The sequence below is a fragment of the Mangifera indica genome, chromosome 15 (genome assembly GCF_011075055.1).
Source record: "Mangifera indica cultivar Alphonso chromosome 15, CATAS_Mindica_2.1, whole genome shotgun sequence".
NCBI classification, from domain to species: domain Eukaryota; kingdom Viridiplantae; phylum Streptophyta; class Magnoliopsida; order Sapindales; family Anacardiaceae; genus Mangifera; species Mangifera indica.
In genome coordinates, this window is record NC_058151.1 from 922,204 (window position 1) to 1,062,991 (window position 140,788).

The following is a 140,788-nucleotide window of genomic DNA, read 5'->3' on the forward strand; positions in this document are numbered from 1 at the left end:
AGGAAGGGCATTTTGCATAAATTTTTTTATTTTTTTATTTTCCATTTTTACTTTAATTTTCCTTTTCTTCCTTATTCTTTTCACTTTCCTTTTTCCTCTTTATTTCTTTATTTTATCATTTCAAAATGATGTATGTTTAAAGATAAAATAAAATTTTTGAATATGTTAAAGACGTTAATGAAATTTTTAAAGGATTTTGAAAAGTCTAAAATTAATTGTTATGCTTGTGAAAATTTTAAAATATTAATATATCCCTTTGTCGTTTTAATGGTGACAATTATATCTTTAAACAACTGAATAAAATAAAATATTTTATAATTTATTAAAGTTTTAATATTTTTAAGGGTCTAAATAATAAATTTTTAAACTTGTAATGGTATATTAGTAATTTGACATTTATTAAATGTTAATAATAGCTTCATAATTAAAAAAAAAAAAGGGCAAATAAGTTTTTTTTATAATAACAATTAGAATTCACTAATGTAATAGCATGATAGGTAAAAATTTGATTTTTCAAAACTTAAAGGGTAAGATTTGTCATTTTATAGACCCTTAGGTGGAAAATAGTGATTTGACGTATAAATAATTACAAAACTGGTCCACATATAAAGTTTAAATTATGCGACTATAATTACTCAGTAAAAATTGAGGATATGATATTTGTAAAAATGACTAGCAACTAGTGGGCATACATCACACCAACCTCTAAGTTGAGATAAAATGCGAATAATACACAATCTCATCTTGAAATTGTGATAGGAAAACAATGGTTATACACAATCTGAGGTATTAAATAACTGTTTTCTATTGTATTTGAAACTATTTTCCATCGTTTTAGTAATTACAATCAAAGTGTATACATTCTTCGATCATATTGAGATCATAACAACACCCATCAAATCATGTAACTTCGTTCTTTACCTAACCAATCATACATATAATTCTAGCCTTCACTAGAATAAATTTAAGACAGTGAACAAGCTTACACATTTATTGGACATGATACAATAATATAAAATGAGTTTGAATATTAATTTGAATTAAAGTAATTTTACATATTAAAATTGTGGGTGTTATGTACAAATAATAGACATTTCATAATGTAATTAAGTAATTTAATTATTTATTTTATTCCTAATTCAAATCATCTAATTATATAATAATATATTAGTTTATTTATATTCATTAATATCCGTCAACAATTTATGAATTATACCCATATAGTTAAGATCTCTAATTAATTCATATTTTATCTTCATTTTTAACTTTAAGGACCCTAGTCTCTCAAATATTCTTTCACCCAAAAACTGATCAAAAATTTAGATAGAACATAAAATAAATCAACACAAAAATTTGGTTTTTAATGGATGGAAATTACTTATTAGTTATACAAGAGTATGATTTGAGTGTAGAAACTATTGATTTTGTTGGAAAATGATAGATTTTCCGCCAATAGGATGTTTGGGGTTTAGGATAAACTTTTCAAATTGTGATTAGTATATCCAAAGATTTTTAGTAAAAATTGATTGTTAGATAATTAAAATTTGTTTATTGTTAATTTATTGATTAATTGGTTGAGTGAAATGATGATTTTGACTTAAAATGAGAAGATTCTTCCGTTGTTGGGTATAAAAACCCTAGTAAACTTGATCTCATATACTTACTATTCATGACGACTATTCCCTATTTATCATATCTAGTCATCATTCATATGTTTTTGAAATCGAACATTTTTAGCAACATCCATATATAAAGTAAAATAAAATTTTGTATACAACTTTATATATAAAGAACGGTATATTATCATGTGACTGAGTATTATTTTATTGTATATAGAGTATTAGTTAATATTGATTAAATCTAAAAAATTAAATTATGTTGATTAATATTTTCTTATAAAATAGGCCTAATGACTTATTCCCACTTAAGGTTTGGTGCAGATATAAATTTTCATTCATGGGTTTCAAAAACTCAATATACTCACTAGGCATCAAACTTCTGTTAGGGTTAATGATAAAATTGTTATTTTATTTTTCATATTAAAAAAATATAATTTTATTTTATTTCTCCAAGTTTTGAAAAATAAAAATTTCATTCAAACCTTAATTTTGAAAAATGACTTTTCCTTCTTCGTATCTTTGAAGTTTTCTTCTCTTTGGTAACAACAATGACAATGACCATCTCTATCATTTCCCTCCCTTTGACCACCTCCCTCCTTAGCAAACGAAGTTGATGGAGATAAAAGAATTTTTCGATAAAGAGATGAAAACGATCATCGTTAGGGATATGGGAGAAAAACCCACTTTCAAAGTTGAGTCTAGAATAAAATTTTTTGTTTTCAAAATTTGAAAAGAGAAAATAAGAAAAAATTATATTTTTTTAATATAAAAGATAAAATAATAATTTTACCTTCAATCGTAACAAAAAAATATAATAAAAATTAAATAATAGGTGAATATTTAAAATTTTAAAATTTTATAGATAAAAGTTTGAATTTGCACTAAACTGTAGGAGGAATTAGTTTTGGCCTATAAAATGTACTAAATGACAATTCAGTTATATAATAAAGATTCCCACGTCCACGTGTAACATGAGTAAATACTAAATAGTAACGTAAAGACGAGTGAGGGTTTAATAGTCATTGCACAAAACAAATAATAAATAATAACTAAAAAATAGGATATATAAAAAAAGGAAGGTCTATAAATATGGGAAATTATGCGCCATTCCTGTGTACAAGTGAAAAAGGTAAAGCCTGCAAAAAGAAGAAAGACTCGTCGAGTCGACTCAAGACTTTCTTCGTTTTCTTGTTTTTGTTTCCCGCTCACTTTTCTTCTGTTTCTTTTTTTTTTTTTTTTCCTTTTTATATACGCATAGGCATAGTCTCTTTTTCCATTACTCTCACTGCCATTAACGCCAGGCAAGTCTCACTTCTCTCTCTTATTTATTTTCTAATCTCGATTCTTCGCTCTTTATTTTATTGACCGCCACGCCATTTCTGGTCTCGTTGTTTCGAGTTTGATTACTGATTGTTGTTGTGAAATGAATGCAGTGTCGTTTCTTTATATTACTCGCAGTTTGTGGATTTTTTTGTTTTAAATTTTGACTTGGTATTGTAAACCCTAGCTGGCTGTTTGGTTTTCCTGAAAAATTTGTGAGAGAAGAAATTTTTTGAACTTTCTTCTTTTGGTGTATTTATTTGGGAGAGAGAAGAGAATTGTTTAATTTGTGTTTTAATGGAGGGTTATTATTTTTTTTATTATCTGATGTTTCTCTGCAGCTAAACGGAATTTTTTAATTAATCTTTTCTTTTTCTGGCTTGACTTAAGCCGGCTGAATTTGGCTTGTGTTGATGTATTTTTTAATTTTTTTTGAAGAAGTCTTATATAGGGTTTTGCTGACTTTGATTATTTCCTATTTTTCTTCTTCTTTAGAAATAAAAAAAAAAAAATTAAATTCGCGTGTTGAGCGGAGCCAGAGGATTTGTTAAATTTGGGGTTAAATAAAGTAAAAAGATTTGGTCTGTATGAATAGGGCCTGAAGAAAGCTCTTTATAAATTTTCAGACTGAGGTGATTCTGTCATTTTTGAAATGTGGGTTTTCGTTTTCTTTCGTGTGGACAGTTGGGCATGTGTTTGTTATGGTTGATGCTGCGAAATGGATCTTGCTATCTATAGATAAATAAATGACAGCTTTAGTTTTGATTTTTCTCTTTATTATTGTTGTTGAAGGTTTTTATTTATTTCTTTAATCATTTCATGGTCACTATGAATGTATTATTTGATTTGTTTTTGTTTAAACCATGATGTAGTGAGGATCATATTGAATATATTATATGATTTGTTTTTCTTGAATTTTTTTGGTTATAGTAGTGTCAAAGCTTTTATTTTGTTTTCTTTTTAAAACTATTCCTTATGGATGGATGTATCTTAAAATATAGAGACTGGAGCTGGAGAAGAAAAAGATCATCTATGGAGGGCGACGCAGGAAAAGATTTGGGATGCCAGAAGACTATGGCTGGGAAGGCGAATGATGAAAATGGTTCTGCAGAGAATATCCCTTCTTGTTGCTTGAAAGCTAAGGCGTCAACCCCTGAGCTTGAGGCCAAATGCCACTCCACTGTTGTTTCTGGGTGGTTTACAGAAAGTCAGTCTCTCCCTGATCAGTATCTATAGTTTTATTCAGTGCCAATGTTTCATTTGATTTCTGTACTCTGTAGTAAAGCATACAAGTTAGTTGGTTGCTCTAAACAACTTTATGTTGTAGACCTTTATCTTTATCTTCTTTGCTTCAGATAAGGCTGGCAAAAGGGTTTTCTTCAACAACCCAATGTGGCCTGGTAGGTATACCTTCATGTGTTGATATAACTGTCAATCATCTAACTCCTTATGTCTTATAACTGTAACAATATAAAATCAATTTTCTACTGCATTCAGGTTCTTAACACATTTTTAAGTAATGGTAAACTCATATTTTCTATGAGCCTTTTGTACAGTATAATTATGATGAATTTGTCTCATCAAAGACAACCAATGGCATATTGAAACCCTTTTCACTACAAGGAATAAGAAATTTAGGTCTCATGCTTGTCTTTTGATAGTTCATAATGCTTATGTTTTCATTTGAAACTACATCAAACAATTGTAGTAAGCTTGTCTATTTATCTCAACTAATAAGATTTGATATATTTCTCAAAGTTGAAAAGCATCTTTATATTTATATATATAATTATAATTATTTTGTACACTTCTTATTGCACAATACCTATGGCTGATGCTGTATATTCGCATTTCTAGGAGAAGCACATTCTTTGGAAGTGAAAAATATTTTATTCAAGGAAAAGTCAGAATACCAAGAGGTCTTGGTTTTTCAGGTTTGGAGCTGTCTTACTTTAAGTTGTCAATATTGCCTTTCTATTTCTTCCCTCTCACGGCCACCCACCCACCCCCTGGGCTAAATTTATTTGTTTATTTGGTTTGCATGTGTGTCTATGTCTATATTATACTATATTATTATTGGTTGATTTTGAATCTGTAATCCACAGTCATCATCTTATGGAAAAGTGCTTGTTCTTGATGGAATCATTCAGCTGACCGAGAAAGATGAATGTGCCTACCAGGAGATGATAGCTCATCTTCCCCTTTGTTCTCTTCCATCTCCAAAAAATGTAATTTCCAAATAATTTATTGATTTGTCTTTTATCTTTGGCTCTTTTTTGTCTTGTGTGATGACAGCTTGATTTAATTTTTGTTTTATTTTATGCCTTGTATTCTAATACTGCTTGTACTAATTCCCGTTTACTTCTTGAAGCTATTTAAAATAATGGTCGTAAGCTTAATAACATAATTATTTTTTCTCATTTACCTCTTTTTCTGTTGGGTAATGTCGAGAAATTTAATAAAACTAGAGCAAAATTGATCTCACTATGATGACCAATTAAAGTCTTGTACCTTGTTAATTAGTCAAAATGTAAATTTAAATTTGGACCTGCCTTGTGAAACTTTAGGAGGAAATCTAGAAAGGGAAAGAAGAGTTCAGTAAGAGAATTTGAACGAATAGTTACCTGAGATCTATCTCTGAGACTCTTACCCACATGCGAAGTTTTAGTTCTGAAGCCATACTATTGAGTAAAGAATTTTGTCATCATGAGTACTTTCATTGATGGTTTAAGTGCCCTTCTTTCTAGCAAAATAAGAGCTGATGCATTGCAAGAAATTAGAGATGATGAACCTTTTGCTCTACTAAGATGCAATACGGACTGTGCGCCACTAACATTTTGGAACTACGCCAATTGGAATAATTTATGTAGCATTTGCCATGTATTTTTCTCTAAGATGTAATATAGGGAAGGTAGAATGGAATGGTTGAGTGTATTTTTCTACTCAATACATTTGCCATATAAACCTCCATGTTTAGCTGACACTTTAGCAATGCAAAATGCAGGTTCTAGTTGTTGGTGGTGGTGATGGTGGTGTTCTTAGGGAGATTTCTCGTCACAGTTCTGTCGAGCTTATCGATATATGTGAGATTGATCAGATGGTTATAGATGTAAGTCTTAATTTGATTTACCTTTTTCATGTAATTGGCTGTTGTTAGGTTTATTCTAATATTTTATCGTAATAATACTTTTTAATTCCAGGTTTCTAAGAAGTTTTTTCCAGAGTTGGCTGTTGGATTTGAGGACCCTCGTGTCCAAGTGCATATTGGTGATGGTATGAGCAAACAGTATTGTTTTCCTATATCTATATTTCTAAAATGTTTGCTTGTAAATTATTGTTAAATTGGTTCATTTCTCCTCTGCAATTAGCTAGTTGTTGATCTCATTTCCATTATCTTGACAGCTGCTGAATTTCTCCGAAATGTGCTTCCGGGGAAATATGATGCAATTATTGTCGATTCGTCAGATCCTGTAGGTATGATTGTTTTATCTCTGCATCACTGTGGTTCACTTATGCTTTTGAAGGTGTATGCTTCATTTACTAAGGTCCAGTGAATGGCATTTTATTCCAAGTGCAATAACAAATGTTGTTTTATATTTTACTTTCCTGAAATATGTGGTTGGGTAGGTTTTATTTAGTATTAATATAATGCTGAGAAAACTCTTTGTTCCACATAATATTGATCTGCAAGTTCTTGAGAAACAATGTTATTTCTATTTTTGCTTTTGTGATGCCATAATTTGAGTTTCCTGGAGTGCTGGTATCAGACTGAATAAACTAGGAATATCAAAGTCATAATATAGGAATGCTTTTCTGAAAACTTTTTCTATAAGGATTATTACTTGCTGTCACCTTACTTTTCCTGATTGTTTTAGGCCCTGCCCAAGAGCTCGTAGAGAAGCCATTTTTTGAGACAATTGCTAGAGCATTAAAGCCTGGTGGTGTCCTCTGTAATATGGCAGAAAGTATGTGGCTTCATACACACCTAATTGAAGATATGATCTCTATCTGCCGGGAAACATTCAAGGGTTCTGTCCATTATGCCTGGGCAAGTGTTCCAACTTACCCAAGGTAGTGGTTGGCCAAATTCTTCTGATTGCACCTGTTCCTTTCAATCTAGTAATCATTTTCTTTGATGAGTATGAGTTCTTTAGAAGCCTCTTTCTACAAGATTAGTATAAATCCTAATGATCTTGCAATGCAAACTCTTGGGTTGAGACCTTGAACTTCTTGTTTTTGCTAAATAATGCATGTATTTTTGGTGGATTTTTTGTGATTTATGCATAGTCTGTGAAATATTACTTTACTGAGGCTTTTTTTGTTACTTGATATGCAGTGGTGTGATTGGGTTTCTAGTATGCTCAACAGAGGGGCCTCCTATTGATTTCATCAACCCTATCAATCCTATTGAAAAGCTAGAAGGAGCTCCTAAACATAAAAGAGAACTTAGGTTCTATAACTCAGAGGTAAAGTCTCTGCATTTAAACTCTAGATTTAATAGATTTATTATGATTATTATTTTTTTGGTATTGCTTATGCTTAGATAAGCTCGCATAAGTGTAGTTGGCACATTAATGTTGAAGTAATACTCATTCATATTATTAGTAATTTGACTGTCTGCTTCTATCCATTCCTCTTAATATGAAACTGTGCTTTCTTCTTGCTTATTTGGTATGTGAAATTATCTTGAAATTTTGAGCATCCTGTCTTGTTTTGGGGATTAGTTGAACTATATGTACATTTTTGTATTAAAAATGTAAAAATCTGACCACCTCAACTCAATATGCTCACTCTTCTGTAATAGCAAATAATGTTTGTGCCATTTGATGCCAGATTCACTCTGCTGCGTTTGCTTTGCCATCATTTCTGAGGAGGGAGGTGAGTGTACTTCGTGATCCCCCAACTGCAACACAACAAATCCCCGTTTCTTAAGCAAGCTATAGCCGTGCTCTATTGAATTACTCTGATTAGTGAGACTCATTTACTAGCATTGGAGATAGTCTAATAGGGCAATTACCACATATGTAATGAAGATGAAGCATGCGATAACCACTGCCGCTTGAGGGTTTAGTGAGACAGGATTTAATTCTAAGCATGTATGATGTTCTAGTATGATAAGTAATAGATGGACTGTTATAATATACCAGTTTGCATTGGCTATTTTGTTTGGTGGATGTTAAATGTTACCATTGAAATGGTTTTAACCATTTGTTTATGATTTCAATTGCATAATTTTTACCCTGTTGGCTTGACTGCATCATCGAAATGCAGTAACTTTGTTTTCGAGGTAAATAGGAGTCTTAGCTCGTTTATCTTGAACCGATCTTAAATTGGATCTTGTTCGGGTTTGGAGCGGATCCAACCCTAATTGGAGATTTTGTATATTGCAAGTTTGACATTGAAAATCGCAAGGATTACTTCTAATCTAATGTATTAAATCTTGATTTAATGTTATTTTATTTTTGATTTAAACTTATTCAATCATATGATGGTATATTATTTGTGTATTTAAATTGTATAAGAAAAATATGTATGTATAATTCTACTGTATCTTGTAATGCAAAAGAATAATAAAAAAAATATATTGAGAGGAAGATTGAAGCTAAAACGACAAAGTTTGCTCTTTGTCACTCTCTAAATTACTTGCATTGTGTCATAGACTTGTGTGTCCTGAAGAGCCTCATGAACGATTCCGCAGGTATATAATTATTATTTTGCCCTTAAAGAAGAAAAATTCATCAATTCATTCATTACAATTTTTGCTAAACGTGATTGGGTAATAAAAGTTTATTTGTTGTCACCTTATTGAATATTTTGAATTAAAATAAAAATATATATTTATTGATGTTAAAAATTAGAAAAAAAAAAAAAAAAACCACCACTTTAGTGTAATTTGAGTGTAAAAATATTATGAGTTGAAAATTGAGAATAGTAAGAGAAGTAATTTTTTATGTGGTTGGGGCAAAAACTATCTGTGCCTATCACAGTTGTGTAGTTATTAATAATATGTATGTATGAAAATAATTACAAAAAAAATATTGTATATTACTAATAGTAAAATATCATCTAAACACATAATATCTAGCAAACGTATAGTGAGAAGAATGTATATTTCAACCCTTCCAAAAAGAAATTAAGTTAGAAAATAAATAGTTTAAATTTTATTAATATTATACTCGTTAATAAAATAGTTTTAATATTATGTGATTAAATAATAATAAAATTATATATATTTATTTTGTATATATAAATAAATATATATTTAATATAATTATTAAGTGGATTGATGATTTTAAATTAAAAATATTTAATTATATAATAATATATAATATATATAATATTATTTTATTAAATAATTTAATTTTTAATTTTATTTTATGAGTAATTTAATTTTAGTGGTAGCCGAAGAATTGGGAGTTAGATGTCTCTAGCCCGAGTAACATCATCGTCACAGATTCTGCCACGTGGAAAATTTGACTGAATATGGCATGTGCTCGTCACACTCCCTCTATCCTTTCACATTTTCTCTCTCTTTCTAGCAACAAAAACAGTAAGTACTCTGTTCTGGGAAACCATCCTTATATTGGAAAAACCTGCTAAAGGTACAAGCTTTATTACCCTCTCTAGGAAACATCGTAATTTTCCCGGAAAAATATATGTAGGTCTATTTTTCCTAAACGAACGAATGATTCATGTTGTTGGGTATCAAAAGTTTGAGTCTTTTAAAGGCCTTGTTTGCTTGGAAAGTGTGAAAAAGGAAAATGGAAAAAGAAAAGTTTTAATTTTTAAATAGATTTTTTTAGTTTTTAATATCATTTTTTTTCTTATTTGGTAAATTATTGGCTTATCAGTTTATTTTATTTTTATTGATTTTGCTGCTTCGTCTATTCAAACTTTTGAGCTTACAATTTATTGACGGGTCATTAATTGGTTTTCAGTATATGTTTGTTAATGTTGGTGAATAGATGGCACTTTGTTCGGTTTCCGCTGCTGTTACTTCCACTCAGAGGATCGCTTTAAACCATGTAAGTAGCCTTTTGCCCTATAAACATTATGCATTTGTAATATGCTGCTTTCATTATGCTTTTGTGTATCTTTTGTTGATAAATTTTGGATAAAATTGGATATGTTGTTAGATGTTGAATGCGGATGATTTCAAGGTGGATTTGTTGTTTCTTTCTGCAAAGCATCTATGAGGCTCTCTCTCTTTATTTTTTTTTTTCCATTTTTTTTATAACATCAGTTTAAATGTGGTAAATCTGCCATTTTTCAGGGTGATCATGTAGAGTTTGCATTATGCAACCCAAGGGAGAAGCTCTCACATTTGTCATGTAGACATCAAGTGAGACAGCCTGTTATTGTTGTTCGATTATTAGCAGTAAAGAGGAGGAAATCTGTGCCAAAGACCTTAGCTTTTTCTGTGCCAAATCATAATGATGAAGCTGAAAGAGAAACATCCCATGATTGCATTGATGATAGCCTGGTTTTGGAAACAGAAACATCTCTTGATTGCACTGGTGATGGCCTGGTTTTGTGTTCCAAGAATAATGAAAATTCTGAGCACAAAGATGTAGACGTCGTTGCCTCTGTTTCATCTTCAGAAGAAGACCTTTCACAGTGTTTGGAGGAAATGAGAAAGCTGGGAAGCCTTCATGAAAAACTAAAGGCTATTCGCTTACATGTATTAGCTTCTGAACAATGGAACTCTTCTCGACTCAAATTGTGTCACAGGTACGCATAATGTATTTATAAGGTTATTATGATAATATGTTCTATTGCAGAGCCTGGATTCTTGGTATATCTTAAGTGCTTGCATAGTGGGGACACTTTAATTGCTTGTCCTCCAATATTTGATTTCTGTATGTTATGAACCATCTGATGGATTTTAAAAGAATAAAATTCAATGATTCTTCAATGGCTATATTTAATTGTATATGCTGCTTTGTTCTTGTACCAATTCTTCACACATTTCTCATTCATTAAGCTCTGGTAATTTATGGAATAGTTATTCTGTTTCAATTACCAACTTCTGTTTATTTGGAAGTGATCTGGGTTACCATGGTATGATACATTCTGTATTTTAAACATTTTTTAATCTTTTTGTGTGTCCTACCAGACATTACTTGGAGAGTGCAACAAACTTAATTCATTATCTAGCTCTTAAAGGCCTTGACATTGAGCAGCTGAGGGAAGACCTTTCTTCTACTGGTATTTTGAATATGAAGACTATCAATTCATATGTTCTTGCAGGCCTAAATGTTGGAATCCAACTATTGGAGAATCAGAATTCTACTTCTCTGGATATACAAGAGAAAATTAGTGTGGGAAGTTGCACTCATGAAATATTGCACTGCCAACAAAATGAAAAGTTCACAGAAAGATCAATGAGGAAGAAACTTTTGTTCAATAAAGAGTTATTGTTGGGCTCACTTCGGGGTAACAAAACTATTCATGTTATGGTGACAATTGGTCAAGAAGCTACCGAGAGTGACACACTTATAAGCGACATTCTTAAGGGTGGGGCCTCCATTATTAGGATAAATTGTGCACATGGAAACCCTACTGTCTGGAGCGAGATAATCAGAAGAGTAAAAAGAACTTCTCAAATGTTGGAGTTGCCATGTCGAATTCTTATGGATTTAGCTGGTCCAAAAATCCGTACAGGGAGCTTGGAGCCTGGTCCATGTGTAATTAAAATATCCCCCAAGAAAAATGCAACTGGAAATGTGATATTGCCGGCTCAAGTTTGGCTTTCTTACAGAGGAACAGATCCTCCTTCTCACTTGTCTCCTGATGCAGCTCTATTCATAGATGATCAAGTATTTCTCAATGAGCTCAAGGTAGGTAATGCTTTGAAGTTTTATGATGCTAGAGGTAAACGAAGGATGTTCAAGATTACTAGACAGTTTCATGTTTTTTCGGGTATGGGGTTTGTGGCTGAATGTTCAGAGACTGCTTATGTTTTGTCTGGCACAAAATTGTGTGCTAAAGGAAAGAAAGGTAGGCTTTTAACTGGAGAGGTGGTGGATGTCCCTGCTAAACAGAAATTCATCAGACTGAGAGTTGGAGACTTGTTAATCATATCACATGATAATTCATTGGAACAGGAAGATTTTTCTGGTCCAACTACTGGTGCTCAGAGGATAACTTGTTCTTCTGGCTATCTATATGATTCGGTCAAACCTGGAGATCCCATAGCTTTTGATGATGGAAAGATTTGGGGTGTAATCCAGGGAGCAAGTAATTCAGAGATTGTTGTCTCTATCACTTGTGCTGGTCGTAGAGGTTCTAAACTTGGATCAGAAAAATCCATAAACATCCCAGAAAGCAATATTCGGTTTGAAGGTTTTACTACAAAGGATCTCATGGATCTTGAATTTGTTGCCTCTCATGCTGACATGGTGGGTATTTCTTTTGTTCAAGATATCTGTGATATTGTTGTGCTTAGGCAAGAATTGGAGAAACGGAAGCTTCATAACCTGGGTATTGTTTTGAAGATTGAGACAAAGAGTGGGTTTGAGAAATTGCCTCTTATGCTTTTGGAAGCTATGAAATCTTCAAATCCTCTAGGGGTTATGATTGCGAGAGGAGATCTTGCGGTGGAGTGTGGGTGGGAAAGGTTGGGTGATATACAAGAAGAAATACTGTCTATTTGTGGTGCTGCTCATCTACCAGTCATTTGGGCAACTCAGGTTCTGGAGTCACTTGTCAAGTCTGGTGTTCCTACTAGAGCTGAAATTACTGATGTTGTCCATGGAAGGAGGTAAGTATCACTTAGTTATCTACCCTGGCGTTTCATTATTGATTAGAGAAGTTCTATTGATAGAGGTTCATTTCCACTCTTCCTTGTGTATCCATGGCCTGATGACCACCATGTTAAGACCTATATAGCCAATTTTTAGGTATTTTCAGTAGGTACCTAAGACTATTAGTATTTACAATTGCTTATGCAAGTCAGTGAATTTAAAGAAGAATGGTGTTCTCCTTGGTCCGAAGACTTTACTAAAAAACACATTACCCTGATTCTCCTAGTCGTCTTGGTATAAATCTTAGGCTATCACAGTATTGAGACCTGTTTTGATCTGAGAGACTGCATAACTGTGAGATGGGAACCTGCAACTTTATTCTTATTTATTGCATTAAAGCCAGGTTAAAACATACTCTGTTAACAAGTACACTGACTTGTTTTGGATCTTTCATAGTTTGTCACTATCATAAAATCCTTGTCTTTAATTTTTCTAGCAAAATTTCTCCAACACAATCATATAGTTAAGGATTAGGTGGTGTCTGTTCATTTTTCAGGGCAAGCTGTGTAATGTTAAACAAAGGAAAATATGTTGTGGAAGCTGTTTCAACTTTGGATACCATCCTGCATGTAAACACTTCTCAGACAAAAGCAGACCTGAGGCCTCTTCTATTTTCAAGTCACTTTGCTCACTGAATAGTTTTCCTTGTATATATTCATCAATCTGTGATGAGCAAGCCATATCAGATTGAAATCTGAACTCCTGTAAGTTAGTATCTTCTATTACTGTTTCTTTCAATGAGCCCTTCTTTTGTCATCAAGATTTTAGTTATTCTTACCTACTCATTCTGCAACAAAACCTGGGATAAAATTGATATCAAGGTCTGCCCAATACCTTGAAATGAGGTTATTGTCTTATGTATGACTAAATATTTGCCTAAGAGTATAGGGGGCAAGAGCCATATTTTGTGCTTGTGCTTGACAGACAGAATAGGGCATGCTAATCACGTATAGACCAATATATATCTTCTTCCTTGTTGGCCCCAGGCGCAGATTCAATGTGAGTTAATAGTAACATATAAGTAAAGTGACAATGTATTGTCTCGATGAGATTTTTTGTGAAACCAACTGATGTATGTAATTTGGATTATTGCGCAAGTTAGACTATGATAATAAGATGAGAATCAAGACAGACCCTAATGTTTGTTACTGTGTGAAATGAATAATCAAGTGACGTAAAGAGACGAGACATAAGATTTTTAAAGTGGTTCAATTTGATCATTGAAATGTCTACATGCACAGTGTTATTATTTAGATAGTGTATATCCTATAGGAGGAGGAATACAATGAACTGAATGTATTTATGTTTCTAAATATTTGTCTATGTATGTTTTTAGTTCGTTTGTCTATATCTCTCTAAGCCTCCTTTGATAGTACATGTAAGGGGAATTTACAATCAAATTAGAAGAATTAGTGAATTCTTAATTTAAATATGATTTTAAGGATTTATTCATATTCTAATTTAAGTAAAGGAGAAGATTTACAATATAAGGAATTTTAAAATTTCATAAAAATGTACTTCAAATAAGGGGTGGCTTTGAGTCTAATTGAGTCTAAACAAGAGTTGGCTCGAACTCGATATGAATAAAAAAATTTTAGCTTGAGTGAGTAGGTAATGAGTTCACTGAAGAAGCTTTCGAAAAATGTTAGAAAAGAAGAAAAAAGGTAACCAAAGATGAAGAAGAGAAAATATTGTCAAAGAAGAGAAATCGCTATAAAAGATTAAAAATTGTTAAAAAAGATGAATTTATAGATGACTTTTTGATAATTCACGCAAATTGAGTCGGTTTGACTCAAACTTTCCAATTCAAGTTTAACTTATTTGAAAAACTAACTTTTCAATTTGAGTTTGACTCATTTGAAAAATTGAATTGACTCAGTTTAGATTCACCTTTACTTCAAATTTCTTCACCTCTTATATTTCATTATTATTTTACCTTGACTCTCTTTCTTTTTTTTTTTTTAAATTTTAATCTTAACTATCTATATTTTATTCTTGGCTCTATCCCTATATAATACATTTGTCTTCCTCAACATGTTAGTTTATGAAAGTGTGTTCATAGTGATTTTCGACAATCTATAAAACCCCAAAATCAGAATAAAACAAATTAGAGATCAAAGTCTAATGGTAACCTCTTTCATTGGCTATTCTAAGCATGTAATGTATGATGGTGTAATCCGAAAAGTAATGGATGGCCTGTTATAATATATCAGTTATGCATTTGTTAAATGTTCCCATGATTTCATGGTTCTGTATTGCAAAATAATGAAATTGTAAGCACCAAGATGTACAAGTTTTTCTAATGCTGGAGGTAGGGGAGGGATTCTCAAGATTTCTTGCTGTTTATGTTCTTTTGTAGATACATTGTGAAGGAATCTATAATAGAACACTGCTGATAACATTTAAATAAAGTAAAGCTATACATCTTTTGCTTTTCTAATACTATTGCAAGTTATTGCTTATTTTCGGACATGTTCTACAACAGCACAAATCCTTGATGAACACCACCTTTAATGAATTAATTGTACGTAATAATACATATAAACCAGGAGATCAGTCTAATGCAAGCTTTAATGATAACATCTGCCCATCACCTTATTTATTTGGGAACTGATCTCTGCCCTTGAGTAGAGAAATAACCAGTTATAATGCTTTGTTTTGCTGTTGGATAAACATACAAATAATTCATCATTGCCTTGCTTCCCAAGGGCTGTAGCACAGAAAGTTAGAAAGACAAACCTGTGTTTCTTCCTTAATTTCATCTAGGAACCATGTTTCAGTTCATAGGCCATAAGAGCAAATGCTTCAACATTTGTAAGTGATTTAACAGATCTTCTTGACAAGGGGATACTTGTTGATATATGGCCATCTAGAGCCCATGCGATAAGTTCTCCATAGAAATCACAATCTACCAGATCATCCTTTTTGCTTATGCTATTATCATCATCTCTGCTATGATCAGTGCTTGCAAAGCCAGTTATACCCTTAGAAGTGTAGGAAGAGACTTTGCCACACACCACAAACAGCATTTGACCGATCGGATATCCTTCTTGAAAAATTTGAGTGTACTGAGAATAGAAGACTGGCTTACATTATCACACAATGCTTCCAACCTTTCTTCATTTAACATCTTAAACTCTCGTACCTTCACATACATTCAAGAACAATAATGAGAATAAATCAAATATCTAGTGACTTAAGGTGAAATTCAAGATTGACAATTACATCTGGTAATTACCTCCAATCTGAACTTATAGTCTATTATTGTGAGCAATGGGATCTTATTTAGATATTAAATTTAAAATATTGCAGTTGTATCCGAGTTTCCCCCCTAAATAGGTACTTGTTTCTTTTTCTTTTAATTTCATAAATTGGTATAGAAAGTAATCCAATGACAAGCAGATTTGAACTCCAACCAGACAGATAGATGAGCAATTGTACAGAGACAAAGGAACTCACTTTCTTGAGTAGCTTCAAGTATAGCTCTCGATTAATGTTCCTTGCAAGAGTATTGGGGAGATGACTAAACAAAAATTCTACACCGTCATCTTTGTTCTTTCGCCATATGAATCGCTGATATTTCCTAGCCTGTTGTTGGAGATTTTTAGGAAGCTTTTGTAGGAGCATCAAATCCCCAATCTTTAGTGTTTCAAGTCTCATCTCCTTCACTCTCCCAACGTAAGACATCAAATATAATTGTTTCAGAAGAAGTGTCTAAAGAAGTTAATTTGTGCTTCAATTTAACCATATATTTTTAACCTGAAGACTAGAAACAATTATAAAAATAGAAAAAGAAAAGGCAACCTGAAACTTTTCCTATGAAAAAGATAGCCAACATTGAGCTAGTGATGGTAATCAAAATAACAAATAAGTTTTCCCTGACATTGGTACTTGTATGAAGGTTCTGACCAAAGCAACTGCAATAAAAATTAAATCCAACTGTAATATATCAGAAATTAATCATAGAATCTTAAGATCCATATGTGTGAAACTAATAAATTACAGGGCACAAACCAAATTTCTATAAATGTTAGAAAGCAGATGATCGGACTCAGAGACTAAAAATAACTGAGTTAAAAGCTGTAAGTTTCACCATCCCAATATAAAACATGAACCGTGATAAATACATAAAGCTCCACGAATCATTTACCTCAATTTGCTAATGTATCAGAAAAACCAAAAGTTAAGTAGTGTTATTGACAATGGTCGCACAGTCATGACAATCACACAAGTAGCGATCAATTGACTAGAATATGACACCTATTACATTTTCTCTTTCTCACTTCTTTCCCTTTTCTCTAATTGAATGACCAATTTTTAAATTTCCATTCTCTCATTGCAATCATCTTAAGTGTAAACAGGAAGAAGGTTGGTCACCAGGGCAGTGCACTGTAATCATTAATATCAGTCTCACCTGAGCAGTGCACTGAGAATTGCCAAACGGTGATTATAGGTACCTGTGACAGCTAAAATGTTCAAATACAATGGACCTCATACACTGACCACATACTAAAATTTGTACAAAACAAGGTTTGAGTCATCTGGGCAGTGCACTGAGAATTGCCAAATGATGTTTATATGTACTGTAACAGCTACATACGCTGATACAATGGACCTCGTATACTGACCATACTCTCAAATGATGCTCCCACCAACAAGAAAAGTATCTAGTATGCACAAACCTGAGATTTTGCAAGCCCCGTAGAAAACAATGCAAAAACTTCTGCGGAAAATTAGTCACTTCCACAACACCGGACTGAAGAGCATCAGGAAAAATTCCAAAATCATAGATTGTATGATTTAGTTTTTTCGTTGGGCAGGTTCCATCTGGAAATGTGTAGTCTCTTAATTTGCCACTGCAGTAGAAAGACTCATTACTGCATTCAGTATGATTTCTGCAGGCATTCTTCCAGCATTCAGTTTCTCTTTCGATGGCCATTAAGTACCATAAGGCTCCAAATACCTATAATCAGCAGCAATTGTATTTGATCAAACAGATATGAACAGAGGATAAATTAGTCAAATATTGATAAACAGTAAACCAAGCTCTGCCAATCTAAAGAACTCAGTAAAGCATTCTAATCCAATGTACAAAAGGAAGAGTAAAAATGTAAATATGTAACCACATAAATCAACGAATAAACAGTTATTCAACTTACATGAGCAGCAAGCATGTAAATGTATAGAAGAATAATGGATATAGCTTTGTGCCATATAGCTTCTGAAAGTTAGCCCAAAGTCGTTTTAGCTTTTGTGTAGATTCTGATAGACCTTACCAGGCATCGCAGAAACACAAAAACTTTCACTAACTTCATCAAATGCCAAAATTCCAGGTCTTTTATAAAAGTTCTGACCACCAGCAAATAAATTTTTTGAGTTTATAAGGGATAATTATACATAGCAGAAGTCTTAGTACGATGTTAGTTAAACCAAATGGATTAATAATAATTATAAGATAACTGGAATTATGAAGTATTTGAATAACACTAAATGGGGAAAGATATGTTAGTTAAACCATGAATAGCAACATCACTTCAGAATAAAACGATTGTTCAAAGAGTCAGTCCGCCTTACCAGTGGAAGCGGAAAGGGCAGGTCAAGGTATGAAGACAACCCAGTTAATTGAAAATGTTTTTTTAGGTTTGGTGCATAACTTTTGGCAAAGAGAAAATTTTTACAGAAAAAACAGTAGCGAACTTAAAACGCAGAAGAAGAACGTTTATGATTTCTGGAATTCGGTTCACCCCCTTCCTTCCACGATAATGGCGATTTAAAGATTTGCCGGCGTTCACTTAAGAACCGGTCATCTCGTTCCAACAACCTATTAGTCTTTTCAAAAAACATATAGTATAGTTATCTAAACTTTCAGAAGCAAAAATCATAACCTCCCATGTGAACGTCGGAAAAAGTGGGCTAATGTATAAGATTGTATCAGTTTTCTAGGCGGACGGCACCTTCGTCTGTAGACTATAAAATGCAATATAGATAGACATTTACGCTGCGAGGGGAGGAACAGTATCAGCGCTCACGCCAACTTGTGAAGAATAGCATCTACCTATTATCTTCTGCCACGTGTGATTTTGACCAAAAGTCGCTGATTCCGTGTCACTCAACTGTTTCTCTCCCATTCCCTGTTCAAATTTCTACATTTCAATATTTCTCATGCCAAGAATAACAAATTTTAGAAAATGTTTTTTTCAACACCTAATAATAAAAAATAATAAAATCTACAAGTAACGAATATATTTTCAAAAACTCTCGCCTTAGGTATCCATGCAAAGAAATGAAGAATAGAAAATTTTAAGAAATGTTTTTTCAACAATCTTTGGAAGTGTATACAAATCCTTCGATGTTGACTAATAGTACTATAATTTATAATTTATTATTAAATTTATAATTTATATTAATTACATATAAATCACACTAATAAAAATTATAAATGACACTGAAGCAAAGTGAGATCAAATATTCTATGTTCCGCTTCTAATTCTGAAAGAGATAATTTTTTGTCCCCAACTGATCCTTATTATAGAAATGATGAGCGTTTCCCATCCCTTATTTATGGGAATAAACCCCTTTCTGTCTTCGAACCGTGGGAAAAGATCTCTTCTTCATAGAAAGATCTCTTCCTCCTTATCCCTTGTTATAGAAATGATGAGGGTTTCCCATCTCTTATTTGTGGGAATAAACCTCTTTCTGTCTTGGAACTGTGGGAAAAGATCTTTTCTTCATACATGTTAACTAAATGCTTCATAATAAGATTTTTATAATATTACTTGCTACTTCTTTCATAAAATATTCAATTTGTTATTATAGGAAAAATCAAGCCAATTCTGTAAACTCAACATACTGTAAATTTGCATACCACAATTCGGTAATGTATTCAAAATGTGATCGAAAACATTCCAATTTAATGATTTCTACAACACAATTTGCTTGGGTACTATATTTGTGTTCTTGGGAGGTGTAGTATTTCTTTGGATTTCGTATTTGAGAGAAGACTGGTTATCTGGTTCTTTTTGCGTATGTTGGGAGAGGAGAAGGATAATGCCAAATTGCATAAACTTTTAACATTGATTGTTTTTGGGACATTTTATATATATCTAGCTACCTTTTTAACCAACTTCTCTAAAGTCCAACTTTCCAACCAACTGCCCATTGGAAGTTAATTCAAAAAAGGTTGGATTGACCCATCCTAAGTGAACCCAAACTCAATAGTTACTTTAGTTCAATTACTAAAGTTATCTTTTTTCTTTTTAATTAATTTCATTCACAAAACCTAAAAAAAATATAATAATCAATCATCTCTTATCATTAACTCTTCATGTTGATATCTTCATATTAATACAAAATAACATTTTAAAAACTATCTTGTAATAATCCGTTTCAAAACCAAAATTAATTGTAACAAGAGAAAAATAAAATGTTATGGTAACTAAAACATGTTAAGACAATATTTCACTCAAAATAAATAAATAAACTAGTAAGAAATCCAGTGTATATATAATAGACATTAAACATAAAAGAAATTACTTTATAGGTCTATTTTGTAACTCTCTAATGTTATCGGTGAAGTGAGTTATAATACTCATGTATCATTTGTTTTAGTTGCTTGTAGTCCATAAATCACGAGAGATTACAATTCTCCCTAAATTCTTATTTAACAATTTTATTATCTTACTCTTTTCAATATCATAGATTTTCATTATGTTATTTTTAATAGTGTTCCTAGAGACTATCTTGAGCAAGAGTTGAATGGTAATATAAAATCTCTTTAAATTCACAATGATCTATCATGTTTAAGTGATATTTATGCAAAATACTCATACTTACAAGGTCCTTTCTACCTCTCTCTTGCTCAAATTGACAAGTGGATAATGTTAATTTATTATTCTTTATATCATGATATTTTTTCTTCGAACAACTTTCTACCGAATTTCATCAATATTGTTATATTTTGAAGAGCTAGTTCTCCATACAAATTCTCAATATGATGTTAAACCCTATTTTTATGTTCATATGCATTAATAAGATTATGGTTTAGTTGTACTTTTCCCAGGATTTTATGAGATCTAGGAATCCAGACTAGGAAAGGCACACAACATCCAGCTAGACTTGCTTTTCACTAAAGTTTCAATTGAGCTTTAGGTTTCTTTAGTTTGGCATCCAAGTTCGTTCTTGTAGTATTAAGAGTTTCAAAAACCTACATAGAACAGATCTATATAAATCCCTTTCAATTCATCAAAGAAACCTCTAAAAATTCTTCACGACCATGGGGTTTTCCTTTTTGTTGTCTCAACCATATAAATACTTATCTTAATCAATTACAATTTCCCTTATTTAATGCAACTTTTTAAATGAAAGTAAATAAAATCAATATAGGAGACTAAAGCTATGAAATAGTAACAAAAATACCCGGCTGGAGGAAAACTACATTAATTAATACATGTGTAGTTTTATTTGCTCTGCTTATTTATTGTAGCATTTAAAGTTAGATGACAAAAACATACATACGGTGGGAACATTAGAATTATTTAATGTAACGTGTGAGGCCTTCAAGCTAAACTAATTATTTAGACCATTTCAATTCAGGGAATTATTATTTAAAATATATTAAGTGAGAAAATATGCAGAAGAAGAACGACAATGATTCCTGGAATTCGGTTCGCCAGCTTCCTTGAAAGAAAATGGCGATTTTAATATCCAGAAAAGGTCAGTGGTATTAATTATAATACAGCAAACTAAATTACTTATATACCATCATTACATTGATGTAATTAACTGAACATCCTACCATTTCAAACCTTTAGAAAACTGACGTTAATAAAAGGGCAAACATTGGGTCATTTATGACAGAAAAATATTACCTTACTAATTTACTTTTTATTATTTATATCATTTTATTTAGTTTATTGATAATAAAATAATTATTATTAATAATAATATGATAAGTAATATATTATCACTTTTATTTTAGGTATAAAAAGAATATTAAAATAATTTTAATTTTATTATAATTTTATTTTTACTACTAAAATATTTTTACTTTTAATTAATATAAATAGTAATATAAAATATGTTTTAAAATAATTATACCTAAGGATATTTAAGTAAAATAATATTTTAATATTATTTTATTATTATTAATCGATTACAATAATTATTTATACTTATCCATTTTTATCAAATATGGTTATAATTTATATTTAATAATCTTTAAAGTAATCTATATTTGTGGTAATTTTTCATATTTGATAATAAAATATTCTCTATACTAAACACGTCCTCAAGGGTAAAATATATTTCTCATAGTCAGGAAGGAAGGGGTAAATGGAGAAAAATTGAAGGCAAATGAAATATAGTTTTCTTAACTTGTATAATTTTTCATAATTACAACTAAATATATATTATCTATGTGGTAATTATCCTTTAGTATATTTCAAATTCATATAAGAGCAATATAATGTGTATATATATATATTTTATAAATAATTTAAATACATAGATAATATGTTATTATATAATTAAATGTTATTTTCATCTTTAATTTAAGATTATTTAATTATATGATGATACATCAATTGTGTTTATAAATTGTATATAAAAAAATATGAACGTGTAATTTTATTCGTATAATAAATTAATAATGATCAATATAATAAGAGATAATTAATGAGGATAGAATAGACATTTTAATATCTTAAACTTATTTCTGTTATCGTGAATTGTTTTTTTTTTTTTTTTCCTTCTAGATATGAGCACCATTTTGATTCCTCCCAATTAATCAAGGTAAAATTCTTATAAATTAATAGATTTTGAAACAAGAAAAAAGAAATAATGAAGTATAAATTTACCAAACTACCTCTTATTTTCTTAAATTTAACATATTTAATTTATTGCTTGCTTGATATGCTATGTAAAGGGTTAGTTTGTAAGTTAATTGGTTTGAAACTATTCGATTTGATCAAATTAGTGATATTTATATATGATATGAAAAATTTTAAATCTTTAATAAAAATTTAAAATAACTTTATCTGAATTCAAAATTAAAATAAGGATATAACTTTACAAAAGTCAAAATTGAGATAACAATGCATAGGTCTCAAATCCGGGTACCTATAAACCTATGCAAAGCTTTCCTTACACGTTAGGAGTTCTTTCAAAGCTCCTTTTTCTTCTTATAACAGTGCCAAGCTTTTTGTATAATACGAGCATTTTTACTTACCGGTGTTTTTCTAAAGCCTTCTTCAGGTCACCCAACTCTAGAGCAAAGGCTTGAACATTAGTAGCAGCTCTAACATTTCCATTTGATATGGGTTCCCAATTCAAATAAGGATGCAAACAAGATATTGCAATTTCTTCACCCCAATATTCACCATCACTGTATTCCTGAGCCACAGGGGAACTATCTTTTTCAGTCATGGTAGATTGTACTGTGCCGTGTATGATGAAGAGCATCGCCTTGATTCTCTCGTCTTTTCTAGCAATACAATATCCTTCTGCATAAAACACTGACTTAAGATGGCCACACATTTCTTTCAAAATTTGTTCATCCAATCTTTTGAACACATGCACCTGAAGCAAAACCAAGAAAAATGAATTAGAAAGATTCAATATTACAAGAATTCAAAGTGTTTTGTTACTACTTTTAACTTTTAGGGTAAGAAACTCACTTTCTTGATCTTTTCTAAGCAAAGTTCTCTCAATACATCTTCTTGGAGGCCTGAAGGAAGAATATCAAGGAGACGTTGTCCCTCAACAGCTCCTGTTTCTTGCCATCCATATTGCAACTGACTCTTAATTTGTTCTTGCCGATTTGTGGAGAGCATTTTAAAGGTCTTGGATCGAACTAGCTCTTGGACCCTCAAATTCTTGTCCGCTAATTTCCTGTACTTAGAAAGCAGAAGGTGCTGTTTCACAAAAGGAAAAAAAAATTCAATGCGTCATCCTTCTTAAGCATATGACAAAATAAGTTAAGAGACAAGGCATTGAAAAATATTAACCTGCAATTTTCCCAGCACAAGTAAAGTGATGAACACCATGCAAAACAGATTAATGAAAACTACAAATAAGTTTTCCCAAACATCTGTACTTGTATTGAAGTTTCCACCCAAGGATCTGCATTGAATTATTTAAAAAACCAAAAGCAAACAAATTGATGAGCCTGAAAAAAAAAAGTCGCACTTAATATGGAAATTTTCATGTTTTGATAGATATATAATTGTTGAACAGTGTAATCATACTATACTGGGACTTTATTCCCCAAATGCCACCACTAGAAAATCAAAGTTCACATGAATTATATACACAAACCTTATAGTCTGCAAGCCCCAGTTAAAACAAAACATGAACTTTGTCATTAAATTTTTCTCCAAAACACCAGAGAGAATGACCTCTTGAAACATCCCAAAATCAAAAGTTGTTGCATTCATAGTGCAAATGATAGTGGTTCCAGCAATACGCCAGCATTGAGTTAATCTTTCAACAGCCAATAAATAGCACAAGGCTCCAAGTACCTGAAAAGACAGGTTAACCGCTAATTAAAACATATGCACACGGTTCACATATGACTAATTGTAAGTGCAATGATAAAAAAATTATCAGGAAACTACTAAGATACTTCTAAATATATGTCAAGCCTCATGCACTCCATTAAAGTTCACATGTAACACGCTTTTGAAGTGAAGAACAAGCCTAAAACAATATCAGACGAAACTTTGATGGTATCGAAAGTCTTCGTTTAAAAAAAGTTGTCAAATACAGACATAGCATTAGCCAAGTCATCATTCAAACCTTGGTTAAACATTTAGAAACCAAAAGCGAGACAACAGGTGGAAAAAGAAACTTGGAGGAAAGGTTAATTATCACTTACATGACCATCAAGCGGGTAAATGAGGAAACAACATGAAGCATGTACCCACAAATGTGGAGTAACGATGCTTTCGGAAGTTTCAGCTTGCCTATAAAACCTATAAATTCTTAAAAACCTAGGTGGGTACTGGGAAATGATAACGTATTTCAAGATCCGTAATGCGTGTAAGGGTGTCCAACTTGTCATACCGGCAATCATAATCGAAACCACCTGAAAAGATTATATATAACAAGTTCAGAGTCTACAACTGATATCAACTACAGTTGGGTATGAATTTGAATGAACATGGAGAGCCATATATAGTGTTGGGTTATTCAATCGAAGTTATAACATATAAATACATAAAATTTCAATAAACATGAATATAAGTAAGAAAGATGGCTCTTACCAGCTGTGGTAGTGGCAAATTGCTGAGGATTGCATCAACCCAGAAATACAGCCTTTTTTGCCTTTGAATCACAGTGTCTCCTTCCTTTCCTCTTTCGTGCATACAAGGAAAAATAATCAAGAGATCAAACACAGTGCGGCAAACAGTGGCTATAATTGCTGCATGGCTTTCCAGTTCAAGGCTGTTTTTAAGATCGTTGACCTTGAAACTGTACAGAAAGAAGGAATCTGAGCATGTCGAGATCATACCCAGGACAGTTAAAGTCCAGTAAAATAGAGATTCCCGTGAGTCCAGGGGTTTCTTCAGATGGTGAAACACTTTTTTGGTCAAATTTTGGGAAGTTCTACGTTGACCACTTGTAAAATTTTCCGATAACCCATTTCTTCCTCCTGATTGTCTCCGGGAAATTGATGTAGCCATCTGTACCTCTGAGTTCAAAGCCCTAATAATCATACAAGTCATAATTAGGTCGAAGAAAATTCTAGCACGTATCTGTTCAAAAGCACACATTCAATAGGTAACAAAGTTACCAATAACTAAGCTGATTTATAAAAACAGCTCAATCGTACATGACATATCAACAGCTCAAAACTTTTAAAGAGGAAAATCAAAAGTTGATCAACATAGCATGCCTACACAACCAGCAGTAACTTACATAAATGAAAATGCAAAGATCGAGCAGACAAAAAGCTGCAAGACACTGACTGACTGTTTTAATCTTCGTCTCTGCAACTTTCTCTGCTTGATGAGAGAAATGGATTGAAAATTCTTAAATTTGCTGATTCGCACAGAATTCCTTTGATAACATATATATAGAGGTTGGACATTCACCCAGCGCATTGGAGAGGCCAGCAGAACGCAAACATTTTTCAAGAAAGGATTGTGCCAATTATTTTCTGCCACGTGTTTATTTTGACCAGAAGTCGCTAACCAAGCGCAATGTCACCCACTTGGCTTTTCACACTTGGCCTCGATTTTCCTCTCCCTTTCTCTCAGTCACTGCATTTGTGCTTATCAACTCGTATATTTAAAATAAATATATACAATTTTATTAATTATTTAAATAAATAATTAAATATTTAAAATTAAATACAATGAGGGATGAGACTAGACGTTAGCCTTTTGGATTTTATTTTATACTATATTATCAATGATTAATTAGTCACTTTGTTTAAAATGCTGCCCCCAATTTCTATAAACTAATTTCTACAGGTTTTTGTTAGTTAAAAAAATTCTTAAAAGGTAAAAATATTTTCAATAAAATTTTATCTTATTTTCTAAATTAAAAAATGTAAGTATAACATAGTTAAAATAGTTCATCATCTATTCAAAAAGATTGATCGCTTTTCGTACACTTTCGTATGTTTATTCAAAATCATGGACTGTTTATTTAAAACATCATTTCCATATGATGTATGGTTATTGACAGAATTGAAATATTGGGGTGAGAGTGTAAGTTTCTCAAAATAACTAGAGAAAAAATATTTCTAACAATAATACTTCAAACGTTAAAAAAGATAAAATATGAGTATGTGGTTGTATAATTTTATATTAGAAATAAAATAATATCTATTCATATATGAGATGTTAACGTTTGTACCGATTATTCGATAAATAATATTACTCGTATTTGTTGAAGAAAATCTGAATTCTCTACTATTATTATTATCATTATTCAAGGGAGACATTTGTGCAAGAAACTCTTATTCTTTATACCAAGGTGGGTAGATTTATGAAAAAGAAATGAGATTATTTATCTTGTGAAATTTTGGTTGAGTTGACTTGGGATTTCGTGGCTATGATATGGTTGGCACCTAGCTAATAAATTAACTCTTTTACTCTCTATACGAAAGTCAAATTTTTACTGCGGTGGTGTTCATAACAAAGTCTTAATTGCTTCTAGAATAATTCCAAAATATGTTGCCACGTTGCATCATATCCAACCACCAAAAACAAAAAACAATAAAATAAAATGCAATAGCTTATCACATTGCTATAAGGCCTATTTTCATAATTTTAATGGATAATTATTTATATTTTTGTTAAAAATAAATAAATTTATGATTTTAATAAAAAAAAAATAGTTATAAGCAATGATGAAAGTTTTTTTATCATTATAACTTTTTAGCGATGAAAAATAGATTTTTAATAATGATTTTTTTTGGTTAAAATCAAAAAATTATTTAGTTTTAACACGAATATAAATAATTAGTTGATAAAATTATAAAAATAATATTTATAACTAATAAATATTTATCTACACATTATGTCTATAAAGAATAATTCCAAAATATGTTGCCACGTTGCATCATTTCCAACCACCAAAAACAAAAAAAAAATGCAATAGCTTATCATATTGTTATAAGGTCTACTTTCATAATTTTAATGAGTAATTATTTTCATTTTTATTAAAAATAAATAAATTTATAATTTTAATAAGGGAGAAATAGTTATAAGCGATGATGGAAGCTTTCCCATCATTATAATTTTTTAACGATAAAAAATAAATTTTTAATAATGATTTTTTTCTTATTAAAATCAAAAAATTATTTAGTTTTAATGTGAATATAAATAATTAATTATTAGTTATAAATATTTATCTACTTATTATTTTTCTCAATCTATTAACAATTTTTTTATAGTGAACTTTAATTATTATGGTTGAGATTTATCGCTAAGAATGGGTGAATTGAAAATTGACTTAAGCACCCCGGTCCCTAGATTATAGGAGGAAGATCTATCTTTTTCTGTGGAAGAAAATGCTTAGAACTTCCTAATCTTTTGTCAACTCTCACGTCAAGTATGTATGCAAAGAATAGAAGTGTTGAATTTGCAACAAATAGTATTAAACCAAACTTCAGAGGCGGCTGTTTGAATTAAATTTTTTGGTCAAGTGTATCAATGGAGAAGACTTTTCAATTCAAGTAAAAAATTAATATATTTTGACAAACTAAGGTCAAATTACCTCGTTGATGAACAAATGCCCCAACCCTAATTTGTCATGGTCAAATTGGCCCTGTTGAAGAGCTACAACTTGGAACTTGAATATCTCTTGTACAAATTTCCGGGAAAACAGTAAGGCCAAACGACTATTTCCCACCCAAGGTTTGATGTTTTCTCAAGTTTCCACCATTTAACTATGGAAACATCAAATACTCACCCATGACCGGTTAGATTTAACAAAACCCTAATCTCTAAAAATTTAATCTCATTTTTCCTCCTAAAAGTTTAAAAACTAACATTTTTTCCTTAAGCTAAGTTTGAAAAGATCGTATTTCCCCCCCTAGGGTTTATTTCCAAACCCTTTCACTTTCTCTGGTGCCATCGCCAGCCGTCTTCCCCTCTCGACAGTTTCTCTTCCACCGATGGCCCCCCTTAACTCCACCCCAATGCATCCGACGTAGAGAGAAGTCGTCTAGGAAGAGAAATCGTCTTCCTAGATGAAGACGACTCGTCTTCCCAGACAATGACGAGTCGTCTCATCTTCGTCTGGGAAGACAATCGTCTTCCCAAACGACGACCACTGGGAAGACGAAGTCGTCTTCCCCGACGAAGTTTTTCATCTGCCACGACTTCTCCGACTCTGATCGGACGTCCAAATGAGAGGAAAAAGATCGTCGGAAGGAGATGATGCTTCAGGAGAGAGAGGTCGTCGGCAATGTAGCCAGAGATTTCAAAACGAAACCCTAGGGTGAAACTGTGATTTTTTAAGACTTAGGCTGAAGAAAAATTTTAGTTTTTAAAGTTTAGGGGGGCAAAATTAGATTCTATTTTAGTTTATTTTTAATATTATAGAGAAAATGACGATTTTACCCTTACGACCGTTAAGGTTTTGTTAAATCTAACCTATCATGGGTGGGTGTTTGGTGTTTCTATAGTTAAAGGGTGGAAACTTGAGAAAATATCAAACCTTGGGTGAGAAATAGTCGTTTGGCCAAACAGTAAATGAAATTTTGTCAACCCTCCCTCCATTGATTCCAATCAATTCAAAATTCTTCCATCATCAAACTTTTTTTTTTTTTTTTGCCCAATTGAAGATTAGAAACAAGAAATTAAAAATAATATTTAAAACAATTTTGTCTAATTAATTATTAAATATAGATTCCAAACTACATTTACTTATTGAATTTGCAATTTTTTTTTTAATTTCCTTTCAAATGGATTTAAAAAAAAAAAAACAAGACAGTGCATATTTAAATGCAAGGATGTCTCTAAACTGGAAGTCCTACTTTGAGATTAGCTTGGATTAAATGATTTATTTTATTTTAATTAAAAATCATTCAGCAGAAATTTTGATGGGTAATTTAATTTTCGAGGCGGCTGAGGAATAGCGTTTAGATCTCTAGCCGGAATAACATCATCGTCACAGATTCTTCCACGTCGAAATATTGATTGAATATGGCACGTGCTCGTCACACTCCCTCTATCCTGCCACATTTTCTATCATTTTCTCGCGGTAAAATAAGCAAGTTCACTGCTCTTGAAATGAAAACTATTCTTATATTGTAAAAACTGCTAAAGGTACAAGCTTTATTACCCTCTATCAGAAAAATTGTAATTTTCCTGGAAAAAATTATGCGGACTATTCTTTCTAAACAAACAAACAAACGATTCATGTTGTTAAGTATCAAGAGTTAGTCTTTTAAGGCCTTGTTTGCTTGGAAAATGTGAAAAAGAAAAAAGAAAATGAAAAGTTTTAATTTTTAAATAGATTTTTTAGTTTTTAATTTCATTTTTTTCTGATCTGGTAATTGTTTGTCAATTAGGTTATTGGCTTATCATTTAAATTTTTTTTTTTTTTTTATGTTGATTTTCCGGCTTCTTCTATTCAATCTTTTGAGCCTGGAATGTTTTGATGATTATTGTTATTATGGGTGGTTTTCTGGGTCACTAATTGGTTATGTGTTTTTGTGTATAAGAATATATAGTTGAGATATTAAGTTGATATGATCAAATATTTTAATTGATATGTATTCAGATGGTTGATGTGGAGGGATATGGTCAAATATTCTACTTAATATGGGTTAATACAGTCAAATATTTTAGTTACTTGTGTGTCATAATTATCTCATTGTATATCGTTTTTTCCTTATTAGCGTGTATCTTGGTTGTGTATATTCTTGCACATTATTGGAATACATAGGAGTTATAAGTTTTATCCAATATCAATTTTTCTCCATGCTGGTGAATAGATGACACTGTGTGAGGTTTCAGCTGCTCTTGCTTCCACTCAAAGGATCACTTTAATCCAGGTAATTAGCCTTTTGCCCTGTAAACATTGTGCATTTGTAATATGATGCTTTCATTATGCTTTTCGTGTATCTTTTGTTGATAAATTTTGGAATAAAATTGTGATATGTTGTCAGATGTTGAATGCAAACGATTTCGCGGTGGATTTGTTGTTTGTTTCTGCTAAGCACCTATGAGGGTCATTTTCTTTTTTCACTTTTTTTTAACACTAGTCTAAATGTGGTAAATCTGCCATTTTTAAGGCTGATCATGTAGAGTTTGTATTGTCCATCCCAAGGGGGAAGCCCCCACACTTGTCATGTAGACATCAAGTGAGATAGCATGTTAATTTTGTTCAATTATTAGCAGTAAAGAGAAGGGAACTTGTGCTGAAGACCTTAGCTTTTTCTGTGCGAAATGATAATGGTGAAGCTGAAAGAGAAACATCCCATGATTGCATTGATGATAGCCTTGGTGATGACCTGGTTATGTGTTCCAGGAATAATGAAAATTCTGAGCACCACGATGCAGACATCGTTGCCTCTGTTTCATCTTCGAAAGAAGACCTTTCACAGTGATGGGAGGAATTGAGAAAGCCGGGAAGCTTTCTTGAAAAATGAAAGGCTATTCGCTTACATATATTAGCTTATGAACAATGGAACTCTTCTCAACTCAAATTGTATCATAGGTAAGCATAATTTATTCTGAAGGTTACTATAATATTATGTTCTATTGCAGAGCCTGGATTCCTGGTATATTTTAAGTGCTTGCAGAGTGGGGACACTATTATTGCTTGTCCTCCAATATTTAATCTCTCAGTATGTCAAGAACCATCTGATGGATTTTAAAAGAATAAAATTCAATGATTCTTCCATGGCCATATTTAATTGTATATGCTGCTTTGCTCTTGTACCAATTCTTTACACATCTCTCGTTCATTAAGCTCCAGTAATTTATGGAATAATAAATCTGTTTCAATTACCAAACTGTTGTTCATGTTCGAGGTAAATATATTTTAATCTTTTTGTGTGTCCTACCAGACAGTACTCGGAGAGTGCAACAAACTTAATTCATTATCTAGCTCTGTAAGGCCTTGACATTGAGCAGCTGATGGAAGACCTCTCTTCTAGTGGTCTTTTGAATTTGAAGACTATCAATTCATATGTGCTGAGCAGGCCTAAATGCTGGAATCCAGCTTTCGGAGAGCCGGAATTCTACTTCTCTGGATATAAAAGAGAACATTAGTTTGTAAAGTTGCACTCCTGAAATGTTGTACCAACAACAAAATGAAAAGTTCACAGGAAGATCAACGAGGAAGAAACTTTTGTTCAATAAAGAATTATTGCTGGGTTCACTTCGGGCTAACAGAACTATTCATGTATGGTGACAATAGGTCAAGAAGCTATTGAGAGTGACACACTTATAAGTGACATTCTCTAGGGTGGGGCCTCTGTTATTAGGATAAATTGTGCGCATGGAAACCCTAGTGTTCGGAACGAAATAATCAGAAGAGTAAAAAGAACATCTCAAATGTTGGAGTTGCCATGTTGAATTCTTATGGATTTAGCTAGATCAAAAATCCGAACAGGGAGCTTGGAGCCTGGTCCATGTGTAATTAAAATATCCCCCAAGAAAAATACAACTAGAAATGTGATATTGCCTGCTCAAGTTTGGCTTTCTTACAAAGAAGCAGGTCCTCCTCCTTCTCATTTGTCACCTGATGCTGCTCTATTCATAGGTGACAATATTTCTCAATGAGCTCAAGGTAGGTGATGCTAGAGGTAAACAAAGGATGCTCAATAGTACTGGACAGTTTCATGTTATTCCGGGCATGGGGTTTGTGGCTGAATGTTCAAAGACTACTTATGTTCTGTCTGGGACAAAATTGTGTAATAAAGGAAAAAAAGGTAGGTCCTTAAGTGGAAAGGTGGTGGATGTCCCTACCAAACAGAAATTCATCAGATTGAAAATTGGATACTTGCAAATCATGTCATGGGATATTTCATTGGAACAGGAAGATTTTTCTAGTTCAGGTAGTGGTGCTCATAGGATAACTTGTTCTTCTGGCTATCTGTTTGATTCAATTAAACCTGGATAGCCTATAGCTTTTGATGATGGAAAGATTTGGGGTGTAATCCAAAGAGCAAGTAATTCAGAGATTGTGGTCTTAGTCAATTGTGCTGATCTTAGAGGTTCTAAACTTGGATCAGAAAAATCTATAAACATCCTAAAAAACAATATTCGGTTTGAAGGTCTTACTACAAAGTATCTCATGGATCTTCAATTTATTGCCTCACATGCTGACATGGTGGATATTTCTTTTGTTCAACATGGTGGGAAAGGTTAGGTGATATACAAGAAGAAATACTGTCTATTTGTAGGGTTGCTCATGTACTGGTCATTTGGGCAACTCAGGTTCTGGAGTCACTTGTGAAGTCTGGTGTTCCTACCAGAGCTGAGATTACTGATGTTGTCAATGGAAAGAGGTAAGTACCACATAGTTATGTGCCCCCGCGTTTCATTTATTGATTAGACAATTCTATTAATGAAGGTTTATTTCCACTCTTCCTCGTGTGTCCATGGCCTGATGACCATGTTAAAACCTATATATCCAATTTTTAGATATTTTCAATAGGTGCCTAAGATTATTAGCATTTACTAATGTTTATGCAAGTTAGTGAATTTAATAAAAAATAGTGTCCTCCTTGGTCCCAAGATTTTACTAAATCAAACATTACCTTGATTCTCCTTAAATCTTAGGTTATTTCAGTACTGTTGAGACCTGTTATGATCTGAGAAACTACATAACTCTAAGATGAGAACCTGCAACTTTATTCTGATTAATTGCATTAAAGCCAGGTTAAAAATACTCCTTAAACATGTATACAGAATTGTTCAGGATCTTTCATAGTTAGCAGCTGTTTGGTTTGTCACTAGCATAAAATCTGCGTCCTTATTCTTCTAGCAAAATTTTGCCAATACAATAATATGGTTAAGGATTAACAGAAGTCTGTTTTTTTTTTTCTTTTCCAGAGCAAGCTGCCCAATGTTAAACAAAGGAAAATATGTGTGGAAGCTGTTTTGACTTTGGATACTGTAACATCCCTGGTCTAATAACCCGGTCCACTGTCAAAATATTGTCCACTTTGGGCACACAGTCCATCATGGGTTTGCTTCTAGGCTTTGCAACCCAAAACGCGTTTTAACAGTTAAAGAGCTCACAGACAATTTAACCAATCAAATTCTCCCACCACTAACCAATGGGGATACATAAACAGACCCAACATCTCTCCCATACTTTGTCGATGTGGGATTCGCCTAAGGGTATCACATATACCCCCCCTTACGGGACTCAGCGTCCTCGCTGAGGTCTGCCCTACCATCGTTCAAGAGGATACGCGGAGTTGCTCTGATACCATTTGTAACATCTCTAGTCCAATAACCCGACCCATTGTGAAGATATTATCCACTTTGGACACATAGTCCATCATGAGTTTGTTTCTGGGCTTTGCAACCCAAAACGTATCTTAACAGTTAAGGAGCTTGCAGGCTATTTAATCAATCAAATTCTCCCACCACTAACCAATGTGGGATACATAGACAAACCTAGCATCTATCCCGTGCTTTGTCGATGTGGGATTCGCCTAAGGGTATCACAGATACCATCCTGCACCTAAACACTTCTCGGGCAAAAGCAGACCTGAGGCCTCTTCTGCTTTCGAGCCACTTCTGTCACTGAAAAGTTTTCTCTTGTATATATACATCCTTTTGTGATGAGCAAACCAGATAAGATTTAGACAATTTACTAATGCGTCATAATGTGTAACACTAATATTTTATCTTCAATTTATAATTATCCAATTATCTAGTGACATATTATTATTACCACCCATTTATTACTCATTTTAAGTACACAGTTATTTAAGAGGTAATGTGTCTAATCATTTTGTGGTTTTTTTTTTTTAAATTTCATGCTCAACAATTTTCTGCATAGAAACATACGTTTATTAATGAAACAAATACTTGAGATAGGACAAAGGATATATTAGGTCAATCAAATGAGTCATTCGGCCCTGTTCATAAAAAATTTTAATACTGATCATACATATATATATATATATATATATATATATATATATATATATATATATATATATAGTTTTTATATGATAAACTCTATGATTATAATATGTGTTGAGTTTGGGATCCCCTTTTTTTTCGGTTTCTTTACAGTTTATATGATAAACTTATCCATACAACATTTCAGGCAAAGGTAAGAGCTTCTCGCCATAAAAATAATTCAGAACGATCACTTATAGGATGAACAACATGAAAGTCCAAGATCAGTGATTATTCTAAAGTAAAGTATGTTGCATGCTAGGTCGAAGGCTTGGACAAAGGTTAGAAACCAAACATTGGGAGAAGAAGAACCACTTTAATTTGATATGTTTTTTGCTTTTTGCAGGAACCCTTTAACTCAAAGATCAATAGAAATCATTTTTTAACTCAAAGCAGTTACCATGTTTTGCCTTTACTATTATCGTAGTTTTAGACATCGCAATTCCTGGTAGGGCTGAATCTGGCTCAGCCTCAGCTCAGTATTCGGCTTGAATTCACCTTAGTTTATGGTCATATATTCACCATTTACATTCTTGCTGACATTCTTGTATTATGTAGAATTTGTTAGAGCTTTTGAAATTGTGGCATCGACAATTTTGATGCTGCAGAGATGGCCAGTTAAAGCTAGAGTAAAAGCAAAGCAGGATTAGGCCTTGTTAAAGCGAAAAGCATGAATGTAGAATAACAAGAAAACATAATGTGTATCAGCGAAAGCCATAATTATTCCAAAAAAATAAAAGTAAAAAAACATTTTAAATCAAAATATGCCCCGGCAATGTTGAATCCAAGCGATGACGGCTTCCGACTCCATAGCTGTAAGCATTCAAAGATTTTCCCTGTTTCTGTTTTCAGAAAATAAGAAATTCAAAGTCTTTATATTTTCATGGGAGAGATTAGTTGAATGAACAAGATGCATGGTTTTCAAATATTTCATATCTTATACCGTGAACGGAAAAACCCGGTTAAATTGCACTTCTTGAGGAGTGATCTGGGCCTTATTTCTGGTGGTTTTGGCTTATTAATGGACACGTCTTTCAAGTCATAGGCTGTAATGGCGATGGATTCCACATGCCTCAGCGTTCGAATGGTTCTGGTTGAGATTGGGAGGATGGATGAGTTTGGTTGAGCTTGAATCCAGCTGACAAGTTCTTTGCCAATGATAGCGCCTTCCCTCAAACGAACATTTTCGCCATTGTTATCACCAATGTCGGCCCTGGAGGAGGTGTATGTCCATAGCTTTCCTCGCAGCACAAAGAGAATTTCACTGATGGGTTCCCCCTCCCGGATGACAAGAGTTCGGTCACCATAGAAAGCTGGCTTCATACGAGTACACAAGCTCTCCAACTTCGCATCTTCCCATTTTCCCAACTCTTCTACCTTGATATGCATGCATTCACGGACTATAGTAAGAATACAACCAACATGCATCCAATGCTTGTGGATTCAGATCAAAAGTTGATATATGTTGCCATAACATCCATGGAGTTACATCGATAATAAGATTTTCTACGTTTTATGACAATATGGGTTATAATGTAGGTGAACAGTTCAGTGTGGGTTCTATAACAATGCAGATTTAGGATGCACAACACATCAGGAATTCTTATAACCCTTTCGAACTATGCTATATTTTAGGGTTGGATTCCAGTTAAGCCAAGCTTGAGCTTCGGCTAGTGCAAATTTAGCTTGACTGAAAAAAAGTTGAGTTCAAACCTATACTTGATTTTGACAAGCTCCTCTTAAACCAATTTGAGTTCAGTTTGGCTTGGGGGGAGTTAAGTTCGAGTTTTGCTATAGTGTCAAGCCAAGTTTGACTAATTACTAAAGCCAAAATTAACTAAAATGATGTCTTTTAATATTTATTAGTCAAAATTATGTCATTTTAGTCAATTCAAATCAAATTTTTCTAGATTTGTGTTCTTACCTAAGCTCGAGCTCAACAATATAAAACCTTTATATCGAGCTCACCTAAGCCAAGCTTGTTTCAAACTCGTTCAAGTCAAGTTAGCAAATGAGTTCAAGTCAATTCGATTCGATTTATATTGTTTCATGTACGGATTAATATTACATAATGGAGCAAACAGTTGGAGACTACAGAAGTAAAGGTACTCACTTTCTTCAACTTTTTTAAGCGTTCTTCCATCTTCATGTTGTTGACGATATCCTCAGGTCTTTCACTTGCAGATTGCAGATAAGTCTGTTTTACAGGATCCATCATTCTTCTTAGAAAAAAATAATAAATTCAAATTTGCTTAATCTTAAGCATATTGAGATAGATAGAACATGTACCGACCTGCATATTTCCAATTAAAAACACAAACAGCAGGGTGGAATAGATGATTACAGAAATCACATATATATTTTCCAGGGGAAGGGTACTTGGTTGGAGATTTTGACCGAAACAACTGCAAGAAAAGAGTAAATAAATAATGTGTTCCACATATCAGTAAAGTTGAAAGATAGGCACAAACCTGAGAACTTGCAGACCCCATCGTAAACAGAACAAATATTTCTTCAGAAATGGCTTCATTTCCACAATTCTATATTGAAGAGCATCATTGAATATTCCAAAATCTGTGATATTTGCTGTTTTATGACAACTTAGCTTCTCTAAATTATGATTACCACAAACGAAAGTGCTAAATCTCAATGTATTCTCGGAAATATATTCGTCCCTCCAACAGAAAAGAATCCTGTCGATGGCAAAACAATACCAGATTGCTCCAAATACCTGAATTCAGAACCAGAAAGTCAGAATTAATTCATCTACAATAAATAAGGGTTGGGTGGCACAAGAGCCAGTTGCAACAACTAAATCCAAGAGTCCATTGGAATGACTGGTTGACCTTTAAGAGTTCACCGGACTAAACGTTAGGTCTAACCAGTGACCCGTTACAATAACTCCAGACCTGAGTCCGTATTAGTGACCGATTGACTTAGTTCAACTAGTTACTTCTTCAAATGGATGGAAAGTCACACCCCTTTTTAACTTTTTGGGATGGGAGAGGCTGAATAGCACCTATCGATTAGAATTGACTAACTGAATTTGAATTAAAACTTACATGACCTCCATGCAAGTAAAGGAAAAGATTGAACACAGCCTTTGCCCATTTGGCTTTGGCGATAAACCCAGTCTGCTTGGAGGCATTTCTGATAGTTATCGAGAGTCCGATAACTAGAAGCATATATCCGAAAAGAAACAAGTTCGTTGTAGCCAGAAAGATCTTGTCCGTTGCTCCCCTTGTCATATCCGGAAGTATAGTCTGCAAACAAGTTCAAACAATCAAAACATGAAAGAAATTACAGAGTAATAAGCAAAATGGTGAAAGATTTGAGCTTACCAACGTCATTAACAAGACGGGTACTTGAGTAAACGTGAAATGTTCAATCCCCTTCTCTTTCCTAATAGTCCCCAGGAAGATTTTGCGGATTACATTTGGAACATATAGCAGCATGTAAGTATTGAAACAGGCAACTACAGCAAAGGTGGCATACAATTCATTGTTGATTTCCAGGCAATTATGCTGGGAATCGATCGCATAAGCGTAGTAATGCAAAGGATGCACGAAGATGACGATCATATAAGCGGTGAGAAAAGCCCCGTATCCCCAAGGACTATCCAGGTCGAAAGGTTTTATTGCAGCTTTCAGATAATGACGCAGGTGTTGCCAAATTCCTCGAGGATCATCACCTGCAATTTTAATTTCTTCTTCTGTCTCACTGTCCTCAATACTCAAGGCCTGAAGCTGAGTCTCCGACCTGCACATTAATACAAAGTAGTTTTAAAACAACTGCACCCAAGACTTTCACTAACTTGCTAAAACTTACTTTGCAGACTCACTTACATGATGAAAAAGGCCAAAGTCTCTGAATTTCGATCTGCAAATTTGTCTGGAAAATAATGGTGGATTCTTCACCAATATTAATAACTAACCAGCTGGAAGGCATCAGATGCTAATAGTTGGCTTAATTTTTCCATCTGTATTATTCTTTTCTACTCCATAGAGTAAATGATAAAGTGATGATATAATAATTGGCCAGTGATGAGATTTCAGTGTTCCACGGCAAAAAAGAAGGTAATATTTAAGCAGGGGTAGGCCATATTGAGACAAAGATGACCGGAAGACAATTAGATATCATTTCTGGTACAGACCACGAGCATCATAAGAATTGGTAAATCTTTGATATGTCAATTTTCATATTGCAAGGTGCAGCCGTAGAAGAATATTAAATGAAAAAGATAAAGTAAAAGGCAAGAGATAAATACCTTCCCACGATATTGATTTTTTACTGCAATAAGCTTTGAGTTCATACAACTCAATTATGAAAGCGTTTTTGCATATACAAACTAATCTACGTAACTGTGTTTTTCTTTTTCTGTTACACAAGAACAGAACAACAATTTCATACAGCTAAAGACAGTTTACCTACTGTTCTTCAGCTTGGTGCATTAGCAGCAAATCTTGAGGCATAAATGGTGGCTCCTAAACTTGGTGAATTTCCAGTAGCCTTAGACAAGGCATCTTGCAAACGATTCTCTTCTTCACGTAAAGATTCTTCAACCTTCTTTTTACTATAGCGGAGCCAAGCTGCTTGTATGAAACAAGCTGCCCAAGTTTTCCACTGTTGTGAATAAAACCTAAAAGTATGTTGCAACTGCTTGCTGTGAAGCCGCCTGAATTGAGAGGCAACAAACTTCCAGTCATCGGCCGTTAAAGCAAAGGCTTCAGCTTCCGTAAGAGCTCTAACAGTTCTAGTTGAGATGGGGAGATTAGAAGAGGACTGAGGATCCAGAGCCCACGTGAGAAGTTCTTCATCACAGAAATCACCAGCCCCAAGATATCCAGAGTTAAAGAGACCAGTTCTTCCTCCATTGATAGTTATAGTCAATAGCTTGCCTCGCATGATGAAGAGCATTTCATCATCAGGGTCACCCTCTCGGACAATGTAGCTTTCGTCTGTATACAGCACTGGCTTGAGATGGTTGCACATTGCATCCAAAAGTTGTTAATCCATTTTTTCAAATTAAACACATACACCAGAGGAATCCAAGTTAAGAACGAGAGGGTAAATGGTGAAAAAAGACTTTAGAACAAAAGAGGAACTCACTCTCATGAGCAAATATTTCTGAATGAGTTCAAGGTAAGTGATGCTTTGAAGTTTTATGATGCTAGAGGTAAACAAAGGATGCCCAAGATTACTAGACAGTTTCATGTTTTTTCAGGTATGGGGTTTGTGGCTGAATATTCAGAGACTGCTTATGTTTTCTCTGAGAGCTGTTAACCGTTAAGGTTGTAGATGTACCTTCCACATAGAAATTCATCAAATTGAGAGTTGGAGACTTGCTAATCATATCACGCGATAATTCATTGGAACAAGAAGATTTTTCTCCTCCAACTAATGGCGCTCATAGGGTAACTTGTTTTTCTGGCTGTCTATTTGATTCAGTCAAACCTGGAGAGCCTATAGCTTTTGATGATGGAAAGATTTGGGGTGTAATCCAAGAAGCAAGAAATTTAGAGATTGTGGTTTCAATCAATCGTGTTTGTCTTAAAGGTTCTAAACTTGGATTAGAAAAATCTATAAATATCCCAGAAAGCAATATTCAGTTTAAAGGTCTTACTACAAAGGGTCTCATGAATCTTGAATTTTTTGCCTCTCATGCTGAGATGGTGGGTATTTCTTTTGTTTGAGATATCTATGATATGATATTGTTGTGCTTAGGCAAGAATTGTTAAAGTTAATGTAGAAATTAATTTATGTTGTTCCTATTATTTCCATTCTCTTGAATTAATTTAAATTACTTTGGTCAAAACTTGTTAAGTTAGTTGCTAGTGTTTTGGAATGTTAGTAGGGAATAAATAGTGAAAAAGTGGAACACTATTTTCGTATGTTAGTAGAACATAATTAGTGGGATAATGGGTTACTATTTTTCTGTATTTCAGTTATTATTTTTTGTATTTAAAATCTTTTTCATCTAATAAAATGTGGCAGTTCAACAGTAAATACTATTCTGCCTTCCTAGTGTTTAACAAAAATGTTGGGTGAGATTATGTGTTACAACTCCATCAGAATTAACATTTGTTATCAGAGCAAGGTTCAAGACCTTCGAAAACTTTCCAAATGGTAAACAATGTTAATGGAGTGAATATCTCACAGTCATCAATTCCAATTTTTCAGGCCAACAATTATACGGTCTGGAGTACGAAGATGAAAACTCTGTTTTTATCTCAAGACTTATGGGATTTGGTCAAAAATGGCTATAATGAAGATGGAGAAGGAGCTGATACTCACAAAGAGGTTTGAAAGAGAGATGCTAAGGACTTGTTTTTCATTCAGCAAGTTGTGGATGACACTATTTTTCCTCGTATTGCTACTGCAACAAGATCCTAAGGAGCATGGGATGCATTACAGAAAGGGTACCAAGGTACTGCCAAGGTAGTAACTATCAAACTCCAAACTCTTTGTTGAAAATTTGAGAGTTCATTCACGAAAGAGTCTGATGATTTGCATGATTACATTTCAAACATGATTAATGTTGTGAACCAAATTAGAAAATTGGGTGACAATTTGAATGAACAAAAGGTAATTGAAAGACTTATTAGAAGTCTGCCAAAAAAATATGAACACATTGTGGCTGCAATAGAAGAGTCAAAAGACTTGACTTAACTAACAGTCGATAAATTTCTCAGTTCTCTGTACTCTCATGAAGATAGGATGAAAAGATATGATGATGATGTTACTATTGAGCATACTTTTCACAGCCAGTTATAGGTCTCTTAAGATGACAAAGGTGTTGGTAATTCAAGTAACCAAGGGAACTTTTACAAAGGGCTTGTTGGAAATTTTTCACGAGGGAGACAAAGCAAGTTTGGTGCTCATTACGGGGAAGACAACTAATGTCTTAGAAATAATAATGGAGGTCAGAAAGATGGCTTGCAACAATGCTACTATTGTAAGAAGTATGGGCACATTAAGAGGTTCTGCAAACTTAAAGAGAAGTACGAAAATTTAGCTCAATAGAAAGAAGAGGATGAAACTGAAAGTGAGAGCCTCTTTGTTGCATGTTTTTCAACTAGAGAATGTCCTCCAGGAGTTTGTTAGATTGATAGTGAGTACAGCAATCACATGACAAGTGATTGGGAAATCTTCACTACTTTGGACAAGTCTATGACTAGCCAAATTACTTTGGGTGATGAAACAATTTGTGAAGCGCAACGAAAAGGTATTGTGAAGCTAAACTCCCTTGGCTTGAGCTATATAAAAAATGCCTTGTATGTTCCCAATTTGAATTCAAATTTATTAAATGTGGGTCAATTTTTGTCGGATGGTTATTCACTTGTCTTTGAAGATTCTACATGCTATGTGTTCAAAGATAAGACAAAAAATAATCTATTAGTTGAAGTACCCATGGCAAAAAAATAAAATTTTTCCTTACAATCTCATTGTTACCAATAATCATGCTTTGAAGGCAACATTGGCTGACGACAATTGGCTATGACATCATAGGTATGGACATTTAAATTTTAGGAGTTTTAAGTTAGTTATCTGAACAAAATTTGGTTGTTGGTTTTCCTATGATAAAACATATTGACAATGTTTGTGAAAGTTGTGTAGTTGGATAGCAACATCATGACTCTTTTCCGACAAGCAAAGCAAGAAGAGCTACAAGTCCTGCAGAGCTCATTCATGCAGATGTTTGTGGGCCTATGAAGATACCTTCCCTTAATAACAATAGGTATTTCATAGTTTTTGTTGATGATTTCAGTAAAATGACATGGGTATATTTTCTTAAGGAAAAGTCAAAAGCATTCCCTATCTTCAAAAGGTTTAAAGCACATACTGAGAAGCAAAGTGAGTAGACAATGAAAATTCTCAGAATAGATTATGGGGGACGATTTCTTTCCAAGGAGTTTGATACTTTTTGTGAAGAATCTGGTATTTAAAGACAACTGACAACCAGCTACACTCCACAACAAAATGGAGTGGCCGAGAGAAAGAATCAGAGTCTTGTGGAAATGGGAAAAAACATGTTGAAAGCCAAATCTCTTCCAAAACATTTTTGGGCTAAAACTGTCCTGTCCATACTGTTGCTTATATTATCAATCGATCTCCTACAATAGCATTAAATCAACAAACAACATTTGAAGCTTGGCATGGGTGGAAGCCTAAGGTAACTCATTTTAAGATTTTTGGCTGCACTGGATATGTACACATCCCATCTCAAAAGAGAGAAAAGTTAGATGATAATAGCATCAAATGCATATCTATTGGGTATAGCATTGAAACCTAGGGTTATCGTTTCTATATCCTTTCACTAACAAGTTGCTAATCAGTCGTGATGTTGTGTTTGATGAAAAAAATGCTTGGAATTGGAAGAGCATGTAGGCTGGTCCAACAAAAATTTCAGTTGCTGATGACTTTATTAATGCTACCATGAGTAAAGAAGATGATATTGGAGGTTTCAGTCCATCTACACCAGCTAGCAACCCTATTTCAACATCAAACCAAACCTTGCAATGCTCGTCCCCACCTAGAAAATGAAGATCCTTGCAAGAAATTTATACAAGCACAGAACAATGTCAATTTGCCCAAGGTGAGGAACCTACATGTTTTGAAGAAGCTATCAAATATGAAGAATGGTGCCTTGCAATGGATGAGGAAATTAAAGCCTTTGAAAAAAACAAAACATGGGAGTTGGTTGATCTATCGAGTGGGAAAGAGGTTGTCAAATTAAAATGGACCTATAAACTCAAATTTTTGGCTGATGGATCAATTCAAAAATACAAAGCAAGGTTGGTTGCATGAGGCTACATGCAATGTGAAGGCATAGACTTTAAAGAGACTTTCTCTCTTGTGGCAAGATTTGACACTATAAGAACTGTTTTAACTATTGTTGTTTATTATGGTTGGAAAATTTACCAGTTTGATGTAAAATCAGTCTTTTTGAATGGTGTTTTAGAAGAAGAAGTGTATATGTAATAGCCGAAAAGTTATGAGATTGTTGGATATGAAAATAAAGTGTATCGTTTGAAGAAAACACTCTATGGCCTAAAACAAGCTCCAAAAGCTTGGTAAGGAAGGATGACATTTCAACAAAAATGAATACTACAGAAGATCAAGTGAGCTAACCTTGTACAAGAAAACTAAAGGTACAAATGAAATTATAATTGCTTGTCTCTATGTTTATGATTTGATTTATACAAGCAATACTGATCATTTATTGAGTGAGTTTAGAAGTGTGATGGTAAATGAGTTTGCGATGACTGATTTAGGCATGATGAATTTCTTTCTGGGACTGGAAGTGAAGTAGTGTGATTTGAGAATTTTTGTGTCTCAAGAAAAATATGTCAATGATCATTTGAAAAAAAAAAAAATTACTTGGAAAATTGCAATCCTGTGAAAACTCCTATGTGCACTCACCAAAAATTCAGTTTCAATGATGGGGGAGAAAAAGTTGATGTGTAGTCTTATAGAAGCTTGATTGACAGTCTACTTTATCTCACAAATAGCAAACCAGATATTTTGCGAGCAACAAGTCTTCTATCCAGGTTTATGCAAAATCCAGGCAAACATCATTTAGGGGCTGTAAAGAGAATTTTAAGATACTTAAAAGGGAACTAGCTCATTTGGAATTTGGTATAAACATACTAACAATTTTAAGTTGATTGGCAGGTTTGATAAATGACCGAAAAAGCACAACAGGCTACGTTTTCAATTTGGGTACTAGAGCTATTTGTTGGAGCTCAAAGAAACAACCATCCATTGCCTTGTCATGTTCAGAAGCTGCATAGATGGCTGTTACTGCAGCGACATGTCAAGTAGTTTGGTCGTGAAGAATTTTAGATGATGTGAAGCAAACACAAGTTGAGGGAACTACCATTCATTGTGATAATCAATCAACAATTGGTATGACAAAAAATCCAATCCATCACAATCGAACAAGGCACATTGAGACACGTCATCACTTCATAAGGGAATTGGTCACAAAAGGAAGCATCAAAATAGAATACTGCAACACTAATGATCAGATAGCAGATCTGTTCACCAAGCCACTGCCATTGGAGAAATTCACATATTTAAGAGAGCAGTTAGGTGTTAAAGATTTCTACATTAAGGGGGAGTGTTAAAGTTAATGTAGAAATTAATTTATGTTGTTCCTATTATTTCCATTCTGTTGAATTTATTTAAATTGCTTTAGTCAAAATTTGTTGAGTTAGTTACTGGTTTTTTGGAATGTTAGTAGGGAATGAATGCTGAAAAAGTGGAACACTATTTTACAGTGTTGGTGGGATAGTGGAACACTATTTTCGTATGTTACTGCAACTTTGGATACCATCTTGCACGTAAACACTTCTCAGACAAAAGCAGACCTGAGGCCTCTTCTACATTAGAGCCACTTCTGTCGCTAAAAAGTTTCCCTTGTATATATTCATCCTTCTGTGATGAGCAAACCAGATAAGACTGAAATCTCAACTCCGGTAAATTAGTATCTTCTATTACTGTTTCTTTCCATGAGCCCTTCCTTTGTCAGAAAAAATTTAGTGATTCTAACTTATTCTGCAACAAAATCTGGTATAAGAATTTATATCAAAGTCTCCTCAATACCTTGAAATGAGGTGATTTTCTTATGTATAATTGAATTTTTGCCCAGTAGTATAGAGGGCAAGAGCCATATTGTATGCTTGTGCTTGTTGGACAAAATAGGGCACATTAATCACTTATAGACAAAATTATTGCGTTAATGAAATTTTTTGTCACCAACTGATTTACGCAATTCAGTGATTTACCACTTGATTTGATTTTTCCTTATATTTATTTAGCGGCTCCAATAATTAAGCAATGCAATGTTTAATATTTAAAACTTCTTTCTAATGAATCATTAGGTCCTGTTCATAAAAAATTTACCACTTTTAAAACTTTATATCCCACAACAAATTTTAACTTTTCTAAACATATAGACTCCCTCAGAAGAAATTATCCTTGAAAAAAAAAAAAAACTTCCTTAAAATATAGATTTCTTCTGGAAAGAAATAATTTCAAAAGCAATAAAAACAAGTGTAGGTTCATACACCAATGACATTTAATACTGGTCTAGCTGACTCTATATATATATATATATGTATTTATAGTTTCATTTTGAAACATAGTTCTTAATGATTTTTTTTTTCAAGAAATTATGAAATCCAAAATTATTTTTTATTTATATTTTCTTTAGGTTGCTAAGATTATTAATATATCAAGCCGTAAGAACTTTTTGCTATAAAAATAATTCAAAACAACATTCAACCTTCATTTACATGATAAATAATGTGAAAGTCGAAGATGAGTGATTATTATAAAGTAAAGTATGTTGCATGCTAAGTCGAAGGTCTGGACAAAGGGTAGAACCAAGCATAGGGAGAAGAGGAATTTCTTTAATTTGATACCTGTTTTGCTTTTTGTAAGAACCCTTTAACTCAAAGATTCATAGAAACCATTTTTTTACTCAATGCAGTTATCATGTTTTGCCTTTATTGTTATTGTAATTTTAGACATTGCAGTTGCTGGTAGCGTTGGATCTCACTCTGTCTCGGCTTGGTATTCGGCTCGAATTCACCCTGGTGTAGGGTTATGTATTCACTATTTACATAAGATGTAAGGACAATTATTCATAATCACGCCTCAAGCTTTTGCTTTCCTCGTGGAAGCATTCTTACTGACATTTTTATATTATTTGGAATTTTTTAGAGTTCTAGAAATTGTGGCATCGAGAATTTTCATGCTGCAGATGTGGCCAGTTAAAGCAAAGCAGGATTAGGTCTCATAAAAGCAAAAAGCATGAATGTAGAATAACAAGAAAACGTCATGTGTATCAGAGAAAGCCATAATTATACCAAAAAAAAAAAAGAGAGTTTAAATCAAAATATGCCGTGCAATGTCGAATCCAAGTGATGACGACTTCCCACTCCATAGCTGTAAGCGTTCAAAGCTTTTCCCTGAAACTGTTTTCAGAAAATAAGAAATTCAAAGTCAGCATATTTTCATGGGAGAGATTAGTTGAATGAACAGAATGCATGGTTTTCAAATATTTCATATCTCATACCATGAACGGAAACATCCGGATAAATTGCACTTCTTCAGGAGTGATTTGGGGCTTATTTCTAGTGGTTCTGGCTTATTAATGAACACATCTTTCAAGTCATAGGCTGTAATGGCGATGGCTTCCACATGCTTCAGCGTTTGAATGGTTCTGTTTGAGATTGGGAGGGTGAATGAGTGAGGCTGAGCTTGAATCCAGCAGACAAGTTCTTTCCCGATGATAGTGCCCTCTCCCAAATGAACATTTTCGCCATTGCTATCATCAATGCGGGCCCTGGAGGAGCTGTATGTCCATAACTTTCCTTGCAGCACAAAGAGAATTTCACTGATGGGTTCACCCTCCCGCACAACAAGAGTTCGGTCACCGTAGAAAGCTGGCTTCATACGTTTACACAGCTCCTTCAATCGTGACTCTTCCCATTTTCCCAACTCTTCTACCTTGATATGCATGCATTCAAGAACAAGAATAAGAATACAACCAACGTACAACCACTGCTTGAATATTTTGCCATAACATCAATAAGATATTCTATGTTTCATGACTAAATTAATTATATTTTGCTTTAATAAAATTAAGTAATTAAATAATTTAATAAAAGTTTATTGGTGATTTTTATGTGATTAATAAAAATTGTTCTATTATATACTTTATGGTGTGTTCAGTGTAGATTTTTGAGTTATTAAACCTTTGCTTAAGTCTCTCTTCCCAAAATTTTGACACAATTTTACCTATTAAAAGCATAGAATAGTACAAGTTCAACTCGGTTTGAAAAAGTTGAGCTTGAGCTCAATGAACTTTTTTAAAACCAATTTGAGTTTAGCTCAATTTAAGAGAAGTTAAGCTCAAGTTCGACTACAATATTGAGTAGAGTTAAGCTCATTACTATAGCTAAATTAAAATTGACCGAAATGACACAATTTTAATATAGTCAAAATAACGTTGTTTTAACTAATTCGAATCGAGTTTTTTCAAGTCAAACAAATTTTGGCAAGCCAAACTCCCCCCAAGACTCCCCAAGCTTGAGTTCAATAATATAAAGTCTTTAAGCTCAAGCTCGAAATTGAGTTTGTCTACAACAAACTCATTTTGGACTCGTTCAAGTTAAGCTAACAAATGAGTTAGAGCGAACTTGATTTGAGTCCACCACTACCGGATTCTAGGGATAAATATTGTTTCATATGCGGATTAATGTTACATAATAGAGCAAACATTTAGAGACTACAGAAATAGAGGCACTCACTTCCTTCAATTATTTTAAGCGATCTTCCGTCTTCATGTTGTTGATGATGTCCTCAGGTTTTTCACTCCGGATTGCAGATATGTCTGTTTTACAGGATCCATCATTCTTCTTAGGAAAAAAAAAATCAAATGTGCTTAATCTTAAGCATGTTGAGATAGATAGAACATGTACCAACCTGCATATTTCCAATTAAAAACACAAACAGCAGGGTGGAATAGATGATTACAGAAATCACATATATATTTTCCAGGGGAAAGGTACTTGGTTGGAGATTTTGACCGAAACAACTGCGAAAAAGGAGTAAATAAATAACGTGTTCCACATATCAATAAAGTTGAAAGATAGGCACAAACCTGAGAACTTGCAGACCCCATCGCAAACAGAACAAATATTTCTTCAGAAATGGCTTCATTTCCACAATTCTATATTGAAGAGCATCATTGAATATTCCAAAATCTGTGATATTTCCACCGGCTCCTGCTGTTTTATGACAACTTAGCTTCTCTAATTTATGATTACCACAGACAAAAGAGCTAAACTTCAATGCATTCTCGGAAATATATTCATTCCTCCAACATACAAGAACCCTGTCGATGGCAAAGCAATACCAGATTGCTCCAAATACCTGAATTCAGAACCAGAAAGTCAGAATTAATTCATCTACAACAAATAAGCGTTGGGTGGTATGAGAGCCAGTTGCAACAACTCCACTCAGTGAGATAGAGCCCTGATTGCAAAAGTTTTTCAAGCAGGCCCAAAAGAGAAGATTAAGAAGAAATCCAGAAGAAAGTGATTCTAGAATGTTCGATGCAACAGCTCAAATGGGGGACATTTGGCTCCCTATTAGCATAGGGAGATATGTGAAACGGTTATGGGATTGTATGAATTAGAGGGAGTGCGTGAGAGTGAGTTAGGAATTATCTTGATTATTGAGTCATTTCTTTTGTGTTTGGGGGAGACCAGGCCTCCAGTAGCCAGTGGTTATTTTTCTTTACGGAATACAACAGCCATTTTCTGGTGGTTTTCCTCACTAAATACATTTTCCGTATTATCAATTTCATTACTTCAATTTTCTGTTCCTTTTTTGCCATTACTTCACTTTTTTTCTTCAGCAAATTTGTGTATAAAAATTCTGTTGGAGTTGTGTATTGAGGAGTTTGCCGGAAATTTCATCCAGGTTCTCATCGGAGAGATTGGTTGACCTCTAAGAGTGCATCAGAAGTAACTGCTTAACTAGAATTTCTAACCAGAAACCAGTAGCAACAACTCCAGCCAGTCCATAGGAGTGACTGGTTGACCTGGTTCAACCAGTTGCCCCTGTGGCTGGAAAGTCACACCCCGTATAGCTTTTTGGGATGGGAGAGCCCGAATAGCACCTGAGTTCACTAATTGAATTTGAGTTAAAACTTACATGACCTCCATGCAAGTAAAGGAAAAGATTGAACACAGCTTTTGCCCATTTGGCGTTAGCAATAAATCCTGTCTGCTTGGAGGCATTTCTGATAGTTATCGAGAGTCCAATGACTAGAAGCATATATCCGAAAAGAAACAAGTTCGTTGTAGTCACGAAGATATTGTCCGTGGTTCCCCTTGTCAAATCCGGAAGTATAGTCTGCACACAAGTTCAAACAATTAGAACCTGAAAGAAATTACAGGTTAATAAACAAAATGGTGAAAGATTTGAGCTGACCAACGTCATTAACAAGACGGGTACTTGAGTAAACATGAAATGTTCAATCCCCTTCTCTTTTGTAATAGTCCCTAGTAAGATTTTTCTGATTACATTTGGAACATATAACAGCATGTAAGTATTGAAGAAGGCGACCACAGCGAAGGTGGCGTACAATTCACTGTTGATTTCCAGGCAATTATTTTGCGAATCGATCACATAAGCGTAGTAATGCAAAGGATGCATGAAGATGACTATCATGTAAGCAGTGAGAAAAGCCCCGTATCCCCAACGACTATTTAGGTCGAAAGTTTTTATTGCAACTTTCAGATAATGATGCAGGCGTTGCCAAATTCCTCGGGGATCATCACCTTCAATTTTAATTTCTTCTTCTGTTTTACCGTCCTCAACACTCAAGCCCTGAAGCTGAGCCGTCGACCTGCACATTAATACAAAGTAGTTTAAAGACTGCTGAAACCAAGACTTTCACTAACTTGCTAAAACTTACAATGTAGACTCACTTACATGATGAACAAGGCCAAAGTCTTAGGATTTCGATCTGCAAATTTGTCTGCAGTGGAAAATAATGGTGGATTCTTTACCAGTATGAATAAATAATTAGCTGGAAGCCTGGAAGGTGTTTGAATTTAGACACCGTAGAATAACATACCTGAATATTTGAATAAGCAAGGTTAAAGCAAGTGCAGAAGCAGGGGAGCACAAATTACAGCCCAAAGATGAAAGAGAGCTGAAAGATGATAAAGTTTTGCTTTATGCGGAAGTGTCTATTTCTTCATTAATCAAAGATACATATACATGAAGACAAGTACAAAGAAGCCATACCAATGGCCATACTTTATATAACAAAAGTTCCTTAGTTTAAGGTAAGCCACACATTTTACTTGCTCCAACTAAAGTTACTTAATTGAGTACAAAATGTTTAACCAAAAACAGTAAAAAAGGAACAACTTCAATATTCTAGTTTGCTAACACTCCTCCATAGAAATTGAAGTTGTTACACCAAGCAAGTGTCTCAATTTTTCAAATTGAGATTTAGGAAGAGGTTTGGTTAGGATATCAGCAACTTGATCAGTGGAGTTGCAGTGCTTTAAAGATATTTCTCCTGACTTCTCAGCCTCTCGAATTGCATGAAACTTCACACTTATATGCTTGGTTCTTCCATGTTGAATGGGATTTTTAGCTATTGAGATGGTTGATTTATTGTCAACATAAATAGTAACACTTTTGGAGAAATGACAATCCAAATCTGTGAGGAGCTTCTTCAACCAAACAGCTTGGTTTGTAGCATTAGCAGTAGCTATATACTCTGATTCAGCAGTGGATTAAGCAACAACCTCCTGTTTTTTTGAATTCCAACAAAACATAGCTCCTCCGAAGCAGAAGCAATATCCAGAGGTGCTTTTATAATCATCTTGGCATCCTGCCCAGTCACTATCTGAGAACCCTATCAACTCATCTTTTTGTTGACAAGAGAACCACAAGCCATAGCTATAGGTGCCCTTAACATTCCTTAAAATTTTTTTGGCAATTGACCAGTGGAAGATGCTTAGTTCTTGCATAAATCTGGATAGTAAAGAGGTGGCAAACATTAAATCAGGTCTGCTAGAGCACAAGTAAAGCAAACAGCCCACCAATTTTCTATATTGAGTGGCATCCATTTTTTCAGCTCCATCATTTTTCATAGGTTTTACATTAACAACAAGTGGAGTGGAAGCTGACTTGCAATTTGTCATATGGAACATGCTCAATAAGTCTTTGGCATATCTTTCCTGTGAAATAAAAATTCCATCAGAAAGTTGATGAATTTCCAAGCCAAGAAAGTACTTCATTAGGCCAAGATCAAACCTCTCAAATTCCTTTTCCATGTTGAGTTTGAATTCCAACAATTGAGTAGCATCTCCTCTTGTCACCAACAAGTCATCAACATACAAGGATACAATGAGTTTAACTTCATCATTTTGTCTCTTGATAAACAAGGTAGGTTCACTTTGATTGCATACAAATCCTAGGCTTAGTAAGTGTCTATGTATTCTACTATACCAAGCTTTAGAAGCTTGCTTAAGCCCATAAAGAGCCTTGTGTAACCTATAAACACACTCTTCTTTTCCTGGAATTACAAAGCCTTCGGGTTGATGAACATAAATTTCCTCATCAAGGATTCCATTCAAGAAGGTTGATTTGACATCAAAATGATGTATCTTCCAACCTGCTTTAGCAGACAAGGCAACTAAAAGCCTAATTGTGTCATACCTTGCTACAGGAGCAAAGGTTTCAGAGAAATCAGACCCAGGTTGTTGCATATACCCTTTAACTACCAATCTAGCCTTGAGTTTATTGACTGAACCATCAGGTTTCAGTTTTGTTCTGAATATCCACTTAACCCCAATTGGTTTATGGTCTGCTAGTTTTTTAACTAGACTCTAGGTTCCATTTTTTGAGATCATATTTAATTCCTCTTTCATGACATTTAACCATTCATTATTTGAGGATGCTTCTTCAAAGTTCTCTGGCTCTTTTAGAACTAAATTACACTTCCTATAAATGTCATCAAGTGATCTCATTCTTGAGGCAGGAACTATCTCATCACTGTTACTTTCATGCAACAACCTTTCAGTCTTGGAGACTGATTTTGAAGAAGTTATGGGTAGAGAATGGTCATCTAAACTATTTTCCCAATTCCAAGACTTTGCCTCATCAAATTTAACATTTCTACTAACCACAACATTTGAAGTTTGAGGAAGGAATATTTTGTACCCTTTTGAGACTGAACTATAGCTAATAAAAATTCCAATGTCAGCCTTGGAATCTAGCTTTGATATTTTCTCTTGAGGAACAAGGATATAGCAGATAGAACTGAAGGTTTTTAAATGATCCACTGAGGCTTTTCTTCCATGCCATTTTTCAAAAGGAGTAGCATTATCCAATGCTTTAGAAGGCAACATATTCAGTAGGTATATGGCAGTATTGGCAACTTCTACCCAGAACCTTTTTGGTAGCTTTTTTTCAAATAACAAGCATCTTGCCATTTCCATTATTGATCTATTCTTCCTTTCACTAACCCCATTTTGTTGAGGGGTATAAGGAGTGGTAAGTTGATGGACAATTCTTTCACTTCTACAGTAATCAGCAAATGCATGAGAGGTGTACTCACCTCCATTATCAGTTCTCAAAATGTTGATTTTAGTTGCTCATTGTTTTTCCATTTCCAATTTGAATCTTTTGAAAGTGTCTAGAACTTCACTTTTTAGCTTGAGAAAATAACCCTAACAATATCTAGTTAGATCATCAATGAAGAGTAGCATGTATTTGCTTTCATTCAATGATAAGGTATCCATAGGACCACACAAGTCAGAATGCAGCAGCTGTAGTTTTTCACTTGCTCTCCAACTACTTTTAGTAAAAGGCAGCCTTGTTTGCTTCCCAAATTGACATACTTCACATAACTCTTTGGGGTCAACTATGACAGGTAAGTTCAGAACTAGTTCATCATCATGCATACTTTTCAAAGCAGAAAAGTTGAAGTGTCCTAGTCTACTATGCCATAATTTTGATTCATCAACAACAGTGTTTACAGAATTAGCTTCTGGAAATTGCCATTCAACAACAAAATTATTGTCCTCCATACCCACTAACATAACCTCAAGACCATTTTTATAAAAAATAAAGCATGTATTATTCTCAAAGTTGAGAGAATATCCATTTTGCATCATTTGACCAACACTCAGCAAATTGTGACTAACATTGGGAACATAAAGCACATCATGTATGAATTTGGTACCTTTTGGTGTCTTGACTAGGACTGATCCTTTGCCTTTGACCTCTAGTAAGTCTCCATTTCCTATTTTGACTTTGGAGCAGAAAGTAGAGTCAAGATTAGTGAAATGTGAAACATCATTTGTCATATGGCTTGAACAGCCACTGTCAATCAACCAGGTTACAGGTGATTGATTTTTTTGTAAAACATGACATGAAGCCACAAACAAGCTTTCATTTGAGACTTCTTGATTTTCAACAATTTGAGCTTGCTGAGTATTCTGACCTTGGCTTGATGGCTTGTTTCTACACACTTTATCGATGTGTCCTTGCTGATTACACAACCTATATCTTACATTTGGCCTAAACCAGTAATTGTTAGGAGAATGACCTTTTCTTTTACAATGAGGACACAAAATAAACTTTCCTTTCTTATCACTTTGTGACTTGTTCTTATCTATTTTTTCATCTCTTTTGCCAAAAGATTGTTTTTTGCTGCCATAGCCACTCTAGTTTTTATCTTGAATTCTTATGCTCAAGGCTTGCTCAGTTGACTCTTCATGCCTTAATGCCCTTCTTTGGTCTTGAGCTTTTAAGGCATTCAACACTTCAAATAAGGTGAGTTCAGAGAAGTCTTTGGAGTCTTCCAGTGAAGAGATCTTAGCTTCATATCTCTCTGGAACAGTGAAAAGTATTTTTTCGACAACCTTTTGATCAGAAAGGGTCTCTCCCATTAACCTAATTTGATTCACCACTTTGAGCACTCGGTCAACATATTCTTTTACAGTTTCCACTTGCTTCATCTTCAGCACTTCAAACTCTCTCCTTAGGTTCAAGACATTCATTTGTCTTGACCTATCATTTCCTAAGGAGTCTTCCTTCAACTTGTCCCAAGCTTCTTTGGCTGTTTCACATGAGACAATCTTTGTGAAAACAACATAAGTTATTCCTTGATGGATCATAGACAAGGCTCTAGGACCCTTGGTCATCTCTTCTTCATGCATTCTAATTTGGTTCAAAGTTGGATTTGGCCCTAAAGGAGAGGGTTGTTTCTCCTCCTCAACATACTGCCACAATTCTAAACCCCTCAAGAATGCCTTCATTTTTACTGCTCATATGTGATAATTCTCACCATTGTATATTGGTGGTGACATAGAAGAAGACAAAGATGCCATGGAGCAATAACTGATTAAATAGTTTTAAAATTGGTTTTTTTTTTTTTTCAGGACAAGCTCATACACCCCTTAAGATCTCAATGCTTTGATACCATGTTTGAATTTAGACACTGTAGAATAACATACCTGAATATTTGAACAAGCAAGGTTAAAGCAAGTGCAGAAGCAGGGGAGCACAAATTACAGCCCAAAGATGAAAGAGAGCTGAAAGATGATAAAGTTTTGCTTTATGCGGAAGTGTCTATTTCTTCATTAATCAAAGATACATATACATGAAGACAAGTACAAAGAAGCCATACCAATGGCCATATTTTATATAACAAAAGTTCCTTAGTTTAAGGTAAGCCACACATTTTACTTGCTCCAACTAAAGTAACTTAATTGAGTACAAAATGCTTAACCAAAAACAGTAAAAAAGGAATAACTTCAATATTCTAGTTTGCTAACAGAAGGCATCAGATGCTAATAGTTGCTTTAATTTTTCTATCAGTATTATATTTTTCTACTCCATATACATATACAAATAGATTGATGTGTAATGTGATTGGATAATCCAATCTTCCTTTATGAGAATTTGGTGGGGGCTGGCGTGGTGATGAGTAAAGGAATAATAAAGTGATGATACAATACTTGGCCAGTGATGAGATTTCAGTATTCCACTGCTAAAAAGAAGGTAATATTGAAGCAGCGGTAGGCCATATTGAGACAAAGATGATAGGGAGACAATTATTATATCATTTCTGGTACAGAACACGAGCATCATAATAATTGGTAAGTCTTTGCTAAGTCAATTTTTATATTGCAAGGTGCAAGTGCAGAAGAATATTAAATGAAAAAAGATAAAGTAAAAGGCGAGTGACAACGCCTTCCCATGATATTGATTTTTGACGGCAATAAGCTTTGAGTTGATACAACTCCTCAATTATGACATGAGAGATTTCGCATATACAAACTACATATACACAACTGTGTTTTCCTTTTTTCTATTATACAACAAGAAAACGACAATACATACAACTAAAGACAGTTTACCTATTGTTCTTCAGCTGTAAAATCATGCTCGGATGGCTTCTGAAGCAGCATTGGTGGCAACCTCGCCTTCCGAGTACTATTTCGCCGAATTGCAAGAAGTGCATTAGCAATAAATCTTGAGAAATAAATGGTGGCTTCTAAACTCGGTGAATTTCCACTAGCCTTAGACAAGGCATCTTGCAAACGATTCTCTTCTTCACGCAAACACCTCTGGTTTCTTGCCATTTGTATTGCTCATAACGCCTCATTCGCTCCCTCAAGAGTATCAGGGAGCAATCGATGGGCCATCCACTGTTCTGGATCACGTCTTTTCACTTTCATCTCCTCTAATCTTGTAGTTGTGGACTGCAAGTATGTCTGTTTCACGGCATCAAAATCTATATTAATGGGCCTATTTCTGAAACTCAAGTCTCGTGCACAACTTTGGAAAACCAACTCAAACTTGAAGACATAATTTAAGCTATATTGTTGTATGAATGTTATGTTGACATTTAGGAGCACCACTACAATGCCCCCAAAAGAGACTATCACAATTCAATTCAAGCCTTGACATTAATATCAATCTGTTCTTCGTCTAGTTTTTTTATCCAAACTTAAATTTTCGTGTTTTTTAACTACCAATACAATATTATAATGACACTAAATAACATTATAACAACACTAGACAATACAACAATATGAAATTACATCATTAAACAATCTATTACTATGAAATCACGAGTCTAAATTGAATCATTTATAATGGTTTCTCTCGCTGATTTTATTATTCAATTATAAATACCTTTTTAACTAAAGAATTTTTTTTTTATGTTATACAGATTTTTTCTCTTACTAAAAGGCTGAGTGAAAAAAAAGAGATTATTGTTGTGTATTCTCTCTTTCTGTATGAGTTACATGTAGGGAAATGAGTTACTGCTATGGTATTTTTATTTAGGGTTTGAGATAAATGATATATATATATACACGGTTAAGAAAAAAGGTAAAAAATTCAATCTCAAGTAACCACTAGTGTATTTGTCCAAATTTTATTTTCACGCCTTTATCTACATCAATTAAATTAGTTTTTGGCTACAAATTCTACATGTCTATGTAACTTCATTCAAAACTCAACCTCTCTGTGGTAAGCATAGACTTCTGTACATACATACATGAAAGTAATAGTACAGCCATTCGTCTAACCTTAAATAGCACTATCAATTGTTACTAATTAACCATTCTTCCCTTCAAGTATCCTAGAGGTTTAAAGATCTTGGCATATGCAAACAAAGGAATGAACCACAAAAGATGATGCAATATTTCTAATCATTACCACCCAATTTATTACTCATTTTAAGTACATAGTTATTTAAGAGATAATGTGTCTAATCATTTTCTGTTTTTCTTTTTTAATTTCATGCTCAACAATTTTCTGCATAGAAACATATATTTATTAATGAAACAAATACTTGAGATAGGATAAAGGTTATATTAGGTCAATCAAATGAATCGTTAGGCCCTGTTCATAAAAAATTTTAAAACTGATCTTATATATATATATATATGTATGTATGTATATATGTATTTATAGTTTTTATATGATAAACCCCATGATTACAATATGTGTCGAGTCTTTGGATCCACTTTTTTTTGTTTCTGGGCAGTTTATATGATGAACTTATCCCTACAACATTTCAAGCTAAGGTAAAAGCTTCTCGCTATATAAATAATTCAAAACAACATTCAACAATCACTTACGGGATGAACAACGTGAAAGTCGAAGATCAGTGATTATTATAAAGTAAAGTATGTTACATGCTAAGTCGAAGGCTTAGACGAAGGGTAGAAACCAAACATTGAAAGAAGAAGAACTACTTTAATTTGATATGTTTGTTGCTTTTTGCAAGAACCCTCTAACTCAAAGATCAATAGAAATCATTTTTTAACTCAAAGCAGTTACCATGTTTTGCCTTTACTATTATCGTAGTTTTAGACATTGCAATTCCTGGTAGGGCTGAATCTGGCTCAGCCTCAGCTCGGTATTTGGCTCAAATTCACCTGAGTTTATGGTCATATATTCACCATTTACATTCTTGCTGACATTTCTGTATTATTTAGAATTTGTTAGAGCTCTTGAAATTGTGGCACCGACAATTTTGATGCTGCAGAGATGGCCAGTTAAAGCTAGAGTAAAAGCAAAGCAGGATTAGGCCTTATTAAAGCAAAAAGCATGAATGTAGAATAACAAGAAAACATAATGTGTATCAGCGAAAGCCATAATTATTCCAAAAAAATAAAATAAAAAGAACGGTTTAAATCAAAGTAAGCTCTGGCAATATTGAATCCAAGCGATGACGGCTTCCGGCTCCACAGCTGTAAGCATTCAAAGATCCCTGTTTCTGTTTTCAGAAAATAAGAAATTCAAAGTCCGCATATTTTCACGGGAGAGATTAGTTGAATGAACAACAAGATGCATGGTTATCAAATATTTCATATCTCATACCGTGAACGGAATAACCAGGTTAAATTGCACTTCTTGAGGAGTGATCTGGGGCTTATTTCTGGTGATTTTGGCTTATTAATGAACACGTCTTTCAAGTCATAGGCTGTAACGGCGATGGCTTCCACATGCCTCAGCGTTCGAATGGTTCTGGTTGAGATTGGGAGGGTAGATGAGTTCGGTTGAGCTTGAATCCAGCTGACAAGTTCTTTGCCAATGATAGCGCTCTTAAACGAACATTTTCGCCATTGCTATCACCAATGTCGGCCCTGGAGGAGGTGTATGTCCATAGCTTTCCTCGCAGCACAAAGAGAATTTCACTGATGGGTTCCCCCTCCCGGATGACGAGAGTTCGGTCACCATAGAAAGCTGGCTTCATACGAGTACACAGCGTCTCCAACTGCGTATCTTCCCATTTTCCCAACTCTTCTACCTTGATATGCATGCATTCAAGGACTAGAGTAAGAAGACAACCAACATGCATCCAATGCTTGTGGAATCAAATCAAAAGTTGATATATTTTGCCATAAAATCCAGAGTTAAATCAATAATAAGATTTTCTACGTTTTATGACAATATGGGTTATAATGTACGTGCATAGTTTAGTTTAGTGTGGGTTTTTAGGATATTGGACATTTAATAACAAGGTTCACTAATCGCTCGGTTAGGTATTTCTCTGAAATCTAGAACACAATAGTTTTATCTATTAAAATCAATCATTTAGAGAAGTTTTAAGACAAGATTAGACACTACATCAAGTGAATTTCAGAAATTCTACAGATTTAGGAAGCACAAAACATTAAAAATTCTTATAACCCTAGAGACCTATGTCATATTTTACGGTTGGATAAGAGCTATGGTGAGCTCGAGCTTCGACCAATGCAAGTTCAACTTGGCATAAAAATTTTGAGTTTGAATCTAGGCTTGAGTTTGACGAGCTCCCTTTAAATCAATTTGAATTCAATTTAGTTTGTGAGGAGTTAAGTTCGAGTTTATCTACAGTTTCAGCCGAGTTTAACTCATTACTAAAGTCAAAATTAACTAAAACGATATTGTTTTAAAACATACTAATCAAAATAATGTCATTTTAGCTAATTCAAATTGAGTTTTTTTTTGTTTTTGATCTTTCCTAAGCTTGAGTTCATTAATATAAAATATTTATATTGAAGCTCACCTAAATTAAGCTTGTTTTGGACTTATCCAAGTAAAGTTAGCAAATGAGCTCAAATCCACTCGATTTGAATCCACCCCATCTACGGATTTATGTTGTTTCATGTACGGATTAATATTACATAATGGAGCAAACATTTAGAGACTTCAGAACTAAAGGTACTCACTTTCTTCAACTTTTTTAAGCGTTCTTCCATCTTCATGTTGTTGACGATATCCTCAGGTCTTTCGCGTGCAGATTGCAGATAAGTCTGTTTTACAGGATCCATCATTCTTCTGAGAAAAAAATAATAAATTCAAATGTGCTTAATCTTAAGCATAATGAGATAGATAGAACATGTACCAACCTGCATATTTCCAATTAAAAACACAAACAGCAGGGTGGAATAGATGATTACAGAAATCACATATATATTTTCCAGGGGAAAGGTACTTGGTTGGAGATTTTGACCGAAACAACTGCAAAAAAGGAGTAAATAAATAATGTGTTCCACATATCAGTAAAGTTGAAAGATAGGCACAAACCTGAGAACTTGCAGACCCCATCGTAAACAGAACAAATATTTCTTCAGAAATGGCTTCATTTCCACAATTCTATATTGAAGAGCATCATTGAATATTCCAAAATCTGTGATATTTGCTGTTTTATGACAACTTAGCTTCTCTAAATTATGATTACCACAAACGAAAGTGCTAAGTTTCAATGTATTCTCGGAAATATATTCGTCCCTCCAACAAAAAAGAATCCTGTCGATGGCCAAGCAATACCAGATTGCTCCAAATACCTGAATTCAGAACCAAAAAGTCAGAAATAATTCATCTACAACAAATAAGTGTTGGGTAGTAGAAGAGCCAGTTGCAACTTGCAACAACGCCATCCAAGAGTCCATTGGAAAGACAGGTTGACCTTTAAGAGTTCATTGGAGTAAACGTTTAACTAGAAGGTCTAACTAGGGACCCGTTGCAATAACTCCAGACCTGAGTCCGTAGGAGTGACCGATTGACTTAGTTCAACTAACTGCTCCTTCAAATGGATGGAAAGTCACACCCCTTTTAGCCTTTTGGGATGGGAGTGGCCGAATAGCACCTATCGATTAGAACTAACTGAATTTGAATTAAAACTTACATGACCTCCATGCAAGTAAAGGAAAAGATTGAACACAGCTTTTGCCCATTTGGCTTTGGCGATAAACCCTGTCTGCTTGGAGGCATTTCTGATAGTTATCGAGAGTCCAATAACTAGAAGCATATATCCGAAAAGAAACAAGTTCGTTGTAGTCACGAAGATCTTGTCCGTTGTTCCCCTTGCCATATCCGGAAGTATAGTCTGCAAACAAGTTCAAACAATCAAAACGTGAAAGAGATTACAGACTAATAAGAAAAATGGTGAAAGATTTGAGCTTGCCAACGCAATTAAAAAGACGGGTACTTGAGTAAACATGAAATGTTCAATCCCCTTCTCTTTCCTAGTAGTCCCCAGGAAGATTTTGCGGATTACATTTGGAACATATAGCAGCATGTAAGTATTGAAACAGGTAACCACAGCAAAGGTGGCATACAATTCATTGTTGATTTCCAGGCAATTATGCTGGGAATCGATCACATAAGCGTAGTAATGCAAAGGATGCACGAAGATGGCGATCATATAAGCAGTGAGAAAAGCCCCGTATCCCCAAGGACTATCCAGGTCGAAAGTTTTTATTGCAACTTTCAGATAATGACGCAGGCGTTGCCAAATTCCTCGAGGATCATCGCCTGCAATTTTAATTTCTTCTTCTGTCTTACCGTCCTCAATACTCAAGGCCTGAATCTGAGTCTCCGACCTGCACATTAATACAAAGTAGTTTAAAAACAGCTGAACCCAAGACTTTCACTAACTTGCTAAAACTTACTTTGCAGACTCACTTACATAATGAAAAAGGCCAAAGTCTCTGAATTTCGATCTGCAAATTTGTCTGGAAAATAATGGTGGATTCTTCACCAATATTAATAACTAACCAGTTGGAAGCCTGGAAGGCATCAGATGCTAATAGTTGCCTTAATTTTTCCATCTGTATTATTCTTTTCTACTCCATAGAGTAAATGATAAAGTGATGATATAATAATTGGCCAGTGATGAGATTTCAGTGTCCCACCTCAAAAAATAAGGTAATATTGATGCAGGGTTAGGCCATATTGAGAGAAAGATGATAGGAAGACAATTAGATATCATTTCTGGTACAGACCATGTAACACCCCAGGTCCAATAACCCGGCCCACTGTCAAGATATTGTCCACTTTAGACACACAGTCCATCATGGGTTTGCTTCTGGGCTTTGCAACCCAAAACGCGTCTTAACAGTTAAGGAGCTCACAGGCTATTTAACCAATCCAATTCTCCCACCACTAACCAATGTGGGATCCATAGACAGAGCACACACAGACCCAGCATCTCTCCCGTGCTTTGTCGATGTGGGATTCGCCTAAGGGTATCACATACACCCCCCCTTATGGGACTCAGCGTCCTCGCTGAGGTTTGCCCCACCATCGTTCAAGAGGACACGCGGAGTTGCTCTGATACCATTTGTAACACCCCAGGTCCAATAACCCGGCCCACTGTCAAGATATTGTCCACTTTAGACACACAGTCCATCATGGGTTTGCTTCTGGGCTTTGCAACCCAAAACGCGTCTTAACAGTTAAGGAGCTCACAGGCTATTTAACCAATCCAATTCTCCCACTACTAACCAATGTGGGATCCATAGACAGAGCACACACAGACCCAGCATCTCTCCCGTGCTTTGTCGATGTGGGATTCGCCTAAGGGTATCACATACACCCCCCCTTATGGGACTCAGCGTCCTCGCTGAGGTTTGCCCCACCATCGTTCAAGAGGACACGCGGAGTTGCTCTGATACCATTTGTAACACCCCAGGTCCAATAACCCGGCCCACTGTCAAGATATTGTCCACTTTAGACACACAGTCCATCATGGGTTTGCTTCTGGGCTTTGCAACCCAAAACGCGTCTTAACAGTTAAGGAGCTCACAGGCTATTTAACCAATCCAATTCTCCCACCACTAACCAATGTGGGATCCATAGACAGAGCACACACAGACCCAGCATCTCTCCCGTGCTTTGTCGATGTGGGATTCGCCTAAGGGTATCACAGACCACGAGCATCATAAGAATTGGTAAATCTTTGATATGTCAATTTTTATATTGCAAGGTGCAACTGTAGAAGAATATTAAATGAAAAAGATAAAAGTAAAAGGCAAGAGATAAATGCCTTCCCATGATATTGATTTTTTACTGCAATAAGCTTTGAGTTCATACAACTCAATTATGATAGAGTTTTTGCATATACAAACTAATCTACGTAACTGTGAATTTCCACTAGCCTTAGACAAGGCATCTTGCAAACGATTCTCTTCTTCACGTAGAGATTCTTCGAGCTTCTTTTTACTATAGCGGAGCCAAGCTGCTTGTGTAAAACAAGCTGCCCAAGTTCTCCACTGTCGTGAATAAAACCTAAAAGTATGTCGCAACTGGTTGCTGTGAAGCCGCCTGAACTGAAAGGCAACAAACTTCAACTCATCGGCCGTTAAAGCAAAGGCTTCAACTTCCGTAACAGCTCTAACAATTCTAGTTGAGGTGGGGAGATTAGAATAGGACTGAGGATCCAGAGCCCATGTGAAAAGTGTTATTTTGTGTCTCCAACTGATGAGGGCATTCTTGTAATTTACTGTGTAAGGGTTGTGATGTCTTTAGTTTAGAATACAAGGGCATTTAAGTAAAACCAAGGATTAGATATTATAAACCCAACTTATTAGAGAGTTAATCAGAGGGGGATTAGAACAATTCTTTTCTTCTTTTGGTTTTACGCATTACATTCTCTGTAGAGACTTCCTAGGGTTTTCTGGTTTGCTCCAATGACATTGGTTTTGAGTTTCCTGATCCGGTGAGATGGTTGTGTCCTCCTTTTTCTCTTCTTTGTTTTAGTTATTGTTGTAACTTTGCATTGTTAATCTTGGAAATTCTTGTTGTATTGTTGAAACTAAACAGTTATTAGTAGACAAGACGAGGAAACACCTTTTCCTTCGATGTAGGATTTCATTTCTGAAATCCAAACCAAGTTTTTTCTTATGTTGCTTATTTGTTCATTTTGCTTTTGTTAATCTTCAATAATCGATAAATCTTGGGCAAATATTATAAAAAGTGGTATTAGAGCCAGTTGATTTGTTGATTTGTTGTGTCTTGCTTTCGATCTGATTGAGTCTTGCTTTTGTTGTTACTGTCTTACCAAGAATCTGTGAAAAAAAAACTCTAAATCTTTAAAGAGACTTAATTGATTGTATTTTAATTTATGCTTAGATACTACTGTGTTTCCTTTTGATTCTTGTAGTGGAAAAAGACCAAAAAATGGTTGGAAAGCAATATGACACCAATAAAGATTGATATTGATCAGTTTGTTGGAAAGATAGACTTCAATATATAGAGGAAAAAGATGAGAGCAATGCTGGTTCATCAAAGATGTGCCAAAGCCCTCAGTGGAAAAGGAGTTTGGTGTGTTAATATGATAGATTCTGAAAATGCTGAGGTATTTGAAACTACTTATAGTTTGTTAATTCTGCACTTATCTAATAATGTATCAAGGCAAATAGATGATGTGGATATTGTAGCAAAGCTATGGTTAAAACTAGAATCCCTTTACATAACAAAATCATTAATAAATAAGATATATTTGAAAGAGCAATTATTTGGATTTAAAATAGAGCTCAGTAAAAGCTTAGAAGAGAATTTAGATGAGTTTAATAAAATCACAATTAGTCTTGCTAATATAGATAAGAAAATTTCTGATGAAAATCAGGTTATTATCACATTAAACTTATTACCTGAAAGCTTTAAGGATGTAAAGGCTATCATTAAATATAGTAGAGAATCTCTTTCATTGGATGATGTATTAGGGGTTCTAAGGTCTAAAAAATTGGAAATAAAATTTGAAAGAAAAACCATAGGAGAAGGGTTGCAAGCTAGGGGCAAAATTGAAAAGAAATTTCAGCATAAGGATAGAAAGGTCAATAGGTCAAAATCTAGGCCTAAGAGAGTCTGTTGGCACTACCACAAAGAAGGACATATGAAAAAGAATTGTCCTGATAGAAAGAAAGCATATACCTCAACTAATTTTAATAAACAAGACACTTCAAACATATTAGATGGTTATGAAAGTGCAGAGGTCTTAGTTTTTTCTGAAGAGGTATATAAAGATGAACGGGTTTTAGACTCAGGTTATACCTTCCATATGACACCTAGACCTTCCATATGACACCTAGAGAGGATTGGTTTCTAGAGTTAAATCATATAAATAGGGGTAAAGTTCTCATGAGGAATGATGAGTATTGTGAAGTGACTAAAATATGTGTAATAAACTTTAAACTTTTAGATGGTTCGATTAAAATTTTGGAGAATGTCAAGTTAGTCCCAAAACTGAGAAGAAACTTGATTTCTTTAGGTCTGTTAGATTTCAATAGGTATAGCTATAAATTTGAAAAAGGCATACTGAAAATTATGAATGATGTATTAGTGGTGATGAAGGGCAGATTGATAAATGGTCTGTATATTTTAGAGGGTTCCGTTGAAGAGGATTCAATGGTCTCTAAGTTTAATAAAACTGATGATATAATTTTATGGGATAAAAAATCAGAGCATATAAGTTTGATGGGGTTGTAAGAGTTGGGTAAACATAAATTAATAGATCTTAACTAAATTGGTGTTTTAGATTTCTATGAAAACTATGTTTTAGGTCCAGTTAAAATACTAAAGTTCACTACAACAACTCATAGATCTAAACAGGTGTTAGATTACATTCATTCATATATATGGGGATCCCCAAAGGTACTTAATTCCCTCTCTAATGCACATTATTTCTTAACATTTGTTGATGATTATTCTAGAAGAGTTTAGGTGTATTTTTTGAAAAGTAAAAATCAAGCATTTGATTTCTTTAAAGAATGGAAAACTCTTGTTGAAAATCAAACAAGTAAAAATATTTAAGTGTTAAGAACAGATAATGGCCATAAATTTTGTAATAAGCAATTTACTGATTTCTGTAAGTTATCTGAAATACTAAGACATAGAACCTATACTAATACACCACAACAATATGGATTAGTTAAAAAGATGAATAGGACCATGCAAGAAAAAGTGAGATCTATGTTAGTTGATTCTGGTTTAAGTAAAAGGTTTTGGGCTAGATCTTCATCTTCTATTATTAAGTTTAAAACACCTATAGAAATATGTTCTAGTAAACCACCTAGACTGAATCACCTTAAACTGTTTGGTTGCCTTGCTTATATACATATAAACCAAGGAAAACTTAACCCTAGAGCGCTAAGAATTGTGTTCCTAGGCTATCCTATAGGCACAAAAGGCTATAAAGTTTGGTTAATTAATGATTTTAAATGCATTATTAGTAGAGATGTTGTGTTTAATGAATCTTTGTTTTATAAAGATCTCTTTGATTCTAGTCACAAATTGTCTAAACAGGTCAACCATGTTGAAAGGTCAAGTGATGAACCTGGTTCAAACTCAGATCAAATTCATACTCCAAAGTATGAAGATAGGGGTCTGAACCAGTAATCATCATAGAATCAGGATTATTCTGACAGGACCCATCCCGACCCGCTAATCCTATAATCTTTGAGAATACCATTATAGGCTTAGAAGGGTGAAATGCATCCTGTATTTTTGTTTGAAAAACTTTTCTACACCATATTCTAGCACAAAATATAATATCATCTATAGGCCTCCGGCCTTTATATGAGTGCATGTCAAAATACATCCTGATTAAAGCCAAGAAATCATAAAATAAACTTGTAATCAGGCTTTCAACCTTATCATATACATAACAAAAATTTACATCTTCACTCATTTTTAAAAATCATGAGAATAGTTTAATTAGGCCTCCGGCTCTTCAACATTTCATAAGTTTATAAAAACAAAACAAAAAAAAGTCTATATGGATGTGTGCAAATGAGGAGACCCACTAAAGATGCTACACCATGGTGCAACCTAATGAAACACTATCCAACACGATCTGGAGGATTACTGAAAGTAAATATTTATAAGGGTGAGCTAAAAGCTCAGTGAGTAGGAAATTTAAATCTTTGAGAATATTTAATGCATGTCAAACAAATAATACTATGCCATAAATTCAGCCACACACACAAATCTTTAAGTCTTTTTAAGGGGAGATTAACAATTCAACTATGACATATCATACCTTAATCCAACACCATGCTAATTTTGCTTACGACCACATGCTTCTCATGTACATTAACTTGAAATATTCATCATACAATAACCTCACACAAGTTGATTGTCACAAGAATGATATTAACAATACTACATTTATCTCATAAGAACATTGTAATACCCTCAGGTGCGTTTCAGGGGTATTTATGTCTTTTGACCCTATTTCGAGATATTTCCAGTTTTAAATATATATGTTCACATGCATGTGTGTGTGTGTTTTTATATATATATCTATATAAATATATAGATATACATAAAGAAATTAAAAAAAAAAAGAGAAAGAAAAGAGAAAAGAAAAAGAAAATGAGATAAGAATTATATAAAGAGAGAGAAAAGTCAAAAAGGCAACTTTTACCCTTTTTCCATCATCTTCTCCGCCTCATCCAACAACCAGCCTTCTTCATGCTTTTTCTTTGTTTTTTTGAAGAAAAAGGAAGGATTTGAAAGAGTTTTGGAAGACAAGTAAGGAAAGAAAAGAAAAGGAAACACTTTGGAAGTTTTGGTAACCAAAAGATCTCTTCCTTTTCTCTTTACCTATGTTTATATATGTATTGGATGCATGTTATATGAATATGTTAGTATGTTTTGGTGTTGATTTAAGGTGATTTTGGTGATAAAGGAAGCAAGACAAGAAAAAGGAAGCCAACTTGCAAAAAATTGGCTTGAAATAAGATAAGGGGTATCATCCTTGATATATTGCATGTTTTAGGCTTTTGGTTCCTTGGATCTATGTTATAAATGATTATTTTGAAGTGTAGAAATGTTGTTTTACCATTTAGGGTGTCTATGTGTGTGATTTTGTTGATGACAGAGAGTTGGACAATATTTACAGTTTTACCACTGAGTTTGTCCCATGTTTTGACTGTCTTATCTTATGAATCATGGGTGCTATTATAGTTTGTTGGAAAGATCTTTGAATCCTCTTTTCAATGATATATAGCTTGTATGAATTAGAAATCATTTGGACTGATAAATATTGTATGAACCACAAGGACTGTTTTACCAAATAAACAGAGGAGACAGTTTTTGCCATTAATTTCATCTCACGTTTTGACTATCTTATCTAATGAGTTATGAGTACTATCATAGGTTGTTGGAAAGATCTTTGAATCCTCTTTTCAACGATATATAGCTTGTATAAATTAGAGACCGTTTGGGCTATTAAATTGTATGAAAAAGAAGGCTACCCTGTCAAATGATTGTTCTGTGAACAGTATTTCACAGTTTTTGGAAAGAAAGAAAAGGAGGAGAAAAAGGAAAGGAAGAAAGAAAGAAAAGAAAGGAAAGGAAAGGAAAGAAATGAGAGAAAAAGAAAAAGAAGAAAAGCAAGAAAAGGAATTTGGGGTTCAAGATTCAAGGGTCGCCCAAGAGTATGGTCTGATGAGTTATGAATAGATTTAGATGGAAACAAGATTAGTAAGATATGAAACACGCATGCATGCTATGAACTACAAAGGGGCACTTTACACTACACCGCCCGCAGTAGGGCAAATCTATAGTAGTAAGATTCAAGGGTCGTCCCAAGAATATGATGTGGTGAGTTATGAATAGATTTAGATGGAAGCAAGATTAGTAAGATATAAAACACGCATGCATGCTATGAACTATGATGGGGCACTTTACACTATACCGCCTGTAGTAGGGCACATCCATAGTAGGACATAGACCTACAATAGGGTCTGTTCGTAGTAGAACATGCTCATAGTAGAGCTCAAATCAGATTCAGAAATAGTGTAGTGAGAGAAAAGAAGAGAGCTCGAGCTTAGAAGAGTGCCAAATCCCTATAGTCAGCTTCCAGAAAGTATAAAATAGACACCATATGGGACAAAGTATGACCCAAATAGTAAAATATGAACTGGATTATCCCTTCGAGTTCTTATGGGGATTATGAGTGAGGTTGAGTCCTAAGAGTGAGTTAGAACAGAAAAAGTGATAGTTTACTTAATTCTTTCTCCTTACTGAGTGCTCTTATCTCTCATTTCCTTTTCTTTCCTTATTGTAGGTACATGTGATCGAGGTAGCTACAAGACAGGGTCAAGTCAGCGAAGATAGATCCGGTTGGAGTAGGTTATCTCTGATTTATATTACATGCATACAGTGGCATGTTCTTGTTGACTTTTGACCTTTTTGAGATGATTGTACAATTGTATATGATTACTCCTTGTTTTCAAACATTTTCATATGAGTATATACATTTTTTGTTCGCTTCTAGATTTTCAGTTTTCTTGGAATACTTTCTAAACACTTTTAGTGATGTGTTTATTTTAAAGTATTTTAAAAGAAAAAAATAGACGTTTCGGATATTAATTCGTAACATTTCTCCTTCGATGGGTAGTACTTCTAGGGAGGGGTGTTACAAACATATCAATCATTCATGAATTTCCACTTCCAACTCAATAACAATACTAACTTTATCTTATAGGTTTCCTTACATATCAAGATTTTAAAATATAAAGATACCACATCATTTCAATATAAAGATATACATCAAAATATCATATAAAATGAAATCTGTCATACCCAAGGGGTGTCCCCACCTAGGCAGAGCAAGAGGAAAACAACTGTCGTACCTGGTATAGTCTCTCATGGGCAAAGCACTTAAATCTGTAATACTTGGCATGAAATAAAGCACAAGCAGAGCACTAAATTCTGTTGTACCTAGCATAAATATTGCACAGGCAAAGCATTTATTACATAATAAGTAATAACCAATCTTATCACCATATATAAATAATAAAATGACTTGATATTATGAGCTTTTTGGACAATACTCATCGGCAAGCGCCACAACCACCATAAGCAAATGTAAATCACACATGAAGCTCAACTAAACACTTCCAACTCAACCACAATACAAAACATCCATTTAATCAAGTTCCAAAATTTCACTTGGTTACCAACTGAGTTTTAAACATAACTTAATTAAGCATTCTGAATCCACATAATAATATAACTTTTACTCTATAACCACTCATAACCTAAATTCATAACATGCATAAAGGAAACTATATATATATATTTTTTTTCTTTTTTTTTTTTGAGAGATTTCCACCAATCCATGCCACTATTATTATTCCCACTCACTGATTTGGGTTGTCTCCAAGCCGGTGTTGAAATCTTTTGCTATTTCTCTTTCTTCTTCACCTAATCAAATCAATTTGAAACAACATGGTTAGAATTTTGGAAATCCCTAAATTGAACAATAATATCAAACCCTACAATTTTTGAACAAAATGAAATACCTTATTCCCTTTTCGTATAAATTCTTTTTCTCTTATTTTCCCTTTCTTTCTCTTTCTTTCTTTTCTTTTTCTTTCTTTTCTTTTCTTTCTTCCTTTTTTCCCCTTTCTTTCTCTTTTTTCTCCTGTCTGCGTCTGCGTCTCTGTTTCTTTTCTTCTTGTTGAAGAAGAAAAGTCTACTGACTTTATTAGTAAATAAAAGGAAAAATTTCCACTTAACCCTTATATGCGCGCAAGATTTCGTATAGCCCCTTTAAGTTTCACCTATAACCAATATTTGGGTATTTCATATTCTGATTTAGATGTTGATAAAACTAAATTATCTGAATATCAACTGGTTAGAGATAGAGTAAGAAGGTCTATAAGGTTGCCTTTCAAGTATGCACAGACTAATTTAATTGAATATACATTTCATATAGGGGATGCAGTTGAATTAAATGAACTTTTGAATTATAAACAAGCTTGTAAGAGTAAGAACAAAGTTGAATGGATTAATGTCATGCAAAATAAAATGAACTCTCTTCAAAATAATGAAACCTGGACTTTAGTGAAAAGGTTTGTTAATCAAAAAGTTATGGGATGTAAGTGGGTTTATAGAATTAAGCCTATTATTCCTGGTTGTGAACCAGCCAGGTTTAAGGCAAAGGTTATGGCTAAGGGGTTTTTCCAAGTAGAATGAACAAATTATCATGAAGTATTTTCACCAGTTGTAAAGCATGTTTCTATTATATTAATGCTCTTTGTTGTAGTTTTATTTGATCTTGAACTAGAGCAGCTTGATGTGACTACTACATTTCTCCATGGCAATTTGGAAGAAACAATATATATAGAGCAGCCTAAGGGGTTTATTAAGCTAGGTAATGAAGATATCGTATGTTTACTAAAAAAAGTTCAATCTATGGGTTAAAGCAATCTCCTAGACAATGGTATAAGAGATTTGATGATTATGTGTTATCTCTTGGCTTCATAACATGCAGTTTTGATCATTGTGTGTACTTTCTTAAAATTGACACTAGAAATTATGTGTATCTATTAATCTATGTGGATAACATGCTCATTATTTGAAAGGAAAAAAATGAATTAATTAAATTGAAACAACTGTTGAAAATTGAGTTTGAAATGAAAGACTTAGGGCCTACCAAAAGAATTTTAGGAATGGATATAAAAAGAGATACAGATAAAGGTAATTTGTCTTTATCACAATCTGGTTACATAAAAAATGTCCTAGATTTATATGGTATGTTGAATGCTAAGCCTATTAATACACTTATGGGTGTACATTTCAAGTTAAAATCTACCTCACGTGATATATCTAATGCTGAATTTGAATATATGCAAAATATTTCGTATGCTAATATTGTGGGCAACTTGACGTATGCAATGATAGGATCAAAGAATAATATTGCTTATGCAATCAATTCGGTAAGTAGATTTATGGGAAAACCAACAAAGGATCATTGGAATGCTACAAAATGGTTGCTTAGATATTTAAAAAGGTCTTATAATCTTGGTTTAAATTTTTGTACTAATGGTTTTGACAATTTTTTTGTAAAGGTTATTGTGATTCAGATTATACAGCAGATCTAGACAAGAGGAGATCACTGACAGGGTACATTTTCACATTTGGAGGCAATGTAGTAAGCTGGAAGAGTTGCTTACAGCATATTATGGCACTTTCTACAACTAAAACAAAATATATGACACTTACTGAGACTGTGAAAGAAGCATTATGGCTCAAGGGAATAACACAAGAACTAGGGTTTTGTGATAATGTTCCAGTAGTATGCTGACTCTCAAAGTGCAATACACTTGCCAAAGAATAATGCTTTCCATGAGAGGACAAAACATATAGATGTAAGACTTCATTTCATCGGGGATATACTAAGTAAAGGTGAAATGGTCTTGGAGAATATTGCAATTGGAGATAATTCAGCTGATGTTCTGACTAAACTTGTATTTGTCAACAAATTTGAGCAAACCTTGAATTTGTTAAATGTCAATTGTGTCTAGATGTATAGGATGCAGAAGTGTTTCTTGCTACTTTAATTCATTGGGCGGTTTTCAACAAGGTGGAGTTTGTTATTTTGTGTCTCAAACTGACGAGGGTGTTTTTGTACTTAGTTGTGGAAGGGTTGTGATCAGACCTGGCCACGGTTCATGAACCGCCGGTTTCAGTTCGGAACCGCCGGTTCACGGTTCGAAAACATAAGGACCCTAATCGAAACCGTAACAGGACGGTTCGTCCACGGTTCGGAATCGTCGGTTCCGGTTCATGGCCTCGGTTCGAAACCGATATTGAACAGTCAATTCTAATACATTATCTTGATTTAATTTTTAAATTATTAATTACAATAATTGAAAATTAAAAGAAAGGCTTGGACTTAATTACAATAAATAAAATTAATTATATAAATAAATTATATGATTAATTATAAAAGATAATAAATAAATAATAAATAAAATTAATTATAGAAATAAATTCTATAATTAATTATGAATTGTATAAAAAAAATTGAAATTGAAATTAATAAAAAATTAAGAAAGAATTTAATTAAATTTAAAAAAATTTGATTGAATTGAAAGATTGAGAGAGTATTAAGAGTTTAAAGAATGAGAATGAGAGTTTGAAGGATTGAGTGAGAGAGTGGAGAGATTGAAATTTGAAAGAATGGAATTTAAAGGGGTATATATAGGAAAAAACTTTAAAAAAATTAAAAATAGGGGGAGGTGAATTGAGATTCAGAGAAATTACAGGGGACCAAAATTGCAGGGGTGGTCCCCTGCAATTTTCCCTTCAAGCCAACGGTTCCCTGAAAAAACTTTAAAAAAATTAAAAATAGGGGGAGGTGAATTGAGATTCAGAGAAATTACAGGGGACCAAAATTGCAGGGGTGGTCCCCTGCAATTTTCCCTTCAAGCCAACGGTTCCCTGCGCAGGGAACCGTTGGCTTTTTTAAAAAAATTCAAAAAAATTCAAAAAAAATTCAAAAAAAAATTCAAATTTTTTGTGGTTCAGCATAGTAAACCACCGATTCATAAACCAGTGTGAACCGGCGGTTTCACGATTCCAATTTATGTGAACCGGAACCGAACCGTAGAACCACGGTTTCGGTCCCGGTTCATTCCGGTTTCGGGTCTGCCGGTTCCGGTTCCGGTTTTATCCGGGCCGGTTTTGGTCTGGTTCACGGGCCAAACCGGCCCGTGGCCAGGTCTAGTTGTGATGTCTTTAGTTTAAAATGTAGAGGCATTTAAGTAAAACCAAGGGTTAGATATTATAAACCCAACTTATTAGAGAGTTAATCAAAATGGGATTAGAATAGTTCACTTCTTCTTTTGGTTTTACGTGTTACATTCTCCCTGGAGGCTTCCTAGGGTTTTTCAATTTGCTCTAATTGCGTTGGTTTTGAGTTTCATGGGCCTGTGAGAAGGTTGTGTCTTCCATTGCTCTTCTCTATTTCAGTTATTATTATAACTTTGTATTGTTAATCTTGGGAACTCTTATTGTATTATTGAAACTAAATTGTTATTAGTGGATTGGACTAGAGGAAATATTTCTGCCTTAAATGTAGGATTTCGTTTACGAAATCCAAACCAAGTATTTTCTTGTGTTGCTTATTTGTTCTTTTTGCTTCTATTAATATTTAATAATCAACAAATCTTAGGCAAATTTTATAAAAAGAAGTTCTTTACCACAGAAATCACCCACCCCAAGATATTCAGAGTTAAAGAAACCAGTTCTTCCTCCATCAGTAGTTATAGTCAATAGTTTGCCTCGCATGATGAAGAGCATTTCATTAACAGGATCACCCTCTCAAACAATGTAGCTTTCTTCTGTATACAGCACTAGCTTAAGAGGGTTGCACATTGCATCCAAAAGTTTTTCATCCATTTTTTCAAATTAAACACACATACCAGAGGAATCCAAGTTAAGAAAAAGAGGGTAAATGGTGAAAACAAACTTTAGAACAAAAGAGGAACTCACTCTCATGAGCAAATATTTCCGCATGAGTTCAAGGTAGGTGATGCTTTGAAGTTTTATGATGCTAGAGGTAAACAAATGATGCTCAAGATTACTAGACAGTTTCATGTGTTTTCAGATATGGGGTTTGTGGCTGAATATTCAGAGACTACTTATGTTTTGTTTGAGAGCTGTTAATTGAAAAGGTTGTGAATGTCCCTTCCACATAAAAATTCCTCAAATTGAGAGTTGGAGACTTGCTAATCCTATTACGTGATAATTCATTGGAACAAGAAGATTTTTCTCGTCCAACTAATGGTGCTCATAAGTTAACTTGTTCTTCTGGCTATTTATTTGATTCAGTCAAACCTAGAGAGCCTATAGCTTTTGATGATGGAACAATTTGGGGTGTAATCCAAGAAGCAAGAAATGCAGAGATTGTGCTCTCAATCGGTTGTGCTGGACTTAGAGGTTCTAAACTTGGATAAGAAAAATCTATAAATATCCTATAAAGCAATATTCGGTTTAAAGGTCTTACTACAAAGGATCTCATGGACCTTGAATTTTTTGCCTCTCATGCTGACATGGTGGGTATTTCTTTTGTTTGAGATATTCGTGATATTATTATGCTTAGGCAAAAATTGGAGAAACAGAAACTTCAAAACCCGGGTATTGTTTTGAAGATTGAGACAAAGAATAGGTTTGAGAAATTGCCTCTTATGCTTTTGGAAGCTATGAAATCTTTAAATCCTCTTGGGGTTATGATTGTAAGAGGAGATCTTGTCATGGAGTGAGGGTGGGAAAGGTTAGGTGATATATATAAAGAAATATTGTCTATTTGTGGTGCTGCTCATGTAACAGTCATTTGGCTAACTCGAATTCTAGAGTCGCTTGTCAAGTCTGGTTTTCTTACCAACACTCATATTACTAATATTGTCAATTGAAGAAGGCAAGTAACACTTAGTCATCTACCTCGGCGTTTCATTGAAGGAGGTAAGTAACACTTAGTTATCTACCCCAGCATTTCATTGATTGATTAGAGAAGTTATATTGATAGAGGTTCATTTTCACTCTTCCTCATGTATCCATGGCCTGATGACCATGATAAGACTCATATAGTCAATTATTATATATTTTCCTTAGGTTGCTAATATTTTTGGCATTTACTACTGCTTATGTAAGCCAGTGAATTTCAGAAAGGATGGTGTTCTCCTTAGTCCCAAGACTTTACTAAAGCACACATTTACTCTGATCCTACTGGTCATCTTGCCTTAAATCTTAGACTCTCATAGTACAGTTGAGACCTGTTTTGATCTGAGCTGTGAGATAAGAACTTGGAATTTTATTCTGATTTATTGCATTAAAGCCAGGTTAAAAATACTCTTTGAACATGTGCACAGAATTGCTTTGAATCTTTCGTAGTTAGCAGATTTTCGGTTTGTCAGTAGCATAAAATCGTTGTCTTTAATTTTTCTAGCAAAATTTTGCCAATACAATAAAATAGTAAAGGATTAAGTGAAGTCTATTCATTTTTCAGGGCAAGCTGTGCAATGTTAAACAAAGGAAAATATGTTGTGGAAGCTATTTCAACTTTGGATACAATCTTGCACATAAACACTTCTCAGACGAAAGCAGACCTGAGGCCTCTTCTACTTTCGAGCCACTTCTGTCACTGAAAAGTTTTCCCTTGTATATATCCATCCTTCTGTGGTAAGCAAACCAGATATGATTGAAATCTCAACTCCGGTAAACTAGTATCTCCTATTGTTGTTTCTTTCCATGAGCCCTTCTTTTGTCATAATTTATGGTCATTTACTCCCCCATTTACATAAAATGTAAGGATAATTATTCATAATCGCGCCTCAAGCTTTTGCTTTCCTCGTGGAAGCATTCTTACTGACATTTTTATATTATTTAGAAGGCCAAAAGATTTTTTCCCACCCAAGGTATAGTAAACTCCTAACTCCCACCCTCTAACTTTCAAAAACTCAAACACCCACCTATAATTTGGAAAACTAACACTTACCCTCCAAAATTAAGTTAAGGTTAAGGACAAAATAATCATTTAACAATTATATTTAACATTTATATCATTTTACCTCCTTAATTTGAAAAACTAACAATTTCTCCCAAAATTAAGTTTTGAAAAGTGACATTTTCCCCCCAACCTAGGGTTTCCAATTTCATCAGTGAATTTTCGACCAACGATTGTCGATCTCTCTCCCTCATGGTGTCATCTCTCCTTCTGGTGTTCAATATTAGATCGACGATATCTGAATTCAATAGAATCGAGACATCTAAATGAAGAGTCGAAACTCTTCATCTAGATCTTCATCGTCCAGACAAAGTCGACTTCATCTGGATGACGACGACTGTCCAGATGAGAAAATCAGTCTCTTTTGGATTGTCGTCGTGGTTCAAACAAAGTTGACTTTGTCTGGACGAAGAAGATCTAGACGAAGAGTTTCAACTCTTCGTCTAGATTCTATCGAATCCAAATATTATCGATCTGATATTGAGCACTGGAGGGAGAGACGACATCGAGAGGGAGAGAGATCGGCCATCATTGGTCGAAAATTCACCGACGAAATTAGAAACCCTAGGTAGGGGGGAAATGTCACTTTTCAAAACTTAATTTAAGGGAAATTGTTAATTTTTCAAATTAAGGGACTAAAATGATATAAACTTTAAATATTATTGTTAAATAATGATTTTGCCCTTAACCTTTACTTAATTTTGGAGGATATGTGTTAGTTTTCCAAATCATAGGTGGGTGTTGGGTTTTTAAAAGTTGGAGGGTGGGAGTTTGGAAATTTACTATGCCTTGGGTTTTGGCCTATTTAGAATTCGTTAGAGTTCTTGAAATTGTGGCATCGAGAATTTTGATGCTGCAGAGCTGGCCAGTTAAAGCAAGAGTAAAAGCAAAGCAGGCCTAGACCTTATTAAGGCAAAAGGCATGAATGTCGAATAACAAGAAGACATAATGTGTATCAGCGAAAGCCATAATTATACCCAACCCAAAAAAAAAAAAAAAAAAAACAGTTTAAACCAAAATATGTCCTGGCAAAGTCAAATCCAAGTGATAACGACTTCTGACTCCATAGCCGCAAGCGTTCAAAGCTTTTTCCTGAAACTGTTTTCAGAAAATAAAAAATTCAAATTTTGCATATTTTCTTGGGAAAGATTAGTTAAATGTACAAGATGCATGTTTTTCAAATGTTTCATATCTCATACCGTGAATGGAACCATCCAGTGCACTTCTTCAGGAGTGATCTCGTGCCTATTGCTTCTGGTTCTAGCTTTTTAATGAACACATCTTTCAGGTCATAGGCCGTAATGGCGACGGCTTCAACATGCTTCAGCGTTTGAATGGTTCTGGTTGAGATTGGCAGGGTGGATGAGTGAGGCTGAGCTTGAATCCAGCTGACAAGTTCTTCCCCGATGATATCGCCTTCTCCCATAAGAACATTTTTGCCATTGCTGCTATCATCTGTGTCAGCCCTGGAGGAGGTGTATGTCCATAACTTTCCCTGCAGCACAAAGAGAATTTCACTGATGGGTTCCCCCTCCCGGATGACGAGAGTTCGGTCACCATAGAAAGCTGGCTTCATACGATTACACAGCACCTTCAACCGTGATTCTTGCCATTTTCCCAACTCTTTTACCTTGATATGCACGCATTCAAGAACAAGAATAAGAACACAAACAACGTATAACCACCACTTGAATATTTTGCCATAACATCAATAAGATTTTCTATGCTTTATGACTAATACTAATTATACTTTGATTTAATACAATTAAATAAATGAATAGTTTAATAAAAGTTTATTGATAGTTTTCATGTGATCAATAAAGATAGTTCTATATACTTCATGGTGTGGGTGACTAGTTCGGTGTAGATATTTGAGTTATTGAACCTTTGGTTAAATCTCTCTTCCCAAAATTTTGACATAGTTTCACCCATTAAAAGTATAAACTAGTACAAATTTAGTTTGGCTTGAAAAAATTGAGTTTAACTCAATTTAAGAGAAATCAAGTTCGAATTCAACTATAATATTGAGTAGAGCTCAGTTCAGTACTATAATTAAACTAAAATTGACCAAAACGATATTGTTTTAATAAGACCAAAATAATGTCACTTTAGCCAATTTGAATCGAGTTTTTCCAAGCCAAACAAATCTTGGCAAGCTGATCACCCCTCAAGACTCTCCTAGCTCAAGCTCAATAATATAAAATCTTTAAGCTCAAGCTCAAAATCGAGTTTGTCTATAAAACAAACTCATTTTAGACTCGTCCAAGTTAAACTAACAAATGAGCTCAAGCCAACTCAATTTGAGTCCACCATTATCGGATTATGGGGATATATATTGCTTCGTGTGCGGATTAATATTTCATAATGGAGCAAACATTTGGAGACTACAGAAGTAAAGGTACTCACTTTCTTCAACCTTCCTAAGCGTTCTTCCATCTTAATGTTGTTGACGATATCCTCAGGTCTTTCACTTGCAGATTGCAGATAAGTCTGTTTCACAGGATCCATCATTCTTCTTAGAAAAAAATAATAAATTCAAATGTGCTTAATCTTAAGCAAATTGAGATAGATAGAACATGTACCAACCTGCATATTTCCAATTAAAAACACAAACAGCAGGGTGGAATAGATGATTACAGAAATCACATATATATTTTCCAGGGGAAAGGTACTTGGTTGGAGATTTTGACCGAAACAACTGCAAAAAAAGAGTAAATAAATAATGTGTTCCACATATCAGTAAAGTGGAAAGATAGGCACAAACCTGAGAACTTGCAGACCCCATCGTAAACAGAACAAATATTTCTTCAGAAATGGCTTCATTTCCACAATTCTATATTCAAGAGCATCATTGAATATTCCAAAATCTGTGATATTTGCTGTTTTATGACAACTTAGCTTCTCTAAATTATGATTACCACAAACGAAAGTGCTATATTTCAATGTATTCTTGGAAATGTATTCGTCCCTCCAACAAACAAGAATCCTGTCGATGGCAAAACAATACCAGATTGCTCCAAATACCTGAATTCAGAACCAGAAAGTCAGAATTAATTAATCTACAAAAAATAAGTGTTGGGCGGTACAAGAGCCAGTTGCAACAACTCCATCCAAGAGTCCATTGGAATGATTCCTTTAAGAGTTCATCAGAGTAAACGTTTAACTTGAAGGTCTAACCAGTGACCCGTTACAACAACTCCAAACTTGAGTTTGTAGGAGTGACCGATTAACTTAGTTCAACCAGTTACTCCTTCAAATGGATGGAAAATCACAGCCCTTGTAGCTTTTTGGGATGGGAGAGGCCAAATAGCACCTATCGATTAGAATTGACAATTTGAATTTGAATTAAAACTTACATGACCTCCATGCAAGTAAAGGAAAAGATTGAACACAGCTTTTGCCCATTTGGCTCTGGCGATAAACCCTGTCTGTTTGGAGGCATTTCTGATAGTTATCGAGAGTCCGATAACTAGAAGCATATATCCGAAAAGAAACAAGTTCGTTGTAGTCACAAAGATCTTGTCCGTTGTTCCCCTTGTCAAATCCGGAAGTATAGTCTGCAAACAAGTTCAAACAATCAAAACATGAAAGAAATTACAGACTAATAAGCAAAATGGTGAAAGATTTGAGCTTACCAACGTCATTAACAAGACTGGTACTTGAGTAAACATGAAATGTTCAATCCCCTTCTCTTTCCTAATAGTCCCCAGGAAGATTTTTCCGATTTCATTTGGAACATATAGCAGCATGTAAGTATTGAAAAAGGCAACCACAGCAAATGTGGCATACAATTCATTGTTGATTTCCAGGCAATTATGCTGGGAATTGATCACATAAGCATAGTAATGCAAAGGATGCACGAAGATGACGATCATATAAGCAGTGAGAAAAGCCCCGTATCCCCAAGGACTATCCAGGTCGAAAGTTTTTACTGCAACTTTCAGATAATGACGCAGGTGTTGCCAAATTCCTCGAGGATCATCACCTGCAATTTTAATTTCTTCTTTCTCACCGTCCTCAATACTCAAGGCCTGAAGCTGAGTCTCCGACCTGCACATTAATACAAAGTAGTTTAAAAACAGCTGAACCCACTACTTCCACTAACTTGCTAAAACTTACTATGTAGACTCACTTACATGATGAACAAGGCCAAAGTCTCTGGATTTCGATCTGCAAATTTGTCTGGAAAATAATGGTGGATTCTTCACCAATATTAATAACCAACCAGATGGAAACCTGGAAGGCATCAGATCCTAATAGTTGCTTTAATTTTTCCATCTGCAATATTCTTTTCTACTCCATAATTGGAGTCAGAGGACTGGAATTTTTTTTAAATTCGGTTAACACTATATGTACAAACAGATTAATGTGTCATCATGTGATTGCATAATCTAATCATCCATTAAAAGAATTCGGTAGTGGCTGGCGTGTTGATGAGTTAAAGGAATAATAAGTGATGATATAATAATTGGCCAGTGATGAGAATTCAGTATTCCACTGGAAAAAGGAAGGTAGTATTGAAGCAGAGGTAGGCCATATTGAGATAAAGTTGACAGGGAGACAATTATATATCATTTCTGGTACAGAACACGAGCATCATGAGAATGGATAAGTCTTTGATAAGTCAATTTTTATATTGTAAGGTGCAAGTGTAGAAGAATATTTAATGAAAAAGATACAGTAAAAGGTAAGTGATAACGCCTTCCCATGATATTGATTTTTTACTGCAATAAGCTTTGAGTTCATACAACAACTCAATTATGAAATAACTTTTGCATATACAAACTAATTTACATGACTCTGTTTCTTTTTCAATTATACAACAACACAAGAATACATACAGCCTAAAGACAGTTTACCTATTGTTCTTCAGCTGTGAAATCGGGTTCGGCTGGCTTCTGAAGCAGTATGGGTGGTACCCTCTCCGGAATCCTTGCCTTCCGAGTACTATTTCGCCGAATTGCACGAAGTGCATTAGCAGCAAATCTTGAGGCATAAATGGTGGCTCCTAAACCTGGTGAATTTCCACTAGCCTTAGACAGGGCATCTTGCAAACGATCCTCTTCTGCACGTAGAGACTCTTCTAGCTTCTTTTTACTATAGCGGCGCCAAGCTGCTTGTATGAAACAAGCTGCCCAAGTCCTCCACTGCTGTGAATAAAACCTAAAAGTATGACGCAACTGCTTACTGTGAAGCCGCCTGAATTGAGAGGCAGCAAACTTCAAGTCATCAGCCTTTAAAGCAAAGGCTTCAACTTCCGCCTAAGAAGCACGGAAACGCACAGCAGTGTGAGTTTCCATGAATCCGAAACGTTTCGGTTTCCGAAACGGCCGAAACTGGTATGAAACGTTTCGGGTCCGTTTCGGAAATTTTAACGTTTCGGGCCGTTTCGGAAATTTTAAATAAAAAGGAAACGCGTTTCTTTACCAGAAACAGTTTCCTATGCTCCGTTTTTTTCCGTTGCAGAAAAGAGAAGAATTTTTGTCTTCTTGTTTTGAAACACCTGTCTTCTGATTTAAGCCTTTTATTATTTTTAGAGGCCAAGTGCCCACCGGAAGGAAGATTCTGAGGCGGGCTTCTTACTTCTTGGTACACTTACCTTCCTCCAGGAATTATTAGTAACTCCCCTTTCATCCAAAGCCACTGCTCAATCTTCCTTTTCTGATTGATTGAAAAAGGAAACACAAGCAAAAACTTTTGAGGCACAAGAAGCAAATATGGAATTGGGTAAAATTTCATGTGATTCTAAAAATAAATAACAAAAATAGTTTCTTATACGGAATAGTCTTCTGGGCGTCTTCTCTTCTTTGCTGTCAATCTCCTGGGCGTCTTCTTCCTCTCTGAACAGTGGCTGGAAGAAAGAAAACTCTGTGAAAAAAGTGTGCGTTCCTCTAGGTCGGTTCGTCCTGATGTCACAGAGTTTTCTGGAACTGGGTCCTGATGTCACAGAGTTTTCCAGGAACGGAAACTGCTGAGACTGGAACTTTTTGGCTGTGACATTAGGACGAACGACCCAGAGGAAGTGTGCGTTTTATTGTATTTTTTATAAAAATTTTATATTTATAAAAAAAAACCCTATATTTTTTATATTTACACGTTTCCTCACATTTCTGTTTCTTATTTTTTTAAGAAAATATGTTTCCACGTTTCCGTTTCAACGTTTCGACGTTTTCGTTTCCGTGCTACTTAGACTTCCGCAAGAGCTCTAACAGTTCTAGTCGAGATGGGGAGATTAGAAGAGGAATGAGGATCCAGAGCCCACGTGAGAAGTTCTTCGCCACAGAAATCACCAGCCCCAAGATATTCAGAGTTAAAGAAACCAGTTCTTCCGCCATTGGTAGTTATAGTCAATAGCTTGCCTCGCATGATGAAGAGCATTTCGTCAACAGGGTCACCCTCTCGAACAATGTAGCTTTCTTCTGTATACAGCACTGGCTTGAGACAGTCACACATTGCATCCAAAAGTTGTTCATCCATTTTTTCAAACATTGGCACCTTAAACACATCCCACAAGAGGAATACAAGTTAAGAAAGAGAGGGTAAATGGTGAAAACAAACTTTAGAACAAAATAGGAACTCACTCTCATAAGCAAAGCTAAGCAGAGATGACGCTTTATGTCCCTTCTAAGATCCTTGGGAAGATTACAGAGCAGATACTCTTCATCAACACCTCTGGTTTCTTGCCATTTGTATTGCTCATAACGCCTTATTCGCTCCCTCAGAGTATCAGGGAGCAATCGATGGGCCATCCACTGCTCTGCATCACGTCTTTTCACTCTCATCTCCTCTAATCTTGTAGTTGTGGACTGCAAGTATGTCTGTTTCACAGCATCAAAATCTATATTAATGGGCCTATTTCTGAAACTCAAGTCTCGTGCACAACTTTGGAAAACCAACTCAAACTTGAAGACATAATTTAAGATATATTGTTGTATGAATGATATGTTGACATTTAGGAGCACCACTACAATGCTCCAAAAGAGACGACCACAATTCAATTCAAGCCTTTGATATTAACGTCAATCTATTCTTCATCTAGTTTTTTTATCCAGACTTGAATTTTCGTATTTTTTAACTACCAATATAATATTATAATGACATTAAATAACATTATAACAACACTAGACAATACAACAATATGAAATTATATCATTAAACAATCTATTAATATGAAATCACGAGTGTAAATTGAATCTTTTATAATGGTTTCTCTTGCTAATTTTATTATTCAATTACAAATACCTTTTCTGCTAAATAATTTTTTTTATGTTAGAAAGATTTCTTCCCTTATTAAAAGCCTGAGTGAAAAAAGAGAGATTATTGTTATGTATTTTCTCTTTCTGTATGAGTTATATGTAGAAAAATAAGTTACTGTTATGGTTTTTTTATTTAAAGTTTGAGATAAATAATATATATGTATACACGGTTAAGAAAAAGGGTAAAAAATTCAATCTCAAATAACCACTAGTGTATTTGTCCAAAATTTATTTTCACGCCTTTATCTACATCAATTAAATTAGTTTTTGGCTACAAATTCTACATGTATATGTAACTTCATTCAAAACTCAACCTATCTGTGGTAAGCATAGACTTCTGTACATACATACATGAAAGTAATAGTACAGCCATTCGTCTAACGTTAAATGGCACTATCAATTGTTACTAATTAACCATTCTTCCCTTCAAGTATCTTGGAGGTTTAAAGATCTTGGCATATGCAAACAAAGGAATGAACCACAAAAGATGATGCAATATTTCTGATCATTACCACCCAATTTATTACTCATTTTAAGTACATAGTTATTTAAGAGATAATGTGTCTAATCATTTTCTGTTTTTCTTTTTTAATTTCATGCTCAACAATTTTCTGCATAGAAACATATATTTATTAATGAAACAAATACTTGAGATAGGATAAAGGTTATATTAGGTCAATCAAATGAATCGTTAGGCCCTGTTCATAAAAAATTTTAAAACTGATCTTATATATATATATATATATATATATATATATATATATATATATATATATATATATATATATATATATATATATATGTATGTATGTATGTATGTATTTATAGTTTTTATATGACAAACCCCATGATTACAACATGTGTCGAGTCTTTGCATCCACTTTTTTTGTGCAGTTTATACGATAAACTTATCCCTACAACATTTCAAGCTAAGGTAAGAGCTTCTCGCTATAAAAATAATTCAAAACGACATTCAACATTCACTTACGGGATGAACAACGTGAAAGTCGAAGATCAATGATTATTATAAAGTAAAGTATGTTGCATGCTAAGTCGAAGACTTAGACAAAGGGTAGAAACCAAACATTGGAAGAAGAAGAACTACTTTAATTTGATATGTTTGTTGCTTTTTGCAAGAACCCTCTAACTCAAAGATCAATAGAAATCATTTTTTAACTCAAAGCAGTTACCATGTTTTGCCTTTACTATTATCGTAGTTTTAGACATAGCAATTCCTGGTAGGGCTGAATCTGGCTCAGCCTCAGCTCGGTATTTGGCTCAAATTCATCCACTAATCTCATAATCTCTGAAAATACCGTTATAGGCTTAGAATGGCAAAATGTATCATGTATTTCTGTTTGAAAAACTTTTCTGCATTATATCCTGACACGTAATATAATATCGTTTATAGGCCTCCGACCTTTATATTATTACATGTCAAAATACATCTTAATTAAAGCCAAAAAATCATAAAATAAACCTGTAATCAGGCCTCCGACCGTATCATATACATAACAAAAATTTGCATATTCATTCATTTCAAAAAATAATGAGAAGAGTTTAATTAGGCCTCTGGCCCTTCAACATTTCATAAGTTTCTCAAAAAAAAAAAACAATATATATATATATATATATATATATGTGTGTGTGTGTGTGTGTGTGTGTGGATGTGTGCAATGAGGACACTTACTAAGGATGTTACACCATGGCACAACCCAACGAAACACTATCCAACACGATCTGGAGAATGTCCTGGAGAGGAAAATTTATAAGGGTGAGCTAAAGGCTTAGTGAGTAGGAAATTTAAATCCTTAAGAATATTAAATGCATGTCAAACAAATAATAATATGTCATAATATCAGCCACACACACAATTTTTAAGTTTTAAGGGGAGATTAACAACCCAGCTATGACATACCATACCTTAATCCAACACCATGCTAATTATGTTTAAGACCACATGCTCCTCATGTACATTAACTTGAAATGTTTATCACACAATATCATCACACAAGTTAATTGTCATAAGAATGAAATTAACAATACTACTTTTATCTTATAGGAACATATCAATCATTCACGAATTTCCACTTCCAACTCAATAACCATTGCAATGTATCAATCAATTTATAGGTTTCCTTACATATCAAGACTCTGAAATAATTACTCATAGATATCATACAGTTACAATATAAAGATATACATAAAAAATATCATATAAAAGAAAATTTGTCATACCCAAAGGATGTCCCCACGTTGGCAGAGCAAGAGTAAAACAACTGTCATACCCGGTATACTAAAATCTCACACAGACAGAGCACTCAAATCTGTCATACTTGGCATGAAATAAGGCACAAGCAGAGCTCTAAAGTCTGTCATACCTGACATAATATCGCACAAACAGAGCACCTAAATATGTCGTATCCGGCATAAATATCACACAGGCAAAGCACTAATTGCATAATAGGTAATAACCAGAAACATCTGAATGATATAAATTTCCTATCACTATATATATAAATAAATGACTTGATATTATGAATTTTTTAGGACAATAACTATCAATAAACGCCACAACCACCATAAGCAAATGTCAATTACACATAAGACTTAATTAAACACTTCTAACTCAACCATAACATAAACAACAATTTAATCAATTTCCAAGACTTTCACTTGGTCACCAAGCTAAATTTTAAAGTCACTGTAGTCATTAGTTACACACACAAAATAACTTAACTAAGTATTCTGAATCCACATAATAATATAACTTTTACTCTATAGTCACTCATAACCTAAATCCATAACGTACATAAAGAAAACTATTATTTCTCTTGATTTTATAAGAGATTTCCATCAAAATCTATATTATCATTTTCAATGATTCACAATAGATTAAATACTATAAAATTTTATAAGACTATAAATATTAATTTCATAAAGATTATAGATAAAAGTTTATTCTCACTCACTGATTTGAGTTGTCTTTAAACCAGTGTTGAAATCTCTTGTTATTTTTCCTTCTTCTTCACCTAATTAAACCAATTTGAAACAACATGGTTAAAATTTTAGAAATCCTTAAATTGAACAATAATATCAAACCCTAAAACTTTTGAACAAAATGAAATACCTTGTTCTCTTTTCCTATAAATTCATTTTCTCTTCCTTCCCCTTTCTCCCTCTTTCTTTCTTTTCTTCTTCTTTCTTTTCTTTTCTTTCTTCCCTTCTCTCCCTTTCTTTCTCTCTTTTCTCTCGTCTGCGTCTTTGCTTCTTTTCATTGAAGAATGAAAAGAAAAACAAAGGCTAATGGCTTTATTAATATTTATTGGAAAGTTTCATTTAAACTCATACTTACACAAAATTTCACATAGCCCCTCCAAAGTTTCTGATAACTAATATTTGGGTATTTCAAGACTAGTATCTTTTATTACTGTTTCTTTCCATGAGCCCTTCTTTTGTCATAATTTGTGGTCATTTACTCCCCCCTTTACATAAAATGTAAGGATAATTATTCATAATTTTCTTTCATCGTGGAAGCATACTTACTGACACTTTTATATTATTTAGAAGGCCAAAAGACTTGTTCCCACCTAAGGTATAGTGAATTCTCAAACTCTCACTCTCTAACTTTCAAAAACTAAAACATCCACCCATGATTTGGAAAACTAACACCTACCCTCTAAAATTAAGTTAAGATTAAAGGCAAAATCATCATTTAACAATTATATTTAACATTTATATTATTTTACCCCCTTAATTTGAAAAACTAACAATTTCTCCCAAAATTAAGTTTTAAAAAGTAACATTTTCGCCTCTACCTAGGGTTTCCAATTTTGTCGACGAATTTTTGACCAACGATTGTCAATCTCTCTCCCTCCCAGTGTTGTCTCTCCTTCTGGTGCTTAATATCAGACCGACGATATCCGAATTCAACATAATCCAAACATCCAAATGAAGAGTCGAAACTCATTGTCTAGATCTTCATCGTCTAGACAAAGTCAGCTTCGTTTGGATGACGATGACTGTCCAGATGAGAAAATCGATCTCTTTTGGATCATCATTGTGGTCTAGACGAAGCTGACTTCGTCTGGACAATAAAAATCCAGATGAAGAGTTTTGACTCTTCGTATGGATTTCATTTGGATTCTATCGAATCCAGATATCGTTGATCCGATGTTGAGCACTAAAGGAGAGACGACATCGGGAAGGAGAGAAATCGGCCATCGTTGTCTAAAAATTTATTGACAAAATTGGGAACCCTATATAGGGGGAAAAACGTCACTTTTAAAACTTAATTTGGGAAAAATTATTAATTTTCAAATTAAGAGGTTAAAATTATATAAACTTTACATATTATTATTAAATAAAGATTTTGCCCCTAACTTTAACTTAATTTTGGAGATAGATGTTAGTTTTTTAAATCTTGAGTATATGTTTAAGCTTTTAAAAGTTGGAGGGTGGGAGTTTGGGAATTCACTATACTTGGGTGGGAATCCCTTGGCCAATTTAGAATTCGTTAGTTCTTGAAATTGTGGCATCGAGAATTTTGATGCCGCAGAGCTGGCCAGTTAAAGCAAGAGTAAAAGAAAAGCAGGCCTAGACCTTATAAGGCAAAAGGCACGAATGTTGAATAACAAGAAGACAAAATGTGTATCAGCGAAAGCCATAATTATACACAACCCAAAAAAAAAAAAAAAGGAACAGTTTAAACCAAAATATGTCCCGGCAAAGTCAAATCCAAGTGAGGACGACTCCCGACTCCATAGCCGTAAGCGTTCAAAGCTTTTTCCTGAAACTGTTTCCAGAAAATAAAAAATTCAAATTTTGCATATTTTCTTGGGAAAGATTAGTTAAATGTACAAGATGCATGTTTTTCAAATGTTTCGTATCTCATACCGTGAATGGAAACATCCGGTGCACTTCTTCAGGAGTGATCTCGTGCTTATTGCTGGTGGTTCTAGCTTATTAATGAACACATCTTTCAGGTCATAGGCCGTAATGGCGACGGCTTCAACATGCTTCAGCGTTTGAATGGTTCTGGTTGAGATTGGCAGGGTGGATGAGTGAGGCTGAGCTTGAATCCAGCTGACAAGTTCTTCCCCGATGATATCGCCTTCTCCCATAAGAACATTTTTGTCATTGCTGCGATCATCTGTGTCAGCCCTGGAGGAGGTGTATGTCCATAACTTTCCTTGCAGCACAAAGACAATTTCACTGATGGGTTCCCCCTCCCGGATGACGAGAGTTCGGTCACCATAGAAAGCTGGCTTCATACGATTACACAGCACCTTCAACAATGATTCTTCCCATTTTCCCAGCTCTTTTACCTTGATATGCACGCATTCAAGAACAAGAATAAGAATACAAACAACGTACAACCACCGCTTGAATATTTTGCCATAACATCAATAAGATTTTCTATGTTTTATGACTAATACTAATTATACTTTGATTTAATACAATTAAATAAATGAATAGTTTAATAAAAGTTTATTGATAGTTTTCATGTAATCAATAAAGATAGTTCTATATACTTCATGGTGTGGGTGACTAGTTCGGTGTGGATTTTTGAGTTATTGAACTTTTGATTACATCTCTCTTCCCAAAATTTTGACATCGTTTTACCCAAAAGCATAAACCAGTATAAGTTTAGTTTGGTTTGAAAAAATTGAGTTTAGTTCAATTTAAGAGAAATCAAGTTCAAATTCAACCATAATATTGAGTAGAGCTTAGGTTAGTAATATAATTAAACTAAAATTGACCGAAACGATACCATTTTAATATGGTCAAAATAATGTTACTTTAGCTAATTTGAATCGAGCTTTTCCAAGCCAAATAGATCTTAGCAAGCCGAACACCCCTTAAGACTCCCCAAGCTCAAGCTCAATAATATAAAATCTTTAAGCTCGAGCTTGAAATTGAGTTTGCCTAAAGCAAACTCGTTTTAGACTCTTTCAAGCTAAGCTAACAAATGAGTTCAAGCCAACTCAATTTGAGTCTACCACTATCGGATTATGGGATATACATTGCTTCATGTGTGGGTTAATATTGCATAATGGAGCAAACATTTGGAGACTACAGAAGTAGAGGCACTCACTTTCTTCAACCTTTCTAAGCGTTCTTCCATCTTCATGTTGTTGACGATATCCTCAGGTCTTTCACTTGCAGATTGCAGATAAGTCTGTTTCACAGGATCCATCATTCGTCTTAGAAAAAAATAATATATTCAAATGTGCTTAATCTTAAGCATATTGAGATAGATAGAACATGTACCAACCTGCATATTTCCAATTAAAAACACAAACAGCAGGGTGGAATAGATGATTACAGAAATCACATATATATTTTCCAGGGGAAAGGTACTTGGTCGGAGATTTTGACCGAAACAACTGCCAAAAAAGAGTAAATAAATAATGTGTTCCACATATCAGTAAAGTGGAAAGATAGGCACAAACCTGAGAACTTGCAGACCCCATCGGAAACAGAACAAATATTTCTTCAGAAATGACTTCATTCCCACAATTCTATATTCGAGACCATCATTGAATATTCCAAAATGTGTGATATTTGCTGTTTTATGACAACTTAGCTTCTCTAAATCATGATTACCACAAACGAAAGTGCTAAATTTCAATGTATTCTTGGAATTATATTCGTCCCTCCAACAAACAAGAATCCTGTCGATAGCAAAACAATACCAGGTAGCTCCAAATACCTGAATTCAGAACCAGAAAGTCAGAATTAATTAATCTACAACAAATAAGTGTTGGGTGGTACAAGAGCCAGTTGCAACAACTCCATCTAAGAGTCCATTGGAATGACTCCTTTAAGAGTATCGGATTAAACGTTTAATTTGAAGGTCTAACCATTGACCCGTTACAACAACTCCAGACTTGAGTTTGTAGGAGCGACCGATTAACTTAGTTCAACCAGTTACTCCTTCAAATGGATGGAAAATCAAAGCCCTTGTAGCTTTTTGGGATGGGAGAGGCCAAATAGCACCTATCGATTAGAATTGACTATTTGAATTTGAATTAAAACTTACATGACCTCCATGCAAGTAAAGCAAAAGATTGAACACAGCTTTTGCCCATTTGGCTTTGGCGATAAACCCTGTCTGCTTGGAGGCATTTCTGATAGTTATCGAGAGTCCAATAACTAGAAGCATATATCCGAAAAGAAACAAGTTCGTTGTAGTCAGAAAGATCTTGTCCGTCGTTCCCCTTGTCAAATCCGGAAGTATAGTCTGCAAACAAGTTCAAACAATCAAAACATGAAAGAAATTACAGACTAATAAGCAAAATGGTGAAAGATTTGAGCTTACCAACGTCATTAACAAGACGGGTACTTGAGTAAACATGAAATGTTCAATCCCCTTCTCTTTCCTAATAGTCCCCAGGAAGATTTTGCGGATTACATTTGGAACATATAGCAGCATGTAAGCATTGAAAATGGCAACCACAGCAAAGGTGGCATACAATTCATTGTTGATTTCCAGGCAATTATGCTGGGAATCGATCACATAAGCGTAGTAATGCAAAGGATGCACGAAGATGACGATCATATAAGCAGTGAGAAAAGCCCCGTATCCCCAAGGACTATCCAGGTCAAAAAAATTTATTGCAACTTTCAGATAACGACGCAGGTGTTGCCAAATTCCTCGAGGATCATCATCTGCAATTATAATTTCTTCTTTCTCACCGTCCTCAATACTCACGGCCTGAAGTTGAGTCTCTGACCTGCACAGTAATACAAAGTAGTTTGAAGACAGCTGAACCCACAACTTTCACTAACTTGCTAAAACTTACTATGTAGACTCACATGATGAACAAGGCCAAAGTCTCTGGATTTCAATCTGCAAATTTGTGTTAGGATTGGGGTATTTGTCCTCAATCCAATGATGAATCTTTATTATAAATATATGTTTTAGGTTTTAAACGAGAAAAGAAGAAAAAACATTAGAGTTTTGTATGTAGGCAACCATCTTGACTGATTGTGAAAAATCTCTGATGGCTCAAACAGCCGAAAAATCAGAAGTCTTAAACTACACAAAATGTTTAATAATATTTTGGTTAACGAAATAATTTTAATTTATTATATTTTTGTGTTTTAGATCAATTAGAGGTTACGTTTTTAACAAAATGATATCAGAACATTCAATCCAATAAAAAAGATAGATGATGATCGAAAAAATGAAGAGTCACCAGAAAACGTTTACAGAGGAGACTGACTTGAAGAAGAATCATCATACGAAAAAATGAATTGATAGCTACATATTAGAAAAGTGTCAAAAAAAAAAGGAGAAGAAGAAAATGAAAACAAAAGAAGAAGAAGGAGAAGAAAATGAAACGCCGGCAAAAGCGTGAAGAAAAAAAAAAATTATAGAAGACAGAAGGGAGAAAACGCAGAAAAGGAAGAAGAAGAGAAAAAGAAAAGAGAAAGGGGAGAGAGAAGAAAAGGGAACTAAGAAAGAAATAGACAAGGAGAAGGAAGAAAATTAAAAAAAAAAGGGTGGGGGCAGTGGCTGCTGCTTTGCTGGGAAAGGGAGCTGTGGTTTGCAGAAAAATAGTAGAAAAGACAGGGGGTTGGTTTATTGGGAAGAGAAAAAGAAAAGATGTAGACCTTTTGGAAAAAATGAGAGGTGAAGACGAAGTAAGCAGAGGGGGGTTGGGGGGGCGCATAGATAGATAAAAAATAATAATAACGATAAAATAGAAAAACAGAAAAAATTAATATATAAATACCCATATTAAAAATGTGATGGTTTTACAGAAAAAGAAAATATTAAGATTATGATATTTATTTTTAATTTAATAATTAATTTTTATTATAAATATATATTTTGAGTTAAAAAATATATATATTAAAATTTTGTATATAAACATCTATTTTTGATTGATTATAGGAGGTCTTTATTGTCTTAAACAGTCAAAAAATATGAGATTTTAAACTTTTTAAAATATTTGATTTATTTTTATAATATTTTAATTAATAAAATAATTTTAATTTTTTATTTTTTTATTTTTTTATTTTAGATGAACGAGGAACTAGGTTCCTAACAATTTGTCTGGAAAATAATGGTGGATTCTTCACCAATATTAATTACTAACCAGATGGAAGCCTGGAAGGCATCAGATCCTAATAGTTGCTTTAATTTTTCCATCTGTAATATTCATTTCTACTCCATAGTTGGAGTCAGAGGACTGGAATTGATTTTAAATTCGATTAATTTAATCATCTATTAAGAGAATTCGGTAGTGGCTGACGTCTTGATGAGTTAAAGGAATAATAAAGTGATGATGTAATAATTGGCCAGTGATGAGATTTAAGTATTCCACTGGAAAAAATATTGAAGCAGAGGTAGGCCATAGTGAGATAAAGTTGACAGGGAGACAAACAAATATCATTTCTGGCACAGAACACGAGCATCACGTGAATGGATAAGTCTTTGATAAGTCAATTTTTATATTGTGGGGTGCAAGTGTAGAAGAATATTTAATGAAAAAGTTTGGTTTGATTTTTGTTGAAGTGTATTTTAATAATTTTTTTTTTTTATTAATAATAAAAAATTATAATAATCTTTTATTATCAATACTGATATAGTAAATAATATAAGTGATAATCTGATTACCACATTCACCTTAGACATTTAAAGATTATCAAATTAATCTTAATTTTATTATAATTATAATATTATTTATTAATTTTTTGAGATAAAAATAAATTTATTTTTAAATAATATAATAAAAAATATTTAAAAATAATTATATTCAAAAGTATTTAAGTAAAATAATTTATTAATAATCTTTTATTATCTTTAACCAAACACAATAATTATTTATACTTATCAAATTTTATCAAATATAGTACTCATTTATACCCAATAATCTATCTTCAAGATAATTTTTCTATTTTGATAATAAAACATTACTCAAATTAAACACCCGTAAAAGGTAAGTGAGAATGCCTTCCCATGATATTGATTTTTTACTGCAATAAGCTTTGAGTTCATACAACAACTCAATTATGAAATAACTTTTGTATATACAAACTAATTTAGATGACTCTTTTTCTTTTTCAATTATACAACAACACAAGAATACATACAGCTAAAGACAGTTTACCTATTGTTCATCAGCTGTGAAATCGGGTTCGGCTGGCTTCTGAAGCAGTATGGGTGGTACCCTCTCCTGAATCCTTGCCTTCCGAGTACTATTTCGCCGAATTGCACGAAGTGCATTAGCAGCAAATCTTGAGGCATAAATGGTGGCTCCTAAACTTGGTGAATTTCCACTAGCCTTAGACAGGGCATCTTGCAAACGATCTTCTTCTGCACGTAGAGATTCTTCAAGCTTCTTTTTACTATAGCGGCGCCAAGCTGCTTGTATGAAACAAGCTGCCCAAGTCCTCCACTGCTGTGAATAAAACCTAAAAGTATGACGCAACTGCTTACTGTGAAGCCGCCTGAATTGAGAGGCAACAAACTTCAAGTCATCAGCCTTTAAAGCAAAGGCTTCAACTTCCGCAAGAGCTCTAACAGTTCTAGTCGAGATGGGGAGATTAGAAGAGGAATGAGGATCCAGAGCCCACGTGAGAAGTTCTTCGCCACAGAAATCACCAGCCCCAAGATATTCAGAGTTAAAGAAACCAGTTCTTCCGCCATTGGTAGTTATAGTCAATAGCTTGCCTCGCATGATGAAGAGCATTTCGTCAACAGGGTCACCCTCTCGAACAATGTAGCTTTCTTCTGTATACAGCACTGGCTTGAGACAGTCACACATTGCATCCAAAAGTTGTTCATCCATTTTTTCAAACATTGGCACCTTAAACACATCCCACAAGAGGAATACAAGTTAAGAAAGAGAGGGTAAATGGTGAAAACAAACTTTAGAACAAAATAGGAACTCACTCTCATAAGCAAAGCTAAGCAGAGATGACGCTTTATGTCCCTTCTAAGATCCTTGGGAAGATTACAGAGCAGATACTCTTCATCAACACCTCTGGTTTCTTGCCATTTGTATTGCTCATAACGCCTTATTCGCTCCCTCAGAGTATCAGGGAGCAATCGATGGGCCATCCACTGTTCTGCATCACGTCTTTTCACTCTCATCTCCTCTAATCTTGTAGTTGTGGACTGCAAGTATGTCTGTTTCACAGCATCAAAATCTATATTAATGGGCCTATTTCTGAAACTCAAGTCTCATGCACAATTTTGGAAAACCAACTCAAACTTGAAGACATAAAGTAAGTTATATTATTGTGTGAATGATGTGTGATACTTGACATTTAGGAACACCACTATAATGCTCCAAATGTGCCAAACCTCTGAATACAGCATTTATGGGCACCGGCCTACCTGCATATTTCCGATGAGAAATGAAAATAGAACCAAGCCTGATATGGAAATGAAGACTGCAAAGCAGATTTCCCAGATAAAAGTACTTGTTTCAAGGTTTTGACCAAGAGAACTGCAAAAAAGGAGAAAGTTCACAGATAAACTTGAAGAAGAAAACTGTAATATATCAGAACACAGCAAGCACATGCATCCATTAAAAGAATAAGAACAGAAATACATTACAAGGAAAAATATAAACATGCATCAGAAGACAGTAGTGCTGCATTAATAATACCAGGACTCTACAAACCTAAATTAACAAGACAATAATTATAAAAATCATTCAGCAGATACCTTTCCAAAGCATCAACCATCCTAAGTAGCAAACTAGCAAACAAAGATTACTGATGTCATCATCAATCAAGATGTTCAAATCCCACCTTAGCAAAAATATAAACATGATAAACTGAATAAGTAAATATCCTATGCGTGCAGACCTCAGATTTTGCAGGCCCCACCAGAAACAGTAAAAGAACTTCTTTGGAAAATATGTTGACTCCACAATACCAGATTGAAGAGCATCCAGGAATATTCCAAAATTAAATAGTGTTGCATTTGGTGTTTGTATAGGACAAGAAGCCCTTAGTAATGCACTATTTCCTTCACCATCACCACAATACAAAAAGCACCCAGTATGACCCTGACAGGCTTGTTTCCAGCAAGTTGTTTCTCTTTCTATAGAAAACAAGTACCAAAAGGCTCCAATTATCTGTACAAAAATCTTAAAAGTTAGAAATCAGAAAATTCAACCAAAAGTGACAATCACAATTCCTATCGCAACATAATGTAACCAGATGAGTACTGAGTATGAGAGATAAACGTTCTTTGCTCACATAAAATGGTAAGTTCTAACGCAGATTCCTTGCTAGGAAAATCCCAAACAGCCAAAATTAACTAAAAGCTATTCAAACTTCTAAAAACTCAGCATCCCACTACTGATAAGCAATCGAAACTTGATCACCAGCCAACAAAGCTATTTAGGTCTACTAACATTACACAGAATGCAACCTCACCTCAAGTAAACACTACAGTATTTGTCCAAAATTTATTTTAACCCCTTTTGTCTCCATCAATTAAATTATTTTTGGCAGCACATTTTACCATTTAGGTCTTCTGAACATTACACAAAATGCATCCTCACCTCAAGTAACCACAAGTGTATTTGTCCAAAATTTATTTTAACGCCTTTATCTACATCAATTAAATTAGTTTTTCACTACAAATTTTTCATGTATATGTAACTTCTTTCAAAACTCAACCTATCTGTGGTAAGCATAGACTTCTGCACATACATGCATGAAAGTAATAGTACAGCCATTCTTCTAACCTTAAATAGCATTATCAGTTGTAACCAATTAACCATTCTTCCCTCCAAGTATCTTCGAGGTTTAAAGATCTTGGCATGTGCAAACAAGGGAATGAACCAACAAAGATGATTCAATATTTCTACCGCTTGGTTTTAGCAAAGATAATGCAACATAACTATAGGTAACTATTTAAGATAAAATGACAACAATTGTGCAAATAAAACTTACATGGCTAGCAAGCATGTAAAGAAATAGATTAAATGCAGCACCGGCCCATGCAGTTTCAGTGAGTATGCCAGAAGTCCTTGTAACTTCCTTGTACAACGGATATATTCGAATAAACCTAGGCAAATATTGAATAAAAACAACAAATTTCAACAAGTTCTTTGTATTCAGAGCTTCTGATCCTCCCAGTCTTGGAATGATAATTAAAATCACCACCTGCACACATAGAACTAAGTCAGAAGTCCACAAATTGATTTCAAAGAAAACTGGCATCCACTGGAAAAGGACATAAGCATGGAAAAGTGATGATGACAACAACTCCGGGAGCAAAGAATATTTTCAAATAAATCACAAGCTTAGATACTACATTCCTGCTAAGATGAAAAATACACTCAATGTGGGAGTTCAGAATCTAGCATGCCCAGTAATAGATTAAAAAGTCTCTCACAATAAGAAATTGACAAAAAAATAAAAACATAAAAAAATTAAATAGTCCAGCAAAAGCAGGGAAAATATTTCAATCTCCTGGATGACAACAAATGTAACAAGCATGATAAGCTAAGCTCCCTGTTTGGAATGCAAAAAAATAATTGCATACTATATATCAAGACATTACTTCTACTAAACTGAGTTGCAATTAAAAAAGAAACTATTAAACAGCATTAGGCACCACAAAGAAATTTTTTTAGGACATAAAGAAACCCCTTTACCTGTGGGAGTGGAAGGACAGCAAGAATGTCAATTAAGAAATATGATGATAGATACTTCTTTGCTATTAGCCAAGTATCTTCAACCAAAATACCTCTTCCAAATACCCGAGAAGGGGGAGCAATAAAACCAGTGCGAAACTGAAAAATTATATGAAGTAAATAGAAGATATCTGTGAATGACCGCAACACACTTGCCGTAGTCTCCATCTTTCGGTCCAGGGTCAGGCACTTCTTACCACCATTAACCACAGGAACATAAAAGAACAAAGGATCCAATGAGATGGCAACCATACATGACAACACAAATATCTTATTCCACCTCTCAAGGAATGGCCCTTGTGGGTCAAGAACCTTCTTCTCAGATCCCAAGCCTTTATTCACAAAATTATTAAACGAGTAGGATCTCAATGTTTCTCTAAACCCCTTAAACCTCTCAGACCCAGATTCTAAACCTCTTTGGAACTTCTCCGAAAATGAGTTAACAGTAATTCGGAATTTCTCAGATCGCATTCCATAATTCCCAGAATACTGCCCCTCTGGACTTTTATCTGAATCCCAATCATTAAACCTGAACAACACATAACATAATCAAGTATAAAGTCGATCTATATGCACCCACCTAAGAAACCATTGAATAGAAGCATAACAAAGTGATAAACCACCAGAAAATCCTAATAATAACTTGTTTAAAATTGTGCAATCACAAAATTAGTAAACTAACCTCACTAACTTCCCTGAGCGGTAACTCATAACTATAGCTTATTCACAATGCAATATCCAAACAACAACAAAAAAATATAAGCCCAGTCCACCACTTCAAGCACCGCGAACTTCCCAATATCTCACCTGATTCAAAATTTATAAAAGAAAATAGTCAAAAATACAAAGCAGAACTCCAAGTACAACCCAAGATAGAATCAACATTAAAGAGTAAACTTTTAAGTAAAAAATGAACCTTTTCTGAAATCAATAAACACTTTTTTCTTCTTCAAAGAACAACAACGAAATAGATACTGAAACACAGCAAGTTTCAGAGATGAACAAATTCGAAATGGAAAAAAAATACAATAATAACAAAAATAGAAAGAAAAAGTAGACATGCCTGAGTGGTGGGTGATTCAGTGGGCCTGTGAAATTGAGAGAGAGGGAAGTTTCGAGGAAGAGGGCTTGAGGGGGGCCAGAGAGTAATGTATTGAACAATTAAAATTACCAACTGTTTCTTTACTTTGGTCAAGAGATTGTGACTGTGTAATGGAGCAGAGAGTCACAAGGAAGATGACAGACACCCGCAGCTGCCAAAAGTTTCTTGTGAGTGGTAGGGTCCCACTTATGACTTTTCAAGTAAACGGTGCCGTTCTTATCTCAGAAAAATGAGAGGGAAAGTTGCAAGAAGTTACGCATATGAATAAAATTAATAATTATAACAAAAAAAAATATTTACAAATACTAAAATAAATTTACCATCTTTCACGTCTTTTAAAAACAAAATAGTCAAATTAATAAAAATTAAAATGGATAATATTTATTTATTTTAAAATAATTTATTATGGATAAACCGTAATAATAACAACAAAAATTTCATTTATAAAAATGACATAAAATATTTTTTACAAATTTCTCGACTAAAAGATAAGAGATGAAAATATTAAATTTATATGTAGTTATTATCTTTTTTGTTATACATTTTTTAACAAATAGTATTATAAAACTATTATTTTCCTTGTTACTTGTATTTTATAATAAAAAATTATAATACTAATTAAAGTGATATTAAGAATGAAAGTCTTAATTAATATAAACTTATTCTAAACAACATCGTAAATGACCTTACCAATTTTTTTTTTTTCAAATGATTTTAAAGAGAGGTCCAAAAGTATTTACCCTTTTACATACTAAAAATGGTAAATTTGTATGTTATATTTCACCTGAGTCATTTTTATATTTTTTGAATTTTGGTGTCCTCGATTTCCAATAGGGGAAGACTGTGTGACGTGGCGGCCATTTATTGGTTTAATTGGATAAGTAAGATATTTACTCAACCGGGGATTTTGTCCTCGTGATGGCAGCGCAAAACGCGGCGAATACTGACTAGTGTACGGCGTCCACAGCGACGAAAGTCAAACTGCCTGCCCAGATCGTATTTTCGGTTGACTTCTACACCGAAACCCTACGATTATTTTATTTATAAGCTAAATTGCCCTCTTATAAATACGGGGTATTAATTAAGAATAAATTACATTTTTTTCACCGAGGCTTCGGCCTAACATGAATAACATTTTTTTATTTAAAATTAATTTTGTTAATAAAAAAATCTTATATCAGTGTTAAAAAAATAAAATTATTATTTGTTTTTCAAAATTATAATATAATCTCGAATTAATAAAAAATTTAAAAATCTTTTAAATATTTAAATTTGCATAAGAATCTTTTTTTTTTTAATTTTACTTTCAGCCTTTTATTCATCATATTCATGCGGGATTCCATCACTTCCCTTTCTTCAATAACCCACCTCATAATCCCAAAAGTTAATTCACCCTCTATTTTGTCCCACCATCTTATCTCCTCTCTTTCATGGTGATCTTTGATCCCTCAAACCCTCTCTCTTGTTACCATTGAAGTTGTCATTGACAACTTCTTTTGATCAAGTCATTGATGTCTTGATCAAATGAAGAAATCGTTGACAATAACTTAGATGCAACAAAATAGACGGTTTTAGGGTTTTGAAAAATAACAACAATAGTGAAATTGTGGTTGTAATAAAAGAGGTTGTAAACAACTGAGGTTTTCAAGATTTTAAACCTTTAAAATGGTCAAATTATCCTCTTTTAAGCATTTAAATGAGATTTGCAAAAAATTATTTTTCATTTCTTTCTCAAAATATCTTATGGTGAAATTACTATTATACTTTTACGTCGTTAGTTTTTTTATTTTTACAAAATTTGATTTTTGGTAATAAAGTATTATTTATATCATCTAAATGGGGAAAATTGTTTTTAGCTCAAACATAGCGTGGAAACTTGTTATTTATGTTATAGTAGGTATTCTAAAGTCAATCATTAAGATTATTTTATAATTTTATTCTAATAATATATCTTATTTTAATAATGATAAATTGGTATTTCTTCATCAATTTCTACATGTGTATGTATGACGTATATACTTAAATTGATAAAACCATAATGAAGGGATCAATATGTAGTTTATTCATGAGACCTCTATAGGCACGAACAATGGTCAATCTAAAAACATTCATACCCTTAACATTTTTATGACCGAATACACAAATAATGTAATACGGTTATCATTGTATTAAACAATCACACCAAAAGGTTCAAGTTTCAAACACTATTTGCCTTTTAACTTGTCAAACTATGACTTAGGTTATTCTATTTAAGTTTAAAAAAATGATTTTTTTTTAATTCGAATATATCAATAATTTTGAGAGGTTGAATTGATGATATTGTCGAAAACCGGTTGATATTGAAAAGAATGACCAAATATATGAGGGTTAAGATCATATATTTGAAACGAGTAGAAGTTAAGATCACATTTTTTTAACATGTCGATACTCGACAATTAATATCAAAAAATTTAAAAAGAAATAAATAAAATTATTCACATCAAAATATTAGTTTAACATAACAAAAATTCTACTGTACATGAAATTATAATACAAAAATACCGGATACAAAATATACTAAAATGTGAATATTTATTTATAATATTACATTCAATTAAAATATTTCAAATGTGTTGGATGATATGAAACAAATTTACTTTGTTAAACAAATTGGACCCTTCAATAAATGCGTCCAACATTGGCTTTTGAACTGTTAATCATTTGAGATATAATATGGATCTTGACTTGGCAATTTTAATAATTTGAGATATTTTGTGAGATATTTCACAAATTTAAAAAAAGCTAAATGACGTTATTACGTAAAATTTATAATATAGAAATATATTATATTTAAAAAAAAAATTCAAAATTAAGGAAGGTCAAGTGTGCCCCCTCCTTATGAAACTATTGTTAGACCTGAACCAAGAAGTTGACCCGATTTGATTTTATTCAGTTTAAATTTATTTAGTTCAAACTTAAATCGAGTTTGAATAAGAGGTTTGACTTATTTTGAAATCAAACTAAAAAGAGTTCGGTTTGGTTTAGTTTGTCAACTAGGTAGATTATTTGATTTTATTTGAATTTAACTTGTGATTTGATTTGAATTATATTAAGTAATTGTTAAATGATGTTGTTTTACCAATAAATCATAAATTTGAACCACATATTCAAGTTATGAATTTAAACTATAAATTCGAATTAAACTCTAATATAATTATTTTCATTCAAACCGAATTAAACTTGAATTGAACTTTTTTTTTTCGAACCAAGGTATTCAAGTTTAATTCAGTTCACATCCACCCCTATATAAAAATATTGTTGCCTTGCTCTAACAAACACATCTATCCAACTGCCTTACTTCATATGGTTGAAAATTGCATGCAATGGTCATTAAGGGTGGATTCAATATGAGGTGTTCAAGTTTGAAGCATTATTTGGCTTAAATAAGCTTAATTCGAATTAAATCATTAGTGAATTTTTTTTTTAATTATTATTCTTCTTTTACGATAATTTTTTCTCTTCTAATATTATTATTTATTAATATAGCGAGTCATACTTAATCTTGAGTTGACCATTCTAGAGTACAACAAAACTTAAATTGACCTTTGTTAAATCGAATTCTATCCCTAACGACCCCAAGGTTATCATTCGAGGATTGGGCTTTGAGTTTGTTATTTAGATTCATTGGTTAGGCTTACTAAATTTGGTCTACCACAAATGAAATTAACTTCCATACGGGATGGGATAAATAGTGTGCCCAAACAACAGGGTATGAGATTCATGAATCATTTCTACCATCAAGTTCTATCATTTCTTGTGAAAACCAGAACATAACACGTGTCATTAATCATGTATTATAAATACATATTTTTATGATATTTTATATATATATATATATATATATATATATATATATATATATATATATATATATATATATATATATATATTTCGTTTTGATTTGTTTGATTAAAAAAATGGAGAAGAAGTATGATAGAGTTGAGTGTAGAAGATAATAGCCAAAGCGATTGCATGAAAAGTGCCACGTTGCCATTTCTCTTCGGTGCCAAGCTACAAAATGCTGCCTCTGTCTTCTCCGCTTCGCAAGTCTCACACTCACTCACCGTTCTTCGATCCCTCTCTCTAGGGTTTACAGATTCTCTTTCAGGGAGAGAGAGAAACCTTGTCAAACAAATCTTAATCCAATTCAAACTACGTGTTTCGTCAGATTCGGATAATCCATTTTATCCGACCCGAACCCGATCACACCCACCTCCATTACGCTTTTCAGATCCGCTTCTCTTTAGCACCTCCAATTCCGCAGATTCGTTCAATCAAAGATCCGTAATTCTTTGAATATTCTCTTTTAACACATTTTCTTTTTAATTTTTGAAAAGTAATATTTAATTAGTTTGCATTCGAGTTAAACACCCTTGAATTTGAAATCTCACAGCATTTTGGCGACATTTACGACGTTGTTTTTTTTAATTTTAAATTTCTCTTTTCAGATTTGGCATCGCAGGTTGGAGCGGTGGATTTTAGATGGTATGCAACATTTATTTAAGGAGTGTGATTGTACGAGCTGGGAGAGTAGGAATATTGACGAAAAGGAGGGTTCAAATAACCAACACCAGGAGGATTTTGCATGCGTGTGTCGGCGTAAATTTTACGTGGAATTGCGAATTTAGGAGTTTAAAGATGATGGTTGATTCATCAGGTGCGGCGGCAAAACGCGGACCAACTGTTGATATATTGCCGGAGAAAGAAGATGATGGTGGATATGTTAGTGGAGGATTGAAAAGGTGATAATGAGTTATTGCATTTGTCAATATTCATGTTGCAAAATTTACTGCATTTGCTATCATATGCATTTGATTGATTAGTTGTACATTTTTATTGAATTGTATGTAGATTGAATTTGATTGTTTATTTAATTGACTTGCCCTTTATGTATGTATGGATTGGAGATGTATGTATGAGATTGTCTGGTGCTAAAAAATGGTGGTGGAAATTGAATATCTTTCTTTGTTTTTACAATTTGTGGAAGTTTTTTGAAACTGTCTTTCTGTAGAAATGGGAAAAAGTTGGAGATGGTATTTTTTTTACATTTGGTTTTAAAAGTATATAAGAAATTTAAGTAAATTCAACCATTACTAACATTTTCCTATAACTGTAGTTATATTAAGAGAAATCTGTTTCTTGTGCTCACAAGAATCAACATGAATGTTTTGTGTTGAGGGTTTTACAGTTGAATAAATGATCGAAAGTTTTGCTATAGAGGTTATATCTTATGCTATTCATGATATGTACGTGCTAGATGGATAATCAGGTTTAAACTTACTATTGATTTCTTTTGTGGTGGACAGTGAAGATGGACGACTGAGATGTGGTTATTCAAGTTTTAGGGGAAAGAGGGCAACCATGGAGGATTTCTTTGATATTAAGACTTCCACAATTGATGGGCAAGCGGTCTGCATGTTTGGAATCTTTGATGGTTAGATATTCCCTGATCATTTCTTGCCTTGGAGAAAGATCTAAAATTATGGACATAAAGCAATGTATCATGGATACTGTCACCAAGTGTCACCATGGTGACAAACGAAGATTGAAACTGCTATACAGAAGTAGTGTTTCAACTGGTTATCAACATCCACGTGACTGACTGGAAAATAAATGCTTTATGACAAGTCAGTCTTGACTGTTATATGTGTATGGTAATTATGATCTGCGACATGATGTCATACACGTGGAATGAAGTTAGGGTTTACAAACACAAGTCCATCTGACACCTGGAATATGAGCTGCAACTTGTTTTATGATTTAAATAGGATCCTCTTAGAAAGATAAACGTATATTTATTGATTGTCATAATAATGGTCCAAGGTCTGGATGTTTGCTTGTAGGATCTAGACTGCTTATTTAATTATCAACTTTTAAACCTGTCAGCTTGATACTCTGATCCTGATCTTTGTTTATAGATCATAGCTGTTGTTTACTGTTCAAGGACAATGTGTCTTATGTCTATTTCTGTTGTTTCTTTTTATAACATGTAAAATGTACCATTACAGGTCATGGTGGTTCTCATGCTGCTGAGTATTTGAAGCAACACTTGTTTGACAATCTCATGAAGCATCCACAGTTCATGAAAGATACTAAATTGGCTATAAGTGCGTACATACTTTCTGATTGACATTGTAATGGTCCTAATGGATTCATTGTCATAAAGGAATTGGTCCATATGATTGTAGCATATCCTTCGTTCTCCACATAAATGCAGGATCCCATGCACATTCAGATGTTTACATTTCTTCTAGGGCGGATGAAACATCTAGTGGCATTAAGTCTGTCATGTAGGGGTCCAGTTTGTGGAGGCCTGCATGGAGTGTTTTCCAATCTTTTGATACTGATTTGTATGAGTTCATCCAGTGACCCGAGTGAGCTTGCAGGTGAAACATATCAACAGACTGATGCTGCCTTTTTGGAGTCTGAAAAAGATACTGTCAGGGATGATGGTTCTACTGCTTCAACAGCAGTTTTGGTTGGTAACCACCTGTTTGTTGCTAATGTTGGAGATTCGAGGACTGTGATATCAAAGGCTGGTAAAGGTATTGTTTACTTTAATATTTCCGGTGTGTGTTCTTTTGGAGGTCGATAAACAGCATCTAAAATGACTGTTTCCGGTATGGCAAGTATATAATGTAGTTGTCATAAAGGATGACATTGAACAGTTAACTTCTTATATTTGCATGATCTATATCAGTACAGGTTTAAGTCCAATATTAGACTTTACAAGAAATTCATCAGATGCTAATTAATTTATGTGAATAAGGTTTCTTATTCTATTGCATGATGCAATTATGTTCAATATTAGGCATCGCTTAAATATTGTTGTTGGCTAGAAATGACTATGCATGTGTGGATTTACATGCATTTTTTGGCTAAAAAAGGTAAAGAGAGTGTCTATTTGGATATTTTGTAATATATAACTATTCAAAATCTTCAAGACGATAATTTGCAAATATTTGAAATGGTAAAGTATTGCTTTAGGAGCATGGGGTAACCACAAAATTATGTTATATTGGCTTTATTGTTTTCCTAATAAAATGCATGTTATAAAATCTAACCAAGATTTTAAAAAAAAAAAAAAAAATTAAAGTATCACTGACTGTTAGGTTTATTCTTTCTAATCTATTCAATCCTCAATGTAAACTTATACACTACTTTTGCTTTACATTTATGTGTTCAAATTAGTTATACGTTGATAAATACTCAACTTTATTTTCATATGAAGGAAATTAAATATAAGAAATAAAATAAACATACTTTTAAAATTTTGTTTCTAAAAGATATTGTAAGAAATCAATAATAAAGAAATATATGTTGCATTTAATGCACACACAGACACATGCATATAAATGTTTTCCCATCTTTTGTGAACTTACTATAGATGAGGAAGGAATCAATATTTTTCTTTCTGTTTTTTTTTTTTTAAAGAAATATATATAAAAACAATATTCTTGTTCAAGGAGGTTATATGGGTACAAGCAGGGGGGCCTGCCCAAAATTTGCCTCTAAAATATGAGTTGTTTTACGATGCATTATATATCTACTTTTGCTGGCGGTTATATCAGTTGTTGATCATTTTAACCAGCAGATAGGCTCACAATTGGATTAATTATTTACTTTTTACTGCATATGAAATGAATATTGAGTAAACCATTTCTTTTTGTTCTTTCTAATAGCTATCCCTCTCTCTGAAGATCATAAACCCAACAGAAGTGATGAGCGGAAGAGAATTGAAAATGCTGGTGGCATTGTAATGTGGGCAGGTAAAATTGTTCACTGTATAAAATTTATTTTTGAAGTAAGCAGCTGCAAATTGTCTATATATTAGCTTCATGATAATTTCCGTGCAGTAGGGTATCTGGCACAACTATTTTGTAGGGTTGAGCAGTTGCTAAAAGTTGTGCTTAACTGCTGTGTCAAAATATAGTTTGACAGAATTCTTGACGTGACAGAAAGAGTGCCTTTAGACTGTTGTTCATTATAGTGTTTTGCCAGGGACTTGGAGAGTTGGAGGTGTTCTTGCTATGTCACGAGCGTTTGGTAACCGTATGTTGAAGCAATTTGTTGTTGCTGAACCTGAGATCCAGGTAATTATCAATATCTTCTGTTGTATTATCTTGTGAAGGATTTGAATTTGTTTTTTTTTTTGGCCCCTGTAAGGATAATCAGGGCTTTCCGAGGGTTATGTTTATATAGTCATCTTGCTCTTAGTGGTAGAAAGTGGGTAAATCTCCGTTACTTTTCTGTATAACCTATGTGAAATTGCAATTAGCGAAACCCTTTTTCATGCTAGCCTGTACATTCCTAGTGGCTCCTAACTTGATACCTGTATATTGGGACCACCATTCATAATGACTATCACTATTTTTTGACTATTGGTGGATATATTTTCAGTTGGTTGCAAGTTATTAGAAATCAATTTACAGTATGTTTTGCTGTACTTTTATAGGAGCAAGAAATAGGCGGAGAATTTGACTTGCTTGTTCTTGCAAGTGATGGACTATGGGATGTACTACCCAATGAGGTAAGCTAGCTCCCTTTCTCTCTCTCTCTCTCTCTCTCTCTCTCTAAAACAATTGTGCAAGCATATTCCCTTCCTGTGAAATAGGCATTATCACTTCCTTTTTTTTTTTCGGAACTTTTCTAGAAGACCTTGTTGAATTATATTAGTAGTGGAGTAGCATTTGCTTTTGTCTATTTTTATTGAAGTGGATTTATTTGAGAACTGTTGTTTATTTTAGAATATGAAATAGAATATAGAAACCACTCTACATGACATTTGCCATAAAACCATGGTAGGGCCAATGCCCTATCACTGTGCTTCTTTGCAAGTCAGTCTCCAAGAGGGCGATTTTACTGGCATAAATATTTGCAGATCTCATCTAACGCCTATCCACTAATGCGTATATATGCATTTCTCATGTTCAGGATGCTGTTGCACTTGCCCAAAGAGAAGAAGAACCTGAGGCTGCAGCTCAGAAATTAACGGAGACTGCTTTTACCCGTGGCAGTGCTGACAATATATCATGCATCGTGGTGAAATTCCACCATGGTGGTGATGCTAATCAAGCTGATCCCCAGCCTGATAAGATATCTTAATTTATATTGCCTGTGTAGGTTTATTGATCCTTCAGCTCAGGTATAGATCATCTTTCTGAATCTTGCACATGCATGTTGGGTAAATGTGCATACCAAACATGGCGGCAATTTTTTTATTCATTGTTTTGTTTCTAATTTGCTCGTTGTATTGAGTACATGAACCATTTCTATGTTGCCATCCGGGTATTTTGGTTAAATAAAGACATGACGCATTTTGTGTTTGGGCAGCCATTAAATTATTTGATGTTATACTAACAATAATATTTCAAATACTAATAATACAAATAGACATTAACTTCTTAGGGGTTAACAAAATTAGTGGAACATTAAAACTTTTAAGAAGAAGGTATGAATTAAAATTTTTAAGAAGAAGGTATGAATTAAAATTTTTGTCGCACATATGAAATCTATATTTAATTGGTATAATAGTTATAGGTCTAATCACTATGTTTTGAGTTTATCCATTCAATCAATACAAATAAAGTTTTTCACTTAACAAATAATATATAAATATATATAATATAAACATTGACATCTCGTTTAAGTGATTTTGGATGGAGTCTATTGTTAATATGCCTAATACTACTAGGCAAGAATTGCCCTCGACGACAACATTTTCAGTCTGATTATGAAATTAAAATACTTTCCCTTGCGGGTCTTGCAGTAAAACCCTTGACTTAATTATATGATTAATTCTATATTTAATTCAGTTAATGTTTATAATTTTCAAGTAATCACTAGGGCTTAAAATCAGCGAATGGTTGCCGGGAAAATCAAGGAAACGATATCTAATGCTAACAATTGTCAATGTAACTCAAAGCCACAGACATCGAAACCAATCTCTTGAATTAACCCTTCCAATTGGATGCTGAGAAATCTCGGTCTGAAAGAAGACCGTTAGTGAATGTTCTGTCTCTCATTAATTGGCCTATTTATACACATTTGAAAATGACATTTTTCTTTCGGTTTTCTAACATTTTCTCAAACCAAAAGCCATTTTGGGTGCTGAAAAGGTTTAAATGATCTAAAGTAAGTGTTTTTCGACTTTCCAGGACTGGAGTTCAAGCTTCGGTATGGGTGATGTTCAACAGTTCAATAGTTCGGCTCACATGGGTTAACCATTGGAGATGCAAGTTAAAGTTTACACTAGTTAAGGTTGAGTCCGATAAATATAAAACAAAATAATGTTATCTTGATTCAAAGTTATATAATAAAAAGATATTATTTTGTATTACTTACATAATATAAAACTAGTATAAAATAATATCATTCTGGATTAGTCAAAATATTATCATTTTATTTGTATATACAAACCATTAACGAGTTTATCAAACTAAACATTCTAAAATTTAATCTTGAGTTCAATAAAGTTGCTTACCATAGCTCGAGTTCAAATTTGAGTTATGATCACTTATTTCAAGCTTGAACAAGTTAAGTCAACAATTGAGTTTAAATTAATTCGATTCGAATTTATTTTTAACTAAATACCTATCATGTAAATAATTACTTTAAAAATCAATAATAATATTTATTTAAAAAAAACTATGGATATCTACCGGGCATATTCATAACATGTTTTTATTAAAGATTACACTGGAAGAATATGTATTTTGCGTATGTTCAAAGCAAGGCTTTTGGATCCCTAGGTTTAGGCCATTTGTTCTAAATATAAATTCCTTAAAGATTAAAAAAGTAAATGGAAATAATACTAGTTGAACCAATCAATTTACAGACTAACCCCTTGATAGAGTGAAGGCATGCTTGAGATCTAAACCCATTGACTTGAATATCTAAAATTAAGTTTGAAAATTTTATATAAAATTATATATAAGAGTTGGATGGTAGTGGATAGGAAGTGGTGGTTGCTTATGTTAGATTAGGTAGCAAATAAAAAATACAATAAAAGTATATATACGTATTTTTAGTATATAATTTGATACTCAGATGATGTGTCATCATGTGATTTAGATTAAAGATTAAAAAAATATCAAATTATATGATAATATATAATTTGTATATCCAAATTATGTATCAAAAGTGTATACACGTAATATTAATAATAATAACATTATTCTAAAAAGAGAAGCATGGTGTAGTTCAAAGTTATTATCTTATTCAGAAGCATACATTAGTTGAAGCATTATGAGTGCAAAGGCACCATGTGCTTCTCTCATTATCAAGGCATTGGATTATTGATGGCAACTTTTCACACATGGGTTGTGATATAAATAAATTCAATTTAATGCTATAATTAATAATATTATTAATGACCTTCATATTCATATGTCACCACTCAATTTCTTTTTTGGGTAACATGCCTACAATCCTTTTCTTGTTACCACCTATTTGAGGATGATGGCTATTACTAATTCCATGCATTTACTTCCTCTTATGTCTTTACATTAATATCAAGAAAGAGATTTGAATTAGGGTTATAATCGCACCAAACCGAACTTAGTAGGGCTTGATTAGGTATATATAATCTCGAGCTTCATTTTAATAAGCCCATAACTTGGAGGCTTAAGGTTAAACTAAAAATAGAAATAGTTTATTGGATTTTGGTTAAAAATTTTTTAGTTAAACTCGTAATTTATATATTTATCAGTGACTTTTTTGTATTCAAAGTAAAAAAATAAAATTTTAACTATATACGTGAAAGATTTTAATCTTTTAGAGGTTTATTAATATTATGCATAAACTTAGTTTAACTCTTTTGTGATCCTAATAGAAATAGTATAAAAATATATATCTAATTTCAGATATCATTATTAAATAGTTTGAACACGTGCATCACTATAAATAAAAACACTTTGATGATATTAAATTATCTCAAATATATTCTAATTTGTTTTTTTTTTTTTGAATTTAAATGTATGGTTAATGTAATGAACCGAGTTTAACTAAGTAAATATTGTTTATTTTTAACAAATATCAGTCGGGAAATTTATTTTTGATAAATCATAACAATTAAAAAATAAGGAAAATATAATACTAATTCCCTATATAGATCAATCTTACAAAATTAGTTGAAAAATGCCATGTAACACTGTGATGCTCCCTGCCTACGTTTTATCTAACTATTATCAAATTATAGCAGTAACCCTTTTCCTTGGAGGGAAAATGTCACTCAACAAGTCAAATTTCCAAGTCCATGCCCACAAATTCAAAGACTTTTGAAAGTCCAGTCAATAATTTTGTAAACTAAATTCTGAAAAGGGTTACATTGCCTGTTCATTAATTTAGTTGAATAGGTCATGTATAACCTATGGATTGGAATGACTTATTATAGTGCGGATATGATTTGTTGTGAAAATATGACTAATGAATACGCGTATTAAGTATTTGTTATCTATAATTTGTATATAAAAATTGTAATAAAGTGTATAGAAAAAATAAAAGTAATATAATAAGAAGTGAACGAAAATGAAAAACTCAAACAAAGAGAACAAAAATAATATTTTTTTCATCTTGTAATCTTTTTTTTCATTCATACTAAATTTTTTTTATTGTTTGTCTATAAAACTTATGTTCCTATATTCGGTATTTGTACATTTTCCTATTTGTTTTTCTTTGAGTTCCATAACCCACGTAAAGAATGCCAATAACATTTACAAAGAAACACACCATAAACCCATCAAGTTGGGTAGTAAGGATAGAGCAAGAACAAAATAATTTTTCACAATTTCACTTATTTTTATATCATTTTAAAAAATAAAATTAAGATTCAATCTTATTTTTTCTCCTAAATGACCTCGTGGGTATTCTACTATTCTCATATTCATTACATACAAATAATATATACATATATACACATGTATATGATATGAATATAGTAACTTTTTTTTTGTAAGTAATATAATGACTTTATACATACATGTAAAATATATATATACACATGATATTACCTATCAAAACATGAAAAAATAGGAAATATCTCAGATATAAACCACGTTAACATAGGTTAAAAATTATATTATAATTTAATATTATTTAATTATATAATAATTTATTATCATTAATACTTAAATAAGTACTTATTGACACATATTTTTATTATCCGAAGGAAAGGATTTGTGTAGGTGGTAACTAGGGATAAGGTAATTATTAGGCAATGAGATGCCAATATTTTAGAAAATTGGCAATTAAAGTGAAATGCCATTGGCAAATGAGTTAACTTAACCCAAGAGTTAAAAGCTAACCCTAGTTAAGAACACTATTATAAAAAGGTGTGTTAGCTTACAAAAAAGTTGAAATATTAACCAAACAAACACTTAACTTTATTTATTTTTCTATATTTTGGCCATTAAATTTATATTTAGTTACAATTTTGTGCGCTTTGAAAAGTAAAATTATAAGTTCTCTTCCAACTTCTCAAGGCCTTTGACAATATGGGTCACTGTACCTGGTGATTTGCATGTTGTCACAGGTTCAAATTTGTTCCAACCGAAGACTTTCTTTTACTAGGTAAAACCATACCCATTTCTTGTCTCTGTACGATTTTCATTTTTTCTTTATAAAGATCTTTTTTTTTTTGGGGTTGCTGGTAGTTTGCATTTTTTTGCTTATTAAAGTTGTAGAATCTAGGGTTTCATTTGTACTCAGTGGCAGGGTTCAAGTTGTGAAATTTGACCGTTGCAAGATTGTTTAAATTTTTTTATCTTTATCTTTGTGGTTTTACAGTAGATCCACGGTGACCCATCTTGTTTAATTTGCTATTAGTAAGGTTGAAAAGTTTGGATTTTGATTGTTATGAATGGTTTTTTATTTTTGTCGTTCAATGTAGCTCTTATATGAAGTTATGTTGGTGTTATGGAAGTAAAGATTTGATTTTGATTTGGTAAACCATGAGGGCATGTTTCGTGGTGGTTTTATTTATCATTTAAATGGAATCATATAGTGTTTTTTCTGATCACTTGGAGTTTTTTGGCGTTTTTGTTGTAAATTATTGTTAAGTTTGGTTGAAGATGAACATTTTAAGTAAACTGGATTGTTGTAATGGTTTTATCCTTTATATTTCTTTAAGACTGAAGAAGAAAAAGAATAAAAAGAGGATATTCAGATTTTATATTTTGGAAAAAAAAAAGTAAATCTTCTTGGATATTATTTTTGGTTTGGTGTGATCATGATGTAATGTTGCATATTATATATGCCTTAACTATGCAGTGTTAAATATCGATAAACTTGGTGTTTTGAATGGTTTGAGTGGCGTAATCAATGTTTTGTATGTATTCTGTAAAGGAAGATGTGATCTTGGTAAAGCTAGTTTCATAAATTTTGGAATATGGAATCTAAAATAATAAAAAGAGTGTTTGTTGCCTTGGAGCAAAGTCGATGAATTTGAAACAAGGTAAAGCATTGTTTTTCCCACTATTGCGGAGGCTAAATATCATACTGTAGAATGTTTGGATCAAAGAAGGAAACTGATGCTTACATTTAAAGTGAGATTATGTTATCTAGCCATTATAGCACCATTGTTTATTGAAATTCTTAGTACGGTACCTGCAGGTTGATTTCTCTGGCATCATTTTGTCTGTTTTTCTTTTGAATTTTGTTTACAACATGGATTTATTAATATTGGTAGTCAGAGTACACAGAGGATTGAGGAAGTGGGAGAAATCAAACAGGTTGAGAATTTAGATGAATCTTCACTTCTCAAATGTTTTTAATTCACAGTTTGGGTATATTCAAGATATGTTAAAGCTTCTTCCTTTTGTTATTTCTTACTTGTTTTCTTGTGTCTATTCTTTAAGCTGATCTGTAGTAGTCATTGCTTAGCTTTTGTATTGACCATATCAAAATGCAATGTGGCAGTGGTACTCTGTTATTTGTCCACTAGGGCAAAGCATGTACCAACCACTAGGTTAATCACTTAACTGTCAACTTAGTTAAACGAAACATGTGGGCACAGTGGCTTTAGTTTTTAATAAATATTGTCTTATTTATTCATTTAACCAATAGAACCTATTCAAGTTCTCATGTTGGTTTATGTGTTTTCCAACTATATTGTCATTAGCCATTGAAGGCTTAATATCTTTTTTTTTTTAAATTTCAAGATATGTTTCAGAATCCAAATAATTATGTCAATTATATTGTCGTTAGCTATTGTGGGTTCAATATCATTCATTTTATTTAAGGTATGTTTCAGAATCACCATGAAGATTATGTCTACATAACATTTAGTAATGGGCTTCTTTTCAAATTTTAGTTGTGTCTACATTTGCATAATATTCTCATGGGTGGCCACAAATTGGACGGATTGTACGAAGGTAAAATAGTGGAAATTGACATTGTGTTTCTTGGTTCTGAATACTATCTTTGATATTTGAGCTAATTACGTGGAAGGAATAAAATTAGTGTCCATGCAAAATTTATACGTCTGATGTCATGGTTCATTTGCATCCATTAAAATGTACTGTGTTCATTGCTTAATCTGAAAGTGGGCTTGATTACCTTAATTGCCAGAGTGTTAATTTTTCCAGTTTGCTCAGAAGGTAAATAACGTAAATTTAGGTGGCACTGAAGGTTAAGAATCTGGTGTCTGAACTCCATACGAAGAATATATATCAATTCTCAAGTCTTAATGTAGTATTTTATAGTCAAATATGGAAACACACTTATGGAAAATATTTTATCGGTGAAGATAAAATATTTGTTCTAGGTTTAGGAAGATAATAAGTTATATTTTATCACCCTTGCTAATGTTTTCCTGTAGCGTTAGTTTGTAGATGTCTTTTGACTCCTTTTTCCATTTGTTTCAGGTATTAAACTATTGAAGCTACTGTCTCACTGTTCATATTTATGAAAGAGCGTTGGGTCAGATAATCTGACAGTTGGTCAAAGTTTTGCTAATATTTTAATAACAAGGTGACAACAAGCATCTTACAGACATTGAGGGTGGTTATGGATTGTAATAGAGATGAGGCAGTCAGGGCGAAGGAAATTGCTGAGAGGAAGGTTACTGAAAGGGATTATGCTGGTGCCAGGAAATTTGCTTTGAAGGCTCTGTCTTTATATCCTGGGCTTGAGGGAATCTCTCAAATGTTGACAATAATTGATGTATATGTCTCAGCAGAGAAAAAGATTAATGGGGAAGTGGATTGGTATGCTATACTTGGTACAAATCCTTGGGTTGACGATGAAACAGTGAGGAAACAATACCGAAAGCTGGCTCTGGCACTTCATCCTGACAAAAACAAGGTTACCGGTGCAGATGGTGCATTTAAGCTGGTTTCAGAGGCCTGGAGCTTGTTGTCCGATAAGGCTAAGAGATTAGCTTATAATGAGAAGTTGAACTCAAGAGTCAAGTTGAAATCTCAGTCCAAGATTAAGGTTCCATTTTCATCACCCAATGCAAATGGCATTCATACTTCTTCCAGTAAAGCATCTTCAAATGCCAGGACTCAGAACAATGCTACCCAAGGGGGTCCAACATTGGCTACTACTAATCAAAATCCTGGTACATTTTGGACTATTTGCAACAGATGCAAAACTCAGTATGAATATCTGAGGATGTATCTGAATCACACCCTCCTTTGTCCTAACTGTCGTGAGGCTTTTCTGGCTTTAGAGAGGCCTCCACCTACAAATGCTTTCAAGTCTTCTAACTTGTCTTCTCGCCAGCAGCATCAGAATTCTAGACATCATAACGGGAGCAGTAACACATATAATACTGGGGCTTTTATGGGTTTTAGTTCGTCTAATGACACAAACCTTCAGTGGGGTCCTTTCTCTAGAATGGCTGATGTTAATAGCAAGGTTGAATTAACTTCCACTGCCATGCAGCAGGTACATGAGAAATTGAAGAGAGAGAGTAATGAAGCATGGGCGGCAACCTCAAAAAAGATAAGAGTGAATGACAATCACATGAATGGGTATGTAGGAGACATGTCAAATCAAATGGCCATGGGGAATGGATTTGGTTTAGGAAGTTTTTTTGAATGTAAAAGGGGCAGTTCTGAAGCCGAACGAACATATGGATTTTCTGGTACTAATAACAAGTACAACAGGGAGAGAGAACTATCATTATTTGAGGTTCGTAACATGTTGGTGGACAAGGCACGGAGTGAAATTTGTGAGAAACTTAAGGACTGGAGCTCAGTAAATGCCAAGACTGCAAACAAAGAGGAGAAGATGAAAGAGAAAGAAAATAAGAAGCAGATAAGTGGGGCTAATCATGAAATGCATGACACCATTAAACATAATGGCTTCTACAAAAATTACAAAAACAAGGAGCCTCTTTCTGGCTTTTCTGATGATGATTTAAATAAACATGCCCCTGCATTGTCAATTAATGTTCCAGATTCTGATTTTCACAACTTTGACTTGGATAGAACTGAGAATTCCTTTGAAGATGACCAGGTCTGGGCTGCATATGATGATGATGATGGGATGCCTCGCTATTATGCTCGAATTCACAAGGTGATATCTTTGAAGCCATTTAAGATGCGGATCAGTTGGCTTAATTCAAGAAGCAACAGTGAATTGGGCCCGATGAACTGGATAGATTCTGGTTTTATCAAAACATGTGGAGATTTCCGAACCGGTAGGCATGAAATTAGTGAAACATTAAATTCTTTCTCCCACAACGTTAGGTGGACAAAAGGTACACGTGGGATCATTCGCATATTTCCTAGCAAAGGGGATGTCTGGGCCCTTTACAGGAACTGGTCTCCTGACTGGAATGAACAAACTTCTAATGATGTGATACACAAATATGACATGGTGGAGGTGCTTGATCACTATAATGAGGAACAAGGTGTGTTGGTTCAACCTCTAGTTAAAGCTGCCAGTTTCAAGTCAGTGTTTCATAAGAACATGGATCCCAAGTCTGTCTGGAGAATCCCAAAAGAAGAGATGTTTCGCTTCTCTCACCAAGTTCCCGGCCACTTGCTTACAGGCCAGGAAGCTCATAATGCTCCTATGGGAAGTTGGGAGTTAGACCCAGCAGCTATTCCTCTGGAACTCCTTCAGGTAATTACAGAAGGTAATGACGCACCATTGGTAGAGAATGTCAGGAAAGTTGAGGAAGAGACGATGGGAAGGGCCCAAAAAGTTGAGGTGGATGAGCTGGGGGATAATTGTGCAAAAGCTGGAGAAGGTGAAATAGCAGAGCATGACAAAGAAAGCCAATTAAAGATTCAAGATATGATGGCATGCAGGTTCTCTGATAGCAGAGGCACTGCTGACATGGTAGATTATGCAGAAAAATCTTAAGAAATCATAATGTGGGGACTGCTGAAAATACTTGAAATTAGGTGAGTTTCCCCACCCCACCCCTTCTCTTTTGTTTTTTTTGGAAGCCTCATCCAAATTGTAGATTTGGTTCCTTGTGTCATAACTCTATCCAGTGATCCAGATTTTTTTGGTTCTTGTTGTTTCTGTATATCTGTGGACAGTTAAAACGTTGTTAGAGAAACTCATGCACAACAATACCCAAAGTTCAACTCTATTTTGTTCTTGCCCAAGTTTACAGCTAATGATTTTCGCTGTACGTTAAAACTGTCTATGCTTTTTCATCAGTGGTGGTCATGAGAGGGAGCAAGTATGTTGAAGTAGCAAAGCTTGCCTGATTTAACACCATAGAATTATAGAAAAGAATTTGAACCTTCCATGAATGTAGGTAACCGGTTTTGTTACAACCATTCTACATTCACGAGACAAAGTTATTGCTTCCATATTCTCATCTAAACCCATGCAGATCCAGCGTTAGTTTCCTCTTATAATGTCAAAAATATTGGAAGAAAAGAAAATGATGAAATTAAATGTTCCCATGGAGAAAATTACATAAGTTCTATGTTATATCAAGTGCATGCAAAAGATGATTGGATGGGAGTAGATGCATTTCCATTAAAAAAAAAAACTTTCTTGTTTTTGAGGTTAACCCCCGATTAAGGAGCGACTATGACTTGTATGTGCAAATAGATTGAATGGATACGCAGTATCATTGATGACGTTCATGTAAGTTTGCCCTTTGAATAAGGAAAAAGAAACTTGTACCTACTCCTCTTAGACCCCAAAGTTTCCTCTTATTGTGTTGAAAATATAGGAAGAAAATGATGAGATGAAATCTACATGTTTCTTAGTAAACGAAAGACTAACTTTAAAGTGGACTCAGTGTTCATAGTGATAGCAACTTGTTTTCTCTTAGACTATGGTGTATAGGCAGTGTTAATGTGCATGCATAAGGTGTTTGGGCGGGAGTATCATCATCTAATCAGTCAGGGAGAGCATATGCATGCCGTGGACGTTGATTTGGCACTCTCTGATTGACTGTTGCAGCGAGAGTTGAAGAGTCTGAAAGTAGCATATGGCCTGGATTTTCAAGTCTTCAACTCTCGAGTATTGACCCTGTACATGTGAACTTTGCACTTGTATGAATTGGACAGTTTGTGATTTTCACTTTGAATTTCCTCTGATGGTTACTTTTCATAAATTATGAGTCGGTAATATTCTTCTGGACACACATTTTCATCACAAAAACCACTGCATTGAACTTTAGACAAACACAAGTTTGAAAATTAGTGAGAAAATGACAGTACCGTTTTGAAACTTTGATCTTGCCCAAGTTTACAGTTTATGATTTTTGGTACTCGTTCAAATTCTCAATGCTTTTTCATTATTGGTGGCCATTAAAAGGGAGCAAGCATATTGAAGTAGCAAAACTTGACTGAGTTTTCACCATCAAATCATAGAAAAGCGAAGGAACTTTCCATGAATGTAGGTAGCAAGTTTTGTTTCAACCATTCTACTTTCACGAGACAAAGTTGTACCTAATCCCTGCTTTCACCATAAATGATAGAAAAGAATATGAACTTTCCATCGAAGACTTTTGAGTTAACCCTTAGAATAAGGGAAAAAGAAACTTGTACCTAATCCCTTCAACCCTTAGAATAAGGAAAAAGAAATTTGTACCTAATCCCTTCTAGACCCCAAAGTAAGTCTTCTCTTATTATGTTGAAAAAGTAGGCACAAATTGATGAAATTATACTTGCATGTTTCTTAGTAAACGAAAGAAAACTTTTAAAGTGGACCTAGTGACAAAACTATTCACTTTGTTTTTCCTTAGTCCATAGTGCATAGACAGTATTAATGTGTATGCACAGATAATTGTATGTGTAGAATATAAAATATAATACTAAATGTATTACTAATAGATATAAATATAGATACAAATGTTGATATATTATCGTATGATTATGTATTACTCTCTCTTATTTAAAATGACTCAATCACACGATAATAGATCAGTATTTGTACTCATAAAATATTAATGAGAATATAAGTACACACATTCCATTGAAGACTTTCTTTATGTTAACCCTTGAATTAGGGGAAACAAACTTATACATAAAAGATAGCACTATTATCTAATCAGTCAGGGAGGGCAAATGTATGTCATGGAGTTGGTGTGGCACTCTCTGATTGACTGTTGCAGCAAGAGTTGAGAGTCTGAAGGCCGCAGCATATGGCCTGAGTAATGACCCTGTACATTTGAACATTGCACCTGCATGAATTGGACTGTGTGATTTTTGACTTTGAATATGCTCTGATGGCTACTTTTCATTAAATATGGTTACTTTGAACTTCCTTTTCCATTGAGGTCGGTTTGAAATTTACAGAGGAAATGATGATCTTTAAGGAAAAGCCATTTAAGGTCTAAATTGACACCGGGTTAGGGAGGCTTCGAGCGGTTTGAATGAGCTAAACTTAAGCTAGAGTTTAATTTGACAACTCGATCCAAATTCAAGTTAAAAATATATGATTTGAATATTCTTTTATGGTTACTTTTCAATAAATATGACTCGGTAATGTTCTTGTGGGCACACATTTTCATCACAAAAACCAATGCATTGATTGAACTTCCTTTTCCATTAAAGTCAGTTTGAAAATTGGTGAGAAAATGATGATCTTTAAGGGAAAACTTTCAAATTCTAAATTGAAACCCTTGAGTTAGGGAGGATTCTGATTGAGTTAAAGTCTATGTTTGGTTCGAACAAATTAAATTTGAATTTAAGTTTTAGCTTAACAACTTAATTCAAGTTTAAGGGTTTGTTAGCAATTTACCTCTTCGAACTGAGTTCGGTTTGAATCCATCCTTACCTTGGATACTCTCTACCATTAAGTCAACAACGTATCCATTCATCATACTATTATATTGTTGAAGGAAATTGTCATAAACTTTACATAAATGTTTTCTTTTACCCAAAAAACAATATGAATCATAAAGTAGAAATATTTTTAAGTATGAGTCTATTCTTCTCTGCATGTTTATATGCTCACATACCTGCGTGTCTTCGCTAAAGACATCTTGCAAAATGAGTTGTCAGCATGAGACGGAGAATCTTAGGAGAGCAAAGCCAATAATTAATTAGCAGCAGAAGACCTTTCAATTCATTGATAGTACAAGTAAACAAAGGAATTTTTATATTCAAATTCCTCTCACATTCAAAGAACTTTAATTATTTAGAAAATTCACCTCTGACCAAGCCAATGCCGGTGGTCTTCCCTTCTCTCAATTTTGTTCTCCATTATTTTCTGCTTCTTAAAACAACTTTTTTTAACAGGCATCAACTGGTGATATACAATAGTTCCCTTGCATTGTGCTTTTGAATACAAGACACATGTGTTCCCCCTGATTAAGACCTAAACTTATAGGGATGTTTAGGTAATTCAGAATATTTTGTTTACTAAAATATTATTCATAGTTTTACTGAGAATTGTTTATTGATTGATATTTGGTAAACAAGAAGAGGAGACCCACATGATAGAAGAAAGAAAAAAGAGTAAATGCAGAATCTTGTACTCACAAGTGCATGCATTTGGCAGAATCAGTGCAGATGTGATTTGTTTCACCCTCTTTTTTGCTTGGTTTAATATGCAATCGCCTTTCTCTTTGATCATTCTTATTCACCATTTTTTTGCCATATATATTATTAGATTATTAATATATGTATATTGTTGGAGTGACACATTGGGTCCAATTGCCGGTCAATTGGTCGAGTCTCCACTCTCCGGTGAGTAGTTAGAGGGTAATGTCTCTTGACCTCTAAGTGGTTTGAATTTAACTCTTTAATGATCCTCCTAGTTTTAGTAGAGTTTTTCTTAAGTGCAAAAATCATAAAATTTGTCATAAAAATAAAAATTCTAATATATAAGCATATTATTCTTTTGTACGAGTGATATATCAATTGACGTAACTCTGTTTTTGGTAAATTAAGATAAATTGAGTGTTCTTTCTCTTTATTATATATTAGTTTGAGTTTGTTTATTTATTTTTAATTAATGAGTAACATTATACATACTTACTTTAACAACATAAATAAGTATGTATTTATATATCTCATCATGTGATTAAATGTTATTTTATTTTTGATTTAAAATTATTCAATTATATAATAATACATATTAAATATATATAAATTTATGTATTTAAAGTAAATACATATAATTTTATTGTTAATTAATTTCTCTACAGTATAATATATTTATTTAGTGGCAGAGATGAAGGATGAGTCGATGATGGTAATAAATTCTTTAAAATTCATATAAAAACATCCCTATCACTTTCACTTCCAATATTTCTTACTATATTTCATATCAACATAAATTAATACATTCATGATGATTTTTAATACCATACTCTAATGTCATATTATACAATTCTTTGTTTGCACGCTATATAGTTTGATTGATTAGTAAAAGTAAACCTAACTTTTGCCTTGACAACTTCTCTTAGTCTAACATCCATTGGCCTTTTTTTTTTTTTTTTTTTTGTTGATAACAAAGAATCCTATCTAAATTATACTAAATACGATAAATATTAAGTTCAATGATTAACTTCATAATCACTGAACCAAATAAGTTAAAAGTTTGATCTTGATATATCTTCTGGAAGATATCAAGAGATGCTCTCTTCTCTCAAAATATACAAACATTAATATATTACTTTAATGCAGATGTGTGTGTGCATATATACATCCATACATACATATATATAATGTGTGCTCTCTCTCTCTCAATTCAATTCCCCAAATTCAATTCGAATGCCTGCTGATTTTGTGACAATTACTGTGTGCTCTCTCTCTCTCTTTCTCTCTCTCTCATATTTATAATGCAATTTAATTAAAATATAATTATGTTTCTTACATTGCTTATAAAAATGTCCTTCTGACTAATTTAATGACATTAAAGTATTCACTCGTTTTCCTTCTAACAGAAGTAAAACATCTTGGTCATAATTCATATATTATACGCAGGAGTCTCAACAAATACTGCATGGTTTCAAACTTTCACTAATCCATACATAAACTTTGTAATAAATTAACACCTTGTGAAATTCATGTTTGAATATTAAGTTCAATATTTGCTTCGTGCATGGAATCAGTAGGCGTAGTTGGAAATATCACCAAAATTTCCCAATACAAAGAGCAACGACTTAAATAATAACCAAACAGGCCTCTTTTGGTCATTCTATTGTCGAAAGGTAGTAACTTTTATGGAAATTTTTATGCAATGGGATCCTCCAATGACTCTCTTACAAACTTCGAAAATCCCCCAAACCCTCCTCCTTCTCTATAAATAACCCTCATTTTTTTCATTTCTCTTACATTTCTCTCTCGGCCACCTCTCATTTTCAATCTCAAAATCCTTCTTCTTTCTCTCTCAATCTCTATTCCTTGGACCCCATTTCCCTCAACCTCAGCCTCTTCGACTTCATTCATTTTATAGGTATGCTTTTTTTTTTTTTTTCACTTCTGTTATTTCTTCTGTATATAAACTTTGCATGTTCTTTGTTTATTTTATAATGCATAAGTGAGTGGTTTAAATCGGGTTATCTTTTTTTTTTTATGGGTTGTCACAATTATGCATGTTCTTGATTTTCCGGTGATCGTGTAAGATCATCGACGGTGGCCGGCGGTTTTACCATTTCTAGGTTTTGATCGGGTGTTAGGGCATAATTTTAGAACTTGTAACCTACAACAACTTAGTCGTGTTACCGGCAAAACCGGTAGACGGTTCCCTTTAACTGAAAAAATCATCAAACAGAAAAGTGGTTGTCGCTCGTTGTCTCATTTCGAGGTGACCAACTGACTCCACGTGATTAGGTCAGACGTGGCTAGCACGGTGGCTTCAGTACTTGTTTGTGTCCTGTCTAGCCGTCCAGGCTATGAGAGTGTGTCCACGCGCCTAGGAGGTTGATGATGTGAAATCATAGGAAGTTTCAGTTTCGGTTACAAAATACTTTTTTCAACTCTTTCTGTAGAAGTGTAATTGTTTTCCACCGTACACGTGTGATTTAAAGTCTACCGTTGTTTGACTGCTTCCGGAGGGCGATTTTTAACCCAGTTTAGGCAATTGCCTGGTTTTTTCATCGGTCTAATGTGGGAATGACACGTGTTGTGTGGTCGGTGGTAGAAGCCACGTGTAGGGTAAAGATATGAGACACACTTAAAGAAAAGTTGAGATGGGGCCCATTGGGAAACAGGGGTCCATTAAGAAAAGCACTTTAGAAAGAAACGACTTATACCTAAAAAAACGGTTGTGATGGATACAAACAGCAGTGCATCCATCAATAGCAAAACAATGGTGCCTTTTCTTTTCGTCAAACTTTAGAATTTCGTAGAAGTCCTTAAGATCCACAAACTGTACGCGCTTTCTTAAAATTCGTATCCAACCAACCGATCTGATCAAAAACCAATTTAATCAGATAAATAATATTAAATAATAATTTAATTATCAAAATTAAATTGATTTAACGATTATATAAATATTATATGATTAAAACTTATATTAAAATTTTAATTGCATTATTATGATATCACTTGTCTAATCATCAATCAGTGTGTGAATCGACCTTTTGACTGTGTGGAGCACCCATTGGCACTCAAAATTATTTGACTAAATTTCAACAAAAAGTTCGAGGTAGTTTCTGGGCACCTTGTTATTTGTTGTTGTGGTTCCAAGAAGGAGTTTTCGATGGAGAAATCTTTCTTTTGCCGTGTCAATCAGACAATAGCCTGATTTCCGATGTTACTTTTCCTTCTAACACGTCATCTTTGCCTCCTTCTAAACGTTGTTCTGTCTGGTTTTCAAAAGTAATCTTTTAAAGACCTGTCAATTCTTGTCTTCATAGGATCCACGTATACTCTTGAAGCGTGTCATGCATGTATTTGGACATGCCAAGGTTTGTGTCTGCAGTTGCTGTCATTTTCTGCAGAAGAACAAGCACAAGTAGAAATATGTGAACAAACAACCACATGGCTTCGGCCTTTTCTAGATTTCCCAAAGTAATTACAGCATTAAACAACTTATGTTTTTCTGTAAACAGTTGAAATGGTTCGACTAAACAATGTTCTTCCTGGTGTTGGTTCGGTTTTTTTAATGTATTTGTATGACAAAGATTATATAAGATAATATTGATAACAGGAAATTTTGATATTCATAATAAAAAATGCAAGCAATTGTTGTTGTTTTGTACAAATGCTTGTTTGAGCTTGACTTACTCAAACTAATGAATAATAATGTTAGTTAGACAAATAAAGAATCTTCGATAAGACGAGTTTCGATACAATGATGAGGGTGATCCTTATTTAATTTGAACTTTGTTTATTTGAATTGAATACCAATTTGAGTGTGAGGTTGTTTGGGTAGAATCCAGGAAAGGAAGATGATTAATATAGAATTATAAATTAATTATTTATTTAAGTTGGCAGGAGGAGTTGAGGGTAGTTAGGGAAGTGGAGCCAAAGTGATTAAGCAAACATTAATTTTTCTTTTTTCTCTTAAATCTTAATGCTTGAATCATCATATGAATCAGCTGATAGTAGCTTTAGTAAGTAGCCATGTAATGTTGAGTCATCCGAATCTTCCTCTCTTCTTCTCTCTGGAAAAAAATATTCACTTGGAAAGTGACCATTGTTGAATGTTCATTATGCTGTTTACACTTGGAATTTGATTTTGATTTGTATTAATATGACTTGCTGTGTAAGTCATTGGTCACATCACCGACGTTTGAAGTCCTTGTTTGACAAATTAATTTTTTAATAAACTTTTTGTTAATAGTAAGAAGAACTAAGATGAAATTTACAGTAGGGACAACAATCTGGTCCTCCAAATTGGGTCTTTGAATCGCTTTTTCTTAAGTAGAGAAGAAATTTTCTAATAAAAATAGAGACAAGATGGTTAAAATTTCTGTAATCTAAAAAAGAAAGAGGAATTTTCTCTGCAATGATGAAAAGGAATTAAGATTCCTCATTATTTCTATTATGGGGATGGAATGGAAACAGAGAAAAGTTTTTCTTTGTAAGAACCAAGACGGAAATTACGGTATTCGTATCTTCACTGCACACTGTAATCTCTAAGTCAGAGCATTAATAGGTCTGCTTATTCATGATCATTTTCAAAAACGTTGTTGTCGTTTTCACCATTTTCTGTAGACCAAAACCACTTCTAGAATAGAAGCTGGTTGGTTTGAATTGACCAATTAAGACTTGAGAGCTCTATATAATCGGTTAAACCATGGAAAAGGCATCAGACTAAGTATATCCAGCATTATAAGTGAATTTCAGGTACTTTAAAGATGGTCTCTGATTCTTTGCTTTTTCAGATAATCAGAAGCTTGGCAAAGTTTACCCTGCAAGCGGGAATGGTGTATCAAATATCACCCGGTAAGCAGAAAGTGCAGCCCATCCCAGAAGCAAAGAACGAGGAGATCAATGGCGGCAGTGATGGCTCTATAAGCCCAACCGATTCTATCATCTCAGATATTGAATCCAATACTTCATGGATGGTAGGCTTTCTTCCATTTTCCAAATATACAAAATGTGTTGAAATTGAAATTAGGTGTTGAATTTCGATGCATGAACATGTTGTTGCAGGAGGACCACCCTTCTGCGTTGGGCTCTTTTGAGCGGATGATGAAGGCAGCCAAAGGGAAGAAGATTGCTGTGTTCTTAGATTACGATGGAACTCTGTCTCCAATTGTTGATGACCCTGAGAAAGCCTACATGTCGGAAGAGGTAATATAGTGTTAAAACCCAAATATTTACATGGGAAAACCCAATACAGAAAAATCCACGTACATATCTCTCTGTTCAAGCTTTTAAATCTTGTCTTACTCTAATTTTGTGGCAGACCTTTTTCTCACTTTATCCACACTTTAATTTTATATAGAAATCCTAGTTAATAGATATTTCACATGCTCTCTACAGTTAGATTAACAACTACTAAATCAATCTAATCCCTTTGTTATTATCACAGATCTTCTTATAAATTCACCTTTAAAATCCATACTTTCTAAATTCAGATATCCTCATCTTAATTAATTGTAATTAAACTCTCTAATTTCAGACGCGTGCGGCCGTGCGTGAAGTTGCAAAATATTTTCCAACAGCTATAGTGACTGGTAGGAGCCGAGAGAAGGTACGTATGAATTAGTTAAATTCTACGTAAATTTATAATATATGCTTTGCTTGGTCCTTGGTGAATCTGAGTTTTCATATTTTTTGGCTCGTTAGGTGAAGCGATTTGTGCAGTTGAGTAATGTGTATTATGCTGGAAGCCATGGAATGGACATTAAGGCACCACCGAGGCCGGTGAAGTCGTCTGATGGCAAGTATCATACCGGTAGCCCCGGTACGAAGGTCAGCTTCTTCTCTAGTTTTCCCTTCTTAGTTTCTTCTAGTTATAATTTTTAATTCCTCAAAAACTTAATGCAATGTTGGGTAATCTGCTAGGGGAATGAAGTTGTGTTTCAGCCTGCTAAGAAGTTTTTGCCTGCGATTCAAGAGGTAATTAAGCTGATCTTCTTCTTCTTCTTCTTCTTCTTCTTCTTCTTCTTCTTTCCAATTAGCCAACATATGTAGCTCTGAGTTGGTACGTTCATGGTTGTTAGTATCCATTGGGACTAGGAAATGATGCTATTGAAATCATAATAAAGATTACGATAGGATTAGGAAATAATAAAATTGAAATTATAATTAAATATTATGATTTAATTAGTTTGGAAGAATCACAGAATTTAATAAGTTTGAATTTGGACAAAATTTTAAGATAGGAGAGACTTAAAGCAGGGGAAACAAGGAGAAAAAGAAAAATATTTTATTTTAGGTAGCTTAGGCTGCGGACAGTCTCAAGGCTGATTGGAAGGTCTTTGACGCTTCAAACGGCTAGAAATTGAAAGCCTCAACCCCCTTAAATGGAAGGTCTTCGGTGAAATAATTGGTTATGATCATATTAATATCTTATGATATATGACATGTATCGTATCGTATTTTAATGTGAAACAAAAATTAATATAATATGATAAATATATCATATAATATGACACATATTGATATATATTAGTAATTTTATTAATATAGACATATATATCTTTTTGGAGAAACAATAATGTAATAAGAATATATCTAAAAAATTTAAAATTTTTGAAATTGTTTGTGATATTTTTTAAAATGATGATATAATAATTAATATTTTTCTTATTATTTTATTTGAAATATGCCTCTTGATACGATCGAGGATATATGATTTGAAAAATAAGTTTTCAATATATGATAAATACGCGATTCGATTAGCAGAATACAATTGTTGAATCTTGTTTAACACTATTGTTGGGTAACAGATAATCAGGGAGTTGGAAGGAGAAACAAAGAAAATAGCAGGAGCCAGAGTTGAAGACAATATATTCTGCGTTTCTGTACACTTTCGACAGGTCCGACAGGAGGTAAAATTTAGGAAGATTTCCTGTTTCTGAATGTCAGTTAACAAGAGAATCAACAGTTAATCATCTCAGTTACAACTTGCTTGCAGGATTTCAGTATGTTGCAGGAGAAAGTGAAATCTGTACTGAAAAAGCATCCAGAATTTCACTTGAATGAGGGCAAGAAGGTAAGAACAATTAATCATTCAACAAAATGATACTGTATTATACTGTAATGATACTTTATGCAATAACAATGAAAACAAATATAAATACGGATACAAACATAATGATACGAGGGGTAATTTGAGCCCAAGGAAAACTGCCGGAGAGAAAGAATTAAGAGTTTTTGAAGATGTAGAAGAAGAGGAATTGCTGGAGAAGAAACCAAAGCAGATGAAAAGTACTTAGAAAAGATGGATTTGTTAATAACCTTCTACAGGGTCAACTTAATTGAACTGGCTTGACTTGAAATTGAGTTGGGTCAACTTGAACTTGAGTTAAAGTTAACCCAATTTGAGTTCAAACTTAATCAAATCATACTTTAAATTGAGTTTAAATTCAACCATAATGACGAATCAGTGTTTATATTTGTGTTTGTATTTATTGTTAGGACATAAACTCTTTTTATGCTGTGTAATGTTTTGTATTCTAACCCAAAGTTTTTGAGATAGGTCATGGAAATTCGACCATCGATTGAGTGGAACAAAGGTCACGCCCTTGAATATTTATTGGAAACTCTGGGCTTGAGCAATTCCAGCGATGTTCTTCCTCTCTACATAGGCGATGATCTATCTGATGAAGACGCTTTCAAGGTTATAAAGGGCAGAGGACAAGGGTTTCCCATTATTGTATCTTCAGTTCCAAAGGATACTAAAGCTTCATATTCACTAAATGATCCTTCAGAAGTACGCACTTTCTTATTGCGCCTAGCAAGATCGAGCAAATCTTCTTCTTCTAACTAAACATTATTCTCAAATATGGGGTATAGGTTATTGAGCTCAGACTGAATTTTATCATGGTCTGAATATGCTTCGGTATTTTGTGTATTGAATAGACTGTACATTGTGCAAGTCCTCAATCAGAATTAGACTTTTTTTTTTTTTTTTTTATGATGAAAAGTTGGTGACAGAAACAGACTGTAGTTTGTACAAGTCCTCAATTAGAATTACAGACTTTTTTTTTTAATAATGAAAAGTTGGTGGATTATGTTGAAGAAATATGTCTAGTACCATAAAAATGCAAAACCAACAAAATGCAACCTAATTTTTCTTGTGAGTAATTCTAAGTAAATGAGTGAATTTATGAACCTTATAGAGGGAAATGGAAACACATAATCCTATTGATTTTTCATCGTCACTATCAGTCTTACCTACCACAGGCAGAGTAACATGAGAAGGGTACCGGGATAGTCGATCCAATTGAATCTCAGAGTTGATAATTTCTTCAGTTGGCCATTCCAGCGAAAATCAAGTCTTCCTGTCAAGATGATAAATTTATAACATGACACTCTTTCCAATTTGAAAGATGAAGAACCCAATAAATAGCTCGAGTGAATCAAAATAGCAGAAGTAATAGTTAACAGTTCAGAGTTATTTCTAGATTTTTCGGGGGCCTGTGTATTACCGAACTTAGTTCATTTTACAATGCAGCTGGGCACAAGCTTGCTCAGGTGTTAACAAGAAATTTATCTAGCTAACATTGTACTGCAAATACCCTCATCTCTAAATATCAAACATTGAGCTAGCTATACTGTATGTAAAACCAGAAACTCAATAGAAAATTCAATATTAATAGTGCTCCAAACCCATGAGATAAACCATCTATATGGGAAGAGCTATTACCTTTGAAGCTGAGGAGAGGAAGGCTAATTAGAAGAAGAAAGTTTGGAATCATCTTGGATTTTTTGCCACTCGTCGACAACCCTTGATGAACTTTCATCAAGATGTGATGCTTCACGTGCACCTGAACAAACTGCTCCAAGAGAGCCAAACTCAAGCCGCTTGGCAAGAGAACCAAATTCCATGTTTTGATCATATGGACAGAGCATAACTAATGATGGTACAATGGTTCCAGAGTCAGAAACAATGCTAGGATTCACAACAGGTAAGGAATACATGTCAGATGCCACAGTTGCAGAGTGGTTTATGGAGCTGGAGATAGTTGATGAAACCCTGTGAGAATGGTCTGATGGAGGACAATCATGATCAAATGAATCCCCTGACTTAACAGATCGGTTATTTCTTTCCGTTGCCCTATCCAGTCTCCTGTTTGGCTTCTCAACTTGGTTCCAACCCTGGCTACGAGCAGCAAGTCGTGGCTTGGAATTTGTATTGCAGCTTCCTTCCCTCTCTATAACATGATGCTTCCTATCACAGCCATGATGCCGCTTGTGATTCCTTGTATTTGAAGATTGTCGGCCATGGAAAGAACTCTTCTGCAGAAAGGAAAACAAAAGATAATCCCAATAAGCTTCCCCATGGGACAAGCAAGACAGGACTCTCCATTTATACTGAACCAAGGTCAGGGCAAATAAACGTATCACATAAACAGAACGTTACAGATTCATTTTTAAACAGGCATTCAGAAGCTAAGCAGGCCACTCGCAGAAACAAATCATACTCAAAAGTAATACAAAATGACCAAACATATTCGGGTAGTTAAGTCTTCCATGCAAAATCCCCAGTTACGTCGCCTCAATAGCACAACTATTAGAGTGACATTTCTACCAACATTTCCAGAAAAATTCAGTAGGAGTTTGGTAAGACACTTCAAGCAAGGTACTCAAACTACATACTACACCTAACTTTTAATTATTAATTAAAACCAGGCATTAAATATTCAGCATAAGATGAAGACGACCACACCATCTGAAAATATACAATAGTTAAATTTGAAACCCATCATCTTACATGAATGGGCAGATAAGTTCCAGTACCGCTACGACATTTGGGTATCTCATCCCTGTGTTCATAAACACCTACAGGCCTGTTATGGGAAACAGGAGTGAAGCTAGGTCTATAACCCATGAGCGGTGTGATGAGGTTAATATTTTCAGCAGGGGGTCTTCCAGTTTTATCCCATGTGAAATGATCCCGTGGGTACACCAGTGGCACCGCATTAAGGTAAGGATGTAAAGGCCCATGCAGTTCAGTGCTCTGGCAAAACCGCCCATATTGCAGGTTCTGCCAGTGGTTGACAAAATCACTTTTTAGAATGTCAGTCTTGTGATGTTCAGATGGCCCCAAAGAAGCAACCTCCTTCGTAGAATTATAACTTTTGTAAAGCTTTGACTGATCATGGATTTCAGTTGTATCTAACTTGTGATCTGACTGGTGTTGACAATTGTCAAACTCTTCATCCCTATCATAATCGTTTGTCGATACACAAGAGGTTCCTGTCTCAGTTGAGAGATTATACATTGGAAGCATGGTTAGAAATTGAACTCCTGTCCACATTGGATAAAGTGCTGGTAATACCCCTATGTTTTTCCTATCATTATGCTGTGATTGAGAACCTATGAGTACTGAAGCGACTGGAAGGACTGAATTTGATCCATTCACTAATGCTGGTTCATAACAAGGTACTTGATGAGTCTGAACACACGAAGAAAAAACAGGTCCAGAAACTGAGCTTCCTACAACATCAGTGCCTGCTGTTGGAAGTGGAATCTGCTCTCTTGTGACCTCATCAGACTGAGAAGAAACAGGGTCAACTAATTCACCCTCACTATACCTTCCATTCCTAGCCAAACCCTCCTTAGTAGGAGGGTCTGTAGAAAAAACTGATTTACTCCCTTGCTTATCACATGTTGACTTGTAAGGTCCAGAAGGAGATCCATCCCAGAACTTATCTGTAGAGTATGTGGTTCCCGAGGGAATAGCTAGGGAAGATACAAATCTTGAACTGGCACCACACTTGACATCACTTTCACAAGGGAAACTGCCAACATATATTTTCCCAATAAAACCTCCATTATCTGTAACCCTGGATGAATTAGACCCCAAAGAAAATTGCTGCCTATCCTCCAGCTGTTGAGCTTGGAAGCTTCTGTTGCTGTGATCATAATCTCTTGAAGATTGCACATTCTGCTCCAGTTGGAAACCAAGATCACTGTCCTCTTGATTCAATTCCTCTGATATCACATTACTGTCAACTAGTTTGGTAAATTCTTCTTGTTTTGATGTCATTTCTATACCTTGATGACATTGAGATACTGGCAAGGGAAATAAACCCTGAGAATAATGCATCTCTGAAACCCACGGGGACCTAATAACAGGAATATTTGTGGGAACAGTTGCAACCAGATTTTTATTACCATATCCCAGTGAAGATACTTCAGTAGGTGGTCTAGGAACCTGCCTCTGAACCTGTCCATTGATATTAAACCTGGATGCCATCATTTTCACAAAATCATGCTCTTCCTGATACATCTGCACTGTCTCAGCAATAGGGTGGCTGCCTTTTCCTATGTAATTCATGCCAGAATCATTGTAGTAACCATTTGAAGCACTATGCAAATCAACAGCAGAATCAGTATGCTGATGGGACGAGTTCAGACTTGAAGTTGGGTGATCTTCGGTTGGAAATTTGGCACTATGGTTATCCAAACCTTCAGGACAGAAGTTCTGTCTCCTATCATCTGACTTTGTTGGAGCAGTCCAGCCATTGCCTGATTCTAATACATTACAGGTACTTCCTCTAAATAAAATGTCACTGGATCTATCTGTGGGTTCCGGAATAGAATATGTCTTCACAAACTGATATCTGACATGCCTTTCATTCCTCAAGAACTCAGATCTATAATTTCTACCCCTATCAGTTTCTGGATTCTCATTTGAAATATTTTGCAAATCATGATGTTTCTGATGGGAAGATGCTGGGTTAGTTGTATTAGTGTAAGTTTTCAGGTTCTCAGTATGAGAGACAGCAGATGCATTACAAGTCCTAGACATCCATGTTACAGAATGTTTACCATGCCGGTATGCATCTGTCACTTCATCCATTGTGCTACTTAAACCACAGCTAAAACTATCAGGCCTATCAATGTTCTTCAAGTTACCAGATTTCAAAACATAGAGATCAGGACTAGAAGCATCAAGGCGATAGCCTTTCCCATGCCTGTCCCATGTGTTCTTGAAAAACCAGTTCAGTTCAGCAATTAGATTCTCTGTTGGACATTCAAGTAACCTTGCCAGTCGTTGAGCTCCAAAAGAAAACGCACTACAAATCCTAAAGAAGTTACCTGAAGGGAAACTTAAAATGGATAATTAGATCCTCTGTTGAAAAAATACATTTCAATATCAATCAAATGCTTCTTAAAAAGTAATGGCATTTTGAATTTGATAAGATCCCCTGCACTGTGCCTGTAGGGCCATGTGCATGAGCATTCAAGTCAACCTAGGAGCACTCTACAAGTCCCAGTTCAATCCCAATCCGGAGGCTCTAAATTATGCCAATAAAACTTGAATAGGAAAGATTGAATGGGGCTATGTAATTGCACCCAGAAGCTTGCATGTCAATTTTCCTGGTACACTAAACTCTTCTTAAACAAATAGACCTTGTTCATCCAACCTATCTTGTCAAATCATTCCTCTTTTATTTATTACTAAACATTAAGGATATAAACACCAACAAATGATTAAATAAATTTAATCCTATTACAAATTAATATTGTCATGATTGACTACATAACAACAATAACAGTAACAGAGTCAGTACCAGTTAACCAACCTGCACAATCTGTTGTCCTCCAACCATCATAAAAATTTATCTCATTACAACTGTCAGCTAGTATTTTGATAAGTTGACAAATTTATAAAATACTTAGCAAAGAAACCACTTACCAAAAATATCATATCAATCAGAACCACAGTCAAATCAGAAAATCAAAAATTCAAAAAAAACAATGAAAATTAGAAATGTACCCATTTGGTTCTAGAAGGCCACTTAGGAAATGCAACAATAAAAGAGATGGCTCATCTTTCAGTTTTATATAGAACTCCATGATGAAAAGTTTGTGTTTTGTCTATATGTGGGAGGATAAACATATGCATTTGATTCACATGTATCAATATTCTCAATACATTTATGCAAAATAAGCAAATTAGAAAAATTATAATTCTAAAAAGAATCAACAACTTTGTCAATAAGAGTTAGCAGCAGAAATAGAAAACAGTTGCAGCTTATGTATATAATTCATATTATATACCTTTACTGACACTACGCCCAAGATTGTTGTTTACACGCAATGGATCAATGATGTTAAAATGTTTCAAACTGAAGGGCTGCTCTAGATTCTCTTGGCCATGGGGCAAAACAGCATAAACAGATGCACATGCGAAAACCAATTTGCTAAGTGGTAACTCTCCAACATCATTTCTTGGAGGATCCGCTGTAGTACATTATATAAAAAAATTAAAGTTGATTATAACCAAACACTTACTATGGTCATTGTTGAAGCAGATGATGACATAAATATGGGTCCACATATACCAGCCATGTCAGGGTGTGAACTAATTGGCACTGGGCCCTGAAGACTAAGACAAAATTTATGCCAATCAAAACTGCTGAAGAACTCTAGAAAACGATAAAGAACCTGCACAGGAGATATAAAAGTATTAGATGTATAAAAAACAAACAGAAAGATGCACAAAAATAATGAATACAACTACTTTCACCTCAAGAGGTCCAGCAAATGAATTATTGTAAACATGAAATATGTACAAAACCAAGGTCTCCAATGCATAAGTCGAAATAAGACCATGATGAGATCCCAAGAGCCGGCTCTCATAGTAACACCAAGCTTTAATCAATGTAATGCTGCGCTTGAATAGATGACTATGGTTTATCAAGTTATCAATCTAGAAAAAGGAGAATATTTAGTTAGTCAAAAGTGCTACCAGTGAGACAAAAAGAGTATACTTAAGAATTCACAAATAATAACAATATCTCACCTCCTCAAAGAAGCAAAGTGTACATAAACCACCAAGCTGGTTAATAGAGATGTCTACTACAACATTTTCTACAAGGCACTTTATTATTTTCACCTACAAATAGATGGGAAACATGTGAGAACAGAAAAGAGAATACATGAAGGAGGTGTTTGGTTTGGGTAATATTTTATTACCAAAAGATAAAGATTACTTTAAAGATAGATTATTGGGTATAAATGAATACTGAGTTTGATAAAATTTGCTAAAAATGAAAAAAAATAAATAATTATTGTGTTTAGTTAGAAATGATAAAAAAATACTAGTAAATTATTTTACTTAAATGCCCTTTGGTATAATTATTTTTAAATATTTTTTTATATTACTTATTATATTAATTAGAAATTAATTTATTTTTATTCAAAAAATTAATAAATAATAATATAATTATAATAAAATTAAGAGTATCTTGGTAGTCTTTTAGTATCTAAGGTGAAAATAGTAATCAAATTATCATCTACATTATCTATCACATCACTATTAATAATAAAATATTACTGTAATATTTTATTATAGACAAACCAAACAGAATAATGTAAGTAATAAATGATAAATTATCAAAGTAATTTTTAATAACTGGAACCAAACAACCCCTAAAGATGCTAATATATATCACAACAAAGGAAACAAAATCACCGAAACATCATAAAATCTAAAGACAAATGGACACACATAAGCACATAAACCTGAATTAAACATATGCAAAAGATGAAAAAGCCCAATAGTAATAAACTAAATCAAGCTTTCTGAAGGGAACAACCAAATATCAATTTCATTTCTAAAAAGTAAGCAGACACATAAGCATATATACATTAATTCAACATGTGCAAAAGATGAAAAAACCCAACAGTATTTTAATGAAATCAAGCTTTACTGAAGAGAACGATTACATATCAATTTCATTTCTAAAAAAGGTTAACTAATAGCAGAACAAGTGAAGAAAGCTTTTCAAGATGGAAGAAACCACAAGAACTGAGAAAATTATGTTCAAATCATTTGTGGAACCAAATCAATGATACCGAGAATAGTAGGGGGTTCGTGCTTGACATCAAACAGAAAAGACATTAATTTATTCATAATGCGCTCCATCACCAACTCCGCCAAGATTTTCACCTTACAAAACTCTGCTCCCTCCCTCCAACAGGAAAAACAATTGGCAAGAGCATGAGATCCTGCATTAATTGCCTAATATACAGAATATTTTTACTAGCTACATTCAAATTCAGTCCTAAATACTCCTTAAGTCAGAACAGTGAAACTACTTTAGCACACAGTGGACACTGTTAAACTTGAAAAATTAAAAAAGACAAACATGAACAGTGCTTCGGGAGTGAGTTATCCAGAGTGCCAATTGTAATTTCAAATAACAGAAAATACAAATTGCCCAAGTACATGAGACAGAAGTTCAAACAACAATAAGAAGTGAAGAAAAATTTGTAAAATAAACAGAACATACCTCTGCTTTTATGTACTGAATATCTTTCACATGGAACTCAGCATTCTCATTGTTCTCTTCACTCTTTAAAATTTCTTCTACTTTACTTGCCCAATTGTCTTTCAAACTTAGATTGTTACTGAATACTGTTAAATCAATGTCTCCGTCAGGTAGATAAGTCTTTAGAGGTACTGACCCAAAGGTGAAAACCTGCATTAAGAGACAAAGTGAAAATCTCTAGAAAGTGAAAATAAAAGAGATATTGAAAAAAAAACCTCTTTTTTGGTCCTTCTATACAATTTTATCACATTTTTTATATATATAACAATTATACCATAAAAGTTTTACAGTTTCTAAAATACCCCTGTTATGACTAAAGTTTGAATTCGTACGATGATACTGTTTTATCGTGCTGTACTATTCACAGTAGGGGCAATTTTCAACTGTTTATCATCTATTATACTGTTCATACAGGCTTTTTGTATAAAATAATACTGTTCATCACCTATCATACTATCCAAATAGACACTCTCACTATTCATCGCTACTGTACTGTTCACAGTGGGGTTTTCTACTATTTCACCACCTACTGTACTGTTCACAATAGTAATTATATAAAATTACTGTTTATTCACTATTGTTACTGTTTACAATAAGCTATTTCTACTGTTTATCACATTCTTTACTGTTCACAGTAAGATGAAGACAATGGTAATTGAAGTATTTAACTAAAAAAGTGGTATAAATGTTTAATGAAAAAAAATATGTGATAAAATTGTATAGACAAGCAAAAGAAGTGATATTTTTTATATATATAACAATTATACCATAAAAGTTTTACAGTTTCTAAAATACCCCTGTTATGACTAAAGTTTGAATTCGTACGATGATACTGTTTTTATCGTGCTGTACTGTTCACAGTAGGGGCAATTTTCAACTGTTTATCATCTATTATACTATTCACACAGTCTTTTTGTATAAAATAGTACTGTTCATTATCTATCATACTATCCAAATAGGCACTCTTACTATTCATTGCTACTGTACTGTTCACAGTGTGGTTTTCTACTATTTTCACCACCTACTGTACTGTTCACAATAGTAATTATATAAGATTAGTGTTCATTCCCTATTGTTACTGTTTACAATACGCTATTTCTACTGTTTATCACATTCTTTACTGTTCACAGTAAGACGAAGACAATGGTAGTTGAAGTATTTAACTAAAAAAGTGGTATAAATGTTTAATGAAAAAAACTATGTGATAAAATTGTATAGACAAGCAAAAGAAGTGATATTTTTTTTAATATCTCAAAATAAAATGAGGATGAAAAAGTTCGTCTGTTCTTCAAAACCAATCAAAGGTAAATTAAAGTTTTTACCTCACATGGAAAGCACTTCTTGATTAGGCATATCACATATCTAGCCAAAGCATTTCTTCGATCCTCAGAGGATTGGTTTGGCTGTATGCAAGCAATAAGTTCTGCGGTCCTCTCTTCAGCTTGTGACCACCTCTCCTGATCAAGCACTCGAGTCAAAGAGGCCACTTTGTCAGCCAAGAGACCATTTGGAGAAAAGTTGTTTGGCAACATCCAGCCTTCACGACCATCCATGCAATATTAACCCCTTGCAATCCTATGTCTTCTTATACAACCCTGTCTCTTAAATACCATATCCATGTGAAAAGGAGTAGGACAAAGAGCAACAAGAGAGATATCCCAATAAAAGCAAACAAGAATCGTATTCAACTTGAAGCTAATCTCACAGACATCTAATGACCAAAATGGAAACATTTGAAAACTGTAACTTTCTCTGAGAACTAGAAAAAAGATAAAAGAAAATAAGCAAGCACAAAAGACCTAGGAAAGAAGGACAATTATATAACAGGTAGCTATGTTAACATGTTAAACTGAAAAGGAAATTTGAATGATCAAGATAAAAAAAAAAGTTAAATGATAGCACCAGCATCATTTTAATTTTAGAGATTATAAAAGACAAGATTTGTATGAGAAGAGGTTTACTTTTGTATCTGCGAAACAAAGCCTTAAACTGAAACTTCACAGAAATAGCCCATCACAAGCTGCATTATGAATCTTCCATATTGCTTATTCTGGATGGAGAAAGCTTTTGAAGCTTTACATGCTAGAATCCCAAAACTCTATTTTCAACAAGACAAGTTAATTAACATATAAATAAACCAGGAGAACAAGCTTCTATATACACTACTTTCCATAACTGAACCAGCAGCAAGCAAAACGTCCTACTTGAAGTCAATCACATAGAACCAAAAAGATTACCACCACAGATATCAAATGCACCAAAACTAAAAATGCAGCTGCACACACAAGCTTAAGAATTAGCATTTACATAAATATATCCACAGGTTACGTTGTGTCACAAAAAATGCTCTGTTTGGCTACTGAGAAGCGCAAAAAAAAAAAAAAAAATCCCGTAATCATCAACACTTAACACTAAACAAATACTCGCACAAGCTGAATCAAGCCTCACAGCAAACTGCTTGGCTCAAATACTTCAATATAAACCTTAACCTAAAAATTTATGTAGCTAAACAGACCGTAGCAATCGTAACTACGAAACAGAAGCTTCGACATTCATGGAAACCGAGAAGCGAAGTACGAAGAACAAATAAAATATTTAGTTAAAAGTTAAACCTGTGAAAAATGATGAATTCGCTAGGTTGATCTGATCAAAGTTCTGTTGTTCGGTTTTTCTTTTTGGTTCGGGACGGAAATGTACGGTTTTAGACGGAGAAAATGGGTGAAAATTGGCTGAGTATTTATAGGTAATGTGAAGGAAAATGGCGGACTTTTAATGAGGACTAAAAGGAATTTATTATACTTGATTATGTCAAAATAAAGTAATATTACACCTGCCAATAGTGAATACCTAGCGCAGAGGTGAATTCGAGTGAGTAAAGCCAAACAAAGGTCAATTTAAACTCAGTTCGAGTTAGTAATGAGATTATTAAAAAAGTTATCAAAAAATATTATTAGATTTGAATTAAGTTCAAACAAATAATATTTAGTTAAAACTTAAACTCATTTGAATTTGTCTATAACATCATTGAAAAGTCATCGAATAGATGAATAACATTATCAACCGAGTAAACAATGATAAACAGTATCACTGAAAAAATAAATAAGTTAACCTTAGTTGAAATATCGAACTAGAATCTCAACTAAAACTTGATTTATTCGATATGCATTATCCGTTCAATGAGAAAGACTACAATCTTTCTAGTGTTAAGTATTAAACTCTTGAGAGTATAACATTTCTACTTACTTTTTTCTTTAATGTTATTATTTATTAACTTGAACTAGTTATTTTAGATTTATGTTAAGCTCAAGCTTGAGTTTTTCATCCAGGATTCGAACCAGACTTAATATGACATTTGTTCGGATTTGGACCGACTTGAATACACCCATGAGATGAGGAGCGACTTGGTTTGGTTGATGAGTTGGGTTTGGACTGCTTAAAATTCACTCTGGCTCGAAGCCCATAAAAAACGTTTCATAGATTCATAATTCATTACGCGGATACTTTATTATTTTTTACTAATTATTCATAGAAGTAAAAGTTAATGTACAGAAAAAAATTCAGTTGATTTCAATTTATCACACAGTTTTGAAATTCTTTTCATTAGAATGAAAATGACGATTCATTTTCTCACTGAAAACATTCTAAGGGGTATTCAATATAAATGGCTGCATGTCAAACTACGTCGTTTTCGTAGTTCTGAGGGGCCAAAAATCTATAGAGCCTATTGCAAACATGGGCCTAAACTAGATCCATCAACCTGAATATATGCCGTAAAAGTTTGAATTCAAATATTTTTTAAAAAAATTTTAATATTTTATCAGTTTTATTAATCTTTAAAATCTTTCATTTAGTTGATATTTTCCGTGTTTCGTTCCTACCTTGCTCCTGTCATTCAAATTCACCAAGAAAATTTTCATTACTATAAAGAGAAAGTCTATCTTTTTAGTCATAATTTCTTGCCTAACTTATTTAAAAGAAGAAAACAGAAAAGAAATTCCATGCACAAGATTTTCAAAGCCTTTACGTGTTGCATCAAACAAACTTAAGGTCCACATTTTTTTTTCCCAGAAGGAAAGTAAGGAGAAACACGAAAATATACGTGAATAAATAAATATAGTAACATTGTTTAAAATCACGAGTTTAAATATATTATGGATACATATAGGAATGATGACGAGTTATCATCGACATTATTTTATTTTTAAATTAAAATTATTTAATTATTGTTTATAACTAATTTGATTTTAATTTGCAATGTTTTTATTTTTGTATTATCCAAAATAAGATACAAATTATTTTGTTAGGTTTTAAAAAAATCCATTAAACATGACTACGTAATTATAATTAAATTTTACGTGGAAACTTACAAATAAAAGATAGGTACAAAGTTTATGGATTTTATCCATATTGATGCCGTCATTTTCAATTACAGCCAATCTCAAATTTTTTGACCATTTCTGGAATTGGACCAGCTTAAAGTTTTATGGCCGCAATTCACAAAAAGAGCAATTTGGTCACTCGCTCACTAGAGCTACATTTTTCTGCGGAATATTCTTAGTAATTTGTCTTGTTCTTTAATGTTGATAGGTGATGAAGAAGAAAACAAGAAAGCATTCAACATTTCCCCTTTATGCTCTTTCAATTGAACCTAAAAGCTCATTGAGTTTATCTATACATTGTCTAAACCCATCGTACTCATAAAGGTAAAACAAGTAATTTGAATATCTAATCACATAATAATATATTATTTTTTTAAATTTGTTAATACCTATCATTTGCATATTTAAAATGAAAGATAGAAGATCATAATTAGAAATATAATTATTAGTATCTTATAATATGATACAATACAGGTGAAAAATGATATATATCATAAGATGTATCTAATTAATATAATATAATACATATTACTGATATAGATCGATACACTTTTTAAAGAAAATAATGATATAATATAGTATATATGATAAATTTCAAATTTTTAAGTGTGTTTGTGATATTTTCTAAAATGATGATGTGTTAATTAGATTTTTTTATTATTTTATTTCTCAAAAACTATAACATATGATACTTAAAATTAGGTTTTCAATATCCTATTTGAATAATGACATATAAAGAGATAAATATTAAAGAAAAAGTATTTTGACATATTTTCGACAACCTTTTTAGAACATAACAATATTCAAGCAACCCTTCATCTATATTAGAAATGGTTCCAATCTAAGTCAAACCTAGGGTCGATTTAAACATTGAGCAAATCTATAAAGTATCATTCAAATTTGTTCGAATTAACCAATAATATTGTCAAGAGTGTTAGTAATGAAATAAATATTGTTGTTTGAGTGGTGAACCATATTATTAATACTAATAAAATAAATAACGTCATCAAATAAATAAATGAGTCGATCTCAATTTTCAAATTGTTAAATTGAAACTCTAATTTAAGATCAGTTCATTTACGATGACTCAACTTTTTGTTCATGTTAAATAATCCATATAGTTGATTAATTAATTAATGTCGGTAATCCAAGTTTGTAGGATGCCATTTATTTTGGTTTGAGCAAATATGAGGTAAGATGGAAGGCTTTTAATTAAAATATTGATCACTTTTCAATGCAAAAAATGGATGAAATTTGTGTGATTCTTTGTTAAAATGATAATTAGCACTAATTGAAATAATTAATTAATTAATATGATAGTTTAATTCAACTGATCAATAATATTTTCTAATTGATGTCACTAGTAGGGCAGAAATGGGAAATCGTCGAACACTTGTACAAATAATTGCAAGTGCAAAGATTTGGAGAGATTAATAACCACCATTAAGTTAATTAAATATGAGTTAGTGGAAGCACCCTTGGATTTGCAATGCACAAATTCCTAATTAATAATTAATGCAAATTAATAACATTTCTTCTTTTACAAACA

General features: G+C 33.6%; 14 protein-coding genes, 3 long non-coding RNA genes and 2 pseudogenes across 26 annotated transcripts; 5 read left to right on the top strand and 14 right to left on the bottom strand.

Annotated features, from left to right (window-relative positions):
• The first annotated feature begins 2,728 nt into the window (after positions 1-2,728).
• On the top strand, positions 2,729-8,080 carry LOC123198152 (spermine synthase). Of its 2 annotated transcripts, XM_044612785.1 has the most exons (11): positions 2,729-2,920; positions 3,941-4,146; positions 4,295-4,339; positions 4,797-4,873; positions 5,045-5,167; positions 5,944-6,048; positions 6,140-6,212; positions 6,342-6,413; positions 6,815-7,010; positions 7,276-7,405; positions 7,773-8,080. In XM_044612785.1, exons 2-11 carry the CDS (start codon positions 3,972-3,974, stop codon positions 7,869-7,871), a joined length of 1,095 nt encoding a protein of 364 aa, XP_044468720.1. In that variant the 5' UTR covers positions 2,729-2,920; positions 3,941-3,971; the 3' UTR covers positions 7,872-8,080. The 2 variants fall into 2 exon arrangements, with proteins under 2 accessions (XP_044468720.1, XP_044468721.1); XM_044612786.1 differs by lacking the exon at positions 4,295-4,339.
• Positions 8,081-9,445: 1,365 nt separating this feature from the next.
• On the top strand, positions 9,446-13,623 carry LOC123197276 (plastidial pyruvate kinase 4, chloroplastic-like). 3 transcript variants are annotated; one of them, XM_044611494.1, is made up of 5 exons: positions 9,446-9,541; positions 9,905-9,964; positions 10,213-10,670; positions 11,056-12,702; positions 13,242-13,623. In XM_044611494.1, exons 2-5 carry the CDS (start codon positions 9,905-9,907, stop codon positions 13,378-13,380), a joined length of 2,304 nt encoding a protein of 767 aa, XP_044467429.1. In that variant the 5' UTR covers positions 9,446-9,541; the 3' UTR covers positions 13,381-13,623. The 3 variants fall into 3 exon arrangements, with proteins under 3 accessions (XP_044467429.1, XP_044467430.1, XP_044467431.1); XM_044611495.1 differs by having other exon boundaries at positions 9,460-9,541; positions 9,878-9,964; XM_044611496.1 differs by having other exon boundaries at positions 9,533-9,601.
• Positions 13,624-15,507: 1,884 nt separating this feature from the next.
• LOC123198019 (cyclic nucleotide-gated ion channel 1-like) lies at positions 15,508-17,684 on the bottom strand. The gene is made up of 4 exons (XM_044612591.1): positions 17,428-17,684; positions 16,205-16,415; positions 15,837-15,890; positions 15,508-15,729 (listed from the first exon to the last, which is right to left on the bottom strand). The coding sequence occupies exons 1-4, from the start codon at positions 17,682-17,684 to the stop codon at positions 15,508-15,510; spliced, it is 744 nt and encodes a 247-aa protein (XP_044468526.1).
• Positions 17,685-22,767: 5,083 nt separating this feature from the next.
• LOC123198301 (cyclic nucleotide-gated ion channel 1-like) lies at positions 22,768-25,775 on the bottom strand. Its single transcript, XM_044612989.1, has 7 exons — positions 25,661-25,775; positions 25,006-25,447; positions 24,618-24,827; positions 24,059-24,261; positions 23,749-23,863; positions 23,419-23,655; positions 22,768-23,320 (listed from the first exon to the last, which is right to left on the bottom strand). Coding segments are annotated over exons 1-7 (1,563 nt in total). The 5' UTR covers positions 25,663-25,775; the 3' UTR covers positions 22,768-22,966.
• Positions 25,776-35,055: 9,280 nt separating this feature from the next.
• Positions 35,056-37,050, bottom strand: LOC123197889 (cyclic nucleotide-gated ion channel 1-like). The gene is made up of 5 exons (XM_044612391.1): positions 36,825-37,050; positions 36,647-36,758; positions 36,467-36,550; positions 35,297-35,730; positions 35,056-35,195 (listed from the first exon to the last, which is right to left on the bottom strand). Exons 1-5 carry the CDS (start codon positions 36,881-36,883, stop codon positions 35,177-35,179), a joined length of 708 nt encoding a protein of 235 aa, XP_044468326.1. The 5' UTR covers positions 36,884-37,050; the 3' UTR covers positions 35,056-35,176.
• On the bottom strand, positions 36,993-38,120 carry LOC123198020. Its single transcript, XM_044612592.1, has 4 exons — positions 37,849-38,120; positions 37,695-37,755; positions 37,421-37,616; positions 36,993-37,084 (listed from the first exon to the last, which is right to left on the bottom strand). The coding sequence occupies exons 1-4, from the start codon at positions 38,118-38,120 to the stop codon at positions 36,993-36,995; spliced, it is 621 nt and encodes a 206-aa protein (XP_044468527.1).
• Positions 38,121-38,790: 670 nt separating this feature from the next.
• Positions 38,791-60,274, bottom strand: LOC123198022 (annotated as a pseudogene).
• On the bottom strand, positions 46,134-46,866 carry LOC123197890 (cyclic nucleotide-gated ion channel 1-like). The gene is made up of 2 exons (XM_044612392.1): positions 46,439-46,866; positions 46,134-46,337 (listed from the first exon to the last, which is right to left on the bottom strand). Exons 1-2 carry the CDS (start codon positions 46,816-46,818, stop codon positions 46,319-46,321), a joined length of 399 nt encoding a protein of 132 aa, XP_044468327.1. The 5' UTR covers positions 46,819-46,866; the 3' UTR covers positions 46,134-46,318.
• On the bottom strand, positions 47,603-48,098 carry LOC123197892. Its single transcript, XR_006497939.1, has 3 exons — positions 48,029-48,098; positions 47,851-47,962; positions 47,603-47,758 (listed from the first exon to the last, which is right to left on the bottom strand). It is a non-coding gene; the product is annotated as an uncharacterized LOC123197892 (long non-coding RNA).
• Positions 57,492-58,225, bottom strand: LOC123197891. Its single transcript, XR_006497938.1, has 2 exons — positions 57,805-58,225; positions 57,492-57,700 (listed from the first exon to the last, which is right to left on the bottom strand). It is a non-coding gene; the product is annotated as an uncharacterized LOC123197891 (long non-coding RNA).
• A 1,893-nt stretch (positions 60,275-62,167) lies between the features above and the next one.
• On the bottom strand, positions 62,168-73,395 carry LOC123198023 (annotated as a pseudogene).
• Positions 73,396-76,377: 2,982 nt separating this feature from the next.
• LOC123197893 (cyclic nucleotide-gated ion channel 1-like) lies at positions 76,378-79,904 on the bottom strand. Of its 2 annotated transcripts, XM_044612395.1 has the most exons (8): positions 79,633-79,904; positions 79,132-79,546; positions 78,853-79,053; positions 78,261-78,520; positions 78,083-78,194; positions 77,903-77,986; positions 76,696-77,126; positions 76,378-76,594 (listed from the first exon to the last, which is right to left on the bottom strand). In XM_044612395.1, coding segments are annotated over exons 1-8 (1,524 nt in total). In that variant the 5' UTR covers positions 79,635-79,904; the 3' UTR covers positions 76,378-76,575. The 2 variants fall into 2 exon arrangements, with proteins under 2 accessions (XP_044468330.1, XP_044468329.1); XM_044612394.1 differs by lacking the exon at positions 79,633-79,904 and having other exon boundaries at positions 79,132-79,577.
• Positions 79,905-80,184: 280 nt separating this feature from the next.
• LOC123197894 (cyclic nucleotide-gated ion channel 1-like) lies at positions 80,185-91,074 on the bottom strand. 2 transcript variants are annotated; one of them, XM_044612397.1, is made up of 8 exons: positions 90,574-91,074; positions 90,077-90,491; positions 89,798-89,998; positions 89,208-89,467; positions 89,030-89,141; positions 82,078-82,314; positions 81,695-81,991; positions 80,185-80,757 (listed from the first exon to the last, which is right to left on the bottom strand). In XM_044612397.1, coding segments are annotated over exons 1-8 (1,926 nt in total). In that variant the 5' UTR covers positions 90,576-91,074; the 3' UTR covers positions 80,185-80,355. The 2 variants fall into 2 exon arrangements, with proteins under 2 accessions (XP_044468332.1, XP_044468331.1); XM_044612396.1 differs by lacking the exons at positions 80,185-80,757; positions 81,695-81,991; positions 82,078-82,314 and adding exons at positions 87,333-87,547; positions 87,649-88,079; positions 88,850-88,933 and having other exon boundaries at positions 90,574-91,070.
• On the bottom strand, positions 84,174-85,931 carry LOC123197895. Its single transcript, XR_006497940.1, has 4 exons — positions 85,883-85,931; positions 85,725-85,784; positions 84,991-85,133; positions 84,174-84,504 (listed from the first exon to the last, which is right to left on the bottom strand). It is a non-coding gene; the product is annotated as an uncharacterized LOC123197895 (long non-coding RNA).
• Positions 91,075-92,706: 1,632 nt separating the features above from the next.
• LOC123198006 (cyclic nucleotide-gated ion channel 1-like) lies at positions 92,707-97,476 on the bottom strand. Its single transcript, XM_044612575.1, has 8 exons — positions 97,345-97,476; positions 97,111-97,235; positions 96,390-96,957; positions 95,683-95,895; positions 94,585-94,856; positions 94,109-94,220; positions 93,662-93,898; positions 92,707-93,575 (listed from the first exon to the last, which is right to left on the bottom strand). Exons 2-8 carry the CDS (start codon positions 97,137-97,139, stop codon positions 92,877-92,879), a joined length of 2,130 nt encoding a protein of 709 aa, XP_044468510.1. The 5' UTR covers positions 97,140-97,235; positions 97,345-97,476; the 3' UTR covers positions 92,707-92,876.
• A 4,049-nt stretch (positions 97,477-101,525) lies between these two features.
• On the top strand, positions 101,526-106,905 carry LOC123198214 (probable protein phosphatase 2C 76). The gene is made up of 9 exons (XM_044612880.1): positions 101,526-101,853; positions 102,018-102,311; positions 102,876-103,003; positions 103,578-103,676; positions 103,956-104,114; positions 105,252-105,338; positions 105,571-105,662; positions 106,025-106,099; positions 106,504-106,905. Exons 2-9 carry the CDS (start codon positions 102,052-102,054, stop codon positions 106,672-106,674), a joined length of 1,071 nt encoding a protein of 356 aa, XP_044468815.1. The 5' UTR covers positions 101,526-101,853; positions 102,018-102,051; the 3' UTR covers positions 106,675-106,905.
• Positions 106,906-110,954: 4,049 nt separating this feature from the next.
• Positions 110,955-116,122, top strand: LOC123197966. Of its 3 annotated transcripts, none has more exons than XM_044612510.1 (3): positions 110,955-111,138; positions 113,433-115,698; positions 115,732-116,122. In XM_044612510.1, exons 2-3 carry the CDS (start codon positions 113,575-113,577, stop codon positions 115,885-115,887), a joined length of 2,280 nt encoding a protein of 759 aa, XP_044468445.1. In that variant the 5' UTR covers positions 110,955-111,138; positions 113,433-113,574; the 3' UTR covers positions 115,888-116,122. The 3 variants fall into 3 exon arrangements, with proteins under 3 accessions (XP_044468445.1, XP_044468443.1, XP_044468442.1); XM_044612508.1 differs by adding an exon at positions 112,180-112,298 and having other exon boundaries at positions 110,956-111,138; positions 113,433-116,122; XM_044612507.1 differs by having other exon boundaries at positions 110,956-111,138; positions 113,433-116,122.
• Positions 116,123-124,196: 8,074 nt separating this feature from the next.
• On the top strand, positions 124,197-127,559 carry LOC123198273 (probable trehalose-phosphate phosphatase 4). The gene is made up of 8 exons (XM_044612949.1): positions 124,197-124,462; positions 124,551-124,691; positions 125,023-125,094; positions 125,190-125,315; positions 125,409-125,462; positions 126,296-126,397; positions 126,484-126,561; positions 127,048-127,559. Exons 1-8 carry the CDS (start codon positions 124,253-124,255, stop codon positions 127,336-127,338), a joined length of 1,074 nt encoding a protein of 357 aa, XP_044468884.1. The 5' UTR covers positions 124,197-124,252; the 3' UTR covers positions 127,339-127,559.
• Positions 126,201-137,588, bottom strand: LOC123198272. Of its 3 annotated transcripts, XR_006497994.1 has the most exons (12): positions 137,473-137,588; positions 136,822-136,958; positions 136,183-136,461; positions 134,822-135,010; positions 133,330-133,422; positions 133,054-133,236; positions 132,869-132,971; positions 132,585-132,767; positions 129,286-131,618; positions 128,218-128,810; positions 127,746-127,852; positions 126,201-126,519 (listed from the first exon to the last, which is right to left on the bottom strand). XR_006497994.1 is itself a non-coding variant. In XM_044612948.1 (11 exons), the coding sequence occupies exons 3-10, from the start codon at positions 136,411-136,413 to the stop codon at positions 128,241-128,243; spliced, it is 3,885 nt and encodes a 1,294-aa protein (XP_044468883.1). In that variant the 5' UTR covers positions 136,414-136,455; positions 136,822-136,958; positions 137,473-137,588; the 3' UTR covers positions 127,630-127,852; positions 128,218-128,240. The 3 variants fall into 3 exon arrangements, 2 of the variants coding, with proteins under 2 accessions (XP_044468883.1, XP_044468882.1); XM_044612948.1 differs by lacking the exon at positions 126,201-126,519 and having other exon boundaries at positions 127,630-127,852; positions 136,183-136,455; XM_044612947.1 differs by lacking the exon at positions 126,201-126,519 and having other exon boundaries at positions 127,630-127,852.
• Positions 137,589-140,788: the final 3,200 nt, after the last annotated feature.

What these genes read in the sequence shown, in the direction of transcription:
- LOC123198006 (XM_044612575.1), bottom strand. Translation starts at nt 97,139, where the DNA reads ATGAGTTACCGCTCAGGGAAGTTAGTGAG. An exon ending in CTGTCCTTCCACTCCCACAG is followed by an intron (nt 95,896 to 96,389) that starts GTAAAGGGGTTT and finishes CTATGTGTGCAG; the next exon opens with GTGGTGATTTTAATTATCAT. An exon ending in GCTTAGCTTTGCTTATGAGA is followed by an intron (nt 93,576 to 93,661) that starts GTGAGTTCCTAT and finishes GATGTGTTTAAG; the next exon opens with GTGCCAATGTTTGAAAAAAT.
- LOC123197894 (XM_044612397.1), bottom strand. An exon ending in TGGGGTCTGCAAGTTCTCAG is followed by an intron (nt 89,142 to 89,207) that starts GTTTGTGCCTAT and finishes CTTTTTTGGCAG; the next exon opens with TTGTTTCGGTCAAAATCTCC. An exon ending in GCTTAGCTTTGCTTATGAGA is followed by an intron (nt 81,992 to 82,077) that starts GTGAGTTCCTAT and finishes GATGTGTTTAAG; the next exon opens with GTGCCAATGTTTGAAAAAAT.
- LOC123197890 (XM_044612392.1), bottom strand. Translation starts at nt 46,818, where the DNA reads ATGAAGCCAGCTTTCTACGGTGACCGAACTCTTGTTGTGCGGGAGGGT.
- LOC123197893 (XM_044612394.1), bottom strand. Translation starts at nt 79,554, where the DNA reads ATGTGCAGGTCGGAGACTCAGCTTCAGGCCTTGAGTATTGAGGACGGT. An exon ending in TTTTAATTGGAAATATGCAG is followed by an intron (nt 77,987 to 78,082) that starts GTTGGTACATGT and finishes CCTGTGAAACAG; the next exon opens with ACTTATCTGCAATCTGCAAG. An exon ending in GCTTAGGAAGGTTGAAGAAA is followed by an intron (nt 77,127 to 77,902) that starts GTGAGTACCTTT and finishes GTGCATATCAAG; the next exon opens with GTAAAAGAGTTGGGAAAATG.
- LOC123197276 (XM_044611494.1), top strand. Translation starts at nt 9,905, where the DNA reads ATGGCACTTTGTTCGGTTTCCGCTGCTGTTACTTCCACTCAGAGGATC. An exon ending in AGAGGATCGCTTTAAACCAT is followed by an intron (nt 9,965 to 10,212) that starts GTAAGTAGCCTT and finishes GCCATTTTTCAG; the next exon opens with GGTGATCATGTAGAGTTTGC. An exon ending in CGACTCAAATTGTGTCACAG is followed by an intron (nt 10,671 to 11,055) that starts GTACGCATAATG and finishes GTGTCCTACCAG; the next exon opens with ACATTACTTGGAGAGTGCAA.
- LOC123198214 (XM_044612880.1), top strand. Translation starts at nt 102,052, where the DNA reads ATGGTATGCAACATTTATTTAAGGAGTGTGATTGTACGAGCTGGGAGA. An exon ending in TTGCTGAACCTGAGATCCAG is followed by an intron (nt 105,663 to 106,024) that starts GTAATTATCAAT and finishes GTACTTTTATAG; the next exon opens with GAGCAAGAAATAGGCGGAGA. An exon ending in GGGATGTACTACCCAATGAG is followed by an intron (nt 106,100 to 106,503) that starts GTAAGCTAGCTC and finishes TCTCATGTTCAG; the next exon opens with GATGCTGTTGCACTTGCCCA.
- LOC123198273 (XM_044612949.1), top strand. Translation starts at nt 124,253, where the DNA reads ATGGTCTCTGATTCTTTGCTTTTTCAGATAATCAGAAGCTTGGCAAAG. An exon ending in AATCCAATACTTCATGGATG is followed by an intron (nt 124,463 to 124,550) that starts GTAGGCTTTCTT and finishes ATGTTGTTGCAG; the next exon opens with GAGGACCACCCTTCTGCGTT. An exon ending in CTGGTAGGAGCCGAGAGAAG is followed by an intron (nt 125,095 to 125,189) that starts GTACGTATGAAT and finishes TTGGCTCGTTAG; the next exon opens with GTGAAGCGATTTGTGCAGTT.
- LOC123198301 (XM_044612989.1), bottom strand. An exon ending in TTGTGCTGGGAAAATTGCAG is followed by an intron (nt 23,656 to 23,748) that starts GTTAATATTTTT and finishes TTTGTGAAACAG; the next exon opens with CACCTTCTGCTTTCTAAGTA. An exon ending in GCTTAGAAAAGATCAAGAAA is followed by an intron (nt 23,321 to 23,418) that starts GTGAGTTTCTTA and finishes GTTTTGCTTCAG; the next exon opens with GTGCATGTGTTCAAAAGATT.
- LOC123197889 (XM_044612391.1), bottom strand. Translation starts at nt 36,883, where the DNA reads ATGAAGCCATTTCTGAAGAAATATTTGTTCTGTTTACGATGGGGTCTG. An exon ending in TGGGGTCTGCAAGTTCTCAG is followed by an intron (nt 36,759 to 36,824) that starts GTTTGTGCCTAT and finishes CTTTTCTTGCAG; the next exon opens with TTGTTTCGGTCAAAATCTCC. An exon ending in TTTTAATTGGAAATATGCAG is followed by an intron (nt 36,551 to 36,646) that starts GTCGGTACATGT and finishes CCTGTAAAACAG; the next exon opens with ACTTATCTGCAATCTGCAAG.
- LOC123198019 (XM_044612591.1), bottom strand. Translation starts at nt 17,684, where the DNA reads ATGGCCATCGAAAGAGAAACTGAATGCTGGAAGAATGCCTGCAGAAAT. An exon ending in CGGGGCTTGCAAAATCTCAG is followed by an intron (nt 16,416 to 17,427) that starts GTTTGTGCATAC and finishes TTACGTTGGGAG; the next exon opens with AGTGAAGGAGATGAGACTTG. An exon ending in ACTTGAAGCTACTCAAGAAA is followed by an intron (nt 15,891 to 16,204) that starts GTGAGTTCCTTT and finishes ATGTATGTGAAG; the next exon opens with GTACGAGAGTTTAAGATGTT.
- LOC123198020 (XM_044612592.1), bottom strand. Translation starts at nt 38,120, where the DNA reads ATGTGCAGGTCGGAGACTCAGCTTCAGGCCTTGAGTATTGAGGACAGT. An exon ending in CCGTCTTGTTAATGACGTTG is followed by an intron (nt 37,617 to 37,694) that starts GTAAGCTCAAAT and finishes ACTTGTTTGCAG; the next exon opens with ACTATACTTCCGGATATGAC. An exon ending in TTTCCTTTACTTGCATGGAG is followed by an intron (nt 37,085 to 37,420) that starts GTCATGTAAGTT and finishes TTCTGAATTCAG; the next exon opens with GTATTTGGAGCAATCTGGTA.
- LOC123198272 (XM_044612948.1), bottom strand. Translation starts at nt 136,413, where the DNA reads ATGGATGGTCGTGAAGGCTGGATGTTGCCAAACAACTTTTCTCCAAAT. An exon ending in AGAAGTGCTTTCCATGTGAG is followed by an intron (nt 135,011 to 136,182) that starts GTAAAAACTTTA and finishes CTCTTAATGCAG; the next exon opens with GTTTTCACCTTTGGGTCAGT. An exon ending in TGGGCGTAGTGTCAGTAAAG is followed by an intron (nt 131,619 to 132,584) that starts GTATATAATATG and finishes GTTTCCCTTCAG; the next exon opens with GTAACTTCTTTAGGATTTGT.
- LOC123198152 (XM_044612785.1), top strand. Translation starts at nt 3,972, where the DNA reads ATGGAGGGCGACGCAGGAAAAGATTTGGGATGCCAGAAGACTATGGCT. An exon ending in TTGATCAGATGGTTATAGAT is followed by an intron (nt 6,049 to 6,139) that starts GTAAGTCTTAAT and finishes TTTTAATTCCAG; the next exon opens with GTTTCTAAGAAGTTTTTTCC. An exon ending in TTAGGTTCTATAACTCAGAG is followed by an intron (nt 7,406 to 7,772) that starts GTAAAGTCTCTG and finishes ATTTGATGCCAG; the next exon opens with ATTCACTCTGCTGCGTTTGC.
- LOC123197966 (XM_044612508.1), top strand. Translation starts at nt 113,575, where the DNA reads ATGGATTGTAATAGAGATGAGGCAGTCAGGGCGAAGGAAATTGCTGAG.